Source organism: Pristiophorus japonicus, unplaced genomic scaffold, assembly GCF_044704955.1.
Source record: "Pristiophorus japonicus isolate sPriJap1 unplaced genomic scaffold, sPriJap1.hap1 HAP1_SCAFFOLD_411, whole genome shotgun sequence".
In the NCBI taxonomy this organism is placed as follows: Eukaryota; Metazoa; Chordata; class Chondrichthyes; family Pristiophoridae; genus Pristiophorus; species Pristiophorus japonicus.
Genome location: NW_027253992.1, coordinates 342,194 through 475,350, shown reverse-complemented (window position 1 = coordinate 475,350; position 133,157 = coordinate 342,194). Strand labels below are relative to the sequence as shown.

Sequence of the window (133,157 nt, the reverse complement as noted above, 5' to 3'; positions counted from 1 at the left end):
CAAAAATCTATCGATCTCAGCCTTGAATATACTCAACGGCTCAGCATCCACAGCCCTCTGGGGCAGAGAATTCCAGAGATTCACCACCCTCTGAGTGAAGAAATTTCTCCTCATCTCAGTCTTAAATGGCCGACCCCTTATCCTGAGACAATGCCCCCTGGTTCTAGACTCTCCAGCCACGGGAAACAACCTCTCAGCATCTACGCTGTCAATCCCCCTCAGAATCTTGTGTGTTTCAATGAGATCGCCTCTCATTCTTCTAAACTCCAGTGAGTATCAGCCCAATCTACACAATCTCTCATCATAGGACAGCCCTCTCATCCCAGGAATCAGTCTAGCGAACCAGGGCAAGTATATCCCCTCTGAGATAAGGAGACCGACACTGTGCACAGTGCTCCAGGTGTGGTCTCACCGAGGCCCTGTACAATTGTAGCAAGACTTCCTTACTCTTATACTCCAACCCCCCCCTTGCAATAAAGGACAACAGGCCATTTGCCTTCCTTATTGCTTGCTGTACCTGCCTGCTCACTTTCTGTGTTTCCTGTATGAGGAACACCCAAATCTCTCTCAACACCAACATTTAAAGTTTCTCACCATTTAAAAAATATTCTGTTTTTCTATTCTTCCGACTGAAGTGAATAACCTGACATTTCCCCACATTATACTCCAGCTACCACCTTATTGGCCACCTTATTCGTTATATCGGGTCCTACTGCTGCCTGCCAAAACTGCTCACTATTCCAGGACCATTCTGGAATGCAAAGATAACCCCCGGATACTATTCTCTACTGCTAACCGTCTTAAACCCCTCTCCCCTGTCTCCACCACAATCCCTTCCAACAACAAGTGTGAGAAGCTCATGGACTTCTTGGTCTCAATCTTTGAGACCATTGATCAGCTGCCTCTGCGAGTTCCCTTCCATCCCCGAGCCCACCCAAGCAAACTTCCTCTGAGGCTCCCACCTGCCCAAGCCCTAAACTCACATCTTTCTCCAGTTTCTCTCTGATCTCCCCTCTTGACCTCTCCGAGCTCATCCTGTCCATGAGACCCACTTCCTGCTCCCTTGACCCTATTCCCACCAAACTGCTGACCACACAATTTCCTTTTCTGGCTCCCATGTTAGCCGACATTGTTAATGGTTCTCTCTCCTCAGGTACTGTGCCCCTCTTCCCAAATCTGTCGTCATCACCCCCTCCTCAAAAAACCCACCCTTGACCCCACTGTGCTTGCTAGCTACCGCCCCATCTCCAACCTCCCTTTCCTCAACAAAGTCCTTGAACGTGATGTTGCCTCTCAAATCCGTGCTCATCTTTCCCAGAACTCCATGTTTGAATCCCTTCAATCTGGTCCCCGCCCCTGCCCCAGGACCGAAACGGCTCTCATCAAAGTCACAAATGACATCCTTTGTGACTGTGACAAAGGTAAACTATCCCTCCTCGACCCTCCTGGACCTGTCTGCAGCCTTTGACACGGTTGACCACTCCATCCTCCTCCAACGCCTCTCCACCATCGACCAGCTGGGTGGGATAGCACTCGCCTGGTTCCATTCTTATCTCTCTAATCGTAGTCAGAGAATCTCCTGTAATGGGTTCTCTTCCCACTCCCGCATCGTTACCTCTGGTGTCCCCCAAGGATCTATCCTTAGCCCCTCCTATTTCTCATCTACATGTTGCCCCTTGGTGACATCATCCGGAAGCACAGTCAGTTTCCACATGTACGCTGCTCTCACCCAGCTCTACCTCACTGTTATATATGCAATAGCTGTTAGACTGAATGCTGTTTAACTCCAAGAGGTATGACCTTGGCTCTGCTTTATTGAGGCCGAAAGTGACTAATATACAAAATGGCTGGCCTTTTATACTTGGGCTGCACACACGTGCGTGCAGCCCAATGGCCTCCAACAGTGATGCCATCTAGTGGCTAGTGATCCCAAAAGTACATACAATGCAATACCCGCTCTGGGATATTAACACAGTCTTTTACAAATTGAGATGGTCTGGTGTTTTACGCTCCTGGGTTGACCGTCTCAGTTCAACTCCAGCCTTGGGTGAGTGTTCAGAATCTGTTGTGACTGATGGCTGGGTGGCTGACCTGGTGGTAGTGGCAATGGCCATGTCAGGGATTGAAAGTCCATTTTCATTAAACATGTCAGGGATTGAAAGTCCCGATTCACTGATGACCACTGAGTCCTCTGATGATGGGGGTAGGTTGGTTGGTCGTCGATTGTCTCTTCCTCCAACTGGTCCAGTTCGTCTGTGTGCTGCAGCTTTGTCTGATCCATATGTTTCCTGCATATTTCCCCATTTTCGAGCTTGACAATAAATACTCTGTTGCCCTCCTTGGCCATGACAGTACCAGCGATCCACTTGGGACCCTGACCATAATTCAGAACATATACAGGATCATTTAGAGAAATATCGCGTGACACAGCTGCGCGATCGTGATACCCTTGCTGACTTTGTCTTCTATATTCAACATGATTATTCAAGTCAGGGTGTACAAGAGATAGCTTGGTCTGAAGACCTCACTTCATCATTAGTTCAGCAGACGTGACCCTGGGAAGCGTGTGTGGTCTTGTCCTGTAAGTAAGCAGTATGCATGACAGGTGGGTCTGCAGTGACCCTTGGGTTACTCGCTTCATACTCTGCTTTATGATTTGGACAGCATGTTCTGCTTGCCCATTGGATGCAGGTTTGAACAGTGCTGACCTTACATGTTTGATATCATTGAGTTTCATGAACTCTTGAAGCTCCTGACTGGTGAAGCACGATCCGTTGTCGCTAACAACGATGTCAGGCAGACCATGTGTCGCGAACATGATACTGAGATTCTCAATGGTAGCTGTGGATGTGCTGGATGACATGATTATACACTTCGAATATGCATCCATCACAACTAAAAACATCGTCTCCAGGAAGGGGTCTGGATCCTGGACCATGGTTTAGATGGCCACAACCATAGACTCAGCAGCGATTTCGCTGATGCTTTGCTGAGCTGCATGCAAGTGTTACACTGATGCACACATGATTCCAGCTCAGAGTCAATTCCTGGCCACCATGCATGAGACCTGGTGATGGCTTTCATTATTACAATGCCGGGATGTGTGCTATGTAGCTCACGTACAAATTTCTCTCTCCCTTTCTTGGACAAAACAACACGATTGCCCCACAGTATACAATCCGACTGAATAGACAGTTTGTCATTACGACAAATGTAAGGTTGGGTCTCCTCGCACATCTGCTTGGGTATGGCAGACCAATCACCTTTGAGGATGCAACTCTTCACCACCGATAAAATCGGGTCCTGGCTGGTCACGGTCTTAACTTGTTGAGCCGTGACAGGGGTTCCTTCACTCTCAAAAACATCCATAACTAACAATAGGTCCGTTGGTTGTGGCGTTTCCACCTCCGGTGTGGGCAACGGCAGACAGCTCAAAGTATCAGCACAATTCTCGGTGCCAGGTCTATGGCGAATGACATAATCATAAGCAGATAATGTCAGCGCTCACCTGTGGATGCAGGATGAAGCATTGGTATTGATACCTTTGTTTTCAGAGAACAATGAAATGAGCGGCTTGTGATCTGTCTCCAGTTCAAACCAAAGACCAAACAGGTACTGATGCACCTTTTTAACCCCATACACACAGGCTAGTGCTTCTTTCTCTATCATGCTGTAGGATCTTTCCACTTTAGACAAACTTTTTGAAGCATACTTTTTGAAGTATCCGACTCATTAGCTTGTTGGAGTACGCAACCAATTCCATATGACGAAACATCACAGGCCAATACTAAACGTTTACATGGGTCATAATGTACCAGCAGCTTGTTAGAGCAAAGCAGATTAGTGGTTTTCTCAAAAGCTCTGTCTTGAGACACACCCCACACCCAGTTGTCACCTTTTCTTAGCAGCATGTGCAGTGGTTCCAATAAGGTGCTCAATTTAGGTAGGAAGTTACCGAAGTAGTTGAATAGACCCAGGAACGAACACAGCTCCGTCACATTCTGCAGTTTGGGTGCATTTTTGATGGCCTTGGTTTTTGTGTCCGTGGGCCTGATACCGTCAGCAGTAATTTTCCTCCCCAGGAATTTGACCTCTGGTGCCATGAGGACGCACTTCGAGCATTTCAGTCTGAGTCCCACTTTGTCCAGATGATGTAGAACTTCTTCCAGGTTGTTCAGATGTTCCTCGGAGTCACGTCCTGTGATCAGGATGTCATCTTGGAACACGACGGTTCTGGGAACGGACTTCAGTAGACTCTCCATGTTTCTCTGAAATATTGCTGCAGCCGAGCGAATTCCAACAGGGCACCTGTGGTAAATAAACAGTCCTTTATGCGTGTTAATGCATGTCAGTCTCTTCGACGTCTCGACCAGCTCCTGTGTCATGTAGGCCGACGTCGTCCAGTTTGGTGAACGACTTTCCCCCCAGCTAGTGTTGCAAACAAGTCATCATCCTTCGGTAACAGGTACTGATCCTGTTTTGAAACCCTGTTGATCGTAGCCTTGTAGTCTCCACAGATTCTGACTGTGCCATCACTTTTCAGCACAGGAACAATGGGGCTGGCCCATTCATTAAATTCAACTGGCGATATGATCCCTTCACACTGGAGTCTGTCCAGTTCAATTTCAACCTTTTCCCTCATCATATATGGAACTGCCCGAGCTTTATCATGGGCGGGTCTTACATCTGTGTCCACGTGGATCTGCACCCTGGCTCCCGTGAAGTTGCCGATGCCGAGTTCGAACAGCGAGGGGAACTTGCTCAGTACTTGGGCACATGTATCTTCCTCCGACAACAACGCCTTGATGTCGTTCCAATCGCATCTGATTTTTTCAAGCCAGTTCCTGCCGAACAGCATTGGGCCATTGCCTGGACAATCCATAGCGGTAACCCGTAAATCAATACGACACTTTAATTGTGGCACTGCCAATCACTGTTATGAGTTCTTTGGTGTACGTGCGCAACTTGGCATTGACTGGACTCAGCCTGGGCCTCACAGCCCTAGTATCCCACAGCTGGTCGAATGCCCTCTGGCTGACTATCGATTGACTCGTCCCCGTATCCAGTTCCACCGATACCGGCACCCCATTAAATTTCACATTGATCATTGTCAGTTTGCTCTTAGTTAGGAACGAGTACAGTCCATACACTTCCTCCTCTGGTTTCTCGGATTGCTAGTCTGACCATCATCCTCCATGTGGTGTGTCGCAGCACGCTTGCCCATCTGCGGACACTTGCGTTGGAGATGCCCCACTCTCAGACAGCCTTTGCAACTATATTGCTTAGGTCAGCACTGGTGCCGGTGATTTCTCGCACAACACCAACACGGAGAAATCAGATGTATTCCCGCTGGCGGACTTTGGGCAGCCACAGGTTTCACGTATGCAGTCGGGTAGGCCCTGCCATATGCCACTCTGCCGAACGCCGAATCAATCATATTTACAGTACTTGCCGTGTTTCGATTTTTCACTGATATCTGCTTTAGACTTCTATCCCTCGTGATGCATGACTGAGCGATCGTGATGGCCCTGTTCAAGTCCAACGTCTCCACTGCCAGTAGTTTACGCTGGATCACCTCGTGGTGGATGCCGATTACAAAGAAGTCCCGCAGCATGTCTGTCAACACAGCCTCGAACTTACACGGTCCCGCTAGACTTTTCACGTCAGCAACGAATTCCGCCGCATTCTGGCCCTCTGAGCGAACGTGTGTATAAAATCTGTATCTCGAGATGATGATGCCTTCGTCTGGCTTAAGGTGATCCTGTACCAGTGTACACAATTCTTCATACGTCTTCTCTGTTGGACTCACATAAATTTTTGGACCGCTAACCGCGAGGAACACCACCCGGCGCCGATCTGTGTCGCCGACCTCCTCCATTTTGTTGGCCACAAAGAACTGGCTCAAACAGCTCACAAAGTCTGCCCAATCTTCTCCTTCCACAAATCGCTCCAACAATCCAATTGTGCTCATTTTTGCATGCAAAGGTTCTTGTTGTCTCGTCGCCAAATGTTGTGTATGCAATAATTGTTAGACTGAGTACTGTTTAACTCCAAGAGATATGACCTTGGCTCTGCTCTATTAAGGCCCAAAGTGACTAATATACAAAATGGCTGGCCTTTTATACTTGAGCTGCAGACCTGTGCGTGCAGTCCAATGGCCTCCAACAGTGATACCATCCAGTGGCTAGTGATCCCAAAAGTACATACATGACACTCATCACCACTTCATTTGACCCCTCCATGGTCTCTAAATTGTCAGACTGTTATCCGACATCCAGTTCTGGATGAGCAGAAATGAGCAGAAATGCCACAAAATGCGTTGCCTAGCCACTGACTCCATCTCTCTCCTTAGCATCTGTCTGAGGCTGAACCAGACTGTTTGCAACCTAGGTGTCATATTTGAGACTGAAATGAGCTTCCGGTCACATAACCTGTAGCATAACTAAAACCACCTATTTCCACCTCCATAACATTCCCTGTCTCCGCCCTGCCTTAGCTCATCTGTTGCTGAAATCCTCATCCACGCCTTTGTTACCTCTAGACTTGACTATTCCAACGCACTTCTGGCTGGCCTCCCACATTTTGCGCTATGTAAACTCGGCAGCCCATGTCCTAACTCGCACTGAGTCCCGTTCACCCATCACCCCCTGTGCTCACTGCCCCGTGTCCTAACTCGCACCGAGTCCCGTTCACCCATCACCCCCTGTGCTCACTGCCCCGTGTCCTAACTCGCACTGAGTCCCGTTCACCCATCACCCCCTGTGCTCACTGCCCCGTGTCCTAACTCGCACTGAGTCCCGTTCACCCATCACCCCCTGTGCTCACTGCCCCGTGTCCTAACTCGCACTGAGTCCCGTTCACCCATCACTGACCTACATTGGCTCCTAGTTAAGCAATGCCTCGATTTCAAAATTCTCATCCTTGTTTACAAATCCCTCCATGGCCCTCGCCCCTCCCTATCTCTGTAACCTCCTCCAGCCCCACAACCTCCCGAGATGTCTGCACTCCTTTGATTCTGCCCTCCTGAGCATCCCTGATTATAATCACTCAACCATTGGTGGCTGTGCCTTCAGCTGGCTGGGCCCTAAGCTCTAGAACTCCCTCCCTAAACCTCTCTGCCTCTCTATCTCTCTTTCCTCCTTTAAGACGCTCTTTAAAACCTACCTCTTTGACCAAGCTTTTGGTCATTTGCAGCAATTTCTTATGGTGCTCAGTGTCAAATTAACATAAGAACATAAAACACACTTGGGATGTTTAACGTAAAGGTGCTATATGAATACAAGTTGGTGTTGCCCACTCACTGAGTCCGTCTATATCACTGTGCAGGCTCTTTGCATCCTCCTCACAGCTTACTTTCCCACCTAGCTTTGTATCTTCAGCAAACTTGGATGCATCGCACTCGGTCCCTTCATCAAAGACATTAATATAAATTGTAAATAGCTGAGGACCCAGCACCAATCCTTGCAGCACCCCACAAGTTACAGCCTGCCAACCCGAAAATGACCCATTTATCCCCACTCTCTGTTCTCTGTCCATTAACCAATCCTCTGTCCATGCCAATATATTACCCCTCATCCCATGAGCCCTTATCGCACGTAACAACATTTTGTCTGACACCTTATTGAATGCCTTTCTGGAAATCCAAATATATCCCCCTTTATCTACCCTGCTAGTTACATCTTCAAAAAACTTTAATAAATTTGTTAAAAACCATTTCCATTCCATAAAGCCATGTTGATTCTGCTGAATGATATTATGATTTTCTAAGTCCCTTGTTACCACTTCCTTAATAATAGATTCCAGCATTTTCCTGACAACTGATGTCAGGCTAACTGGCCTGTAGTTCCCTGTTTTCTCTCTCCCTCCTTTCTTGAATAGCGGGGTTATATTTGCCACCTTCCAATTGGTTGGGACTGTTCCAGAATCTGGGGAATTTTGGAAGATGACAACCAATGCATCCACTATCTCTGCAGCCAGCTCGTTTAGAACTCTAGGATGTAGGCCTCAGGTCCCGGGGATTTATCGCCTTTTAGTCCCATTAGTTTCTCAAATATCTTCTGGCACAATGGGCCGAATGGCCTCCTGCTGTGCCATAGAGTTCTATGATTGTAAGTACTTTTTCTCTACTGATCTTAATTACTTTAAGTTCCTCACTCTCATTAGCCCCTTGGTTCCCCACCATTTTTGGTGTGCTTTTTGTGTCTTCTATTGTGAAGTCATACAAAATATTTATTTAAAGTCTCTGCTATTTTCTTATTCCCTATTATAATTTCTCCTGTCTCAGCCTCTTTAAGGGACCAACACTTCCTATTTACATACTTCAAGAAGCTTCTGTAATCTGTTTTTATATTTCCTGCTAGTTTACTCTTATTCTACTTTCTCCCTCCTTAATATTCTCATATTCTATTTTCTCCCTTAAAGCTCCCCTCTGAAACTGGGCAGTTTGCTTCCCAGAATACTTGTTGCACCAATTGGGTAAACTTTCCCCTGAATTATGAAAATAATGCTGTATCAGTGGGGTGACTGTGAAGGCAGTGTGCTGATGTGTGAGCAGCAGGAAGCTGTGCTGATAAAATATCATTGGCAGGCACTCGAAGCACCATGGGGAGAGATACGATAAATACACAGGAACTATGATACTGAAAGTTGCGTAGATCATTTTCCTGAATTGTCACTGTGGTTACAAAGCAGGGATTAATGTTGAGTAATTCTCGCCCTGTCAGTGGTGCTGTGCAGACCGCGATGCAATGTGTTTTCCCATGGAATAACTGCATCGTCGAAACCCTTTTCTGAGGGAGAATTTTTGAAGAATTGCTCGCTCAAACCTGCAGAGACAGCGGCTGAGAATCCAAGCCTTGGTCAGAAGCTGGTTTGCAATGGGCCTCTGGCTCACTTTAATAATCAAGGTGAGCCATAGCAGCTCACCCGAGGTCAGGGCTGAGGTTTCCTGGGACATGGGCCATGCAAGGTGAGCTGGGCCAGCAGTGCCTCGCTGTGCAGGGAGTGCAGCTTGTCCTGACTCGTTCTTCAGCACCAGCCAGCGGTCCCTTTAGGACCATTGCTTAGGCCACAAGAGAACAGTAAATCTAGTGGAAGCTTCCACAGTGCATGCTGCACCTAATTTTGCCCACAGTGTGTAGAAGGTTCCGGAACAGAGCCAGGACCCTCTTATGAGAACACTCCCATTGTATGGTGATTAAAAACATAAGAACATAAGAATTAGGAGCAGGAGTGGGCCATACGGCCCCTCGAGCCTGCTCCGCCATTTAATAAGCTTGCGTCTGATTCGTGACACAGGTGAGCACTCCGACCTTGCACCCTGCTCTGTTGTCACACTTTCACTCTGCAGTCTCTCCAATGGCAGACGGAGGCCCCTGCTTCACAAACCTTCGACCAGGACCCAGCGGAGGTGCCCCTGACACAAGGGTTTATGCAGCGACCCTGCGCGCGCAGTGGGGAAGGTCCCTTGACGGGCTCACAGATCCAGTGAATGGAGGCGGATAAGATGTGATTTTATCGGATAATCTTTCAGAGATTTTACTCCTGGAGAACCAGTGGTGCCGTGAGCTGGCCTCTGATTTCCCCGCTGACAGTCAGCGGTAGTCACACAGACAGTTACCCCATACACCCCCCTGGGTTTCTGCTAAAAAAGATGATTATACCCGAGGTCTGCCAAACCCCAAATGAACATGAGGTCTGTCCTCAAAATGGTGGCTGGCCTGGGAGGGGTTATCGGGCAATGAATCATGGGCCATCCTTCTCACCACCTCCTCAATTCAAATCACTTCTGAGCTTCACTTCAGCTGCTCAGTGACTGGGTTAAATCAGGCCCACCGGATCAGGAAGTCATAAGTAATCACTCTCCTTGAGACAGTCAGAGTTTATTAAATAATAAACATAACAAGCGATGGGCAAGAGTTTGTATCAAATCATTACACGGCAACTTTACACAAGGTATTGAACACATGTATCAATAGTGAGCGGGGTTTCCATAACAGTCCAGGCAAAGGCTGAGTGAGGGGTCAGAGGTCAGAGTGAGAGAGGCTAACCCAGTGTAGAGCCCGAGTGCCAGGCTCGAGTCTGAGACCCCCCCCCCAGTACAGGGCCCAACCCCTCCCTCTCCAGTACAGGGCCCAACCCCCCCTCCCCCAGTACAGGGCCAACCGCCCCCCCAGTACAGGGCCCAATCCCCCCCCCCAGTACAGGGCCTAACCCCCCCTCCCCAGTACAGGGCCAACCCCCCCCACCAGTACAGGGCCCAATCCCCCCCCCCAGTACAGGGCCCAACCCCCCCTCCCCCAGTACAGGGCCCAACCCCTCTCTCCCCAGTACAGGGCCCAACACCCCCTCCCCCAGTACAGGGCCAACCCCCTCCCCCAGTACAGGACCCAATCACCCCCCCCCGTACAGGACCCAACCCCCCCTCCCCCAGTACAGGGCCCAATCCCCCCCACCCAAGTACAGGGCCCAACCCTCCCTCCCCCAGTACAGGGCCCAACCCCTCCCTCCCCCAGTGCAGGGCCAACCCCCCCCCCCCCCCAGTACAGGGCCCAATCCCCCCCCCAGTACAGGGCCCAACCCCTCCCTCCCCAGTACAGGGCCCAACCCCCCCACCCCCAGTACAGGGCCAACCCCCCCCCCCCCCCAGTACAGGGCCCAATCCCCCCCTCCCCCAGTACAGGGCCCTCCCCCAGTACAGGGCACGACCCACCCCCCAGTACAGGGCCCAACCCCCCCTCCCCCAGTACAGGGCCCTCCCCCAGTATAGGGCCCGACCCACCCCCCCCAGTACAGGGCCCAACCCCCCCTCCCCCAGTACAGGGCCAAACCCCCCCCCCCCAGTACAGGGCCCGACCCCCCCCTCCCCCAGTACAGGGCCTGACCCCCCCTCCCCCAGTACAGGGCCCGACCCCCCCCCTCCCGCAGTACAGGTCCGACCCCTCCCCCCCCCCCAGTACCGGGCCCAACCCCTCCCCCCCAGTACAGGGCCCAACCCCTCCCCCCCAATACAGGGCCCAACCCCCCCTCCCCCAGTACAGGGCCCGACCCCAGTACAGGGCCCAACCCCCCCCTCCCCGAGTACAGGGCCCGACCCCCCCCCAGTACAGGGCTGACCCCCCCTCCCCCACTACAGGACCCGACCCCCCGCTCCAGTACAGGGCCCGACCCCCTCCCCAGTACAGGGCCCAACCACCCCCTCCCCCAGTACAGGGCCCGACCCCCCCCCCCCAGTACAGGGCCCGACCCCCCCCCTCCAGTACAGGGCCCGACCCCCTCCCCAGTACAGGGCCCGACCCCCCCCTCCCCCAGTACAGGGCCCGACCCCCCCCCAGTACAGGGCCGACCCCCCCTCCCCCACTACAGGGCCCGACGCCCCCCCCCAGTACAGGGACCAACCCCCCCCCCCCTACAGGGCTGACCCCCCCCAGTACAGGGCCCAACCCCCCCCTCCCTCAGTACAAGGCCCGACCCCCCCCCCTCCAGTACAGGGCCCAAGCCCCAGGCTCGAGGCTGAGAATCCCCCCTCCCCCAGTACAGGGCCCTCCCCCCCTCCCTCAGTACAGGGCCCGACCCCCTCCACCCCCCAGTACAGGGCCCGATCGCCCCCCCCACCTCCAGTACAGGGCCCAAGCCCCAGGCTCGAGGCTGAGAATCCCCCCTCCCCCAGTACAGGGCCCTCCCCCCCTCCCTCAGTACAGGGCCCGACCCCCTCCCCCCCCCAGTACAGGGCCCGATCGCCCCCCCCACCTCCAGTACAGGGCCCAAGCCCCAGGCTCGAGGCTGAGACCCCCCCCTCCCCAGTACAGGGTCTGACTCCCTCCCCCCACACCCCCCAGTACAGGGCAGGTTTTGGGGCTGGTTGGGGGAATTGGATCATTTACTGTAAGAACAAGACATCCTTGGAAAGGGACAACAATCATTGATTGAATGATACCCGGAGTGCGAGGTTAGAGTTACAAAGAAAGGTTTAATAAATTGGAGTGTTTTCCTGGAGAATTAATGGGAATTCAATGGAAGGTTTCAAAATTGTGAAAAAGTTTTGTGAGGGTAAATTGTGAAAAGTTGTTCCTTTATGTTGGTGAATCAGTAACATAAGAACTTCAGAAATCAGAGCAGCAGCAGTCCATATGGCTCCTCGAGCCTGCTCTGCCATTTAATATCATGGCTGGTCTGATCTTGGCCTCAACTCCACTTCCCCGCCTGTTCCCCACAACCCTTGACTCCCCTGTAGTTCAAGAATCAGTCTACCTCAGCCTTAAATATATTCATTGACTCATCCTCCACAACTCTCTGGGGCAGAGAATTCCAAAGATTCACGACCCTCTGAGAGAAGAAATTCTTCCTCATCTCTATTTTAAATGAGCGAACCCTTATTCTGAACTATGCCCCCTAGTTCTAGATTCCCCCGCGAGGGGAACCATCCTCTCTGCATCTACCCTGTCAAGCCCCCTCAAAATCTTGTATGTTTCGATAAGATCACCTCTCATTCTTCTCGTCATGTATGTACATGCTGTTTGTAGCCACCAGATGGTGTCATTGTTGGAGGCCACTGAGCAGCACGCACATGGTGCTGCTCTGGTATAAAAGGCCAGCCATTTTGAGAGTCAGGCACTTTGGGCCATAATAAAGCAGGACAAAGGTTGTACCTTGTTCAGTTAAACAGGACTCAGTTTGAACCTTTATTGCATACATAACATTTGGCGACGAGAATACAAGAACCTTTGTTTGCAAAATGAGCACGATTGGATTTTTAGAGCGATTCGTGGAGGGAGAAGATTGGGCAGACTTTGTGAGCTGTTTGAACCAGTACTTCGTGGCCAACAAAATGAAGGGGGTCGACGATGCAGATTGGCGCCGGGCCGTGTTCCTCACTGTGTGCGGTTCAAAGATCTATGGTCTGATAAAGAATCTACTCATGCCTAGTGATCCAACAGAGAAAACGTACGAGGAGTTGTGTACATTGGTACGGGAGCACCTCAAGCCAGACGATAGAGATAGAGGTTTTATACACACGTTTGATCGGAGGGCCAGAGTGCGGCGGAATTCGTTGCCGACCTGAGACGTCTAGCGGGACCATGCAAGTTCGGGACGGTGTTGGCAGACATGCTGCGGGACTTCTTTGTTATCGGTATCAACCACGAGGTGATCCTGCGCAAACTTCTGGCGGTGGAGGAGTTGTATTTAAAAAGGGCCATCCAGATCACTCAATCGTATATGGTGACGGACAGGAGTTTAAAGCAAATATCGGTGAAGCACCGAACCTCGGCAAGTACTGTAAATGCAATTGATTCGGTGTTCGGCAGAGCGGCACAGGGCAGGGCCTATCCGTTCGCAAAACCTGTGGCTGCCCAAAGTCCACCAGCGGGAATGTATCCGACTTCTCCGTGTTGGCGTGGGAGAAATCATCGGCACCAGCAGTGCCGATTTAAGCAATATAGTTGCACAGGCTGTCTGAGAGTGGGACATCTCCAGCACAAGTGTCCGCAGATGAGCAAGCGTGCTGCGACTCACCACGTGGAGGATGAGAGTCAGACTAGCACGGATCTGGATACACAATCCGAGATACCAGAGGAGGAAGTGTATGGACTGTACTCCTTCATAACCAAGAGTAAACCAATTTTGATTAACGTGAAGTTTAACGGGATACCGGTATTGATGGAACTGGACACAGGGGCGAGTCAATCGATCATGAACAAGAGGGCATTTAATAAGCTGTGGCACACTAAATCTGTGAGGCCCAGGCTGAGCCCTGTTAACACCAAGCTGTGCACGTACACCAAAGAACTGATAAAGGTGATTGGCAGTGCACAAATTAATGTGTCATATAACGGTGCAGTTCACGAGTTACCGCTGTGGATTGTTCCAGGCAATGGTCCAACGCTGCTCGGCAGGAGCTGGTTGGAGAAAATCAGATGCGACTGGAATGACATAAAGGTGTTGTCATCGGAGGAAGATACATGTGCCCAAGTATTGAACAAGTTCCCCTCGCTGTTCGAACCAGGTATCGGCAACTTCACGGGAGCCAAGGTGCAGATCCACGTGGACTCAGATGCAAAACCCGTCCATCATAAAGCTCGGGCAGTTCCGTATATGATGATGGAGAAGGTCAAAGTTGAACTAGACAGACTCCAGCGTGAAGGGATCATATCACCGGTTGAATTTAATGAATGGGCCAGCCCCATTGTTCCTGTGCTGAAAAGTGATGGCACAGTCAGAATCTATGGAGACTACAAGGCTACGATCAACAGGGTTTCGAAACAAGATCAGTACCCGTTACCGAAGGCTGATGACTTGTTTGCGACGCTAGCCGGAGGGAAGTCGTTCACAAAACTGGACTTGACGTCGGCCTATATGACACAGGAGTTTGTCGAGGCGTCGAAGAGACTTGCGTGCATTAACATGCACAAAGGACTGTTTATTTACCACAGGTGCCCGTTTGGAATTCGCGCGGCTGCATCAATATTCCAGAGGAATATGTAAAGTCTACTGAAGTCCGTTCCCAGAACCGTTGTGTTCCAAGATGACATCCTGATCACCGGTCCTGACTCCAAGGAACATCTGAACAACCTGGAAGAGGTTCTACTGCATTTGGATAGAGTGGGAATCAGACTGAAACGCTCGAAGTGCATCTTCATGGCACCGGAGGTTGAATTCCTCGGGAGGAAAATCGCCGCTGATGGCATCAGACCAACTGACATGAAAACCAAAGCCATCAAGAATGCACCCAAGCCGCAGAATGTGATGGAGCTGCGTTCATTCCTGGGTCTACTCAACTACTTTGGTAACTTCCGACCTAAATTGAGCACCTTACTAGAACCACTGCACATGCTATTGAGAAAAGGCGACAACTGGGTGTGGGGCGCATTGCAAGACAGAGCTTTTGAGAAAGCCACCAATCTGCTTTGCTCGAACAAGTTGCTGGTACATTATGACCCATGTAAACGTTTAGTTTTGGCCTGTGACACATCGTCATATGGAATTGGTTGCATACTCCAACAAGCCAATGAGTCGGGGAAACTTCAACCTGTTGCATATGCATACAAAAGTTTGTCTAAAGCAGAAAGAGCTGACAGCATGGTAGAAAGAGAAGCTTTAGAGTGAGTGTACGGTGTTAAAAAGATGCATCAACACCTGTTCGGTCTGAGGTTTGAATTAGAGACCGATCACAAGCCGCTCATTTCATTGTTTTCCGAGAGCAAAGGTATCAATACCAATGCTTCATCCCACATCCAAAGGTGGATGCTGACATTATCTGCCTATGATTATGTAATTTGCCACAGACCTGGCACAGAGAATTGTGCCGATGCTTTGAGCCGGTTGCCGTTGCCCACACCGGAGGTGGAAACGCCACAACCGGCGGATCTATTGTTAATCATGGATGCTTTTGAGAGTGAAGGTACCCCTGTCACGGCTCAATACGTTAAGACCTGGACCAGCCTGGACCCGATATTATCGGTGGTAAAGGGTTGCATCCTCAAAGGGGATTGATCTGTCATACCCAAGCAAATGTGCGAGGAGTCCAAACCGTACATTTGTCGCAAGGACGAATTGTCTATTCAAGCAGATTGCATATTGTGGGATTATCGAGTTGTAATGCCTAAGAAAGGGAGAGAAAAGTTTGTGCATGAACTACACAGCACACATCCAGGTCCCATGTATGGTGGCCAGGAATTGATTCTGAGCTGGAAGCATGCGTGCATCAGTACAACACCTGCATGCAGCTCAGCAGAGGAATCGCCGCTGAGTCTGTGGTCATCGCCATCCAAACTTTGGTCCAGGATCCATGTAGATTTTGCAGGTCCCTTCCTGGGCAAGATGTTTTTAGTGGTGGTGGATGCTTATTCGAAGTGGATAGAATGCATAATCATGTCATCCAGTACGTCCATGGCAACCATAGAGAATCTCAATGCCATGTTTGTGACACATGGTCTGCCTGACACAGTGGTGAGCAACAATGGGTCGTGCTTCACCAGTCAGGAGTTTCAGGAGTTTGTAAAACTTAATGGCATAAAACACGTAAGGTCAGCACCATTCAAGCCTGTGTTCAACGGGCAAGCAGAACGTGCAGTACAAATTATCAAGCAAAGCATGAGGAGAGTAACCCAAGAGTCACTACAGACCGGCTTGTCCTGCATACTGCTGAGTTACAGGACAAGACCCCACACACTCACAGGGGTCTCGCCTGCTGAACTCATGATGAAAAGAGGTCTTAAGACCAAGTTATCTCTGGTACACCCGACTTTAAGTAATCATGTTGAATACAGAAGACAGAGTCAACAATGGTACTACGATCACACAACTGTGTCACACGAGATTTCTGTTAATGATCCTGTATATGTGTTGAACTATGATCAGGGTCACAAATGGATCCCTGGTACGGTCATGGCCAAGGAGGGCAACAGAATATTTGTTATTAAGCTCAAGGTTGGGAAAACTTGCAGGAAAGACATGGATCAGACAAAGCTGAGGCACACAGACGAGCCAGAGCAGTCAGACAGAAACCATCGATGACCAACCAACCTACCAGCAGCCTTCAGTGGACTCAAGGGTCATCAGTGAACCCGGAATTTCCATCACGGACTTGTTCAATAAAAATGGACGTAATTCCTGACATGACCACTGCCACCCCCAACAAGTCAGTCATCCAGCCACCAGCCACAACAGACCCCGCACATTCACCCAAGGCCGGAATCGAACTGAGACGGTCAACCTGGGAGTGCAAAGCACCGGACCGTCTCAACCTGTGAAAGACTGTGATAAGATCTCAGAGGTGGGTATTGTCATGTATGTACATTCTGTTTGTAGCCACCAGATGGTGTCATTGTTGGAGGCCACTGAGCAGCATGCACATGGTGCTGCTCAGGTATAAAAGGCCAGCCATTTTGTGAGTCATGAACTTTGGGCCATAATAAAGCAGAGCCAAGGTTATACCTTGTTCAATTAAACAGTGCTCAGTTTGTACCTTTGTTGCATACACATTTCTAAACTCCAATAAGTATAAGCCCAACCTGCTCAACCTATCCTCATAAGCCAACCCCTTCATCCCAGGAATCAACTTAGTGAATCTTCTCTGAACAGCCTCCAATGCAAGTATATCCTTCCTTAAATATGGAGACCAAAACTGTACGCAGTACTCCAGGTGCGGCCTCACCAATACCCTGTACAGTTGTAGCAGGACTTCCCTGCTTTAAAACTCCATCCCCCTTGCAATAAAGGCCAACATTCCATTTGCCTTCCTGATTACTTGCTATACCTGCATACTAACTTTGTGTTTCATGCACAAGGAACCCCAGGTCGCTCTGTACCACAGCATTTTGTAATCTCTCCCTATTTAAATAATATTTTGCTTTGCTATTCTTCCAACCAAAGTGGATACCTTCACATTTTCCCACATTATACTCCATCTGCCAAATGTTTGCCCACTCACTTAGCCTGTCTATATCCCTTTGTGTCCTCCTCACAACTTGGCTACATTACACTCGGTCCCTTCATCCAAGTCATTAATATTGATTGTAAGTAGTTGAGGCCCCAGCACTAATCCCTGTGGCACCCCACTAGTTACCGTTTGCCAACTTGAAAAAAGACCCATTTATCCTGACTCTCTGTTTTCTGTTAGTTAGCCAATCTTCTATCCATGCTAATATATTACCACAGACACCATGAGCTCTTATCTTGTGCAGTAATCTTTTACGTGGCACCTTATCGAATGCCTCTGGAAATCTAAATATACTATATCCACTGGTTTCCCCTTATCCACTCTGCTCATTACATCCTCGAAGAACTCTAATAAATTTGTCAAACACGATTTTTCTTTCATTAAAGGGTTGACGGTGGATAAGCAATGGCAAACATTTAAAGATCACATGGATGAACTTCAGCAAATGGACATCCCTGTCTGGAGTAAAAATAAAACGGGGAAGGTGGCTCAACCGTGGCTAACAAGGGAAATTAAGGATAGTGTTAAAACCAAGGAAGAGGCATATAAATTGGCTAGAAAAAGTAACAAACTTGAGGACTGGGAGAAATTTAGAATTCAACAGAGGAGGACTAAGGGTTTAATTAGGAGGGGAAAATAGAGTACGAGAGGAAGCTTGCAGGGAACATAAAAACTGACTGCAAAAGCTTCTATAGATATGTGAAGAGAAAAAGATTAGTGAAGACAAACGTAGGTCCCTTGCAGTCAGATTCAGGTGAATTTATAATGGGGAACAAAGAAATGGCAGACCAATTGAACAAATACTTCGGTTCTGTCTTCACGAAGGAAGACACGAATAACCTTCCGAATGTACTAGGGGCCAGTGGGTCTAGTGAGAAGGAGGAACTGAAGGATATCCTTATTAGGCGGGAAATTGTGTTAGGGAAATTGATAGGATTGAAGGCCGATAAATCCCCGGGGCCTGATAGTCTGCATCCCAGAGTACTTAAGGAAGTGGTCCTAGAAATAGTGGATGCATTGGTGATCATTTTCCAACAGTCTATCGACTCTGGATCAGTTCCTATGGACTGGAGGGTAGCTAATGTAACACCACTTTTTAAAAAAGGAGGGCGAGAGAAAACGGGTAATTATAGACCGGTTAGCCTGACATCAGTAGTGGGGAAAATGTTGGAATCAATCATTAAGGATGAAATAGCAGTGCATTTGGAAAGCAGTGACATGATCGGTCTAAGTCAGCATGGATTTTGAAAGGGAAATCATGCTTGACAAATCTTCTGGAATTTTTTGAGGATGTAACTAGCAGAGTGGACAAGGGAGAACCAGTGGATGTGGTGTATTTGGACTTTCGAAAGGCTTTTGACAAGGTCCCGCACAAGAGATTGGTGTGCAAAGTCAAAGCGCATGGTATTGGGGGCAATGTACTGGCGTGGATAGAGAACTGGTTGGCAAACAGGAAGCAGAGAGTCAGGATAAACGGGTCCTTTTCAGAATGGCAGGCAGTGACTAGTGGAGTGCCGCAGGGCTCAGTGCTGGGACCACTCAGCTCTTTACAATATACATTAACGATTTGGATGAAGGAATTGAGTGTAATATCTCCAAGTTTGCAGATGACACTAAACTGGGTGGCGGTGTGAGCTGTGAGGGGGACACTAAGAAGCTGCAGGGTGATTTGGACAGGTTAGGTGAGTGGGCAAATGCATGGCAGATGCAGTATAATGTGGATAAATGTGAGGTTATCCATTCTGGGGGCAAAAACAGGAAGGCAGAATATTATCTGAATGGCGGCAGATTAGGAAAAGGTGAGGTGCAACGAGACCTGGGTGTCATGGTTCATCAGTCATTGAAAGTTGGCATGCAGGTACAGCAGGCGGTGAAGAAGGCAAATGGTATGTTGGCCTTCATAGCGAGGGGATTTGAGTATAGGAGCAGGGAGATCTTACTGCAGTTGTACAGGGCCTTAGTGAGGCCTCACCTGGAATATTGTGTTCAGTTTTGGTCTCCTAATCTGAGGAAGGACGTTCTTGCTATTGAGGGGTGCAGCGAAGGTTCACCAGACTGATTCCCGGGATGGCAGGACTGACATATGAGGAGAGACTGGATCAACTGGGCCTTTATTCACTGGAGTTTAGAAGGATGAGAGGGGATCTCATAGAAACATATAAGATTCTGAGGGGACTGGACAGGTTAGATGTGGGAAGAATGTTCCCGATGTTGGGGAGGTCCAGAACCAGGGGACATAGTCTTAGGATAAGGGGTAAGCCATTTAGGTCCGAGATGAGGAGAAACTTCTTCACTCAGAGAGTTGTTAACCTGTGGAATTCCCTGCCGCAGAGAGTTATTGATGCCAGTTCATTGGATATATTCAAGAGGGAGTTAGATATGGCCCTTACGGTTAAGGGGATCAAGGGGTATGGAGAGAAAGCAGGAAAGGAATGATCAGTCATGATCTTATTGAATGGTGGTGCAGGCTCGAAGGGCCAAATGGCCTACTCCTGTACCTATGTTCTATGTTTCTAAGTTAAAACCATATTAACTCTGCTTAATTGTATTGTGATTTTCTAAATGTCCTGCTACTATTTCCTTAATAACAGACTCCAGCATTTTCCCAAAGACAGATGTCAGGCTAACTGGTCTTTAGTTTCCTGCTCTCTGTCTCCCTCTTTCTTGAATAGAGTCATTACGTTTTCGGTTTTGCAATCTGCTGGGATCTTTCCAGAATCCAGAAAATGATGGAAAATTACAACCAATGCATCCACTATCTCTGCAGCCACTTCTTTTAAGACCCTAGGATGCAGGCCATCAGGTCCAGGGGACTTGTTCACCTTTAGTCCCATTAGTTTGCCTAGTACTTTTTCTCTAGTGATAGTGATTGTTTTAAGTACCCCCCTCCCTAAATCCACTTGATTATCTATTATTATTGGGATGCTTTTAGTGTCTTCTGTGAAGACAGATACAAAATATTTGTTCAAAGTTTGTGCCATTTCCTTGTTTTCCATTATTAATTCCCCAGTCTCATCCTCTAAGGGGCCAACTTTAGCCAAGCTTTTCCTTTCTATATACCTTGTTATTTACTTGTAGAAGCTCTTACTGTCGATTTTTATATTTCAAGGAGCACAGACCTTGGATTGTCACTGGAGGAGTGAGGGGGGTGTTCATCGTTAGAACAGAGAATGCTTAACCATGGGGGGTATCGAGGCAGAGACTGGGACACCATTTGAAACTGAATTGGGTAAGGATTTAGAAAGGAGGAATAGAAAAGCTCACGGTGAAATGGGATCAGTGAGCACAGCTCCAGTTGTAGAGGCTTGATGGGCTGATTGGTCTCCCTCTGCAAGGCTGGAGATGTTGGTTCTGTCACTCCCGGTTCCTGTGCATTTCCAGGGAAGACACGGAGTCCTGGAACAAGCTGAAGCGAGTTATTTATCAAAGGCCTTTGTGTGTCAGTGTTTCGGTGTCAGGTGTCAGGCTGGGCCAGTGCTGCTTGTGGTCGGACGGCCTCAGATTCGAATGTGGAATGTGCTGAAGGAAAAAAGTTCGAGTCACTACTGAGACCCCAGACACGGAACCATCAACATCCAGAGCAAGATAACTCAGTACCTCAGTGCTAAAAATATAAAATCAAAGTGTGACCGTCCACATGACCCTGCCTCGGAAACAACCTCCAGTGACAGAAAATACTTTCATACCACAGCCTCGAAAGAGAAATGCCCATCACACAGTGCCCGGCCAATCACAGTGAGGGCCCCGCCCCTCCTCACCACACAGTGTGGGCCCCTCCCCCAGCCAATCTCAGTGCAGGGTCCCACCCTGGCCAATCACAGTGAGGGCCCCAACCTGGCCAATCACAGTGAGGGTCCCACCCCTGGCCAATCATAGTGAGGACCCCACGCCCACCCCACAACACAGTGTGGGCCCCTCCACCCAGCCAATCACAGTGCAGGGTCCCACCCTCGGCCAATCACAGTGCAGGGTCACATCCTTGGCCAATCACACTGCAGGTCCCCACCCCGGCCAATCACACTGCAGGTCCCCACACCGGCCAATCACAGTGCAGGATCCCATCCCCGGTCAACCACAGTGCAGGTCCCCACCCTGGCCAATCACACGAGGGCCTCAACCAGGCCAATCACAGTGAGGGTTCCACTCCCGGCCAATCACAGTGCAGGGCCCCCCCCCCCTCGGTCAATCAGAGTGCAAGGTCCCACCCTTGGCCAATCACAATGCAGTCCCCGCCCCCGGCCAATCACAGTGCAGGTCCCATCGCCTTTCCCATTTAAAAAAATTTGTTCCTGGGATGTGGGCGTCGCTGGCAAGGCCGGCATTTATTGCCCATCCCTGATTGCCCCTTGAGAAGGTGGTGGTGAGCCGCCTTCTTGAACCGCTGCAGTCCGTGTGGTGAAAGTACTCCCACAGAGCTGTTAGGGAGGGAGTTCCAGGATTGTGACCCAGCGACGATGAAGGAATGGACGATATATTTCCAAGTCAGGATGGTGTGTGACTGGGAGGGGAACGTGGAGGTGATGGTGCTCCCATGCGCCTGCTGCCCTTGTCCTTCTAGGCGGTAGAGGTCGTGGGTTTGGGAGGTGCTGCCGAAGAAACCTTGGTGAGTTTCTGCAGTGCATCTTGTAGATGGTACACACTGCAGCCACGGTGCACCGGTGGTGGAGGGAGTGAATGTTTAAGGTGGTGGATGGGGGACCAATCAAGCGGCTGCTTTGTCCTGGATGGTGTCGAGCTTCTTGAGTGTTGTTGGAGCTGCACTCAACCAGGCAAGTGGAGAGTATTCCATCACACTCCTGACTTGTGCCTTGTAGATGGTGGGAAGGCTTTGGGGAGTCAGGAGGTGAGACACTCACCACAGAATACCCAGCCTCTGACCTGCTCTTGTTGCCGCAGTATTTATGTGGCTGGTCCGGTTTAGTTTCTGGTGAATGGTGACTCCCAGGATGTTGGTGGTTGGGGATTCGGCGATGGTAACGCTGTCGAATGCCCATCGCACAATGCCCATCGCACATTTGCAAACCACAGGTCAGGGCCCTCCCCCGCCAATCACTGTGCAGGGCCCAGTGCAGAGACAGAGAGAGAGAGACAGAGAGAGAGAGACAGAGAGAGAGACAGAGAGAGAGACAGAGAGAGACAGAGAGACTGTTAAGTCCTGACTCTAATGTACTGACTTACATGAGACACATGCTGAAGTCAAGGTCACTCCGGACCTGCACCTTTAATTCCAGCTCTCCCATCCCGCACTGGCCTGAGACCTGCCTTTATATACCTCAGTGGGACAGGTATGGAGTGTCTCCTGCAAGTGCACCCCTGGTGGTACGGTATGCTTATTGTTACAGGTCATATCCAGTTACAGTCATGTATAGCATGGTAAGATACAGTTATATACAGTAATGTGAGATACATGACATCACCCTCCCCCAAGGTCTTATTTTCTTTATAGATTCAGTCTCTCAGGTGGTCTGCACTCTCGCGTGGAGCATCTTAGTTGTGGTTCAGTTGTTTGCCTTGGTGCCTGTTTTTCGTTCGGTGTGATTGCTGATATCTCGCCTGGGCTGTGTGTTGAGACTGCCCTTTCCTCAGGTTGTTCCCTCTGTCTGTCCACCAGGTGTGGTGTGAGTTCCACATTGTAGTCTGCCTCTGGTTCTTCACAGTGTTATCAGTGAATCTACTTTTTACTTGGTCGACATGCCTCCGGCAGGTTTGGCCATTGTCCATTTATACAACCAGTTGCCTGTTTCCCTCTTTGCCTGTTACTGTCCCTGCAAGCCGTTTGGGACCCCGGCCATAGTTTAGCACAAACACTTTGTCCCCTATCTCATTCCACCTCCCCCTCAAATTTCGGTCATGGTACTCAGTTAGCTTTTGACGCTTAGCCTCAACAATTTCATGCATGCCTGGGAGGATTAACGAGAGCCTGGTCTTTAAGGTCCGTTTCATCAATAGTTGCACGGGGGGAACCCCAGTCAACGAATGCGGACGAGATCTGTATGCCAGCAGCAGTCACGACAGGCGGCTCTGCAGCGTGGGACCTTGGATTCTGAGCATGCCTTGTTTAATGATCTGCACTGCTCGCTCCACCTGGCCATTGGAGGCCGGCTTGAAAAGTGCCGTCTTAACGTGATTTATACCGTGGTCAACTATAAAATCATGAAATTCTGTGCTGGTGAAGCACGGACCATTATCACTGACCAATATGTCAGGAATGCCGTGCGTTGCAAACATGGTTCTAAGGCTCTCCACAGTGGTGGAGGTGGTGCTCGAGTTTAAAATGGTGCACTCGATCCACTTTGAAAATGCATCTACAACTACGAGGAACATTTTGCCCATGAATGGGCCCGCATAGTCTACATGCACCCGCGACCATGGTTTGGTGGGCCAGGGTCTTAGGGAGGCCTCCCTGGGGGCATTACTGAGTTGGGCACAAATCGTGCACCTCCGGACGCAGAGCTCCAAGTCCGCGTCAATGCCAGGCCACCAGACGTGGGATCTGGCAATGGAGCTCTCGGACAAACGCCTCTCTGCCTCGTAAGGGCATAACTACTCGGCTGCCCCACATCAGGCAGTCTGCCTGTAGTGAGAGTTCATGCATGGAAGGGTTTGACTCCTCGGGGCAGGCATCGTGAACCTCTGCCCAGTCACCAGTTAAAACGCATCTTTTTACTAAGGATAACGTGGGGTCGCTGGTTGTCCAGGCTCTGATTTGGCGAGCCGTCATGGGCGAACCTGTGGACTCAAAGGCATTGATTGCCATGACCATCTCACAGTCCTGTTCGTCGCCTTCTGTGGTCGCCAGGGGTAGCCTGCTAAGTACATTGGCACAGTTGTCTGTGCCTGGTCTGTGCCTTATTGTGTAGTCGTAAGCCGCCAGCATGAGTGCCCACCGCTGAATGCGCGCCGAGGCGTTAGCGTTTATTGCCTTGCACTCGGATAGTAGGGATGTGAGGGGTTTGTGGTCGGTTTCTAATGCAAACTTGGCCCCGAAAAGGTATTGGTGCATCTTTTTGACACCGTACACGCACGCGAGCGCCTCCTTCTCAACCATACCGTACCCGCGCTCCGCCCGCGAAAGTGACCTGGAGGCATAAGCGACGGGCTGCAATTTACCCGCATCATTGACGTGCTGTAAAATGCACCCGACCCCGTACGCTGACGCATCACACATAAGGACTAACTTTTTACCTGGGTCAAAAAAGGCTAAAACACTGTTGGAACATAGAAGGTTGCGTGCCTTATTGAAGGCGCGTTCTTGGGCGTCCCCCCAAAACCAATCGCACCCCTTTCTGAGTAGCACGTGGAGAGGCTCCAGCAGTGTGCTCAAGTTCTGCATAAAGTTCCCAAAGTAATTGAGTAGCCCGAGAAAGCCGCGCAGTTCTGAGACATTCCGGGGCCTGAGTGCCAGGCGAATTGCTTCGGTTTTGGACTCTGTTGGGTGGATTCCATCAGCAGCAATCCTTCTGCCCAAAAATTCAACCTCAGGCATGAGAAACAGACACTTGGATTTCTTAACTCTAAGGCCTACATGATCCAATCGACTTAGTACTTCCTCAAGATTGCGGAGATGGGAGTCGGTGTCCCTGCCCACCTGAAAACACAACCGTGCCCGGGATGGACTTGAGCAGACTTTCCATGTTGCGCTGGAATATAGCAGCTGCCGACCTGATGCCGAATGGACATCGATTGTACACAAAAAGGCCTCGATGTGTGTTGATGGTGGTGAGTAGCTTAGACTCTTCGGTCATTTCTTGCGTCATATACGCAGATGTGAGGTCAAGTTTCGAGAAAAGTTTTCCCCTAGCCAATGTGGCAAATAGGCCTCTGCTCTGGGCAGCGGGTATTGGTCCTGTAGGGAGACTCTGTTTATGGTAGACTTGTAATCCCCACAGATTCGCAAGGATCCATCAGGCTTCATGACGGGGATGATGGGACTTGCCCAGTCGCTGAATTCCATGGGAGAAATTATGCCTTCCCACAGAAGCCGGTCCAGTTCGTTTTCAATCTTTTCCCTCATCACATAAGGCACAGCTCTAGCCTTGTGATGGACCGGTCTGGTATTCTGAGTGATGTAGATTCTAACTTTAGCCCCTTTGAAGGTGCCCACACCTGGCTGAAAGAGATGTTCAAATCGACTTAGAACTGTTGAACGGGAGGTCCGTTCCTCTGACGACATGGCGTGAACATCATCCCATTTCCAATTAAGTTCTGCGAGCCAGCTTCTCCCCAACAGGGCTGGGAGATCCCTGGGGACAATCCACAGGGAAAGTCGGTGCACCATCCCTTTGTGTGTGACTGAGAGCATGGCGCTGCCAAGGACTGGGATGATTTCTTTAGTATCGGTCCTTAGTTTGGTGTCGATCCTTGTGAGTTTTGGTCTGTTGCTTTTGTGCGGCCACAGCTGTTCAAATTGTTGAACGCTCATGAGGGATTGACTGGCCCCCTTTTCCAATTCCATGTTGATGGGTATCCCGTTGAGTAGAACCTTCATCATAATTGGAGGCGTCTTGGTGTAAGAACAGTGGACATTGATCCTGTTAACCCGCTGTGCCTCGGCGTCCCGTGCCCTGTTTCAACCGTCTTCTGGTCCGCTTTCCGACCCTTCCGATTCGTATACCAGCCGAGCTGCTGTTTTTCTGCACATGTGGGCCAGATGCCCTGTATAGTTGCAGTTTCTGCAAACGGCATGCTGAAATCGACACACACTGGTTGAGTACCTTCCCCCACATCTCCAACACAGACCGTTTCCTTTGTTTCCGAAGGATGAGCTGCGTCTGGCTGATCTCCCTTGAGCTCTCTCAATCTGTTGTTGATTGCTCACATTGTGGGTTGATGAGGTGTGATCGGCCGTTCATATGGCCCTTGATTTTGATGGCTTCTGGCTCCACTGCCTGCTGTTGAAGGCCTGCTCTCCTGCCTTTGTCTGTGTGTGGGGGTAGCGGTTTGTTTCACAATGTGAACCCCTTGTTCCGATGCCTCGTTGGTTGTCATATACGAAGTATAGATCAGCCTCGTTTCTTCTTCGCCTGCCAAGAACGTCTGTGCGACCAGTGCTGCTGCTTCTAGAGTCAAGTTCTTAGTCTCTATAAGCTTTCAGAATATGACTGAGTGGCCTATTCCTTCAATAAAAAAGTCTCTCAGCACTTCTCTCCTTAGTTCATCGGGGAACTCACATGAACTAGCCAGCCTCCGAAGTTCCGCCACGAAGTCGGGTATGCTTTGGCCCACACAGCGTCTGTAGTTGTAGAACCTGTGTCTGGCCATGTGTAGGCTGCTCGCTGGCTTCAGGTGGTCTCTCACCAGTGTGCTCAACTCCTCAAATGACTTGCTTGCTGGTTTCTCGGGTGCCAGCAGGTCTTTCATTAAGGCGTATGTTTTCGAGCCACAGCTGGTCAAGAGATGGGCTCTTCTCTTGTCTGCCTTATCATCGCCCAACCAGTCTTTGGTCACAAAGCTTTGCTGCAGCCTTTCTATAAAGTCCTCCCAATTGTCTCCAGCATTGTATTTCTCATCTGAGCTGTTGGTAGCCATTCTGTGGATTCTGTGATCCTGTAACTCGTCGCCACTGTTAAGTCCTGACTCTAATGTACTGACTTACACGAGACTCATGCTGAAGTCAAGGTCACTCAGGACCTGCACCTTTAATTTCAGCTCTCCAGTGCTGCACTTGCCTGAGATCTGCCTTTATATACCACAGTGGGACAGGTATGGAGTGTCTCCTGCAAGTGCACCCCTGGTGGTAAGGTATGCTTATTGTTACAGGTCATATCCAGTTACAGTCATGTATAGCATGGTAAGATACAGTTATATACAGTAATGTGAGATACATGACAGAGAGAGAGAGAGAGAGACAGAGAGAGAGAGACAGAGAGAGAGAGAGAGAGAGAGAGCTATAAAGTCCTGTTCCTGCAGTACAAACTCACACGAGGCACATGCTGAAGTCAAGGTCACTCAGGACCTGCACCTTTATTACACAGCTCTCGAATGCCAAACTTGCCTGAGACCTGTCCTTATATACCTGTCTGGGACAGGTATCCAGTGTCTCCTGCAAGTGCACCCCTGGTGGTAAGGTAAGCTAGTGGTTACAGGTCATCTCTAGTTACAGTCCTGTATAGCATGGTAAGATACAGTCATGTACAGTAGTGTGAGATACATGACATCACCCTCCCCCAAGGTTTTATTGTCTTTATAGATTCAGTCTCTCAGGTGGTCTACGCTCTCGCGTGGAGCGTCTTAGTTGTGGTTCAGTTGTTTGCCTTGGTGTCTGTTTTTCTTTCGGTGTGATTGTTGGTATCTCGCCTGGGCTGTCTGTTTTGTTCAGTATGATTGCTGGTATCTCGCCTGGGCTGTGTGTTGAGACTGCCCTTTCCTCAGGTTGTTCTCTCTGTCTGCCCACCAGGTGTGGTGTGAGTTCCACATTGTAGTCTGCTTCTGGTTCAGCAGTGTTGTTGTTAAATCTACTTTTGACTTGGTCTACATGCCTCCGGCAGGTTTGGCCATTGTCCATTTGTACAACCAGTAGCTTGTTTCCTTCCTCGCCTGTTACTGTCCCTGCAAGCCATTTGGGACCCCTGCCATAGTTTAGCACAAACACTTTGTCCCCAATCTCATTCACCTCCCCCTCGAATTTCGATCATGGTACTCAGATAGCTGACGGTGCTTTGCCTCAACGATTTCATGCATGTCTAGGAGGATTAATGAAAGCCTTGTTTTTAAGGTCCGTTTCATTAATAGTTGCGCGGGGGGAGCTCCAGTCAATGAATGCGGATGAGATCTGTATGCCAGCAGCAGTCGCGACAGGCGACCCTGCAGCATGGGACCTTGGATTTTAAGCATGCCTTGTTTAATGATCTGCACTGCTCGCTCCGCCTGGCCGTCGGAGGCCGGCTTGAACGGTGCCGTTCCAACGTGATTTATGCCGTGGTCACTCATAAAATCTTGGAATTCTGTGCTGGTGCAGCACAGACCATTATCACTGACCAATATGTCAGGAATGCCGTGCGTTGCGAACATGGTTCCAAGGCTCTCTACAGTGGTGGAGGTGGTGCTCGAGTTTAAAATGGTGCATTCGATCCACTTTGAAAATGCATCTACAACTACGAGGAACATTTTGCCCATGAATGGGCCCGCATAGTCTACGTGCACCCGCGACCACTGTTTGGTGGGCCAGGGCCAGGGGCTCAGTGGAGCCTCCCTGGGGACATTACTGAGTTGTGCACAAAAGGTGCACCGTCGGACGCAGAGCTCCAAATCCGCGTCAATGCCAGGCCACCAGACTTGGGATCTGGCTATGGCCTTCATGAGAACGATCCCCGGGTGCTCGCGGTGGTGCTCCCGGACAAATGCCTCGGCTGCCCCACATCAGGCAGTCTGCTTGTAGTGACAGCTCATGCATGTGCCTATGGAAGGGTTTGATCTCCTCGGGGCAGGCATCGCGAGCCTCTGCCCAGTCACCAGTTAAGACACATCTTTTAACTAGAGATAACGTGGGGTCGCTGGCCGTCCAGGCTCTGATTTGGCGAGCCGTCATGGGCGAACCTGTGGACTCAAAGGCATTGATTGCCATGACTATCTCACAATCCTGTTCGTCAGACCCTTCTGTGGTCGCCAGGGGTAGCATGCTGAGCGCGTCGGCACAGTTGTCTGTGCCTGGTCTGTGCCTTATGGTATAGTCGTAGGACGCCAGCATGAGTGCCCACCGTTGAATGCGCGCTGAGGCGTTGGCGTTTATTGCCTTGCTCTCAGATAGTAGGGACGTGAGGGGCTTGTGGTTTGTTTCTAATGTGAACTTGGCCCCGAAAAGGTATAGGTGCATCTTTTTGACACCGTTCACGCACGCGAGCGCCTCCTTCTCTACCATTCCGTACCTACGCTCCGCCCACGAAAGTGACCTGGCGGCATAAGCTATGGGTTGTAATTTGTCCGCACTATTGATATGTTGTAAAACGCACCCGACCCCATACGGTGATGCATCACATGTGAGAACTAGCTTTTTACCTGGATCAAAAAAGCCAAAACACTGTTGGAACACAGAAGGTTGCGTGCCTTATTGAAGGCGCGTTCCTGGGCGTCCCCCCAAAACCAATCGCACCCCTTTTTGAGTAGCACGTGGAGAGGCTCCAGCAGCGTGCTTAAGTTCTGCATAAAGTTCCCAAAGTAATTGAGTAGCCCGAGAAAGGCGCGCAGTTCTGAGACATTCCCGGGCCTGGGTGCCAGGCGAATTGCTTCTGTTTTGGACTCTGTTGGGCGGATTCCATCAGCGGCAATCCTGCTGCCCAAAAATTCAACCTCGGGCGCGAGAAACAGGCACTTGGATTTCTTAACTCTTAGGCCTACCCGATCCAACCGCTTTAGTACCTCCTCCAAATTGTGGAGATGGGAGTCGGTGTCCCTGCCCGTGATAAGCATGTCGTCTTGAAATACAACCGTCTCCATGTTGCGCTGGAATATAGCAGCTGCCGACCTGATGCCGAATGGGCATCGATTATACATGAAAAGGCCTCGATGTGTGTTGATGGTGGTGAGTAGCTTAGACTCTTCGGTCAGTTCTTGCGTCATATACGCAGATGTGAGATCTAGTTTTGAGAAAAGTTTACCTCCAGCCAATGTGGCAAATAAGTTCTCCGCTCTGGGCAGCGGGTACTGGTCCTGTAGGGAGACTCTGTTTATGGTAGATTTGTAGTCCCCACAGATTCGAACGGATCCATCAGGCTTCATGACTGGGACGATGGGACTTGCCCAGTCGCTAAATTCCACAGGTGATATAATGCCTTCCCGCAGAAGCCTGTCTAGTTCATGTTCAATCTTTTCCCTCATCACATAGGGCACAGCTCTAGCCTTGTGATGGACCGGTCTAGCATCCTGTGTGATGTAGATTTTGACTTTAGCCCCGTTGAAGGTGCCCACACCTGGCTGAAAGAGATGTTCAAATCGACTTAGAACTGTTGAGCAGGAGGTCAGTTCCTCTGACGACATGGCATGGACATCATCCCATTTCCAATTTAGTTTTGCCAGCCAGCTTCTCACCAGCAGTGCTGGGAGATCTCCAGGGACAATCCACAGGGGAAGTCGGTTCACCGTCCCTTTGTGTATGACTGAGAGCATGGCGCTGCCAAGGACTGGGACGATTTCTTTGATATAGGTCCTTAGTTTGGTGTCGACCCTTGTGAGTTTTGATCTGTCTCTTTTGTGCGGTCACAGCTGTTCAAATTGTTGGACACTCATGAGAGATTGACTCGCTCCCGTATCCAGCTCCATGTTGACGGGTATCCCGTTGAGTAGGACCCTCATCATTATTGGAGGTATCTTGTTGTAAGAGCAGTGGCCATTGATCATGTTGACCCACTGTACCTCGGTGTCCCGGGTACTGTCCCCACCGTCTTCTGGTCCGCTTTCCGACCCTTCCGATTCGTATACCAGCCGAGCTGCCGTTTTTCTGCACATGCGGGCCAGATGCCCTGTATAGTTGCAGTTTCTGCAAACAGCATGCTGAAATCGACACCCCCTTGATGAGTGCCTTCCCCCACATCTCCAGCACAGGCCGCTTCTATTGTTTCCAAAGGATGAGCTGCGTCTGCCTGATCTCTCTTGAGCTTCTCTCAGTTTGTAGTTGATTGCTCGCATTGTGGGTTCATGTGGCCCTTGAGGGCTTCTGGTGCCACTGCCTGCTGTTGAGGGCCTGCTCTCCTGCCTTTGTCTGTGTGTGGGGGTAGCGGCTTGTTTCACACTGTGAACCCCTTGTTCCGATGTTTTGTTAGTTGTCGTACCCGCAGTGTAGATCAACCTCGTTTCTTCTTCTCCTGCCAAGAATGTCTGTGCAACCAGTGCTGCTGCCTCTAAGGTCAGGTTCTTGGTTTCTATGAGCTTTCAGAATATGCCTGTGTGGCCTATTCCTTCAATAAAAAAGTCTCTCAGTACTTCTCTCCTTAGTTCATCGGAGAACTCACATAAGCTAGCCAACCTCCGAAGTTCCGCCACGAAGTCGGGTATGCTCTGGCCCACACAGCATCTGTAGTTGTAGAACCTGTGTCTGGCCATTTGTAGGCTGCTCGCTGGCTTCAGGTGGTCTCTTACCAGTGTGCTCAACTCTTCAAACGACTTGCTTGCTGGTTTCTCGGGTGCCAGCAGGTCCTTCATTAAGGCATATGTTTTTGAGCCACAACTGGTCAAGAGATGGGCTCTTCTCTTGTCTGCCTTATCATCGCCCAAGCATTCTTTGGTTACAAAGCTTTGCTGGAGCCTTTTTATAAAGTCCTCTCAATTATCTCCAGCATTGTATTTTTCATCTGAGCCGTTGGTCGCCATTCTGTGGATTCTGTGATCCCGTAACTCGTCACCACTGTAAAGTCCTGTCCCTGCAGTACAGACTCACACGAGGCATATGCTAAAGTCAAGGTCACTCAGGACCTGCAACTTTATTACACAGCTCTCGAATGTCACACTTGCCTGAGACCTGTCCTTATATACCTCTCTGGGACAGGTATCCAGTGTCTCCTGCTAGTGCACCCCTGGTGGTAAGGTAAGCTAGTGGTTACAGGTCATCTCTAGTTACAGCCATGTATAGCATGGTAAGGTACAGTTATGTATAGTCGTGTGAGATACATGACAAAAGAGAGAGAGCGAGAAAGACAGAGAGAGAGAGAGAGGCAGAGAGAGAGTGAGAGAGAGAGAGAGAGAGAGGCAGAGAGAAAGTGAGAGACAGAGAGAGAGAGAGAGAGAGAGACAGAGAGAGAGACAGAGAAAGAGAGACAGAGAGATAGAGAGACAGAGAGATAGAGAGACAGAGAGACAGAGAGAAAGAGCGAGACAGAGAGAAAGAGCGAGACAGAAAGAGCGAGACAGAGAGACAGAGAGAGACAGAGAGACAGACAGACAGAGAGAGAGACAGAGGACAGACACACAGAGAGAGAGACACAGAGAGAGAGACACACAGAGCCAGAGAGAGAGAGAGACAGAGAGAGAGACACAGAGACACAGAGAGAGAGCGCGAGAGAGAGAGAGAGAGACAGAGAGAGAGAGCGAGAGACAGACAGAGACAGAGACAGAGAGAGACAGAGAGAGAGAGAGTGAGAGACAGAGACAGAGAGAGAGAGAGAAAGAGAGAGACAGAGACAGAGACAGACAGAGACAGAGACAGAGACAGACAGAGAGAGAGAGAAAGAGAGACAGAGAGAGACACAGAGAGAGAGAGACACAGAAAGAGAGAGTGAGAGAGAGAGGGCTGGTGCAGAGACAGGAGTAAGAACAAGTCCCAACAACTTGAATCAATGCAAAGAAATAAATGTGGAGAGCCTGAGCTTGAGCTGTGAGCAGTGGAGTAGTGAATGGTACCTGAGAAAATCGGGGGCCCGGATAATCATGTGCTGAAAATCTTCCTGTGATAGCTTGCCGTCATTATCCAGATCCGCCTCATCTAGGACCTTGTCACAGACCAGATTCACCTCCTCTGGTGTCAGCTCATTCCGGGTCAGTTTGATCAATGTCTTCTCCAAATCCGATTTGCAGATAAAATTATCGTTGTTGAAATCTAAGTGAAAGAAATTAGCTTCATTGCTCAGGTCATCGCAACCTAATGCCAGATCCCAGCTGCTGTATAACCAGAGGTACAGTGGTAAAAACCAGTCCCACCAACTGAGCAACGGGAGCGCCTTTCACTGCTTTGAATAAACATAGAATTGTAGGGGGCAAAATTTGGGTATTTCGCGCCCCCCCTGTTAGCACCCCCAGGGTGTTATGTCTGCAATTACCATCGAATAACTCCACAAGGCCTCGTACTGAGTAAGAGCTGTGTGACTTCAGTCCATTTAATATGACTGTAAAGTGAGGGGCAGCATATGCCCCTGCACACCTGGGCAGGTAACCCCTGGGGCTTCCAACAGCAGTGCCCTCAGATGGTACATCGTACATAGTTACACAGTGAATACAAAGAGTTTGCGGACATGACATCATTCCCCCCCAAAGCCTTTGATGTGAGTTGATTACACGTTAATGCGACCCGGAGCCCTGCACTCCCTGGTTGACCGACTGAGTGTCGCTTCTGGCCTGGGTGAGTTGGTTGGGCCACTGCTGTCTTGCAGCATGACTGGTTGGGCTAGACTGTTGGGGATGGTGGGACCATCCTTGTGGTTGGCCGCGAGGTCTGTTGTCGATTGGGCGTGTGTCCGTGGGTCCTCTTCCGGTGGTTCCTGGTTATCTGTGAATTGTAATTTGGTTTGGTCCAAATGTTTTCTGCACATTTGACCGTTAAGCAGTTTGACAACAAATACTCTATTCCCCTCCTTTGCTAATACAGTACCGTCGACCCATTTGGGGCCCTGACTGTAATTCAGCTCAAACACAGGGTCATTGACAGTGATGTCGCGTGATACAGCCGCGCGATCATGGTACGTGTTTTGCTGATAACACCAGGGGCTAGACTTTCCACTTCACACCGCCCATCTATCACCAAAATGGACCTCTATCGCCCATTTTGAGCAAAAAGTGGAAACTAGGCCCAAAATATCGCCGGTAAAATAGGCCCCCAAGTTTCCACTTTGATCGCTGAGATGATCGCCCAAATGATCGCCCACACAAGGCCCATCCCAAGTTTCAGCATTCAGCATGCACTTCGCTGGGCCGATGCAAGGATCAAAAGAGTGCTCAAAAATAGTTGCTTTTTTAGGGCCTTAGAGAGGGAAATGAGCACTACGGACGATATTTTTAGCCTCTGAGGAAGGGTGGAGAATTGTTCTGAGTTATTTAGAGAGTAAAATTGAAGACAATTGTACTCAGAAATTTGGGACAGGGAATATAAATAGGTATTATCACCTTATCTATGCTAAACAGATCTCATGATATATTGGAATTATTTAATAAACAGTTTTTACACACTGAAGTTATGTAATGATATTCCATGGTGAAACAGAATAAACAAACAAATCTGCATGAAGAACTGTATATTGTAAAACTTATTGATAGAGAATTCAAACAGGCTGCATTTAGACAGGTTGAGAAAACACAGACTCCCATATCTATGTGCGACTGAGCACATTGCATTAAGTCATCAATCAACTTGACATTTTAGGACCTTTGGGTAGCGAGCCAATTAAAGGTTAAAAGACTATCAAATGAGCCAATAAGGTCAAAGAAGGCGAGTTCTTTTCTGCAACTTGAACCAGGTATAAGTACAGCCATTTTGACCATGTGGTCTCAGAAGGACAAAGGCCTGGCTTAAAGCCAGAAGCTTATTGCTGCTGCCAAAATAAAGTTACATTAAAACTACAACCGGAGTTTGTATTTCATTGGAAATTAAGAGATCTAACAATTTTGACGTCACGAACAGGATCGCTGAGGAAAGAAACTGAATTTTGGACATCGGACCTACATACTGAGGTAAGGACTCCTCTTTATAAAAGTCCTCGGTCAAAAGTCTAAATTCGCCTCTCCTTCTACGCGATTCCGAAAGCCTCCGGTTTGCGAACCCTCCGGTTGGTAGTCGGCTCGAGGTCCCATAGACGTCTAACCTCGGCGGTGTGTTCGTTAATTAATCACCGACCTATTGATCGGCTGGAAAGCCTACGACTCGAGACCCCAGTAAAGAAATCAGTATTATGGCAGCAGGAGATAAGAGCAAAGAATTGCCGACAACTGTTAAAGGAAGGTGGGCACCACCTGAGGTTTCGATAGATGAAATCCTCGAACAGTTGAAAGAATACATAGAGCAACAATTCAACTTATCTAAAACCTGTATTAAGATCGAACAAAAGTACGGAACCTCCAAAGGACAATGGTCCTTGGACGAGATTACAAGGGTCTGGGGAAAAACGACCCATATGAAAAATAAAGAGCGGACTAGATGTTCCCTAGCCGTTATGGGCCAGATCCGAAAGCGGAATGAAATTATAACGTGTTCCCAACATGATCGAGAACTGACCAGTACAAAGGACCAATTGCAAGCAGTTTGTGCACAGCTGCGACAGAAAAGACTTGAACTTGAAAAGCTGGAAGCGGAAGTTAAAGATCTTAAAGATGAAATTAAAGAATGGAAAAAATCATTAAGTCAAGAGACAGTAATAGGAAAAGGAAAATGTATCGGTCAATTCCCAGGGTACCCATATTTGGATAAATTAAAAGCGCAAACCCGAAGACACGACCGAGGAATAGATACGGATTCTGAATCCTCTGACGATACAGGGTCAGAGGATGAAGAATTAGGGATGCGCTTTGCCCAGTTTAAAAAAAGATGAGTTGTAAACAAATCAGAAGAGACTGCGGATGAGGGCGGAACCAAAAAAACGAGGAAAAGGGTGTATGCAGAATACTTATTTCATGATCCGGCAGACCCAGAGAAAATTGATAAATGGTCCAAGGAATTGCCCAATCCAAAGAAAAGGGGAGTGAAAACGTGGGACCAATTGGACCGCTTAAGAAATATATATCAACTTCATCCCTGGGACGGAGTGCAAATTTTGACCATAATGGTGCCAAAAACACAAGGAAGAAAATAGCACGACAAGGTAGAAGAAGCTTTGGGGCAGGATGAGCAAGAATTAGACGCAGGATGGGAGGCGATTAAACACTGGCTGCAAGCCTTCAGTCCAGCTCAGACAGACTGGGGAAAAATTGCAGCCTGCCAACAGAAAGGAACAGAGGAGGTCCTGGAGTATGACGAACGGCTTAGATGCACGTGGCTAGAACATTCGGGTATGAATCATACAGATGAGGAAATGGATGAACAAGTGTTTGGACCCCTGAAAGCAGCTTTCGTGGCAGGTCTAAAGCCAGAACTGTCCAAAATGCTTAAGGTAGTGTTAAGCAAAGGAACTACCTTTGCAGCATTGGTGGATCGATGTAACCAATTAGATCGGGATATGGGAGCTAAAGTCCGAGCTGTACAGGCTATGGGATTGAAATCCCAGGATTCCGATAAACAGTCATTAGGAAAATTACCCGGAAAATGTCATTATTGTGGGAAAGAAGGTCACTGGGCCAAGACGTGCAGGGCAAAACAGCAAGGTCGTGGCCGGGGAAGAGGACGCAGCCAGGGATACAATTCAGCCAACAAGCCAGGCTTGTCACAAGATAACGACCTCATAGAAGCATTTAAGCGACTGACAATACAACAATAGAAGGAGTTACTTGGGATAGCAAAAAAACGATTAGAGCCCACCCTGGCCCCCCTCCTCGCACTAATACAACAAAGGGGAGATGGGCTATATATAACTGTGAGGATGGGCGATAAGGATGTGGACTGTCTTTTAGACGCAGGGGTGGAATTAACATGCTTACCCCTACAATATGGAGACTTTTTGCCATTGGATGGTAGGGCACGTACAGCCTATGGAGTTGGGGGCCATAAAATGGAAATTAAAAGGACAACACCGGTACTTATAGGGCTGGGTCCACATGAACTAACCACGCCGGTCTGGATAGGCCCAGTAGATCAACCCCTTTTGGGAATGGACGTTCTAATCCAAGTAGATTCATCGTTGCATTTCGAGGATGGTCGGGTGACATGGTCAATTAGAACTTTGAAGAAAGAAGAATTGAAGGAACACCCGATATGGGCTAAAGATAAGAACGATTGTGGCCTACTCCAGATGGAGCCTGCGTCATTTACCGGGACCAAGCCTCCATGCACTAAACAATATCCCATCAGTCCAACTGCCATCGTGGGAATCTTACCGGTTATTCAGCAATTGGAGAAACAAGGGGTGCTTATTAAAACGCATAGCTCCTTCAATAGCCCCGTGTGGCCGGTACAGAAATCTAATGAGACTTGGCGTTTGACTGTCGATTATAGGAAAGCTAACCAGTGTATTGATCAAAAATCTCCTTTGGTCGCAGATCCCTCCACCATTTTTAATGCCCTCAAACCGAAACATAAATATTTCTCGGTTATAGATATGGCCAACGGATTTTGGTCGGTGCCTCTGGCACCGGAGGTTCGACAGTGGTTTGCTTTCACGGTCCAAGGACAACAGTATACTTGGACCCGGTTACCGCAGGGTTTCCACAACAGCCCTACGGTATTCCACATGGCTTTACAAAGCCATTTGTGAGAATTATCTCCCCTGACATCCACAGTCATCCAATATGTAGACGATATCCTGCTAGCTTCAAACACGGAAGAACAGCATGAACAAGATTTATGAGCTTTGCTGGACCACCTTCGGCTGAAAGGACATAAAGCCAGCATCGACAAAGCACAAATATCCCAAGAAGAGGTTGTATACCTGGGGCAAAAGATTTCACAAGGAAAGAGAGAACTTACCCAGGATAGAACTGCAGCCATTCGGGCTGCTAAAAAACCCACCACTATTCAGGAACTAAGGTCTTTTTTGGGATTGTGTAACTTTAACAGAAATTGGATTGACTCCTTCACACAGCTTGCTCAGCCACTGAATGATATTTTAAAGGGGAAACGTGCCTCTCAAGAAGCCATCACCCTCACTAAGGAACAGCAAGAGGCCTTCCTAAGTTTGAAAAAGGCTTTGTGTTCGGCACGGGCTCTGGGAATCCCCGACAGTGGTAAGCCATTTACCCTGTTTGTCCATGAGAAAGGAGGATATATGACAGCTATACTGACACAAGAACATGGGGATCGGCAAAGACCTATTGGCTATTATTTGGCAAAACTGGATGCGGTAAGTTGCCTAAGGGCCATGGAAGCTACATGTCGAGCGGTAATGATCACTGCGGGTCTAGTCCTCGACCAAAAGCTGATTGTCAAGTGTCCCCACACCGTATACGCTTTGCTGTCTATGAATAGAATGTCTCAGGTGACGGCTGCTAGATGGACCCGCTGGACAGCAGTTTTGGAAGCTCCTAATCTCCATATCGTCCGGGCCAGCCCGGTTAATCCCGCAACTATGCTCCCGATGTCAGAATCGAGGGAGCAAGAGGGGGGAGAATGTGAAGAGCATGACTGCGTGGAGATTTAAAAAGAAACAGAAGAAGCAGCCTTAGCAGCAGAGGAGCCTCTGCACAACCCAGACCTCATCCTGTTTACAGATGTTTCCTCCTTTGTTGACGATGCTACCAGAAAAGCAGGATGGGCAGTTACAACCTTATATGAGGTAGTGGCAAAAGGATGTTTACCCTCAGGAACGTCAGCACAACAGGCCGAATTACGGGCCCTGTCAGAGGCATGTCGAATAGCAGAAGGACAGACAGCTAATGTCTACACAGATTTGCGTTATGCTTTTGGAGTCGCTCACGACTTTGGTCTGTTATGGCGGAAAAGAGGATTCCTCACTGCTGCTGGTACACCTATCCGAAATGGAAAAGAAGTCTGAGACTTACTAGAGGCCATACAATTACCTCAGGAAGTGTCCATCCTGAAGTGTAAGGCCCATACCAAGGAAAATACCACGGAAGCACAGGGAAATGCCCTAGCCGACCAGGCAGCTAAAGATGCCGCCTCACAGGGCACTCCCCCAGAAGAACCAACACAGATGTGCAGATTGAAAGCACTCAGGACTCTGACACGAGACCTTCAAACAATGCAAGGCGAGTGCTCCCGAGAGGAAAAATGGACATGGATTGAGGCAGGAATTAAGCTATGTGAAGATGGTGTCTGGAGACAAAGAGTTACCGACAAGCCAGTCGCGCCACAAGAGCTTATGCCTTTTTTAGCCCAACAGATCCACTCGTGGGGACACTTGGCCTCACAACAGATGACGGCACGGTTCCAAAAAAGCTGGTGGGGTCAGGGATTTAAAAAACATGCCCAGCTGGTAACAGACCGCTGTGTGGTCTGCCAGAAAAATAATTCTGGACCCATCACGGTAATGCCCCAACTGAGGCCCCCTGCCCCTGTCGGACCATTCCAGCATCTGCAGGTTGATTATATATCTCTTCCTTCATGCCAAGGATACACTAACATTCTTGTCATGGTCGACAGATTCTCTAGATTGGTAGAAGCTGTCCCAACTAAAAGAGCCACAGCCAATCACACTGCAAAGGTCTTGTGTAAGGATTACATTCCCCGGTGGGGAGTCCCGAGTAGCATTGACTCAGATCAGGGAACACACTTCACAGGTGCTGTCTGCCAAGAAGTCTGTAGGTTACTGAACATTACGTGGGATTTACACTGTCCTTATCACCCACAATCATCAGGACAAGTAGAGCGAATGAATCGAACTCTGAAACAACGGCTTGCCAAATATCACCAAGAAGGAACACCATGGCTCCAGGCACTACCAATAGTGCTATGTAGCATTAGGGCAACCCCGAACAGAACTACAGGTCTAAGCCCATTTGAAATTATAACAGGAAGACCCATGTCGCTGCCAGGAACTATCGATTTAAGGAAAGCTGATGTTCATTTAATGAGTGACACTTTGTTATCATACTGTCAGAACCTAACCAATGCTATTAGTTCTGTTTCCCGACAGGTATCGACAGCTTGGGGCAATCCACCCGAAGGAGGACACGACATCATCCCGGGAGTCTGGGTGTATGTGAAAAAGTTGCATAAAGAAACTTTGGATGCCAAGTGGGAGGGACCTTATCAAGTGTTATTGACCACCAAGGCAGCTGTTAAAGTCCAAGGAAAGAAAGCCTGGATCCACACTTCACACGTTAAACGAGCACCCGTAACTGAAGCTGAAATCTAATAAGGACAATTACTTTTTGCCAAAATGTATAAATTTACTGTATTACTGATTATAGGTATTCTAGGCATTTGCCTACTTCTTACTAGCCGACCCTCTGCACCAAAGGGAAATAGTAGGGTAGCAAGGGAATTACATGTAAATACCTTTTTATATATGTCATACATTTATGCCAAACAAGGTAACATTTCTAGTTGTTGGGTGTGTGCGCATATTCCTATTCACTCAAAGGGAGGGATTCCCTTGAGGCCAGTTCCCTTGAATATCTCGGAAATGGCTGAGTGGATAATTAATCAAAACAAAACAGGCAATGCATTTCAGGATACGGAAAACTGGGCATGTAAATGGAAGTCAGCAGGTTACAATCTGACTACCTTTGAAGGGGGTTACCAACCGTGCTACAATAATTCCAAACGGCCTCCATTTTTTGTTATCACTGATACAACGGGGATAGGAAGACTGATTAGAAACATCAAAGGAGGCCAAAATATGGGGTATAGTAACGGCTCCCAGAATTATAATATAATCAAGCCACGGAACCGTCCAAACTGGGCCGATGTGGGAATTTTTAACGTAACGGGGATTCTGAATAAAACAGATGGAAAAGCCTGGACAGGTCCCGGAGTGTTGCTGACAAAGAAACAGCTAACATTCATTGCCTATAATGGCACCTACTGGGTGTGTGGCCACAAGGCCTACCCTTGGTTGCCCCAGAATTGGATGGGGTCCTGCTATTTAACCTACATTGTGCCTTATATGTATCATATAAAGTCACTGTCGGAACATTTACACCATCCTAAGAGAGCTATCACAGAAACAGAGAGGCTCTTTGCCATTCTGATCCCCAGATATGGGACCGCCAGACTGGCAAGGGAATCCATTAACGTGGCATCCGTTGTGGAACGGGTAGCCAATGATACCTCAGAGGCCCTAATTAAAATCAATGCAGAAATGGTAGCAATCCGCACAGTAGCCCTACAGAATAGACTGGCCCTTGATTACATCCTGGCTGAAAAGGGAGGTACTTGCGCCCTACTTGGAACTGAGTGTTGCACATATATCCCAGATAGCTCCGAAGAAATTATCCAAAAGAAGGTAGAAAAATTTAAGCAACCCCCATCATTCACTGAATGGCTAGGTTCAATGGGAACTTCATTGGTGGAAGGTTTAATTCTATTTGTTGTAATTATTTTACTTTTATATTGTTTGTTTATGTTGATTAAATGTTGTTGCGATCAGGCGGCTGTAGCTGCTGTCCCGCAGGTGAGACACCTTGCAGGTCCCAGCAGACCGTCTGTACGTGGCACAGGGGTATGTTATGTGTAAGGGAAGGTTGTTTACTGGTTGAATTAAGATATTGATTTGGATTAAATTGGAATAAGGTTAATTAACCTACCAAAACAAGACTTCCATTGTGGCCAGGATGGAACTCGGGTTGGTGTAAATTTGTGTGGAAGCTACTAGTCCGGACATGTGGCGAAACACATCAACAAATTTTAGAAGGAAACTCTATTAACATGTATGAAATTATTTTGTAGAATGTTTAACCAGTGATACCTGATGTTTTATGATTCAGTTTGTGAAAGAATCAAAGGGGGGATTGATAGAGAATTCAAACAGGCTGCATTTAGACAGGTTGAGAAAACACAGACTCCCATATCTACGTGCGACTGAGCACATTGCATTAAGTCATCAATCAACTTGACATTTTAGGACCTTTGGGTAGTGAGCCAATTAAAGGTTAAAAGACTATCAAATGAGCCAATAAGGTCAAAGAAGGCGAGTTCTTTTCTGTAAATTGAACCAGGTATAAGTACAGCCATTTTGACCATGTGGTCTCAGAAGGACAAAGGCCTGACTTAAAGCCAGAAGCTTGTTGCTGCTGCCAAAATAAAGTTACATTAAAACTACAACCGGAGTTCGTATTTCATTGGAAATTAAGAGATCTAACACTTATGTAAATAAGAGAGAAGGTACAAAAGTTGTAGAAAGTTTTTTTCAACAACTTCACCCTCCAAGCCCCCATCCCCCGCACCAACCCACCCTACCCTCAAAATCCCCAAAACATTAGAAGAAGAATAAATTGAACATTTTAAAGACCAAGTGACCATTTTCAGCAACGCTAACAAGTGACCATTTCTGTCATGACAACAAGTGACCATTTCAGAAAAAATGGAAAGTGAACAGTTAAGTAATGATAACAAGTGAACAAGTGAACATTTAACTATTGAATACCATTGGCCAATTTAGTAACAATAACAATAACAATAACAAGAGTATAATAAATTGATAACAGCAAGTGGACATTTTAAAACAAGTGAACTATAGAAAAGCACTCCCCCCTCCCTACCTGTGGCTACGTTTCTCTCCAGGTCCAGTCCCACCCCGTGTTCGTACCCCACCCGCCTGTTTTGGTCTAAGCAGACCGACACCAAGGCGTTGTGCAGAGTGGGATGTCCAGACTTCCTGCCGTGGTGGAGGTGACGGAGAGGAAGCGGAAGCCTGAAGCTCCACTTCCCAGTCCGGAGGAACTGTGCCCTCCATACTCGCTTGTGTGCTCGGGGTGTCGCTGCGAGCAGACACGACACCTTGGGGTGCAGCGCCGTGTCCAGCCAGCAACGCATGCCGTAGGGCATTGGTTGCGGCTGTCTGCTGCCGAATAGCCTCCAAGGTCTCCCTTGCAGTCTGTGCTTGCCAGAAGACCAGTTGGAGAAGTTCTGGGAGAACTCGCTCCAGGATGCTGGAAATTGGCTCCAGTTCGCAGAGAATCCCTCAAACCCCTGGATAATGTTGCGACCAATCGCGACCGTCTCCCTGAACATGGAAATCAAGCTCTCTGCCTGGCCCTCCAAGGCAGGCGATTGCCCACCACGCTGACCGGACCTCCGTGGGGTCAGCGTTTGCAATATGACGTGCCTTGGCATTGCCACCTGTTCACCGCTTGGTCCCAGTGCTTCTTCCATCTCAACCGAGATGGCCGCAGGTTGTTCTCCCTCCCCAGCAAAAAAAAATCTCTTCTTCTTCTGTCTCCGTCTCCTCCTCCTCCTCCTCCTCCTGCTGAAGCGCAGCAGCAGGAGTCTGCAATGGCTCCTCTTCTTCAGCCTCCTGTGATGTTGGAGACGGTTCAGTGGTAGTGGACTCCACTGACTCGACGACCACTTGACCTTTAATTTGATAAACAACGATTAACTATTCAAATCATTGCATTACAATTTTTCTCGAAGTCAAAACATTGCAATGCTTTCATTTACCCCATATGCACAGGTGATCACAAGGTTTAACATGACCTAACATGACCTCATTCGAACACCTATAGTACATCACCATTATATATCAGATTATATTATAATTGCATAACATTACATTGTAATTGCATAACATTACATTGTAACTACGATATTTTCAGTATTTACTAATGATTCACACATTGAACAATGCACATTTCTCATTACTCACATGTCTCAAGGATGGGGTCGGCCACACCACGGGATGTGACCGAACGGCTTTCTGGCCCCACCAAGGCCACCGCGAGCTCCTCGTGAGCACTCAAACTGTGCATCATGACAGAGCCCTCGCCCGTCCTGCGTTGCTCCCGATTATTGACCGAGATCTTCTTCTGTAAATGATACGATAACATTGCACGGCATAAGCAAATGGATCAGGCGATTTAAGATATTCAAGACTGACAGATTTAAATGTTCTATTACAAATTAGCATTACATTGCATATTTCACATTACAACATTTAACTTTATGCTGGGTTGCATAAATTTATTCATAATTTAGTTATGTTTAAATGTAACCAAATAACATTGCAGATTCTTGTTACTATTTAGAGCATTATAAATTTCAACTTACTCTCGCAGCTGCCAGTAGGCTGTTCCAACATTTGCGGCATTGGTCCAGTGTCCGGGCTTCAAATCTCTGGCCCAAATCCTGCGATATGCACGGGGCGGAGGTTTCCCATGTCCACCCCGTGTCAGATCCTCCCACCTGGTGCTGACAACATTCACTGGGGCCTCATTGGTCTCCTCGCTGAAAGGCTTGGCCCCACGCCTCTCAAGTGATGCCTCCATGTCGATTATTATGAGTTGATTCAGACCACAAAATGCTTTCTCCTCTCTCTCTTTCTCTCTCCCCGACCCTCACAGAGCTTCTGAGCATGTGTGATGACCCCTGACCTCCCAAAATGCGGGAAGGAGCATCAACCTGAAAAAAAAAATCAACCTGCACATGCGCAGGGATGCGTTGCTAGGGAAGCTTTTTTTTCATTCCGTTTTCTTTGGGCGATCGTGAGATCACCGAGAAATCACATCGGCCATTTGGCATTGCTGGGGTAAGGCAGAGTGGAAAATCGCAAAAAAAAAAATGGGCCTTGAGCCGGCGATCAGCACGGGCGATACGTCCCGCATCGCTGGAACAAGGCCCATTTTTTTCAGCCTTAGCCTGAAAGTGGAAAGTCGAGCCCCTGGTTTCCACCTGATCAATGAGGTCAGGGTGTACTAAGGAGAGCCTGGTTTTGAGTGCTCGTTTCATTAATAATTCTGCAGGGGTAACTGAGTGGGGTCGTGTCCTGTAGCTAAGCAATACCCGGGACAGGTGGGTTTGTAAGGAGCCTTCCGTAACACGTTTCAAGCTCTGCTTTATGGTTTGCACTGCCCGCTCTGCTTGGCCGTTGGATGCGGGCTTGAACAGGGCAGATCTGACATGCTTGATGCCATTACGGGTCATGAATTCATTGAATTCCGAGCTGGTGAAGCACGGATCATTGTCGCTGACAAGAATGTTGGGTAAGCCATGGATGGCAAACATGGCCCTGAGGCTTTCAATAGTGGCCGTGGACGTGCTGGATGCCATTATTACACATTCAATCCATTTGGAGTAGGCATCCACAACAACCAGGAACATCTTTCCCAGAAAGGGGCCCACATAATCCACATTGATCCTGGACCATGGTTTTAAGGGCCAGGACCAGAGACTAAGTGGAGCCTCTCCAGGAGCATTGCTCAGTTGTGAGCATGTGTTACACTGGTGCACGCACAACTCCAGGTCCGAGTCAATGCCGGGTCATCAGACGTGGGACCTGGCGATGGCCTTCACCATGATTATGCCTGGGTGGGTGCTGTGTAGGCCATGTATGAAGGTTTCCCTGCCTTTCTTTGGCTAGATAACGCGGTTGCCCCGTAAGAGGCAATCTGAATGGATCAACATTTCATCTTTACGACAGTGAAACGGCTTGATCTCGTCTTGCATGTCTCTAGGGACCACTGACCAGCTCCCATTGAGGAGACAACTTTTTACAAGGGATAGCAGAGGATCCTGGCTGGTCCAGGTCTTAATTTGGCGGGCCGTTACGGGTGACCCTTCGCTATCAAAGGTATCCATGGCCAGAAGCAGGTCTGCGGGCTGTGCCGTTTCCACCCCGGTGGTGGGCAATGGTAGTCGGCTGAGAACATCGGCGCAGTTTTCAGTGCCTGGCCTGTGGCAGATCACATAGTCGTAAGCCGACAGTGTTAGTGCCCATCTTTGGATTCGAGATGAAGCGTTGGTGTTTATGCCTTTGCTTTCCGAAAACAGTGAGATTAGGGGCTTGTGGTCAGTCTATAACTTGAACCTGAGTCCAAACAAATATTGGTGCATTTTTTTTACCATTATCACAGGCTAAAGCCTTCTTTTCAACCATGCTGTAGCCTCTTTCGGCTTTTGATAGATTTCTGGACACATATGCAACCAGTTGGAGCTTGCCCACTGCATCGGCTTGCTGCAAAACACACCCGACACTGTAGGACGACACATCACATGCTAAAACTAGACGTTTACATGGGTCATATAATACCAGCAACTTATTGGAACACAGCAGGTTTCTGGCCTTCTCAAAGGCGGCCTCTTCATTTTTACCCCAAGCCCAGTCACCTCCCTTGTGTAACACTTGTGCAACGGTTCCAGCAAGGTGCTCAACCCTGGGAGAAAGTTACCGAAATAGTTGAGAAGTCCCAGGTGATATGTCCTTACTACACAGTATAAATGCACACGAGGCCCATACTAGAGAGAAGGTCACTCTGTGACCAGTTACCTTTATTACCAAGACCTCAAGTGATGAAGGTGGGTGGAGCTTCCCCTTTTATACCTGAAACTCCAGGTTAGGAGTGTCTCCTACAAGTGCACCCCCTTGTGGTCAATGTTCTCAATGTGTACAACTTAGGTCAGCTTATACATGGGTTACAATGATAGTTGAATACATGACATCACCTCCCCCCCAAAGTCTTATTGGGATCACAGGTTAAGTCTCTCTGGTGGTTTATGCTCCCTTGTAGAGCGCCTGAGTTGGGGCTCCGGTTGTTGGGCGCTGGCCTGAGTGTCTGCTGTTTGCAGTGCCTCAGGCCTGTCCGGACTGCGCTCTTCTCCCTTTGGTTCCGGTGTTCGGTCACTTGTGGTGGAGTAAACTCTACGTCATGTTCTTCCTCTGCTTCTTCTATGGGGTTGCTGAATGTCCTTTTGGTTTGATCCACGTGTTTGCGGCAGATTTGTCCATTGGTAAGTTTAACTACCAAAACCCTATTCCCCTCTTTGGCAATCACAGTGCCTGCGAGCCATTTGGGCCCTGCAGCATAATTAAGGACAAAAACAGGGTCATTGACATCAATACATCAGGCCCTCGCATTCCTGTCATGGTAGTCACATTGTGACTGATGCCTGCTCTCAACAATTTCTTTCATAGTATGGTGTATAAGGGATAACCTGGTTTTGAGCATCCTTTTCATTAGCAGCTCTGTGGGTGGAACCCCTGTGAGTGAGTGTGGTCGGGATCTATTGGTCAACAGGAGGTGTGATAAGCGGCTTTGTAGAGAACCCCCTTGGATTCTGAGCATCCCATGTTTGATTATCTGCACTGCTCGTTCCGCCTGGCCATTTGAGGCCGGCTTGAATGGTGCCGTTCTGACATGGTTGATTCCATTGCCTGCCATGAAGTCCTGGAATTCAGTGCTTGTGAAGCACAGGCCATTGTCGCTGACCAAAACATCCGGTTGACCATGGGCGGTGAACATTGCCTGTAGACTTTCTACCGTGGCAGAGGATGTGCTTGAATTTAAAATGGCACACTCAATCCATTTGGAGTAGGCGTCTACTACAACCAAAAACATTTTTCCCATGAAAGGACCTGCGTAGTCCACATGGATGCGTGACCATGGCTTGGCGGGCCAGGACCAGGGGCTAAGGGGGGCTTCCCTGGGTGCGTTGCCCAGCTGAGCACACATGTTGCACCTGCGAACACAAAGTTCCAGGTCTGCATCTATCCCTGGCCACCAAACGTGTGACCTGGCAATTGCCTTCATCATGACAATGCCCGGGTGCTCATTGTGAAGTTCTCTGATAAACATCTTTCTGCCCATCTGGGGCATGACTACTTGGTTTCCCCATAGTAGGCAATCAGCCTGAATCGAGAGTTCATCCTTGCGCCTATGAAACGGTTTAAATTACTCAGGACATGCCCCGTACGTGGCTGCCCAGTCCCCATTCAGGACACATTTCTTAACTAAGGTCTTTATTTGTCCAGACTTTAATCTGACTGTCACAGGTGAGCCTTCGCTTTCGAAAGCTTCAACAGCCATGACCATCTCAGCATCATGCTCAGTTTCCCCCTCAGTGGTGGCTAGTGGGAGCCTGATGAGTGCATCGGCGCAGTTTTCAGTTCCCGGTCTGTGCCGAATTGTGTAGTCATAGGCAGCTAACGTGAGTGCCCAACTCTGTATGTGGGCCAATGCATTCGCATTTATGGCCTTGTTGTCGGCCAAAAGGGACGTTAAGGGTTTGTGATCTGTCTCCAGCTCAAATCTCCTGCCAAACAGGTACTGGTGCATTTTTTTTACTGCATATACACATGCTAACGCTTCCTTTTCTACCATCCCGTAGCCCCTTTCTGCCTGGGACAGACTTCTGGAGGCGTAAGCTACCAGCTGTAACTGACCATTGGCATTCACATGCTGCAACACACACCCGACCCCATAGGATGACGCATCGCAAGTTAAAACAAGTTTCTTACACCGGTCATATAACGTTAATAGTTGGTTGTAGCATAACAAATTGCGTAATAAATGCACATGAGGCCCATACTTGAGAGAAGGTCACTCTGTGACCAGTCCTTTATTACCAAGACCTCAAGAGATGAAGGTGGGTGGAGCTTCCCCTTTTATACCTGAAAGTCCAGGTTCGAAGTGTCTCCCACAAGTTCGTCCCCTTGTGGTCAATGTTCTCAATGTGTACAATTTAGGTCAGTTTATACATGAGTTACACTGATAGTTGAATAAATGGCACCAGGAACGAGCGCAGCTCCGTTACATTTTGTGGTGTGGGTGCATTCTTGATGGCCTCTGTCTTCGACTCCGTGGGTCTGATGCTGTCTGCTGCAATCTTCCTCCCCAGGAATTCTACCTCTGGCACCAGGAAGACACACTTGGATCATTTCTTCCAGAGTCCAACTCTGTTTAGTCGACTTAAAACTTCTTCCAGGTTGTGCAGGTGTTCGGAGGTGTCGCGACCAGTGATGAGGATGTCGTCCTGAAATACGACGGTGCGTGGAACCGATTTCAACAGGCTCTCCATGTTTCTTTGGAATATGGCTGCAGATGAGCGAATCCCAAATGGGCACCTGTGGTACACGAACAGTCCTTTGTGTGTGTTAATGCATGTTAATTTTTTTGATGACTCAACCAGCTCCTGGGTCATGTAAGCAGAGGTTAAATCCAGCTTGGTCAATGTCTTTCCCCCTGCTAATGTCGTGAAAAGGGCATCGACTTTGGGTAGTGGGTACTGGTCCTGTAACGAGATTCGGTTGATCGTTACTTTGTAGTCGCCACAGATTCTGACCGTACCATCGCTCTTTAGTACCAGAACAATTGGGCTGGCCCACTCGTTGAACTCGACTGGTGATATGATTCCCTCGCGTTGAAGTCTGTCCAATTTGATCTCCACTTTCTCCCTCCTCATGTAGGGGACCGCTCAAGCCTTGTGATGAACAGGCCGTGCCTCGGGGACCGAGTGGATCTGTACTTTGGCGTCTGTGAAGTTGCCGATGCCTGGTTCAAATAAAGATGGGAACTTGCTCAGCACTTGAGCACAGGAAGCATCGTCCACTGATGATAATACTTTGACATCTTCCCAGTTCCACCGAATCTTCCCCATCCAACTTCTGCCAAGCAACGTTGGCCCATCGCCTGGTACAACCCACAGTGGCAGCTCGCGTGCCTCTCTATCATAGGATACTTTTACGTTCGCACTGTCAATAACTGGTATCAGTTCCTTGGTGTAAGTGCACAGCTTTATCTGAATCAATCTCAGCTTGGGTCTTTGTGCTTTGTTGTTGCCCCACAGCCTTTCAAATTCCTTCTGGCTCATAATTGACTGACTCGCCCCCGCGTCCTGCTCCATGGATACAGGAACGCCATTTAATTTGACTTTTATCGTCATGGGAGGACTTTTTGTGGAGAAGGTGTGCACCCCGCACACTGCTCCCTCAGGCTGAGTTGCATCTCTAGCTTGTCCTTTGTGATCCACGCTGGATCGGGACTCTTCTGCTGATTCCACTGCCACGTGGTGGGTTGCAGTACTTTTGCACACTCGCTGGAGGTGGCCCCTTGTTCTGCAGCTTTTGCAGCATAGTCTTTAAATCAACATTGATGGGCCCCACGATTACCCCCACAACACCAGCATTGTTAATGATTTTGCATTTCCACCTCTTGGTGACCTGGCAGCAGCAGGCATGTAGGCTCTGCTCTGTACAGTTCTTATTAGTTCAACAGTTCTGCCTGCACTTGCCGTTATTTTGTGTACAGTACTTGTCAGTGAGCTGTGATTCTGGTATGAAGTCATTTGTATGGTATCGTGACTCGAGGACATAAACGCCTGGCTTCAGGTCAAAGGTTTCGGCAGCCAGTATCTTGCGAAGGATATCCTCGTGGCCTATGCCCATCACAAAAGTGTCTCGCAACGCATCTTTCAAAAATCCCACGAATTCACACGGTCCCATGAACCGTCTTAAGTCGGCGACATACTTCGCCACTTCCTGGACTTCCGGGCGGTAGTGTGTGTAGAAGCGATACCTGGCCATTAAGATGCTCTCCGTTGGTTTGAGGTGTTCCCGAATCAGCGTGTGCAGCTCTGTGTATGACTTCTCCATTGGTTTCACTGGTGCAAGCAGATCCCTGATGAGACCGTAGACCGTGGACCCACAGCTGATCAAAAGAATCGCCCTGCGTTTTCCTTCCAGTGCCTCGCCATCCAGGTCGTTGGCCCCCGAAGGGCTGGTCAAGCCACTCGATAAAGGCTTCCCAATCTTCACCCTCTGCAAACTTTTCTAAAACACCAACGGCAACCATGACTGCGTAAAAGTTCATGATCTGAAACTTGTCGCCAGTTGTTATGTCTGCAATTGCCATCGAATAACTCCACGAGGCCTTGTACTGTGAGTAAGAGCTGTGTGACTTCAGTCCATTTAATACGACTGTAAAGTGAGGAGCAGCATGGCTGACCGCCTTTTATATGCCCCTGCACACCTGGGCAGGTAACCCCTGGGACCTCGAACAGCGGCGTCCTCAGGTGGTACATCATAAATAGTTACATCGTGAATACATGACAGGGTAAAAGAGTAAGATCAGCGCCTCCCGCTACATTGGGCGGGGCTTTTGTGGCAGCGCTAATGGGTAGCGATCCACTCAGCTGCTCCTGGCGAATATGACCTCATCGCCGTGCTCTGCGCCCCATTACCGTTCCGGTCCCACCCTCTGTCTTTCCACCCAGCACTGACCACAGCTTCAGCTCTCGAGTTTCAGGCGGGAATCAGCTGGAGGAGTGCTATTTAAAGGCACCAACTTCGGGAAAAAATGTTGTTGGCCATTATTGTTTGCAGCTTACTATCACAGGCAGACTGCTGAAGGAGGGTTCTGCCTGGTAAACATTACTGTCTTTCAACATTTATATCATTTCCTGGGGCGCTGTGTTGGCACTCGACTTCCTGCTCTGACATCACCATCGGAGGCAACGTAGGCAGAGAGAGGCAGGGAGAGAGGGAGGGAGAAAGGGAGGGAGAGAAGGAGGGAGAGAGGTAGGGAGAGAGGGAGGGAGAAAACAGGGAACGAGGTATGGAGAGAGGCGGGGAGAGAGGCAGTGAGAGAGGGAGGGAGAGAGGTAGGGAGAGAGGGAGGGAGAGAGGGAGGGAGAGAGGGAGGGAGAAAACAGGGAGGGAGGGAGGGAGAGAAGGAGGGAGAGAGGGAGGGAGAAAACAGGGAGAGAGGTAGGGAGAGAGGGAGGGAGAGAGGGAGGGAGAAAACAGGGAGAGAGGGAGGGAGAGAGGCAGGGAGAGAGGGAGGGAGAGAGGGAGGGAGAAAACAGGGAGGGAGGGAGGGAGAGAAGGAGGGAGAGAGGGAGGGAGAAAACAGGGAGAGAGGTAGGGAGAGAGGGAGGGAGAGAGGTAGGGAGAGAGGGAGGGAGAGAGGTAGGGAGAGAGGGAGGGAGAGAGGTAGGGAGAGAGGGAGGGAGAGAGGCAGGGAGAGGGAGGGAGAGAGGTAGGGAGAGAGGGGGAGAGAAGGTAGAGGAGAGAGGGAGAGAGGAGGAGAGAGGGAGGGAGGAGGGGGAGAGGGAGGAGGAGAGAGAGAGGTAGGAAGAGAGGAGGGAGCGAGGTAGGGAGAGAGGAGGGGGAGGGGTAGGGAGGAGGGAGGGAGAGGGGAGGGAGAGAGGTAGGGAGAGAGGGAGGGAGAGGGGTAGGGAGAGAGGGAGGGAGAGAGGTAGGAAGAGAGGGAGGGAGCGAGGTAGGGAGAGAGGGAGGGAGAGAGGTAGGGAGAGAGGAGGGAGAGAGGCAGGGAGCGAGGTAGGGAGAGAGGGAGGGAGAAAGTGTTATATATGCAATAACTGTTAGACTGAATGCTGTTTAACTCCAAGAGGTATGACCTTGGCTCTGCTTTATTAAGGCCCAAAGTGACTAATCACAAAATGGCTGGCCTTTTATACTTGGGCTGCACACACGTGCGTGCAGCCCAATGGCCTCCAACAGTGACGCCATCTAGTGGCTAGTGATCCCAAAAGTACATACATGACAATACCCCGCTCTGAGATATTAACACAGTCTTTTACAAATTGAGACGGTCCGGTGTTTTATGCTCCCGGGCTGACCGTCTCAGTTCAACTCCAGCCTTGGGTGAGTGTTCAGAATCTGTTGTGACTGGTGACTGGGTGGCTGACCTGGTGGGAGTGGCAATGGCCATGTCAGTGATTGAAAGTCCATTTTCATTAAACATGTCAGGGATTGAAAGTCCTGATTCTCTGATGACTGAGGGTAAGTTGGTTGGTCGTCGATTATCTCTTCCTCCGACTGTTCCAGTTCGTCTGTGTGCCGCAGCTGTTATGTATGTAACTATGTAATACTTGCCACCAGAGGGCGCGACTGTTGGAGTCCTAATGGTCACCTGCACACACGTGCAGGGCTAGTATAAAAGGTTGGCTGCCATGTTGTTTAGGCACTCTGGAGTTGTAATAAAGATGACTAAGGTCACACTAAGTTTAGCTCACAGTACTCAGCCTCATGGACTTCTTCTATACATAAAAATTGGCGACGAGTAACAGAATACGAACCTTCACGCAACCATGGCTGCTGTTGGAATAGTAGAGAGATTCATAGAGGGTGATGATTGGGAAGCCTTCATCGAGCATCTCGACCAGTACTTCGTGGCCAACGAGTTGGAAGGAGACACTAACGTGGCCAAGCGCAGGGCGGTTCTCCTCACCGTCTGTGGGCCTAAAATATACGGCCTCATCAAGAATCTGCTCACACCGACAAAACCAACGGAGAAGGAATATACAGAGTTGTGCACACTGGTTCTGGACCACCTCAAGCCGAAGGAGAGTATCCTCATGGCCAGGTATTGTTTTTACACGCACCATCGCTCCAGGGACCAGGACGTGGCGGATTATGTCACCGACCTGAGACACCTTGCGGGACCTTGCGATTTTGGAGCTGCGTTGGGGCAAATGCTGCGGGACTTTTTCGTGCTGCGCATCAGTCACGAGGTCATTCTTCGAAAGCTGCTGACTGCCGAAACCCTAGACCTGAGCAGGGCCATCGTGATCGCCCAGGCATGCATGACCACGGATGATAACACCAAACAGATATCTTCTCAACATCAAAGCTCACCGGAAAGTACTGTGCATAAAATGACGTTGCTAGCAGGCCGAACTGCATATGGCAGGGCCTATACGTCTGCGGCTGCAAGACCTGTGATGACTCAGAGTCCGCCATCGGGGGTGAATGTGGATCCATTAGCACCGTATTGGCGCTGCGGGGTTAATCATCGGGCCCATCAATGTCGATTCAAGCACTGCGTGTGTAAAGGCTGTGCAACAATGGGGCACCTCCAGCGAATGTACAAACGTGGTACGACATACCATGTGGCAGAGGATGATCGATCCGGCGCGGATCACACAGCACAGGCAACTCAACCCGAGGAAGCAGTGTATGGGGTACACACCTTCACCACCAAGAGCCCTCCTATAATGCTTAAAGTCAAATTAAATGAAGTTCCAGTATCCATGGAGTTGGACACGGGTGTGAGTCAGTCAATAATGAGCCAGAAGGCTTTCGAGAAACTGTGGGGCAATAAGGCACAAAGGCCCAAACTGAGCACGATTAATGCAAAGCTGCACCAAAGAGCTCATACCAGTCATTGGAAGTGCGGCAGTGAAGGTATCGTATGATGGAGCTGTGCATGACCTATCATTGTGGATTGTTCCAGGCAATGGCCCAACGCTGTTCGGTAGAAGCTGGCTAGAAAAGATTAGATGGAATTGGAACGACATCAAAGCACTATCTTCAGTGGATGATGCCTCGTGCGCTCAAGTGCTGAGCAAGTTTCCCTCACTATTTGAACCAGGCATCGGCAACTTCACAGGCGCCAAGGTACAGATCCATCCAGGTCCCGATGCACGGCCCGTCCATCACAAGGCTCAGGCGGTTCCGTACATGATGAGGGAGAAAGTCGAGATCGAATTGGACAGACTCCAACGCGAAGGAATCATATCGCCAGTCGAGTTCAACGAGCGGGTCAGAAAAGCGATGGCACGGTCAGAATCTGCGGAGACTACAAGGTAACGATCAACCGAGTCTCACTACAGGACCAGTACCCGCTACCCAAGGCGGATGACCTGTTTGCAACATTAGCGGGGACGGGGGGGGAAGTCGCTCACCAAGTTGGACCTAACCTCCACCTACATGACACAGGAGCTGGCTGAATCTTCGAAAAGACTGACGTGCATCAACACACACAAAGGACTGTTTATATACCACAGGTGCCCTTTCGGGATTCGCTCGGCTGCAGCCATTTTCCAGAGAAACATGGAGAGTTTGCTGAAATCTGTTCCGCGCACCGCTGTGTTTCAAGATGACATCCTGATCATCGGTCGTGACACCATCGAACACCTACACAACCTGGAAGAGGTTCTAAGTCGCCTAGACAGAGTGGGACTCAGACTGAATCGCTCCAAGTGTGTTTTCCTGGCACCAGAAGTCGAATTTTTGGGGAGAAAGATAGCAGCAGACGGCATCAGGCCCACGGACCCAAAGTCAGAGGCCATCAAGAATGCACCCAGACCACAGAATGTGGTGGAGCTGCGTTCGTTCCTGGGACTCCTCAACTATTTCGGTAACTGTCTACCCGGGTTGAGCACGTTGTTGAAGTGTTTGCACATGTTGCTATGTAAGTCTTTGAGAAGGCCAGGACCCTGCTATGTTCAAATAAGTTACTTGTACACTATGACCCATGTAAACATTTACTGCTAGCTTGTGACGCCTCATCGTATGGGTTCGGCTGTGTGTTACAGCAAGCTAATGTATTGGGCAACCTCCAACTAGTTGCATACGCGTCTAGAAGTCTGTCTAAGGCAGAGAGAGCCTATAGTATGGTTGAGAAAGAGGAATTAGCATGTGTATATGGGGTTAAGAAAATGCACCAATACCTATTTGGACTTCGGTTTGAGCTTGAAAATGACCACAAGCCGCTCATTTCGCTGTTTTCAGAGACCAAAGCTATAAATACCAATACTTCGTCCCGCATCCAAACATGGGCACTAACATTATCCGCTTCTGACTATGTTATCTGCCACAGACCAGGCACTGAAAACTGTGCCGATGCTCTCAGTCGGCTACCATTACCCACCACCGGGGTTGAAATGGCCTTTTGGATGTTTTTGAGAGCGAAGGGTCACCCGTCACGGCTCGCCAGATCAGGACCTGGACCAGCCAGGATCCTGTGCTATCATTAGTAAAGAGTTGCGTCCTAAATGGGAATTGGTCGGCCGTTCCTGGGGAAATGCAAGATGAAATTAAGCCGTTTCACCGATGCAAAGATGAAATCTCCATCCAGTTGGATTGTCTCTTAAAATTGCGTGGTTTTGCCCAAAAAAGGCAGGGAAATGTTTATTCATGACCTACACAATACCCACCCAGGCATTGTCATGATGAAGGCAATTGCCAGGTCGCATGTTTGGTAGCCCGGCATTGACTCGGACTGGGAGTCATGCTTGCAACAGTACAACAGTTGGTCGCAACTGAGCAATGCACCAAGGGAGGCTCCACTGAGTCTGTGGTCATGACCCTCCAAACCGTAGTCCAGGATCCACGTAGATTTTGCCGACCTCTTTCTAGGAAAGATGTTTTTAGTAGTAGTGGATGCTTACTCCAAATGGATTGAATGCGTAATCATGTCATCCTGCACGTCCACAGCCACCATTGAAAGTCTCCGGGCCATGTTTGTCACCCATGGCTTGCCCGATGTACTTGTCAGCGACAATGGACCGTGTTTCACCAGCTCAGAATTCAATGAGTTTATGACCCGCAATGGAATCAAGCATGTCAGGTCTGCTCCATTTAAGCCCGCATCTAACGGTCAAGTGGAGCGGGCAGTCCAAAGCAAAGCATGAAATGCGTGACGGACGGCTCCCTGCAGACTCGCTTGTCTCACATTCTGCTCAGTTACCGGACGCGACCCCACTCGCTCACCGGGGTTCCCCCGGCAGAATTGGTAATGAAGAGAGCCCTCAAAACCAGGCTCTCCCTAGTCCACCCGGATCTTAATGATCACGTGGAAACCCGGCGACACCATCAGAACATGTACCACGATCGTGCAGCTGTATCGCGTGACATTGATGTTAACGACCCTGTGTTTGTTCTGAATTACGGTCATGGTCCCAAGTGGGTTGCTGGCACTGTTTTGGCCAAGGAAGGGAATAGGGTGTTTATAATCAAACTGATAAATGGCCAAACGTGCAGAAAGCATTTAGATCAGACCAAATTGCGATTTACTGACAACCAGGAACGACTTGAAGAGAACATCACCATCGACGATCCACCAACACACTCCCAACCAGCAATCGACCTCGCTGTCAATCACGAGGATGAACCCACCGTTCCTGACAGTCCGGTCAGACCAGCCGCGGTGCAGTGCAGCAATAGTCCGACCAACTCACACATGCCAGGGTTTGAACTTAGACAATCAACCAGGGAGCGAAGGGCTCCGGATCGCCTCAACTTGTAAATAACTTGTACCAAAGACTTTGGAGGGGAGTGATGTTATGTATGCAACTATGTAATACTTGCCACCAGAGGGCGTGACTGTTGGATCCTAATAGTCACCTGCACACACGTGCAGGGCCAGTATAAAAGGTTTGCTGTCATGTTGTTTAGGCACTCTGGAGTTATAATAAAGAAAACTAAGGTCACACTAAGTTTAGCTCACAGTACTCAGTCTGCATAACAGTAGCTTTGTCTGATCCATATGTTTCCTGCATGTTTGCCCATTTTTGAGCTTGACAATAAATACTCTGTTGCCCTCCTTGGCCATGACAGTACCAGCGATCCACTTGGGACCCTGACCATAATTCAGAGCATATACAGGATCATTTACAGAAATATCGCGTGACACAGCTGCGCGATCGTGATACCCTTGTTGACTTTGCCTTCCATATACAACATGATTATTCAAGTCAGGGTGTACAAGATAGCTTGGTCTTAAGACCTCACTTCATCATTAGTTCAGCAGGCGAGTCCTCGGTAAGCATATGTGGTCTTGTCCTGTGTGGGCAATGGCAGACATTTAGAGACCGCATGGATGAACTACAACAATTGTACATTCCTGTCTGGCGTAAAAATAAAAAAGGGAAGATGGCTCAACCGTGGCTATCAAGGGAAATCAGGGATAGTATTAAAGCCAAGGAAGTGGCATACAAATTGGCCAGAAATAGCAGCGAACCCGGGGACTGGGAGAAATTTAGAACTCAGCAGAGGAGGACAAAGGGTTTGATTAGGGCAGGGAAAATGGAGTACGAGAAGAAGCTTGCAGGGAACATTAAGGCGGATTGCAAAAGTTTCTATAGATATGTAAAGAGAAAAAGGTTAATAAAGACAAATGTAGGTCCCCTGCAGTCAGAATCAGGGGAAGTCATAACGGGGAACAAAGAAATGGCAGACTAATTGAACAAGTACTTTGGTTCGGTATTCACAAAGGAGGACACAAACAACCTTCCGGATATAAAAGGGGTCAGAGGGTCTAGTAAGGAGGAGGAACTGAGGGAAATCCTTATTAGTCGGGAAATTGTGTTGGGGAAATTGATGGGATTGAAGGCCGATAAATCCCCAGGGCCTGATGGACTGCATCCCAGAGTACTTAAGGAGGTGGCCTTGGAAATAGCGGATGCATTGACAGTCATTTTCCAACATTCCATTGACTCTGGATCAGTTCCTATTGAGTGGAGGGTAGCCAATGTAACCCCACTTTTTAAAAAAGGAGGGAGAGAGAAAACAGGGAATTATAGACCGGTCAGCCTGACCTCAGTAGTGGGTAAAATGATGGAATCAATTATTAAGGATGTCATAGCAGCGCATTTAGAAAAAGGTGACATGATAGGTCCAAGTCAGCATGGATTTGTGAAAGGGAAATCATGCTTGACAAATCTTCTGGAATTTTTTGAGGATGTTTCCAGTAGAGTGGACAAGGGAGAACCAGTTGATGTGGTATATTTGGACTTTCAGAAGGCTTTCGACAAGGTCCCACACAAGAGATTAATGTGCAAAGTTAAAGCACATGGGATTGAGGGTAGTGTGCTGACATGGATTGAGAACTGGTTGTCAGACAGGAAGCAAAGAGTAGGAGTAAATGGTACTTTTCAGAATGGCAGGCAGTGACTAGTGGGGTACCGCAAGGTTCTGTGCTGGGGCCCCAGCTGTTTACACTGTACATTAATGATTTAGATGAGGGGATTAAATGTAGTATCTCCAAATTTGCGGATGACACTAAGTTGGGTGGCAGTGTGAGCTGCGAGGAGGATGCTATGAGGCTGCAGAGTGACTTGGATAGGTTAGGTGAGTGGGCAAATGCATGGCAGATAAGGTATAATGTGGATAAATGTGAGGTTATCCACTTTGGTGGTAAAACAGAGAGACAGACTATTATCTGAATGGTGACAGATTAGGAAAAGGGGAGGTGCAACGAGACCTGGGTGTCATGGTACATCAGTCATTGAAGGTTGGCATGCAGGTACAGCAGGCGGTTAAGAAAGCAAATGGCATGTTGGCCTTCATAGCGAGGGGATTTGAGTACAGGGGCAGAGAGGTGTTGCTACAGTTGTACAGGGCCTTGGTGAGGCCACACCTGGAGTATTGTGTACAGTTTTGGTCTCCTAACTTGAGGAAGGACATTCTTGCTATTGAGGGAGTGCAGCGAAGATTCACCAGACTGATTCCCGGGATGGTGGGACGGACCTATCAAGAAAGACTGGATCAACTGGGCTTGTATTCACTGGAGTTCAGAAGAATGAGAGGGGACCTCATCGAAACGTTTAAAATTCTGACGGGTTTAGACAGGTTAGATGCAGGAAGAATGTTCCCAACGTTGGGGAAGTCCAGAACCAGGGGTCACAGTCTAAGGATAAGGGGTAAGCCATTTAGGACCGAGATGAGGAGAAAATTCTTCACCCAGAGAGTGGTGAACCTGTGGAATTCTCTACCACAGAAAGTAGTTGAGGCCAATTCACTAAATATATTCAAAAGGGAGTTAGATGAAGTCCTTACTACTAGGGGGATCAAGGGGTGTGGCAAGAAAGCAGGAAGGGGGTACTGAAGTTGCATGTTCAGCCATGAACTCATTGAATGGCGGTGCAGGCTAGAAGGGCTGAATGGCCTACTCTTGTTTTCTATGTTTCTATGTAAGTAAGCAGTATGCATGACAGGCGGGTCTGCAGTGACCCTTGGGTTACTCGCTTCATACTCTGCTTTATGATTTGCCCATTGGATGCAGGTTTGAATGGTGCTGACCTTACATTTTTGATACCATTGAGTTTCATGAACTCTTGAAGCTCCTGACTGGTGAAGCACGATCTGTTGTCGCTAACAACGATGTCAGGCAGACCATGTGTCGCGAACATGATACTGAGATTCTCAATGGTAGCTGTGGATGTGCTGGATAACATGATTATACTCTACCCACTTCGAATATGCATCCACCACAACTAAAAACATCTTCCCCAGGAAGGGACGTGCAAAGTCTATGTGGATCCTGGACCATGGTTTGGACGGCCACAACCACAGACTCAGCGGCGATTCCGCTGGTGCTTTGCTGAGCTGCATGCAAGTGTTGCACTGATGCACACGGGATTCCAGCTCAGAGTCAATTCCGGCCACCATACATGAGACCTGGCGATGGCTTTCATCATTACAATGCCGGGGTGTGTGCTATGTAGCTCATGTACAAATTTCTCTCTCCCTTTCTTGGGCATAACAACACGATTGCCCCACAGTATACACTCCGACTGAATAGACAGTTAGTCTTTGCGACAAATGTAAGGTTTGGTCTCCTCGCAAATTTGCTTGAGTATGGCAGACCAATCAGCTTTGAGGATGCAACTCTTCACCACCGATAAAATCGGGTCCTTGTTGAGCCGTGACAGGGGTTCCTTCACTCTCAAAAACATCCATAACTAGCAATAGGTCCGCTGGTTGGGGCATTCCCACCTCCGGCAGACGGCTCAAAGTATCAGCACAATTCTCGGTGCCAGGTCTATGGCAAATGACATAATCTTAAGCGGATAATGTCAGCGCCCACCTCTGGATGCAGGATGAAGCAATGGTATTGATACCTTTGTTTTCAGAGAACAATGAAATGAGTGGCTTGTGATCTGTCTCCAGTTCAAACTGAAGACCAAACAGGTACTGATGCATCTTTTTAACCCCATACACACAGGCTAGTGCTTCTTTCTCTATCATGCTGTAGGCTCGTTCCACTTTAGACAAACCTTTTGAAGCATACGCGACTGGTTAAAGTTTACACGACTCATTAGCTTGTTGGAGTACGCAACCAATTCCATATGACGAATCATCACAGGCCAATACTAAACATTTACATGGGTCATAATGTACCAGCAGCTTGTTAGAGCAAAGCAGATTAGTGGCTTTCTCAATAGCTCTGTCTTGAGACACACCCCACACCCAGTTGTCGCCTTTTCTTAGCAGCATGTGCAGTGGTTCCAATAAGGTGCTCAATTTAGGTAGGAAGTTACCGAAGTAGTTGAGTAGACCCAGGAACGAACACAGCTCCACCACATTCTGCGGCTTGGGTGCATTCTTGATGGTCTTGGTTTTCGCGTCCGTGGGCCTGATGCCATCAGCAGCAATTTTCCTCCCCAGGAATTCGACCTCTGGTGCCATGAGGACGCACTTCGAGCATTTCAGTCTGAGTCCCACTTTGTCCAGATGATGTAGAACCTCTTCCAGGTTGTTCAGATGTTCCTCGAAGTCACGTCCTGTGATCAGGATGTCATCTTCGAACACGACGGTTCTGGGAACGGACTTCAGTAGACTCTCCATGTTCCTCTGAAATATTGTTACAGCCGAGCAAATTCCAAAAGGGCACCTGTGATAAATAAACAGTCCTTTATGCGTGTTAATGCATGTAAGTCTCTTTGACGCCTCGACCAGCTCCTGTGTCACGTAGGCCAACGTCGTCCAGTTTGGTGAACGATTTCCCCCCAGCTAGTGTTGCAAACAAGTCATCAGCCTTCGGTAACAGGTACTGATCTTGTTTCGAAACCCTGTTGATCGTAGCCTTGTAGTCTCCACAGATTCTGACTGTGCCATCACTTTTCAGCACAGGAACAATGGGCCAGGCCCATTCATTAAATTATGATCCCGTCACGGTGGAGTCTGTCCAGTTCGATTTCGACCTTCTCCCTTATCATATACGGAACTGCCCGAACTTTATGATGGATGGGTCTTATATCCGAGTCTCTGTGGATCTGCATCTTGGCTCCCGTGTAGTTGCCGATGCCTGGTCGAACAGCATGGGGAACCTGCTCAGTACTTGGGCACATGTATCTTTCTCCAATGACAATGCCTTGATGTCGTTCCAATCGCATCTGATTTTTTGAAGCCAGTTCCTGACGAACAGCGTTGGGCCATTGCCTGGGACAATCCATAGTGGTAACTCGTGAACCGCACCATCATACGACACTTTAATTATGGCACTGCCAATCACTGTTATGAGTTCTTTGGTGTTCATGCGCAACTTGGCATTGACTGGACTCAGCCTGGGCCTCACAGCCTTAGTATCCCACAGCTTGTCGAATGCCCTCTGGCTCATTATCGATTGACTCGCCCCTCTGTCCAGTTCCATCGATACCGGCACCCCAGTAAATTTCACATTGATCATTATCGGTTTGCTCTTAGTTAGGAACAAGTACAGTCTATACACTTCCTCCTCTGGTATCTTGGATTGCATATCCGGATCTGCGCTAGTCTGACCATCATCCTCCACGTGGTGTGTTGCAGCACGCTTGCCCATCTGCGGACACTTGCGCTGGAGATGCCCCACTCTCAGTCAGCCTTTGTAACTATATTGCTTAAATCGGCACTGCTGGTGCTGGTAATTTCCCCCACACGCCAACACGGAGAAATCGGATGCATTCCCGCTGGCGGACTTTGGGCAGCCACAGGTTTCACGTATGCAGTCGGGTAGGCCCTGCCATGTGCCGCTCTGCCGAATGACGAATCAATCATATTTACAATACTTGCCGAGTGTCAATTTTTCACTGATATCTGCTTTAGACTTCTATCCATCATGACTGAGCGATCGTGATGGCCCTGTTCAAGTCCAACGTCTCCACTGCCAGTAGTTTACGCAGGATCACCTCGTGGTTGATGCCGATTACAAAGAAGTCCCGCAGCATGTCTGTCAACACAGCCTCGAACTTACACGGTCCCGCTAGACATCTCAGGTCGGCAACGAATTCCACCGCATTCTGGCCCTCTGAGCGAACGTGCGTGTAAAATCTGTATCTTGAGATGATGATGCCTTCGTCTGGCTTAAGGTGGTTCTGTACCAGTGTACACAATTCTTCATACATCTTCTCTGTTGGACTCACAGGCAGGAGTAGATTCTTTATCAGACCATAAATTTTTGGACCGCTAACCGTGAGGAACACCACCCGGTGCCGATCTGTGTCGCCGACCTCCTCCATTTTGTTGGCCACGAAGAACTGGCTCAAACAGCTCACAAAGTCTGCCCAATCTTCTCCTTCCACAAATCGCTCCAACAATCCAATTGTGCTCATTTTTGCATGCAAAGGTTCTTGTTGTCTCGTCACCAAATGTTGTTTATGCAATAATTGTCTGACTGAGTACTGTTTACCTCCAAGAGATATAACCTTGGCTTTGTTTTATTAAGGCCCAAAGTGACTAATATACAAAACGGCTGTCCTTTTATACTTGGGCTGCACACACGTGCGTGCAGCCCAATGGCCTCCAACAGTGATACCATCCAGTGGCTAGTGATCCCAAAAGTACATACATGACAATACCCCGCTCTGAGATGTTAACACGGTCTTTTACAAATTCAGACGGTCCAATGTTTTATGCTTCCGGGTTGACAGTCTCAGTTCAACTCCAGCCTTCGGTGAGTGTTCAGAGTCTGTTGTGACTGGTGGCTGGGTGGCTGTCCTGGTGGAAGTGGCAATGGCCATGTCAGGGATTGAAAGTCCATTTTCATTGAACATGTCAGTGATTGAAAGTTCCACTGAGTCCTCTGATGACTGGGTGTAGGTTGGTTGGTCTTCGGAGAAAGGCAGAGAGAACGACAGCAAAGTGTGGCCGGGGGGGGGGGGTGGCCCAACAGGAGGCCTTACCCTCCCTGGGTATTCCGGCAGCAGTTCTCCTGCATCAATTTCAGTGAGGAGCAGTGTGTTCGAAGGCTGCGCTTCAGCAAGAACTTGGTCATAGAGCTGTGCCACCTCCTATATCTCGGGCCCAAGACCAGGGTAAGGATGGCTCTCTTGGTCAAGGTCACCATCGTGCTCAATTTCTACGCCAGCGGATCCTTCCAGAGAGCAACAGGAGACATCTCCAATGTCTCCCAGTTTGCCGTCCATTGCTCCATCCGCGAGGTCACAGATGGAGGAGGGACTGCATCTCCTTCCCCATGAGCAGAGAGAAGCAGCACCAGCGGCATGTGGCTTTGCCAGGATAGCGGTGTCCCCACGGTGCAGGGCGCCATTGACTACACCCATGTCGCTTTGTGGGCACCGCATCACAATCCTGAGATCTTCCGTAACCGCAAAGGCTCCCAATCACTGAATGTGCTGTTGGTGTGCAACCTCCGGGTGGGGTTGGAGTGCGCTGCTTCTCGGGGCTGAGCTGCTGCTCTACAGGTGGCTGAAAGCCAAGGTCCAACAAAAACCCGCGACCTAAAGAATAGATGGTGGGTGGAGAAAGCACAGGAGATCCAGCAGCTGGCCGACAGCCATGATGTATGAGGATTCTTCAGCGCAGTCAAGACCACCAACGGCCCAAGCACCCAAGGCCCCACCCCACTGCTGGCCAAGGACGGAGAGGCCGTAAGGACCCCGCTGGAAGGAGCATTTCAAGATCTCCTTAACCGAGACTCTGCCTTTGACATGAGTGTCGACTCCATCCCGCAGCATGCCACCCACCACCATCTCAGCACAACCCCAGCCCGGCACGAGGGAGAAAAGGCCATCCGCCAGCTGAGGAACAACAAGGCCTCAGGAGCAGATGGAATCCCCGCTAAAGTATGGCGGAGGACACTATTGGCGTGACCTCATCTCTCTTATCTGGAAGGAGGAATGCATGCTGGGAGATCTCAGAGATGCCGTAATCGTGACCATTTTTTAAAAAGGGGACAAGTCCAACTGCAGCAACTGCAGAGAAATCTCCCTGCTGTTATCGCAAGAATCCTCCTCAACTGTCTTCTCCCTGTGGCTGAAGAGCTCCTCCAAGAGTGACAATGCGGATTCCGTCCACTAAGGGTTACAGTGGACATGATCTTCACCTCGCGACAACTACAAGAGAAATTCAGGAAACAGCACCGACCCTTGTACATGGCCTTCTTTGACCTCACAAAGGCCTTTGACACCATCAACCATGAGAGACTATGGAGCATCCTCTGTTTCGGTGGATCCAAAAGTTTGTCACCATTCTCCGCCTGCTCCATGATGACATGCAAGCCATGATCCTTACCAATGGATCCACCACAGGCCCAATCCACATCCAGACTGGAGTCAAGCAGGGCTGCGTCATCGCACCGACCCTCTTCTCGATCCTCCTCGCTGCACTGCTCCATCTCACTCTCAACAACCTCCCCGCTGGAGTGAAACTAAACAATAGAACCAGTGGGAACGTGTTCAACCTGCGTCGCCTCCAGGCGAGATCCAAGACCGTCCCAACCTCTGTCATCGAGCTACAGTACACGAACAACGCCTGCGCCTGCGCATATTCCGAGGCTGAACTCCAAGCCACCGTCAACATCTTCACTGAGGTGTATGAGACATCTTACACTAAACATCTGTAAGACAAAGGTCCTCCACCAACCTGACCCTCGGTCATCAAAATTCACAGCATGGTCTTGGACAATGTGGACCATTTTTCATACCTTAGGAGCCTACTATCAGCAAGGGCAGACATCGATGATGAGGAAGAGAGTTTTTGAAGACCAGGACCTCAAATCTGACACCAAGCTTATGGTCTACAGGGCAGTGGTGATACCCGCCCTCCTATATAGCTCAGAGACGTGGACTATATACAGCAGACATCTCAAACACTGGAGAAGCACCACCAGCGAGGCCTCCTCAAGATCCTGCGAATCTACTGGGAGGATAGACACATCGTCAGTGTTCTCAACCAGGTCAACATCCCCAGCATTGAAGTACTGACCACACTCAACCAGCTCTGTTGGGCGGGCCACATCGTCCGCATGCCCAACACGAGACTCCCTAAGTAAGTGCTCTACTTGGAACTCGACACGGCAAGCGAGCCCCAGGTGGGCAGAGGAAATGGTTCGAGGACACTCTCAACGCCTCTTTGATAAAATGCAACATCGCCACCGGCACCTGGGAGTCCCTGGCCAAAGACCGCCCTAAGTGGAGGAAGAGCATCTGGGAGGGCGCTGAGCACCTCGAGCCTCATCGCCGAGAGCATGCAGAAAACAAACGCAGGCAGCGGAAGGAGCGTGTAGCAAACCAGTCCCACCCACCCCTTCCCTCAACCACTGCCTGTCCCACCTGCGACAGATACTGTAATTCCCGTATTGGACGGTTCAGTCACCTGACAACTCATGTCGAGTGGAAGCAAGTCTCCCTCGATTTTGAGGGACTGCCAATGATGATGGTGTGCGACCACACACAGATCCTCACCGTCAATGCCCGTTATCCTGGCAGCAGCCACAATACCTTCTTCCTGAGCCAGACCGGTGTGCCAGCTCTCTTCCAGCCCACATCAAGCTCGTGGCTGGCTGCTCGGAGACAATGTCTACCCACTCTCCACCTGGCTCTTGACGCCCCTCCGCTACACTCCTGCCCAGCACTTGTACAATGAGAGCCAGGCCGCCACCAGGAACATCATCAAGCAGACCATGGGAGTGCTCCAGCAACGGTTCCGCTGCCTTGACCACTCGGGAGGAGTCCTCCAGTACTCGGCTGAGCGGGTGTCCCATTTCCTCATCCTCTGCTGCAAGCTGCACAACTTGGCCGTTATGAGGGCACGTTATGTGCGGCATTGCCAACCGGTATAACCGCTCCACCTCAGGAGGAGGACGAGGAGCAGGATGTTGTGTATGGTGAAAGAGTCAGACTGAACACTGTGAGCTCAAAGTAAAGTATGACCTTAGTCTTTTATTGCAGGTCTCCAGAGTGCCTCTCCAACCTGTGGGGCCTCCTTAAATACCTGTGCTCCCAAGGGATTATGGGATCCCCTGGGACTCCAGGGGATGAGCCCTCTGGAGACTGTACAGAGTAAATGCAAGTTTACATATATAACACAGGAGGAGGAGAAGGCAGCCATTCAATTGTGATTCTGCAAGGGCGGTCCGCGACCATCTCATCAGACTTCGGTTCCCACTTCCCAGTCCCTCTGCACATCTCCGACCAGAAGAGAATCAGCAGTGGAACAAGAGCGGAGCCAGAGGCATAAAGGAGGAGAGCCCTAGGACCCAGCGTGGCGTCGGCAGGAGCGAGTCCCCGCAGGGGGCAGGGGACGACCCATCCCAGGGGGCAAGGGGCGACCCATCCCAGGGGCGGGGGGGGGGCGACCCACCACAGGGGGCAGGGGGGCGACCCATCCCAGGGGGCAGGGGGCGACCCATCCCAGGGGGCAGGGGGCGTCCCACCCCAGGGGCGGGCGACACACCCCAGGGGGCAGGGGGCGACCCATCCCAGGGGCGGGGGGAGGGGGGCGACCCACCACAGGGGGCAGGGGGCGACCCATCCCAGGGGGCAGGGGGCGACCCATCCCAGGGGGCAGGGGGGCGACCCATCCCAGGGGCAGGGGGGGCGACCCACCACAGGGGGCAGGGGGCGACCCATCCCGGGACGGGGGGGGGCGACCCACCAGAGGGGCGGGGGGGGGGGGCGACCCATCCCAGGGGCGGGGGGGGTGACCCATCCCAGGGGTCAGGGGGCGACCCATCCCAGGGGCGGGGGGGGGGTGACCCACCACAGGGGGCAGGGGGTGACCCATCCCAGGGGCGGGGGGGTCGACCCACCACAGGGGACAGGGGGCAGGATGAGCTCGAGAGTGCGATGAAGGCAAAGCGGGTGACAAACCTGACGTCACAGCAACCCAGGTAGCAGATTGGTTGCCGACTCGGTGCAAGGTTGAGCCCAGCGGCGGGGTCGAGGCCCAGAACAGGTCGGAGGACAGCGGGAGGTCGGAGGACAGCGGGAGGTTGGAGGACAATGAGAGGTCAAAGGACAGCGAGAGGTCGGAGGTCGGAGGACAGTGGGAGGTCGGAGGACAGCGAGAGGTCGGAGGATTCAATGAGTTCATGGCTGAACATGCAACTTCAGTACCCCATTCCTGCTTTCTTGCCATACCCCTTGATCCCCCGAGTAGTAAGGACTACATCTAACTCCCTTTTGAATATATTTAGTGAATTGGCCTCAACAACTTTCTGTGGTAGAGAATTCCACAGGTTCACCACTCTCTGGGTGAAGAAGTTTCTCCGCATCTCGGTCCTAAATGGCTTACCCCTTATCCTTAGACTGTGTCCCCTGGTTCTGGACTTCCCCAACATTGGGAACATTCTTCCTGCATCTAAACTGTTTAAACCCGTCAGAATTTTAAACGTTTCTGTGAGATCCCCTCTCATTCTTCTGAACTCCAGTGAATACAAGCCTAGTTGATCGAATCTTTCTTGATATGTCAGTCCCGCCATCCCGGGAATCAGTCTGGTGAACCTTCGCTGCACTCCCTCAATAGCAAGAATGTCCTTCCTCAAGTTAGGAGACCAAAAATGTACACAATACTCCAGGTGTGGTCTTACCAAGGCCCTGTACAACTGTAGCAACACCTCCCTGCCTCTGTACTCAAATCCCCTCGCTATGAATGCCAACATGCCAACATGCAGATGGCACAAAGATTAGTGGGAAAGCGGGTTGTGTACAGGACACAGAGAGGCTGCAAAGAGATTTAGATAGGTTAAGCGAATGGGCTAAGGTTTGGCAGATGGAATACAATGTCGGAAAATGTGAGGTCATCCACCTTGGGAAAAAAACAGTAAAAGGGAATATTATTTGAATGGGGAGAAATTACAACATGCTGCGGTGCAGAGGGACCTGGGGGGTCCTTGTGCATGAATCCCAAAAAGTTAGTTTGCAGGTGCAGCAGGTAATCAGGAAGGCGAATGGAATGTTGGCCTTCATTGCGAGAGGGATGGAGTACAAAAGCAGGGAGGTCCTGCTGCAAATGCATAGGGTATTGGTGAGGCCGCACCTGGAGTACTGCATGCAGTTTTGGTCACCTTACTTAAGGAAGGATATACTAGACTTGGAGAGGGTACAGAGACGATTCACCAGGCTGATTCCGGAGATGAGGGGGTTACCTTCTGATGATAGATTGAGTAGACTGGGTCTTTACTCCTTGGAGTTCAGAAGGATGAGGGGTGATCTTATAGAAACATTTAAAATAATGAAAGGGATAGACAAGATAGAGGCGGAGACGTTGTTTCCACTGGTCGGGGAGACTAGAACTAGGGAGCACAGCCTCAAAATACGGGGGAACCAATTTAAAACCGAGTTGAGAAGGAATTTCTTCTCCCAGAGGGTTGTGAATCTGTGGAATTCTCTGCCAAGGAAGCAGTTGAGGCTGGCTCATTGAATGTATTCAAATCACAGACAGATAGATTTTTAACCAATAAGGGAATTAAGGGTTATGGGGAGCGGGCGGGTAAGTGGAGCTGAGTCCACGGCCAGATCAGCCATGATCTTATTGAATGGCGGAGCAGGCTCGAGGGGCTAGATGGCCTACTCCTGTTCCTAATTCTTATGTTCTTATGTTCTGATTTGCTTTCTTAACCGCCTGCTGTACCTGCATGCTAACCTTCAATGACTGATGTACCATGACACCCAGGTCTCGTTGCATCTCCCCTTTTCCTAATCTGTCACCATTTAGATAATAGTCTGTCTCTCTGTTTTTACCACCAAAGTGGATAACCTCATTATCTACATTTATCTACATTATACTTCATCTGCCATGTATTTGCCCACTCACCTAACCTATCCAAGTCACTCTGCAGCCTCATAGCATCCTCCTCGCAGCTCACACTGCCACCCAACTTAGTGTCATCCGCAAATTTGGAGATAAATTTGGCGGTCAGAGGACAGCGGGAGTCCAGAGGTCAGAGGGCAGCAGGAGGTCAGGGGTCGCAGGATCATGGGAGGTCGGAGGACAGCGAGAGTCCAAAGGTCAGAGGACAGCAGGAGGTCAGAGGACAGTCGGAAGTGGCAAGCAGTGGGGTCGTGACCCAGGAGCGGCGCAGCACAGGCCAACACTGCGTCCTATGAAACACAGGGACAGAAGCCCTTCAGGAAGGGGGACAGTAGCAGTATGCGTGTGTGTATGAACTAGACCCATGCAGCGGAGCCTGGTCTCCAGTCGTCTTGGACCCCCTTGCCACTGGACTAAGACTTGCTCTGTCAAGCCCGTGTGATAGCCGGTATGCAACACCTACCCCATGTTAAAATAATTCATGCACAAGCATCTTCCACCCTTCAAAATAAAGTTCTGGACCTGGACAACCCCAACAGCAACAGACCGGAATGTAGAACTGCTATCGTTGCCCAGGAACTGGTGCGCTTCAACATTGACAGCCTTAAGTGAGACCCAGCGGAGAGGGGAAGGCCAGCTCAAAGAACAAAGTGGTGCTTACATCTTCTTCTGGAAAGGCAAACCAGAAGAAGAACGCGGCCTCCATAGGTTAGGCATCATCATAAAAAACAAACTAATGGGCCGTCTCAGAGACTCCCCCTGCGGGATAAACGAACATAGAAACATAGAAACTTACAGCGCAGAAGGAGGCCATTTCGGCCCATCGTGTCCACGCTGGCCGACAAAGAACCACATGGCCCTTGGTCAGCAGCCCTGAAGATTACATTTAAACCTGTGAACAATGGCGGACAGGTAAAGAGCACCCAGCCCAACCAGTCCGCCTCACACAACTGTGATTTGTCATTTTCACTCCACCCCAGCCAGAGCCATGTGATCTCCGGGGAGAAACAAAAAAAACAGATAACAACTGTTGGAGTGGATTTTTGGACATATATTTGACTAGTATACGGGACCAAACATTTGTTTTTATTTTCCCCTTTAATGAAATTTTTAAGGGACAATACTGATGCATTATGCTTTATATAAAAAAACAGTTAGACTTCAAGGTATGCTGGCCTTGAGTTATGGAGATAGGAAAGTGAGATAATGAACGACTGGAGAGATAAGTGGGGGTATGTTTGTCTATACCGGTGCCAAAAAGCCTGCACTTGTTTATAATGCCCTGTCACAATGTGAGGCTGGTTTATATCAGGAGCTCAGCCTTGGATAGTAATTGCATGAAAAGCTTTGTAAACCTTGTAATGCGATGATTAGACTTAAGGACTAGTGCTAAAGCATGTGATGTAAAGTGACGTCATTTGTAAGATAAAAGAACCTCACTGGAGATACCAAATTGAGAAGCTGGTTCAGAGATAGGGGTCTCTAACACTTCTCCCAAAGCTTTGTCTCCGATTTAATAAACCTCTCTTTATCTATTATACAGTCTCGGAAATATTTTTCCACAACAAAATGGCGTCACGAACAGGATACTCTCCGATCAGACGTGATCACTTAAGACAGTATCTGGAATCTGGTGTTAGAGACTGAAAAGAGAGGTGTACGGGCACGACGGGATAGTGTATAAGATACGAGTAAGTCGATAGCGGGAAGAGGCTGACTAACCAGTTTGAGTTGTCCCTTTAGTAAATAAGGTCGGTGCGGAAGGGAACTGATCGATCCAACCTAGAGCCGAAAACTCCGGTGGTAAGGAAACACGCTAGCTTTGTTGCGAAGACAAAGGGTCTCCACAGAGTAGTCGTGGCCGTGAGTATTACAGAAACAAAGGGAAACGTCCGAGACTGGCGAACATGGAAGGTAAGGAAGGGAATGTAAAACGCGGGCTGCCCGGGTCATTAATTAATTCCTATCATTAATTGTAACTTGCGTAATTACGTAATGTCATAAAAAAGCTGATAGTGACTATCTTAAGTGACATATAGATCCAGACATAAGCTTTGTTGAATGAAGAGAGACTTTTGTGAGTGTCTATTTTGAATGAAGAGAGTACTTGAGTGATTTTGACTGCGGAATGAATGAAAGCCTGTTTGGGAAGGTGTGGAGTTGCCTGCCTGTTTTAGCTCCACCCACTTTTTCCAAACAGAGTGAATTTTTTTTTAACCCTTCGTAGTGTTGTCCTGTATGTGGGAAGTTTAAGAAACTGTGAACCTTATGGTATTACATTTTAAGTTAGAAACGAAGGTGTGGATATATTTGGATGATAAGTTACGGAGCTAGGAAATGCACAAAGGGTAGGTTTGTTGAGTAAAAGATAAAAAAATACATGGTCCCGGGAGTAAAAAAAAAGAATTTATTTGACACGCTCACTTACTTGTCGAAAGAAAACATGCAATTGGGTTGAAAGACATAAATTTAGTCTAGGAATAAGATAAAGAATGCCTTTTAAAACGCTCCCATTTTCCTTTGTGTAAAACCTTGACACGAAAGCTTCTAGCTTAGTAAAAAAAAAAAGAGTTTTAAATTTAGAAATACCTTCAGGGATCAGGTCAAACTCCTGGGCGAGTGGTGAGCTATCTGTGAAGGTGTAAAAGGGACTTTTGAAAAAGGTTAAAACAGTAAGCTTTAGCAGTTTAGAAAAGAAAAAGATAAAGCAGGAAAAGGGAACAGGAGGAGGGCAGAAAAGGGGGACTTGCCATAATTGTGGAAAACTGGGCCATTTTGCCAGGGAATGCAAAGGGAAAGGCAGTGAAAAGCAATGTACGTATTGTGGTAAGAAAGGGCACCTGGAAGCGACATGCTATGGTAAAAATGGCTATCCTAATAAGGCAAGGACCGTGTCAGAACAGGAATACCAGCAGTGGCAGGCGTACAAAGCCACCCTGTGATGTCCGGCGGCCCCTGTACAAAGTAAAAAGGAGGGAAGGATATATGTGTCTGCACTAGTAGGGGGCCGACAGTGTGAGATGCTAGTGGACACGGGAGCCTCAATATCCATTACCAATATGCCCCTTCCCGTCACCGACAAGAAGGCTCTGATAAACGGAATAGATGGACGGCCCACACTGGCCTACCTGAGCACCACCCAATTGGTGGAAATTGATAACTTATATATATCCATGAGATTTTACGTATGCAAGAATCGTGAGGGAACAATATTGGGGAATGATGTAATGAGGGAATTTAAGGCCCTGATTGATTGCGGCAAGGGGAAACTGACATGGCCAAAGGCGGATGGCAGTAAGGGAGATTTAGGACAGATAGCCCACCATGTGGAAAGTATAGGTGTAGCTACAGCCACAAAAACTGACTAGCTTATCGGGACTGGAGGGTATGGAGGCATATGTGCCTCTGTGCCCGGGGTCTGGGCACAGACAAAATACTGGAAAGGCGAAGATGGATCCTATTAAAGTCCCTGGACCACCTCATAAATCACACCAACAATACCCTATAAGACCTGAAGCTAGAACAGCGGCTGTAGAAATAGTAAAAGGGCTAGTGGAAAAGGGTATCTTAAAAGAAACAGTTAGCACCACTAACTCCCCAACATGGCCGGTAGGGAAACCAGATGGGAGTTATAGACTCACTATCGACTGCACTGCCCTTAACAAGGTCACCCCCAAATTACACCCGATAGTGGCCAGCCCCTCCACAATCCTTAATGGATTATCCCCTGAACATAAGATCTTTACAGTCCTAGACATAGCCAATGGTTTTTGGGCCCTTCCCCTCGACCCAGAATCACAAGAAAAATTTGCCTTCACAGTGGAGGATAAACAATATACTTGGACCCGATTACCACAAGGATTCCATAATAGTCCTGCCATATTCCATCGAGTCATGAGTGATATACTAAAACAAATAGAGGTACCGGCAGGAAATAGTATTTTACAATATGTCGACGACATATTAATAGCCTCAGAAACCAAGGAAGGACATCAGACAACCCTATACTTAGTATTATGGGCTCTGGAAACGGCGGGCCTTAAGGTTAACCCCAAAAAGGCCCAGGTAGGGAAATCCTAGGTCCTGTACCTAGGGTACTGCCTCTCAAAGGGGCTGAAAGAAATGCCCTCGGATAGGAAAAAGGCTGTCAAGGACATGCCTAGACCAGTAACGGTAAGGGGGGTGAGGAAGGTACTGGGCCTCTTTAATTACAGCCGGAACTTTATCCCTGATTTTGCAAAAATTGCTGAGCCAATACAAAGATTAGTGAAAGGGGGGAAACCGGCCCTTGACCTCATAGAGTGGGGCCCTGAACAAGAACAGGCGTATAGTAAACTCAAGTCAGAACTAGTCTCCGCACCTGGATTGGGACTGCCTGATATGGGTAAGGATTTCCACATCCACTGTAACAATGAAGGTGGGTTCTATATGGCCGTGGTCACCCAAGATCACGGGGATAAAAGGAGACCTATAGCCTATTACTCTACCACCGAAAGCTCGGTGGTGACTGGGTTATCCAGATGTATAGCTGCGCTAGATTGCGCAGCTTGGGCGGTAAAAATTAAGCGAGCCTGTGATGATGACTGGAAACATCATTCTCCACACTAAACACACATTGCTAGAAATGTTAAACACAGGAAAACTGAGAACCGTATCTAATATGAGACGGGCAAAGTGGGAAGCAGTCCTCTTAACACCCAACAAAGCGGTAACCATAATTAGCGATGTAGGAAACAACCCCGCAGAAGGTATGATGGGTGAAGGGGGACCTCACTTTTACGAAGAGGTATGTGAGTATATGGAAGAGGATAGAATAAAAGACTCCCCCCTTCAAACCGCAGAACAAACCTTGTTTGTGGATGGCTCACGAAAATACGTAGAGGGACTACCTCGTACCAGATGGGCCGTAGTTAACCAGGATCTAGAGACAGTCGAATCAGGGCGAATTAATGGGGGGTCGTCAGCTCAAGTGGCAGAACTGGTAGCCCTCACCCGGGCACTGGAATTATCAGAAAATAAGATTGTTAATATCTATACGGACAGTAGATATGCATTCGGGGTAGTACACGATTATATGACAGCATGGCGGAGAAGAGGTTTTATCACAACTAGCGGACATCCCATAAAGCATCAGCTGAGAATAGAAGCTCTTTTAGAAGCCAGTAATAAACCAAAACAGGTAGCGGTTATTAAAATTAAAGCCCACAGGAGGGAGCCGGACCGAACCAGTCCAGATTGGCTGAGTCACCAGGGAAATAAAGCTGCAGCTGTAGCTGCACAGAAGGCATTAGAACAGGAAGAGTGTGAGGAAGCCTCAGTCAGTGCCGCTGGGGCCTGAGACAAACAGATAAGTATTGAGAAACTACACCAGGACACTTCTGAGGAGGAAATAGGTATGTGGACAAAGCAGGGCACAATGCAAGGGAAGGATAACGTTTGGAGACGAAACGACAAGGTAATGGTGCCTGAATGCATACAGAATACCTTATTGGAGTTGCACCATGGCCTGTCTCATTCAGGACGAGAGGCCATGACCGGGAGTCTTGGGAGAGATTGGTGGTGGAAAGGGATGGGGAGAGATATTGCTAAACATTGCCATCGATGCGTTACGTGCGCACAATATAATCCAGGCAGGCCCATTAAAATTAAAATGGGACACCAGCCCTGTCCATGGGGTCCATGGGAACACGTACAAATTGATTTCACAGGTCCTTTGCCCCCATCCCATGGAAACAGATATTGCCTAGTGATTATAGATCAATTTACCCGGTGGGTGGAAACTTTCCCCACACATGATTGCACTGCCTCAACAGTGGCAAGGATATTGACCGAGCAGGTGATTCCCCGATGGGGAGTGCCTCTTCAAATAGATTCCGACCAAGGCACCCACTTCACCGGAAAAAATTGTAAAAACAATATGCCAGCTGATGGGCATAAAACAAAAATTCCACATCCCCTACCACCCGCAGAGTTCTGGGATGGTAGAGCGCATGAACCGTACCCTTAAGAACGCCCTGGCAAAGGCCATGCAAACATCAGGAAAAACGTGGACAGAAGTATTACCCATTATATTGATGAAGTTAAGAGCCACGACAAACCGACAACCGGATTAACTCCTTATGAACTAATGACAGGAAGGGCGATGCAATTACCAGAGAACATCATAACAGGGGGGGCCGATGTAGGCCCATTAAAAGACAAAATAAAACGGTATGTTTTGGAACTAAGTACTCAATTAAAAGGGATGCGTAAATTAGTTAGGGACAATCAGGAAGAAAGAGACGCGGAAGCAGAGCTTACAAAGCTCCCTGAAGTCCCGTTGGCGGGAAGTCGCGTTATGGTAAGGGTCCTCCCGGGAAAACTGGGGTTTGCTCCAAAATGGATAGGACCATATGAGGTTATAATCAGCAGGGACACTTGTGCCTGCATCGATGTGAAAGGGAATGGACAATGGAAGCATCAGACCCAGCTTAAGGTTTTTGAACCAGCCGTTTAGCACACGTATTAGTTGTTGTTGTTTGTCTATTTACAGATTGACAGCGAGAGATTCTTCAAGCAAGCCATACGGCCATTTTGCCTTTGACTATTTGTTAATTATAGAGTAATAAGATGAAACTATATATTGCGATGGCTGCGATTATCATAGTTCGTGTTAGGTCCGGCCTGCAAGCTAGACCGAAACGAGAGTTACATGTGAATACCTTTTTGTACATGTCTTATGTTTATGCACAAAATGAGAACTTTTCTAGTTGCTGGGTATGTTCGCACATCCCCATACATAGCAAAGGAGGCATCCCTTTGAGGTCAATCTCCCTTAACATTTCGGAAGTAGCAGAGTGGGTAATGCGACAAAACGGTACAGAGGAAGTAAATGATACTTGGAACCAGAGTGGGGATAAAGAAACGTGGAGATCGGGGGGTTACCTTTTGGATGCATTGACGGATGGTACCAGCCGGAATACAATAGGTCGGTACGACCCCTGTTCCTGGTTTTGACCAACACCACTGACATTTGTTTCACTAGAGACCTGACTGGTGAGGAAACAGGTTTTGTAGCAGGATACTTTAACCTCGCCAGGTGGAACATAATAGCCAGCGAAACAACAAACCAGGGGTTCTTTGAAATAGAGGGTTTGAAGAATCAGACAAGTAGCCAGGACTGGGACCCTAAGATTAGGTGGCGACGGGGGCAGAGAGAGAGATTGGGATCGAATCTAACAGCATACAATGGCACTTATTTTGTGTGTGGGCACAAGGCCTACCCCTGGTTGCCACAGGACTGGAGGGGGTCCTGTTATTTGGGATATGTGGTCCCCTTTTGTCAGACGGGTACGTACTTTAGCAGAAGTACAGACACCAGGTCGACTAAGACGAGATCTTACCCCGGTAGAGAGGCTATTTGGGGTCATGATGCTCCCATTCGGGGTAGGACGCACCATGGATGAATTACGTAACCTAGAGAGGGTACTGGAACAGATAGTTAACAACACTGCTGAAGCAATGGAGGGCATAACGGCTGAAATGGTAGCCATACGCACAATGGTACTCCAGAACCGAATGGCCCTAGATACTAGCACATTGGAGCTGAATGTTGCACTTACATTCCCGATAATTCAGAAAACATAACCAACCTCGCTGATCACATAAGAAGGGAGGTAAAGAAGTTATCCACGACAGCAGGAGGATCTGGCTGGTTTGACTGGCTGTTAGGGGGATCCTGGGGGTCCTATCTTATGCATGGAGTAATTATTCTGGTTGTAATAATAATTACTTGCTGTCTGATTATCGGGTGTTTAATATCTGCTGTAAAGTTATGATGGCTCGACTGATGCCAGTAGCCAGTGTAATCGCCGAAGAAGAAGCACACCTGATGGAAATACCTGAAGACACCAAGGATGAAGAAACAGACGAAGTTGACACCGACCACTATCTTTGAAGGGTAGCCTAGAGCTACAGGCAAGGTGGACATACAGAACATCAGGGAAGTAACATTCCCCAAAGGACGAATATATGACACCATGCTACTATCATTGTGGTCATCTGGATTTCGTGAACATCCTCCAGGACCAAAAGGGGGAATATTGTTGGAGTGGATTTTTGGACATAAACGGGACCAAACATTTGTTTTTATTTTCCCCATTAATGAATTTTGTAAGGGACAATACTGATGCATTATGCTTTATATTAAAAAAACACAGTTAGACTTCAAGGTATGCTGGCCTTGAGTTATGGAGATAGGAAAGTGAGACAATGAACGACTGGAGAGATAAGTGGGGGTATGTTTATCTATACCGGTGCCAAAAAGCCTGCACTTGTTTATAATGCCCTGTCACAATGCGAGGCTGGTTTATATCAAGAGCTCAGCCTTGGATAGTAATTATATGAAAAGCTTTGTAAACCTTGTAATGCGATGATTAGACTTAAGGACTAGTGCTAAAGCATGTGATGTAAAGTGACGTAATTTGTAAGATAAAAGAACCTCACTGGAGATACCAAATTGAGAAGCTGGTTCAGAGACAGGGGTCTCTAACACTTCTCCCAAAGCTTTGTCTCCGATTTAATAAACCTCTCTTTATATATTATACAGTCTCGGAAATATTTTTCCACAACAACAACCCAGGCCAATTGGGGGAAAAAATCTGGGAAAATTCCTCTCCGACCCATCCAGGTGATCAAAACTAGTCCAGGAGATCACCCTGGCCATATTCGATTCCCTAAAGTACTTACCATTATATCTGCGCTGTCCAACAAAAGGTCATCCAGTCTAATCCCACTTACCAGTTCTAGGTCCGTAACCCTGCAGGTTACTGCACTTTAAGTGCCCATCCAAGCACCTTTTAAAAGTGGTGAGGGTTTCTGCATCCACCACTCTTCCAGGCAGCGAGTTCCAGATCCCCACAACCCTTTGCGTGAAGAAGCTTCCCCTCAAATTCTGTTATGTATGTGCAATAAAGGTACAAATTGAGTACAGTTTAACTGAACAAGGTACGACCTTGGCTCTGTTTTATTTGGCCCAAAGTGCCTGACTCTCAAAATGGCTGGCCTTTTATACCTGAGCAGCACCATGTCCGTGCTGTTCAGTGGCCTCTTACAATGACACCATCTGGTGGCTACAAACACACAACTGACAATACCCTCCTCTGAGATCTTATCACAGTCTTTCACACGTTGAGATGGTCCGGTGCTTTGCACTCCCAGGTTGACCGTCTCAGTTCGATTCCGGCCTTAGGTGAATGTGCGGGGTCTGTTGTGGCTGGTGGCTGGATGGCTGACTTGTTGGGGATGGCAGTGGCCATGTCAGGAATTGCAAGTCCATTTTTATTGAACAAGTCCGTGATGGAAATTCCAGGTTCACTGATGACCCTCGAGTCCACTGAAGGCTGCTGGTAGGTTGGCTGGTCGTCAACAGTTTCTTCGTCCGACTGCTCTGGCTCGTCTGTGTGCCTCAGCTTTGTCTGATCCATGTCTTTCCTGCGAGTTTGCCCATTCTTGAGCTTAATAACAAATACTCTGTTGCCCTCCTTGGCCATGACCGTACCAGGGACCCTGACTATAATTCAACACATACAGGATCATTCACAGAAATCTCGTGTGACACAGTTACGCGATCATGGTACCATTGTTGATGGTCTTCTGTATTCAACATGATTATTTAAATCTGGATGTACCAGAGATAACTTGGTCTTAAGAACTCTTTTCATCATGAGTTCAGCAGGAGAGACCCCTGTGAGTGTGTGGGGTCTTGTCCTCTAACTCAGCAGTATGCAGGACAAGCAGGTCTGCAGTAACTCTCCTCATGCTTTGTTTGATAATTTGTACTGCACGTTCTGCTTGCCCGTTGGACGCAGGCTTGAATGGTGCTGACCTTACATGTTTTATGCCATTAAGTTTTACAAACTCCTGAAACTCCTGACTGGTGAAGCACGACCCATTGTCGCTCACCACTGTGTCAGGCAGACCATGTGTTGCGAACATGGCATTGAGATTCTCTATGGTTGCCATGGACGTGCTAGATGACATGATTATGCATTCTATCCACTTTGAATAAGCATCCACCACCATTTTAAACATCTTGCCCAGGAAGACCTGTAAAAACTACATGGATCCTGGACCAAGGATGGCCATGACGACAGACTCAGCGGCGATTCCGCTGGTGCTTTGTTGAGCTGCATGCAGGTGTTGTACTGATGCACGCATGCTTCCAGCTCAGAATCAATTCCTGGCCACTATTTGTGGGACCTGGCGATGGCCTTCATCATCACTATACCAGGATGAGTGCTGTGTAACTCACGCACAAACTTCTCTCTCCCTTTCTTGGGCATTACATGACTGCCCCACAATAGGCAATCTGCTTGAATGGACAGTTTGTCCTTGCGACGAATGTACGGTTTGGCCTCCTCGCACATTTGCTTAGGTATGGCAGACCAATCCCCTTTGAGGATACAACCCTTTACCACTGATAATATCGGGTCCTGGCTGGTCCAGGTCTTAACTTGTTGAGCCATGACAGGGATTCCTTCACTCTGAAAAGCATCCATAACTAACAATAGATCCACCGGTTGTGATGTTTCCACCTCCGGTGTGGGCAACGGCAGATGGCTCAAAGCATCAGCACAATTCTCTGTGCCTGGTCTGTAGTGAATGACATAGTCATAGGCAGATAATGTCAGCGCCCACCTTTGGATGTGGGATGAAGCGTTGATATTGATACCTTTGCTCTCGGAAAACAACAAAATGAGCGGCTCGTTTTCTAATTCGAACCTCAGACCGAACAGGTATTGATGCATCTTTTTAACACCATACACTCACTCTAAAGCTTCTTTTTCTACAATACTGTAGGCTCTTTCTGCTTTAGATAAACTTTTGGATGCATACGCGACAGGTTGAAGTTTCCCCAACTCATTGGCTTGTTGGAGTACGCAACCAATTCCATATGACGAAACATCACAGGCCAAAACTAAACGTTTACATGGGTCATAATGTACCAGCAACTTGTTCGAGCAAAGCAGATTGGTGGCTTTCTCAAAAGCTCTGTCTTACGATGCGCCCCACACCCAGTTGTCCCTTTTCTCAATAGCATGTGCAGTGGTTCTAGTAAGGTGCTCAATTTAGGTAGGAAGTTACCAAAGTAGTTGAGTAGACCCAGGAATGAACACAGCTCCATCACATTCTGCGGCTTGGGTACATTTTTGATGGCTTTGGTTTTCACGTCAGTTGGTCTGATGCCATCAGCGGCGATTTTCCTCCCGAGGAATTCAACCTCCGGTGCCATGAAGACGCACTTCGAGCATTTAAGTCTGAGTCCCACTCTGTCCAAATGCAGTAGAACCTCTTCCAGGTTGTTCAGATGTTCATTGGAGTCACGGCCAGTGATCAGGATGTCATCTTGGAACACGGCGGTTCTGGGAATGGACTTCAGGAGACTTTCCATATTCCTCTGGAATATTGCTGCAGCCAAGCGAATTCCAAACAGGCACCTGTGGTAAATAAACAGTCTTCGACATCTTGACCAACTCCTGACTCCTATAGGCCGACGTCAAGTCCAGTTTTGTGAACGATTTCCCTCCGGGTAGTGTTGCAAACAAGTCATCAGCCTTCGGTAATGGGTACTGATCTTGTTTCGAAACCCTTTGATCGTAGCCTTGTAGTCTCCACAGATTCTGACTGGTATGCTCATAATAAAGAGTGAAACTGAGTACTGTGTACAATGAGCAAGTGTGACCTTAGCTCCTTTAATAAGATTCCAGAGTGCAGGTACCTTGTGAGTGGCCTGTTTATATACTGTGCTCCAACAGGTGGGCCCTCTGGTGGTCAGGTGTCATGCAGGTTACAAAGGGTTAAATACATAACATCACTCCCCCGTTACAGGGTGAGACGATCTGGGGCTTTTCGCTCCCTTGTCGATTGTCTCGGTACAAATGCAAGTGTGGGTGGGTTGGTCAGTTCTTCACTGGGCTGTTGGGCAGCCGGCCTTGCCGTGCTGCTGGGGATGGTGAGTTCGGTTTCATGGTCAACCATGATGTCAGTTGCCACTTGTGTGTGTGTTGCAGGGTCAAAGTTGTTCGTAGCTGTTGGTGAACCGCAATTTGATTTGGTCCAAATGTTTTCTGTGCGTTTGTCCATTGGCCAATTTGACCTGAAACACCCTACTCCCCTCTTTGGCTGTGACCGTGCCAGTGAGCCATTTGGGACCATGTCCATAATTGAGCACAAACACAGGATCATTGATCTCAATATCACGTGACAAATTTGCGCGGTCACAGTACACACTTTGTTGATGCCGCTTGCCCTCCAAGTGATCATGTAGATCAGGGTGGACCAGAGAGAGCCTTGTTTTATGCGCTCTTTTCATGAGCAGCTCCACTGGGGGAATCCCGGTGAGTGAGTGGGGTCTGGTGCGGTAGCTGAGCAGCACTCGGGACAGCCGGGTCTGCAGGGAGCCTTCCGACACACGTTTCAAGCTTTGCTTGATGTTCTGAACTGCCCATTCTGCCTGGCCGTTGGATGCGGGCTTGAACATGACGTGTTTGATCCCGTTGCGGGTCATGAATTCCTTGAATTCAGCACTGGTGAAACACGGCCCATTGTCGCTGACTAGGACATCAGGCAAGCGGTGTGTGGCAAACATGGCTCGTAGGTTTTCAATGGTGGCTGTGGACATGCTTACAGACATAATTGCACATTCAATCCACTTTGAGTAAGCGTCCACGACAACCAAAAATATTTTGCCTAGAAATTAGCCCGCATAGTCTACATGGATTCTCGACCACGGTTTGGAGGGCCACGACCACAACTTAGCGGTGCCTCTCTGGGTGTATTGCTCAGCTGAGAGCAGGTGTTGCATTGGCGCACGCATGACTCTAAATCTGAGTCGATGCCGGGCCACCACACGTGGGATCTGGCTATGACTTTCATCATTACAATGCCTGGGTGAGTGCTGTGCAGTTCACACATATGAATGTGTCTCTGCCTTTCTTGGTCAAGACCACGCGATTGCCCCAAAATAGACAGTCCGCCTGCATGGACAACTCGTCTTTGCATCTGTAGAACAGCTTAATCGCCTCCTGCATCTCCACTGGGACACCAGACCAGCTCCCATGGAGGACACAGTTTTTTTTTAACCAAAGACAGTAAAGGATCCCGGCTGGTCCAGGTCCTGATCTGGCGGGCCGTAACGGGGGACTTCTCATTCTCGAATGCCTCCATGACCATGAGCAAATCCGCTGGTGGTGGGCAATGGCAGCCGACTGAGAGCATCTGCGCAGTTCTCTGTGCCCTGTCTGTGGCGGATTACATAGTTGTATGCTAACAGCGTGAGCGCCCATCTTTAGATGCGGGCAGAGGCATTGGTATTAATCCCTTTGCTCTCAGAGAACAGCGATATGAACGGCTTGTGGTCAGTTTAAAGCACAAACTTGAGGCCAAACAAGTACTGGTGCATTTTTTTTTATCCCGTAGATGCACGCCAGAGCCTCTTTTCAACCATGCTGTAGGCCCTTTCGGCCTTGGACAAACTCCCGGATGCATACGCAACCGATTGCAAAATCCCCGATTCATTAGCCTGTTGTAACACACACCCGACCCCGTGTGACGACGCATCGCAAGCTAACACTAATCGTTTACAAGGGTTGTACAGGACAAGCAGTTTGTTTGAACACAACAGATTCCTGGCTTTCTTAAAGGCAGCCTCTTGTGTATTCCCCCATACCCAGTCACCTCCCTTGCGCAGTAACGCATGTAGGGGTTCTAGCAGGGTGCTTAACCCAGGTAGGAAATTACCGAAATAGTTAAGGAGTCCCAGGAACGACCGCAGCTCCGTCATGTTCTGTGGTCACGGCACATTCTTGATGGCCTCTGTCTTGGCGTCAGTGGGGCTGATGCCGTCTGCTGCAATTCTTCTTCCCAAGAACTCTACCTCCGGCGCCAGGAAGACACACCGAGCATTTCAACCTGAGTCCCACGTGATCCAACCGACTAAGAACCACTTCCAGATTCTTCAAGTGCTCCGTGGTGTCCCGACCTGTAACCAATATTTCGTCCTGGAAGACAACTGTGCAAGGAACTGGCTTTAGCAGGCTTTCCATGTTCCGCTGGAAGATAGCCATGGCTGACCGAATCCCGAACAGGCACTAGTTATAGACGAACAGATCTTTGTGCGTGTTGATGCAGGTGAGGCCTATCGAAGACTCCTCCAGCTCCTGCGTCATGTCGGCCGAGGTCAGGTCCAGCTTGGTGAATGTCTTCCCTCCTGCCAGCATCACAAATAGGTCGTCTGCCTTGGGTAGCGGGTACTGGTCCTGCAGCAAAAAATGGTTTATCGTTACTTTATAATCCTCGCAAATTCTAACCATACGGTCCTCCTTGAGTACCGGGACAATTGAATTCCACCGGCGCGATGATGCCTTCACGTTGCAGCCTGTCCAGCTCGATTTCCACTTTTTCACGCATCATGTACGGTACCGCCCGAGCCTTGTGGTGGATTGATTGTGTACCAGGTACCAAATGGATCTGTACTTTTGCCCGAGAAGCTTCCGATGCCTGGCCCAAACAGCGATGGGAACTTGCTCAGAACCTGGGTACATGAGGCGTCGTCGACGGACGAAAGTGCTCGAATGTCGTCCCAGTTCCAGCGGATTTTTCCCAGCCAGCTTCTGCCAAACAACGTGGGGCCATCCCCTGGCACAATCCACAGCGGGAGTTCGTGTACTGCTCCGTCATAGGAGACTTTGACTTCTGCACTGCCAATTACAGGGATTAGTTCCTTGGTGTAAGTCCTTAGTTTGGTGTGGATGGGGCTGAACTTGGGCCTGTGTGCCTTTTTGCCCCACAGCCTGTCGAAGGCCTTTATACTCATTATGAACTGACTTGCCCCCATGTCCAGTTCCATGGATACTGGAATACTGTTCAGTTCAACTTTCAACATTATTAGTGGACATTTCGTAGTGAATGTGTGTACCCCGTACACTTCAGCCTCCTCAGTGCGAGTCTCTAGTTCAGCCTGATCCACAGTAGATCGATCTTCCTCTGCAACGTGGTGGTTTGCAGGGTTTGCAGCTCGCCTGCACATTCATTGGCGGTGTCCCATTGTTCTGCAACCATTGCACACATAGTGCTTAAAGTGGCATTGATGGGGCCGATGATCAACACCGCAGCGCCAACAGGGTGTTAACTGCCTCGCATTAACAATTGATGCCGGACTCTGGGTCAACTGAGGCCGGGCCGCTTCAGCTGGCGTGTACGTTCTGCCCTGTACATTTCTGCTCGAGACCGATGTTACTTTATGCACAGTACTGGCTGAAACTTCTTTGTTCTGCGAAATCTGCTGGGTGTTGTCGCTGGTGGACATAAATGCCTGGGCTATCGTTATGGCTTTACTCATCGGAGTTTCTACAGTCAACAGTTTGCGAAGGATTGTCTCATGTCCAATGCCCAGTACAAAAAAGTCCCTGAGCATTTGTTCCAGGAATGCCCCAAACTCACAATGGCCTGCGAGATGCCTTAGGTCGACGGCATAGCTCGCCACTTCCTGGCCCTTCGATCGTTGACACGTGTAGAACTGATATCTCACCATCAAAACGCTTTCCTTAAGATTTAGGTGCTCCCGGACCAGCGTACACAATTCTTCGTAGGATTTCTCTGTTGGTTTTGCCGGGGCGAGGAGATTCTTCATGAGGCCATCGGTTGTTGCCCCACAGACAGTTAGGAGGATCACCCTTCGTTTGGTAGCGTTCTCGTCCCCTTCCAGCTCATTGGCCATGAAGTATTGGTCGAGTCTCTTCATGAAGGCCTCTCAATCATCCCCTTCTGAGAACTTCTCCAGGATGCCGACTGTTCTTTGCATTTCGCGCGGCTGTTCGTTACCTCGTCGCCAATTGGTACACTCATAATAAAGGATGAAACTGAGTACTGTGTACAATGAGCAAGTGTCACCTTAGCTCCTTTAATAAGACTCCAGAGTGCAGGTACACCATGGATAGCCTACTCATAAACTGTGCTCCCAAGGGATGCTGTGATCCCTTGGGACTCCAACAGGTGGGCCTTCTGGTGGTCAGGTGTCATGCAGGTTACAAAGGGTTAAATACATAACACTGACTGTGCCATCACTTTTCAGCACAGGAACAATGGGGATGGCCCATTCATTAAATTCAACCGGTGATATGATCCCTTCACACTGGAGTCTGTCTAGTTCAACTTCGACCTTCTCCATCATCATGTACGGCACTGCTCGAGCTTTATGATGGACGGGTATTGCATCTGATGGCTTTTGTTTTCACATCAGTAGGTCTGATTCCATCGTGGATCTGCACCTTGGCTCCCGTGAAGTTGCCGATACCTGTTTGAACAGCGAGGGGAACTTGCTCAATACTTGAGCACATGTATCTTCCTCCGATGACAACGCCTTTATGTCATTCCAGTCGCATCTGATTTTCTCCAACCAGCTCCTGCGTTGGGCCATTGCCTGGAACAATCCACAGCGGTAACTCATGAACCGCACCGTTATACGACACATTAATTTGTGCACTGCCAATCACCTTTATCAGTTCTTTGGTATACGTGCGCAGCTTGGCATTAACAGGGCTGAGCCTGGGCCTCACAGTTTTAGTATCCCACAGCTTATTAAATGCCCTCTTGTTCATGATCGATTGACTCGCCCCTGTGTCCAGTTCCATCAATACCGGTATCCCGTTAAACTTCACATTAATCAAAATTGGTTTACTCTTGGTTATGAAGGAGTACAGTCCATATACTTCCTCCTCTGGCATCTCGGATTGTGTATCCAGATCCGTGCTAGTCTGACTCTCATCCTCCACGTGGTGTGTCGTAGCTCACTTGCTCATCTGCGGACACTTGCGCTGGAGATGCCCCACTCTCAGACAGCCTTTGTAACTATATTGCTTAAATCGGCACTGCTGGTGCCGATGATTTCTCCCACAACGCCAACACGGAGAAGTCGGATACATTCCCGCTGGTGGACTTTGGGCAGCCACAGGTTTCGCGAATGCAGCCGGATAGGCCCTGCCCTGTGCTGCTCTGCCGAACGGTGAATCAATCACATTTACAGTACTTGCCGAGGTTCGGTTCTTCACCGGTATTTGCTTTAAACTCCTGTCCGTCACCATATACGATTGAGTGATCTGGATGGCCCTTTTTAAATCCAACTCCTCCACCGCCAGAAGTTTGCGCAGATCACCTCGTGGTTGATACCGATAACAAAGAAGTCCCACAGCATGTCTGCCAACACCGTCCCGAACTTGCATGGTCCCGCTAGACGTCTCAGGTCAGCAACGAATTCCGCCGCACTCTGGCCCTCCGATCAAACGTGTGTATAAAACCTCTATCTCTATCGTCTGGCTTGAGGTGCTCCCGTACCAATGTACACAACTCCTCATACGTTTTCTCTGTTGGATCACTAGGCATGAGTAGATTCTTTATCAGACCATAGATCTTTGAACCGCACACAGTGAGGAACACGGCCCGGCGCCAATCTGCATCGTCGACCCCCTTCATTTTGTTGGCCACGAAGTACTGGTTCAAACAGCTCACAAAGTCTGCCCAATCTTCTCCCTCCACGAATCGCTCTAAAAATCCAATCGTGCTCATTTTGCAAACAAAGGTTCTTGTATTCTCGTCGCCAAATGTTATGTATGCAATAAAGGTTCAAACTGAGTACTGTTTAACTGAACAAGGTACATTCTTAGCTCTGCTTTATTATGGACCAAAGTGCCTGACTCACAAAATGGCTGGCCTTTTATACCAGAGCAGCACCATGTGCGTGCTGCTCAGTGGCCTCCAACAATGACACCATCTGGTGGCTACAAACAGCATGTACATACATGACAAATTCCCTCTGAACCTTCCACCAACCTCCTTAAAACTATGCCCCCTCATAATTGACCCCTCCACCAAGGGTGTTATATATTTAACCCCTTGTAACCTGCATCACACCTGTCCACCAGAGGGCCTACCTTTTGGAGTCCCAAGGGATCCCAGCATCCCTTGGGAGCACAGTATATAAGCAGGCCACCCACGAGGTACCTGCATTCTGGAACTACATTAAAGGAGCTAAGGTCACACTTGCTCATTACACACAGTACTTGGTCTGACCATTTATTATGAGCATAACAATTGGCGACGAGGTAATGAACAACCGCGCAAAAATGCAAATGGTATCCTGGAGAAGTTCTCAGAAGGGGATGATTGGGAGGCCCTCGTGGAGAGACTCGACCAATATTTCATGGCCAATGAGCTGGAAGGGGATGAGAACGCCACCAAACGAAGGGCGATCCTCCTAACTGTCTGTGGGGCAACAACCTATGGCCTCATGAAGAATCTCCTGGCCCCGGCTAAACTAACAGAGAAATCCCAGGAAGAATTGTGTACGCTGGTCCAGGAGCACCTAAATCCTAAGGAAAGCGTTTTGATGGTGAGATATCGGTTCTACACATGTCAACGATTGGAGGGCCAGGAAGTGGCAAGCTACATCGCTGAACTAAGGCGTCTCGCAGGACATTGTGAGTTTGAGGAATTCCTAGAACAAATGCTCAGAGACTTTTTTGTACTGGGCACTGGACATGAGACAATCCTTCGCAAACTGTTGATTGTAGAAACTCCGTAAATCTGAGTAAAGCCATAACGATAGCCCAGGCATTTATGTCCACCAGCGATAACACTAAGCAGATTTCACAGAACAAGGATGTTTCGGCCAGTACTGTGCATAAAGTAACGTCGGTTTTGAGCAGAAATGTACATGGCAGAATGTACACGCCGGCTGCTGTGGCCCGACCTCAATTGATCCAGAGTCCGCCATCATCTGTAATGCGAGGCAGTTAACACCCTGTTGGCGCTGCGGGGGTGATCATCGGCCCCATCAATACCGCTTTAAGCTCTATGCATGCAATGACTGCAGAGCAATGGGACACCTCCAACGAATGTGCAGGCGAGCTGCAAACCCTGCAAACCACCATGTTGCAGAGAAAGATCGGTCCACAGTGGACCAGAAGGAATTGGAGTTGGAGACTCGTACGGAGGCAGAGGTGTACGGGGTACACACGTTCACGATGAAGTGCCCACCAATAATGTTGAAAGTTGAACTGAACGGTATTCCAGTGTCTATGGAGCTGGACACGGGGGCAAGTCAGTCCATAATGAGTAAAACGGCTTTCGACAGGCTGTGGGGGAAGAAGGTACACAGGCCCAAGCTCAGCCCCATTCACACCAAACTAAGGACTTACATCAAGGAACTAATCCCTGTAATTGGTAGTGCAGAAGTCAAAGTCTCCTATGATGGAGCAGTACACGAACTCCCGCTGTGGATTGTGCCAGGAGATGGCCCCACGTTGTTTGGCAGAAGCTGGCTGGGAAAAATCCGCTGGAACTGGGACGACATTCGAGTGCTCTCGTCAGTTGATGACACCGCATGTACCCAGGTTCTAAACAAATTCCCTTCGTTATTTGAACCAGGCGTTGGAAGTTTCTCGGGGGCGAAAGTAAGATCCATTTGGTTCCCGGTACACGATCAATCCACCACAAGGCTCGGGCGGTACCGTACATGATGTGTGAAAAAGTGGAAATCGAGCTGGACAGGCTGCAACATGAAGACATCATCGCACTGGTGGAATTCAACGACTGGGCCAGTCCGATTGTTCTGGTACTCAAGGAGGACGGTACAGTTAGAATTTGTGGGGACTATAAAGTAACGATTAACCGTTTTTCGCTGCAGGACCAGTGCCCGCTACCCAAAGCAGACGACCTATTCGTGACCCTGGCTGGAGGGAAGACCTGACGTCGGCCTACATGACGCAGGAGCTGGAGGAGTCTTTGAAAGGCCTCACCTGCATCAACACACACAAAGGTCTGTTTATTTACAACCGGTGCCTGTTCGGGATTCGGTCGGCTGCAGCGATCTTCAGCGGAACATGGAAAGCCGGCTACAGTCGGTTTCTTGCATGGTGGTCTTCCAGGATGACGTATTTGTTACAGGTCGGGACATCATGGAGCACTTGAAGAACTTAGAGGAGGTTCTTAGTCGGTTGGATCGCGTGGGGCTCAGGTTGAAATGCTCAAAATGTTTTCCTGGTGCAGGACGTCGAATTCTTAGGAAGGAGAATCGCAGCAGATTGCATCAGACCAACCGACGCCAAGACAGTGGCCATCAAGAACATGCCACAACCACGGAATGTGACGGAGCTGCGGTCATTCCTGGGACTCCTTAACTACTTCAGTAATTTCCTACCTGGGTTAAGCACCCTGCTAGAACCCCTACATGCACTACTGCGCAAGAGAGACAACTGGGTATGGGGGAAATTCACAAGAGGCTGCCTTTAAGAAAGCCAGAAACTTATTGTGTTCTAACATGCTTGTTCTGTATAACCCATGTAAACGATTAGTGCTAGCTTGCGATGTATCGTCACATGGGGTCAGGTGTGTGTTACAACAGGTTAATGAATCGGAAATTTTGCAACCAGTTGCGTATGCATCCAGGAGTTTGTCCAAGGCCCAAAGGGCCCACAGCATGGTTGAAAAGAGGCTCTGGCGTGCATTTGGGGGTAAAAAAAATGCACCAGTATTTATTTGGCCTCAAGTTCGAGCTTAAAACTGACCACAAGCCGCTCATATCGCTATTCTTGGAGAGCAAAGGGATTAATACCAATGCCTTTGCCCACATCCAAAGATGGGCGCTCACGCTGTCGGCATACAACTATGTAATTCGCCACAGACTGGGCACAGAGAACTGCGCAGATGCTCTCAGTCGGCTACCATTGCCCACCACCGGGGTGGAAATAGCACAGGCAGCGGACTTGCTCATGGTCATGGAGGCATTTGAGAACGTGAAGTCCCCTGTTACCAGCCAGGATCCTTTGCTGTCCCTGGTAAAAAAAACTGTATCCTCCATGGGAGCTGGTCCAGTGTCCCAGTGGAGATGCAGGAAGTAATTAAGCCATTCCACAGATGCAAAGATGAGCTGTTCCTGCAGGTGGACTGTCTATTGTGGGGCAATCGCATGGTCTTGCCCAAGAAACGCTTAGACACATTCATTTGCAAACTGCACAGCACCCACCCAGGCATCGTGATGATGAAAGTCATAGCCAGTGTGGTGGTCGGGCATTGACTCAGATTTAGAGTCATGTGCGCGCCAGTGCAACACTTGCTCTCAGTTGAGCAATGCACCCAGAGAGACACCACTAAATTTGTGGTCGTGGCCCTCCAAACCGTGGTCGAGGATCCATGGTCGACTATGCGGCCCATTCCTAGGAAAAATGTTCTTGGTTGTCGTGAATGCTTACTCAAAGTGGATTGAATGTGCAATAATGTCTGTAAGCACATCCACGGCCACCATCGAAAGTCTACGAGCCATGTTTGCCACACACGGCTTGCCTGATGTCCTAGTCAGCGACAATGGGCCGTGCTTCACCAGCGCTGAATTCAAGGAATTCATTCGCAACGGGATCAAACACTTCACATCTGCCCCGTTCAAGCCCGCATCCAATGGCCAGGCAGAACGGGCAGTTCAGACCATCAAGCAAAGCTTGAAACGCGTGTCGGAAGGTTCCCTGCAGACTCGGTTGTCCCAAGTGCTGCTCAGCTACCGCACCAGACCCCACTCACTCACCGGGGTTCCCCCAGCGGAGCTGCTCATGAAAAGGGCGCTTAAAACAAGGCTCTCTTGTGTCCACCCTGATCTACATGATCACTTGGAGGACAAGCGGCAGCAACAAATTGTGTACCATGACCGCGCAAACTTGTCACGCGATATTGAGATCAATGATCCTGTGTTTGTGCTCAATTATGGACATGGTCCCAAATGGCTCACTGGCACGGTCACAACCGAAGAGGTGTCTCTTTGTAGGGTGTCTCAGGTCAAACTGACCAATGGACAAATGCACACAAAACACTTGGACCAAATTAAACTGCGGTTCACCAACAGCTGCGTACAACCTGAAGAGGACACCATCAACTTTGACCCTGCAACACACACACAAGTGGCAACTGACATCATGGTTTACCATGAAACTGAACTCACCATCCCCAGCAGCCCAGCAAGACCGGCTGCCCAACAGTCCAGTGAAGAACTGACCAACTCACCCACACCCACATTTGTACCGAGACAATCGACCAGGGAGCGCAGAGCCCAGATCGTCTCACCTTGTAAATAAGTGTACTGTTGACTTCACGGGGAAGTGGTATTTTGTATTTAACCCCTTGTAACCTGTATCACACCACCACCAGAGGGCCCACCTGTTGGAATCCCAAGGGATCCCAGCATCCCTTGGGAGCACAGTATATAAGCAGGCCACCCACGAGGTACCTGCACTCTGGAACTACAATAAAGGAGCTAAGGTCACACTTGCTCATTACACACAGTGCTTGGTCTGACCATTTATTATGAGCATAACAAAGGGAAATAGGCCCTTGCTATCCACTTTATTCAGGCCCCTCAAAATGTTATACACCTCAATGTTGTCTCCCCTCAGTCTCCTCTGTTCCAAGGAGAACCCAGCCTATCCAATCTGTCCTTATAGCTAAGATTCTCCATTCCAGGCAGCATCCTAGTAAATCTCCTCTGCACCCTCTCTAGTGCAATCATGTCCTTCCTATAATACAGCGACCAGAACTGCACGCAGTATAACCTCCCTGTTCTTGTATTCTATGCCTTGGCCAATAAAGGCAAGCATTCCATATGCCTTCTTAACCACCTTATCCACCTGGCCTGCTACTTTCCGGGATCTGTAGACAAGAAATCCAAGGTCCCTTTGTTCATCTGCACTTCTAAGTGGCCTACCGCTTAATGTGTATACCCTTTCCTTATTAGCCCTCCCAAAGTGCATTACCTCACACTTCTCTGAATTAAATTCCATTTGCCACTGCTCTGCCCACCTGACCAGTAGATTGATATCCTCCTGCAGCCCATGAATTTCCTCTTCATTATCAACCACACAGCCAATTTTAGTGTCGTCTGCAAACTTCTTAATCATGCCCCCTATATTCAAATCTAAATCATTGATATATACCACAAAAAGCAAGGATCCCAGTACTGAGCCCTGCGGAACCCCACTGGAAACATCCTTCCAGTCACAAAAACATCCATCAACCATTACCCTTTGCTTCCTACTTCGAAGCCAATTTTGGATCCAACTTGACACTTTGCCCTGGATCCCATGGACTTTAACCTTCATGACCAGTCTACCATGTGGGACCTTATCAAAAGCCTTGCTAAAGTCTATATATACTACATCGTACGCACTACCCTCATCGACCCTCCTGGTTACCTCCTTAAAAAATTCAATCAGCTTAGTCAAACGATCTTCCCATAACAAATCCATGCTGACTGTCCCTAATTAATCCTTGCCTTTCTAAATGTAGATTTAGCCTGTCTTTCAGGATATTTTCCAATAATTTTCCCACCACTGAGGTTAGGCTGACAGGCCTGTAATTACTCGGCCTATCCCTTTCTCCCTTCTTAAACAAGGGTACTACATTAGCAGTCCTCCAATCCTCCGGCACCATGCCCAGATCCAAAGAGGACTGGAAAATGATGGTCAAGGCCTCTACTATTTCCTCTTTTACTTCGCTCCGTGCCTGGAGACTTATCTACTTGAAAAGCTACTCAACCCCTTAATATTTCCTCTCTCACTATGTTTATTTCATCCAGATAGCAGTATCTGCATTGCCCCTTTCCTTTGTGAAAACAGATGCAAAGTATTCATTAAGAACCCTCCCAACATCTTCTGCCTCCACACACAGATTACCCTCATGGTCTCTAATAGGCCCTACTCTTTCTTTAGTTACCCTCTTACACTTAATATATTTATAGAACCTCTTTGGGTTTTCCTTAATTTTACTTGCCAAGAATTTTTTATGTTCTCTCTTAGCATTCCTAATATCCTTTTTAGTGTTACCTCTGAACTTTCTGTATTCCTCCAAAGATTCTATAGTATTTAGCCGTTGGTATATGACATAAGCGTCCCTTTTTTCTTTATCCTCCCCTGTAAGTCCCTAGACATCCAGGGGGCTCCAGAATTATTTTTCCCAACCTTTTTCTTTAAGGGCACATGTTTGACCTGATCTTTCCGGATCTCCTCCTTAAATGCCTCCCACTGTTCTGACACTGATTTACCCACAAGTAGCTGTTTCCAGTCCACCATGGCCAAATCACTCCTTAACTTAGCAAAATTAGCTTTTCCCCAATTTGGAACTGTTATTCCTGGTCTATCCTTGCCCTTATCCATAACCAACTTGAATCGCACTGAATTATGGTCACATAAGAATATAAGAACTAGGAGCAGGAGTAGGCCATTTGGCCCCTCGAACCTATGGCTGATCCGATCATGGACCCAGCTCCACTTCCCTGTCCACTCCCCATAACCCTTTACTCCCTTATCACTCAAATATCTGTCTATCTCCGCCTTAAATATATTCAATGGCCCAGCCTCCACAGCTCTCTGGGGTAGAGAATTCCACAGATTTACAACTCTCTGAGAGAAGAATTTTCTCCTCATCTCAGTTTTAAATGGGCGGCCCCTTATTCTAAGAATGTCCCCTAATTTTAGGTTCCCCTAGGAGTGGGACTATCCTCTCTGCATCCACCTTGTCGAGCCCCCTCAATATCTTATAAGTTTCAATAATTCTTCTGAACTCCAATGTGTAGAAGCCCAACCTACGCAACTTATCCTCATAAGTCAATCCCCTCACCTCCGGAAGCAACCTAGAGAACGTTCTCTGAAAAACTTCCAATGCAAGTATATCCTTCCTTAAATACGGAGACCAAGACTGTACACAGTACTCCAGGTGTGGCCTCACCAATACCCTGTACAGATGTAGCAGGACTTCTCTGCTTTTATACTCTATCCCCGTTGCAATAAAAGCCAACATTCCATTTGCCTTCCTGATCACTTGCTGTACCTGCATACTAACTTTTTGTGTTTCATGCACAAGGATCCCAGGTCTCTATGTACTGCAGCACTTTGCAATTTTTCTCCGTTGAAATTATAATTTGCTTTTCTATTATTTCTGCCAAAGTGGATAACCTCATATTTTCCCACATTATACTCCATTAGCCAAATGTTTGCCCACTCACTTAGCCTGTCTATATCCCTTTGCAGATTCTTTGTGTCCTCCTCACAATTTGCTTTCCCACCCATCTTTGTATCATCAGCAAACTTGGCTACATTACACTCGGTCCCTTCATCCAAGTCATTAATATAGATTGTAAATAGTTGCGGTCCCAGCACCGATCCCTGCAGCACCCCACTAGTTACCATTTGCCAACCAGAAAATGCCGCATTTATCCCGACTCTTTGTTTTCTGTTAGTTAGCCAATCCTCTATCCATGCTAATATATTATCCCCAACCCTGTGAGCTTTTATCTTGTGCAGTAACCTTTTATGTGGCACCTTATCGAATGTCTTCTGGAAATCCAAATACACCACATCCACCGGTTCTCCCTTATCCGCCCTGCTCATTACATCCTCAAAGAACTCCAGCAAATTTGTCAAACATGATTTCCCCTTCATAAAACCATGCTGACTCTGCCTGATTGAATTTTGCTTTTCCAAATGTCCTGCTACTGCTTCCTTAATAATGGATTCCAACATTTTCTCAACCACAGATGTTAGGCTAACTGGTCTATAGTTTCCTGCTTTTTGCCTGCCTCCTTTTTTAAATAGGGGTGTTACATTTGCAGTTTTCCAATCTGCTGGGACCGCCCCAGAATCCAGGGAATTTTGGTAGATTACAACCAATGCATCCACTATCTCTGCAGCCACTTCTCTTAAGACCCTAGGATGTAAGGCATCAGGTCCAGGGGACTTGTCCGCCTTTAGTCCCATTATTTTACCTAGTACTACTTCATTAGTGATAGTGATTGTATTAAGTTCCTCCCTACCTATAGCCCCTTGATTTGGTGGCAATGGATTTGGCTTTCCCAACCCCCTCTTTGTCGATCACACCTCACCAGAGGTGAGTGTCTTTTCCAACTCTGGCGTTGAAGTTGCCAAGGAGGATCAGCTTGTCAATTGCTGGGACTCGGGACAGGGATTGTTCGAGGCTGGAGTAGAATTCCTCTTTGGTCTCATCTGTAGCTTCCAGTGTTGGGGTGTACGCACTGAAGACTGTAGTGCACTGGTTCTGGGCTAGGGTGACCCGAAGGGTCATGAGGTGAACAATTCACTCTCTCTCTCCTCGGAGAGTCGGGAGGTCGGATAGTCGGCTAAGTTGACAAACTATGTGAGTGGGCAAAAATTTGGCAGTTTGTGAGGTTATCCACTTTGTGAGGTTATCCACTTTGGCTAAAAGAATGGAAAAGCAAATTATAATTTAAATGGAGAAAAATTGCAAAGTGCAGCAGTACAGAGAGACCTGGGAATCCTTGTGCATGAAACACAAAAAGTTAGTATGCAGGTTCAGCAAGTAATCAGGAAGGCAAATGGAATATTGGCCTTTATTGCAAGGGGGATAGAGTATAAAAGCAGAGAAGTCCTGCTACAACTGTACAGGGTATTGGTGAGGCCACACCTGGAGTACTGCGTACAGTCTTGGTCTCTGTATTTAAGAAAGGATATACTTGCATTGGAGGCAGTTCAGAGAAGGCTCACTAGGTTGATTCTGGAGATGAGGAGGTTGATTTATGAAAATAGGTTGAGCAGGTTGGGTCTATACACATTGGAGTTCAGAAGAATGAGAGGTGATCTTATTGAAACATATAAGATAATGAGGGGGCTCAACAAGGTGGATGCAGAGAGGATATTTCCACTCATAGGGGAAACTCAAACTAGGAGCATAGTCTTAGAATAAGGGGCCACCCATTTAAAACTGAGGTGACGACAAATTTCTTTTCTCAGAGGGTTGTAGAGGCTGGATCCTTGAATATATTTAAGGCAGAGAAAGACAGATTTTTGAGCGATAAGGAAATAAAAGGTTATGGGGAGCACAGTCCATGATCAGATTAGCAATGATCTTATTGAATGGCGGAGCAGGCTCGAGGGGCCAAATGGCCTATTCCTGCTCCTATTTCTTATGTTCTTATGTTCCTGCTGACGAAATGCTTAGAACACGGCCTCATCCTAATCAATACCCTGTTCCATCAGAAGGACAAATAGAAAGCTTCGAGGCAACACCCTCGCTCCAAGCACTGGCATCTGCTCGACGACGTTATTGTCTGAGCGAAGGAACCGCAAGGACGTGCGCATCACCCGCGCCATGACAGGAGCCGACGGTTGCTGGATGGACCACCGCCTAATCCGATCTGTCATCACCATCATCGTTGCCCCAAAACAGCGAAGGCAACAGAAACAATGTTGCAGGAAAATCAACACTGGAGCATTCACAGACCCTGCTAAGAAAGCCCCATTCAGCCAGCACCTCACTGCCAACCTGTCGACTCCCAGTGACCCAGAGACACAGAGTGCCCACAGTGCCTGGTCTGCCCTCAAGGCCTCCATAATCAGCACCCGTGAAGAGACACTCAGTCACTCGACCAGGAAACACCAACGACGAGAGTGACCAGGAGATCCAGGAGTTAATCTACTGCAAGCACAAGGTATTCTTGGACTGGAAGCAGCAACACAACTCGAGAACAAGAAAGCAGCTCTACAGACGGCTGAAGGCCGAGGTTCAACAGAAAATCTGCGACCTAAAGAACAGATGGTGGGTGGAGAAAGCACAGGAGATCCAGCAACTAACCGACAACCACGACATGCGAGGATTCTTTAGCGCAGTCAAGACCACCTACGGCCCAATCATCCAAGGCCCTACCCACTGAGAACCAAAAATGGAGAGGTACTCATCAAGGACAGTGAGGCAGTCAGTGCCCGCTGGAAGGAGCACTTCGAAGATCTCCCTAACCGAGGCTCTGTCTTCGACGCGAGGGTCCTCGACTCCATCCCGCAGCATGCCACCCGCCACCATCTCAGCACAACCCCAGCCCGGCACGAGGGAGAAAAGGCCATCCGACAACTGAAGAACAACAAGGCCTCAGGAGCAGATGGAATCCCCACCGAAGCACTAAAACATGGCGGAGAAGCACTACTGGTACGAATACATGACCTCATCTCTCTTATCTGGAAGGAAGAGATCGTGTCAGGTGATCTGAGACGCTGTAATCGTGAACATCATCAAGAAAGGTGACATGAACGATTGCGGTAATTACAGAGGAGTTTCCCTGCTGACGACCACCGGAAAAATCATCGCAAGAATCCTCCTCAATCGCCTTCTCCCGCGGCTGAAGAGCTTCTCCCAGAGTCGCAATGCTGTTTCCGCCCACTAAGGGGCACAATGGACATGATCTTCACTGCGCGGCAGATACAAGAGAAATGCAGGGAACAGCACCAACCCCTGTACGTGGCCCTCTTTGACCTCACAAAAGCCTTTGAGACTCAACTGCGAGGGATTATGGAGCATCCTCCTTAAATTCGGCCGCCGTCAAAAGTTTGTTACCATTCATCGCCTGCTCCACGATGACATGCAGGCCGTGATCCTGACCAATGGATCCACCACAGACCCAATCCATGTCCAGACCGGGGTCAAGCAGGGCTGTGTCATCTCTTCTCGATCTTCCTCACTGCAATGCTCCATCTCACCCTCAGCGAGCTCCCTACTGGAGTGGAGCTAAATTACAGGACAAACGGGAATCTGTTCAACTTCCCCCGCCTCCAGCCAGATCCAAGGTTGTCCCATCCTCCATCATCAGACTACAGTACACGGACGACGCTTGCGTCTGCGAACATTCGGAGGCCGAACTCCAAGCGATCGTCAACACCTTCACTGAGGCATACGAGAGCATGGGCCTTAAACTAAACATCCATAAGACAAAGATCCTTCACCAATCTGCTCCCGTCATACAGCACTGCCCCCCAGTTATCAAAATCCACGACGTGGCCTTGGACAACGTGGACCATTTTCCATACCTCGGGAGCCTACTGTCAACAAGGCCAGACATCGACGACGAGGTCCAATACCACCTCCAGTGTGCCAGTGCAGTCTTCGGTCGAATGAGGAAGAGAGTGTTTGAAGATCAGGACCTCAAATCCAGCACCAAGCTCATGGTCTACAGAGCAGCAATGATACCCGTCCTCCTATATGTCTCAGAGACATGGACTATGTACAGTAGGCACCTCAAAACTCTGGAGAAGTACCACCAACGCTGCCTCCGCAAGATCCTGCAAATCCACTGGCAGGATAGGTGCACCAACATCAGTGTCCTCGCTCAGGCCCAACATCCCCAGCATCGAAGCACTGATCACACTCGACCAGCTCCGTTATATGGGCCACATCGCCGCATGCCTGACACGAGACTCTCAAAACAAGCGCTCTGCTCAGAGCTCTGACACGGCAAGCGAGTCCCAGGTGGGCAGAGGGAACGCTTCAAGGACACCCTCAAAGCCTCCCTGATAAAGTGCAACATCCCCACCGACACCTGGAAATCCCTGGCCCAAGACCACTTAAAATGGAGGAGAAACATCCGGGAAGGCGCTGAACACCTCGAGACACTTCGCCGGGAGCACACGGAAGCCAAGTGTCGACAGCGGAAGGAACGCACGACAACCCAAGCCCCCCACCCACCCTTCCCTCCGACCATCGACTGTCCCACCTGTGACAGAGACTGTAGGTCCCGCATTGGTCTCATCAGTCACCTGAGAACTCATATTAGTGTGGAAGCAAGTCTTCCTCGACTCCGAGGGACTGCCTATGATGATGATGACATCCCCATCAGCACATCCATTTCCACTTCCATACCACAGCCCAAAACTGAAATGAGAGACACTACCAAAGATGCAACATTCCAATTAAAATTTATCTGATCACATGTAACAGTATAATAAACTACAAATATATTTAAGAACCACCCTTGTGCAACACCTTGTATTCCCTCTTAACACTCGGTTTAACTATTCTAATGCTCTCCGCAGTGTGTCCCCAGTGGCTGCAGCACGGCTGGTGGACGGTTGCTGTGTCAGGGTCAGAGATATAGATGGCCTTGCAGGATGCCCTCGACCAGCTCTGGACCTGGAAGGCCCGGCTGCAGGCTGCACTACCTCAGGCAGGGCGGGGGCAGACTGGGCTGGCTGGGTGACAGGCAGCGACAAGGGCAATGGCGGAGTGGCAGTGGTGGGATCAGGAATGTTACCATCCTGAGAGAGGACAGTGGGTTCCTGCTCCCCCGACCCCCAGCACCACAGCATCCCTACCAACCTGCTGGAGCACAGATCCCCGGTCAACGATGGCAGCGGTCAGAGCTTGTGTCATCCAGCTGAGACTGTGTGAGCGCAGTCTGAGATTCAATGCTACCAATCATTGACTGCATCACAGCGCTAAGATGTTGCGTTGCTTCCACCTGTGCTGCAATGGAAGCTGCCACATCGCCATGACACGCGTCATGAGATCTGGATCCACATGGTCTCTCTGGGACTCTGCCATCGTCTGCACACTGGCAATGGTGGGCTCCATCGTGTGTGCAGAGCTCTGTGCAATGCTGGAGGCAGACTCCTCCACACACCGTACCATTGCAGAGAGGCTCTCGGGCAGCCTTACCATTGCACCCAGCATGTCGGAGTGCATGGCCATCACCCTCCTTGTGAACGCCTCTCCATTGAGGTCCTCGTCTGAGTCCTGTGCAGCAGAACTCGCCCTCCGGGGAGATGGCTCCCGAGCTACGCTTTCCCCTTGGCCTTGCTGCAGCCCACTAGGCTCCGGTGCATCACCCAGTGCAGACCCCTCTGCTAACCGAACCTCTAAGGACCGCGTAGTGCCAGTCTCCTCCTCCTCCTCCTTCCTCCTCAGTATCATGGTGGTGGGGGGGGTGCTCAGATGCAGGCTGCACATCTGCTGGCTAATTCTCTGAAAGCATAAATGGCACAAGACTCGCGTTAAGGTGAGAGTAGGGGAGGAGGAATGGAGCAAGGAAGGCAGACAGTATCAGGAGCTGGAAAGTGATAAAGCCTCTGGTATTGGGTGAGGGTTGGGGGGGGGAATGGTATGAGAGAAGGAGAGGAGATAAAGATCCCGTTGATGCTCCCAGCGAGGGAGAGGAGATAAAGATCCCGTTGATGCCCCCAGCGAGGGAGAGGAGATAAAGATCCCGTTGATGCCCCCAGCGAGGGAGAGGGGATAAAGATCCCGTTGATGCCCCCAGCGAGGGAGAGGAGATAAAGATCCCGTTGATGCCCCCAGCGAGGGAGAGGAGATAAAGATCCCGTTGATGCCCCCAGCGAAGGAGAGGGGATAAAGATCCCGTTGATGCCCCCAGCGAGGGAGAGGAGATAAAGATCCCATTGATGCCCCCAGCGAGGGAGAGGGGATAAAGATCCCGTTGATGCCCCCAGCGAGGGAGAGGAGATAAAGATCCCGTTGATGCCCCCAGCGAGGGAGAGGGGATAAAGATCCCGTTTATGCTCCCAGTGAGGGAGAGGAGATAAAGATCCCGTTGATGCCCCCAGCGAGGGAGAGGGGATAAAGATCCCGTTGATGCCCCCAGCGAGGGAGACGGGATAAAGATCCCGTTGATGCCCCCAGCGAGGGAGAGGGGATAAAGATCCTGTTGATGCCCCCAGCGGGGTTCACGTAGCCACTGGCCATGCCGCCCACCACCTGCGGGCCAATGAGCCGCAGCACTCGCTCCTCCAGGTCAGCGAGCTCCTGCAGCTGAGGTTCACCCCGCCCGTCCTCTCTTGCTCCCTCCGATTGTGGGCCAGCTTGGTCTGCAAAGGGAAGGAACTTGTGTGAGTAAGTGTCCAGCTATGTATGTGGGAGATATGCCTGCCATGGTTGAATAGCTGTGAATGTAGACAAGGTGTGAGATGAGGATGTGAGTGAGTAGCTGCACATGTTTGGTGGGCGAGGGATGGGCGAGGGGTGCTTTGCTCATTGTGCACAGACAGAGGTTCAGAGGCTGGGTGGGCGAGGGGTGCTTTGCTCAGTGTGCACAGACAGAGGTTCAGAGGCTGGAATGTAGGAGGTGAGGAAGCATGTACTGACCTTCACCACCCGACTGAGATCATTGAACTACTTCCGGCACTGTGTGAGGGTTCGATTGACTGCAGTGCTGGCTGACACCTCCTCAGCTACCTCTCCACATGGCCCTGAAGACCTGTGGCAATGGCCTTATTCCTGATGCAGGATCAGCACATCACTCCTTCCCTCCACTGCCTCCACCAATGCCCCCAATGCCACATCATTGAATGGCCTTGCCCTCTCCCTTCCAGCTGGATATGCAGCAGCCATCCCAGAAAGTTGTTGCACTCACTCACAGCTCTCCCGCAAATGCAGCACTCTGAAATAAGGAGGTGCAGCTTGATATAACCTCCCCTTTAAGAGCTGGAATCAGCCAGTGTGAAGGATTGAAGGATGATTGCTGAATACAAGTCACCTGAGATAGGGTCGTGCTCGGCTGTTAATGCCCCTGCAGCACCCCACTGAGGTCATTAGCGCCTCATTTACCGCCCCTTCCCTCCTGGGGCGCTAAAGCCCAATTTAGCAGATTAGCAAACGTTTGCACCTGGCGCTGTTTCAAAATTTAAAAGGTTAATGCCCCAAACGGTGCGAGTGAATTGTGCCCCCCGAGAATTGGCCATTTGGCCCATCGAGCCTGTGCCGGCTCTTTGAAAGATCGATGCAACATACCACTCCCTGCTCTGGCCTCATCATCCTGTGACTTTCTCCTTTTCAAGTATTGATCCTTGTCAAAGTTATATTAAATCTGCTTCCACAACCCTTCCAGGTCGTGCATTTCAGATCATAGCTCCTCGCTGTGTAACATTTCCTGAGCTCACCACTACCAATGATCTTAAATCTGTGTCAAAGGAATTGGATAAATATTTGAAAAGGAGAAATGCACCCTGCTGCCAATAAATAGTATTTCTCCCGATCTACTCCGTCAAACCATTCATATCTGTTGTGGTTGTTGCTTTGTTTTATTAATAATTGAAGAGATCGATACTGTTCCTTAAACCCGAGGTCAGACCAGGTGTTGATTTAACCGAAGGTTGCTTCTAACATGCAGGAGCTGCTGGGCAGTCCTTTGGCGATGTCTGCACTCCTCAGCAACGTGTGTTGTGTGGCGACTCTCAGCTGAGGAACTCCCAACAGGCACCGAGATAGGTTCCTCAGTTACAACATGGAGCCCTGAATAGTGCCACACTTGTTGTAAAATAACGTTTATTTGTGAATTAGATCCATCACCATCAATTCAAACATCTAAATCATCTGCAAACCTGACTTCAAAATAACAAATAAACTTTCAATAGGAGGTCGTTTTGTTTCAGCAGGATCTGTAATAACAACCGACCATGTCCTGACTGAGGGGGGTCGTGGGTCCTTGGCCGCAGTCAGCTGGTGCTGCGGTGAGTGAGTGAGTGTGAGCGAATGTAGGTGTGTGAGAGAGTGTGAGAGTGAGCATGTGAGTGAGTGAATGTGAGTGTGAGTAAATGAGTGTGAGACAGCCTGTGAGTGAGTGAATGTGAGTGAGTGAGTGTGAGAGTGAGCGAGTGAGTGAGTGAGTGAGAGTGTGTGTGTGTGTGTGTGAGAGTGTGTGTGAGTGAGAGTGTGTGGGTGAGTGAGAAAGTGAGAGTGAGAGGGTGTGAGGGTATGAGAGTGTGTGTGTGTGTGTGTGTGTGTGAGAGAGAGTGTGAGGGTGTGAGAGTGTGAGTGTGTGAGTGAGTGTGTGGGAGTGTGGGAGTGTGTAAGTGTGTGTGTGTGTGTGTGTGTGTGTGTGTGTGTGTGTGTGTGTGTGAGTGAGTGAGTGAGTGAGTGTGTGTGAGTGAGAGAGTGAGCGTGAGAGTGTGAGAGTGTGAGAGTGAGCGTGAGTGTGAGCGTGAGTGTGAGTGTGAGTGTGAGTGTATGAGAGTGTGAGAGTGTGAGAGTGTGTGAGTGAGCGTGAGTGTGAGCGTGAGTGTGAGTGTGAGTGTGAGTGTGAGTGTATGAGAGTGTGAGAGTGTGAGAGTGTGTGAGTGAGCGTGAGTGACAGTGTGAGTGTGTGAGTGTATGAGAGTGTGAGTGTGTGTGAGTGTATGAGAGTGAGAGTGTGTGTCCCGCTGTAGGCAATTAGGCCCATACAGCGGAGCCTGGTCTCCAGTTGTCTTGGACCCCCTTACCACTGGACCAAGAACTTGCTCAGCTAAGCCCGTGTGCAACAGCCACCCCACGTTAAAAAAATTCACGCACAGGCATCTTCCACCCTACAATATAAAGTTCAGGACCTGGAACATCAGGACCCTCATGGACTACTCCAACAGCGACAGATTATAACGTCGCACCGCTATCATAGAAACATAGAAAATAGGTACAGGAGTAGGCTATTTGGCCCTTCGAGCCTGCACCACCATTCAATAGGATCATGGCTGATCATTCCCTCAGTACCCCTTTCTTGCTTTCTCTCCATACCCCTTGATCCCCTTAGCCGTAAGGGCCATATCTAACTCCCTCTTGAATATATCCAATGAACTGGCATCAACAATTCTCTGCGGCAGGGAATTCCACAGGTTAACAACTCTCTGAGTGAAGAAGTTTCTCCTCATCTCAGTCCTAAATGGCCTACCCCTTATCTTAAGACTATGTCCCCTGGTTCTGGACTTCCCCAACATCGGGAACATTCTTCCCGCATCTAACCTGTCCAGTCCCGTCAGAATCTTATACGTTTCTATGAGATCCCCTCTCATCCTTCTAAACTCCAGTGAATAAAGGCCCAGTTGATCCAATCTCTCCTCATATGACAGCCCAGCCATCCCTGGAATCAGTCTGGTGAACCTTCGCTGCACTCCCTCAATAGCAAGAACGTCCTTCCTCAGATCAGGAGACAAAAACTGAACACAATATTCCAGGTGAGGCCTCACTAAGGCCCTGTTCAACAGCAGTAAGACCTCCCTGCTCCTATACTCAAATCCCCTAGCTATGAAGGCCAACATACCATTTGCCTTCTTCACCACCTGCTGTACCTGCATGGCAACTTTCAATGACTGATGAACCATAACACCCAGGTCTCGTTGCACCTCCCCTTTTCCTAATCTGCCGCCATTCAGATAATATTCTGCCTTCGTGTTTTTGCCCCAAAATGGATAACCTCACATTTACTGCATCTGCCATACATTTGCCCACTCACCTAACCTGTCCAAGTCACCCTGCAGCCTCTTAGTGTCCCCCTCACAGCTCACACCGCCACCCTGTTTAGTGTCGTCTGCAAACTTGGAGATATTACACTCAATTCCTTATCTAAATCGTTAATGTACATTGTAAAGAGCTGGGGTCCCAGCACTGAACCCTGTGGCACTCCACTAGTCACTGCCTGCCATTCCGAAAAGGACCCGTTTATCCCGACTCTCTGCTTCCTGTCTGCCAACCAGTTCTCTATCCACGTCAGTACATTACCCCCAATACTAGGCACTTTGATTTTGCACACCATTCTCTTGTGCGGGACCTTGTCAAAAGCCTTTTGAAAGTCCAAATACCCCACATCCATTGGTTCTCCCTTGTCCACTCTGCTAGTTACATCCTCAAAAAATTCCAGAAGACTCGCCAAGCATGATTTCCCTTTCATAAATCCATGCTGACTTGGATCGATCCTGTCACTGCTTTCCAAATGCGCTGCTATTTCATCCTTAATGATTGATTCCAACATTTTCCCCACGACTGATGTCAGGCTAACCAGTCTATAATTACCCATTTTCTCTCTCCCTCCTTTTTAAAAAAGTGGTGTTACATTAGCTACCCTCCATAGGAACTGATCAAGAGTCGATAGACTGTTGGAAAATGATCACCAATGCATCCACTATTTCTATGGCCACTTCCTTAAGTACTCTGGGATGTATACTATCAGGCCCCGGGGATTTATCGGCCTTCAATCCCATCAATTTCCCTAACACAATTTCCCGCCTAATAAGGATATCCTTCAGTTCCTCCTTCTCACTAGACCCACTGTCCCCTAGTACATTCGGAAGGTTATTTGTATCTTCCTTCGTGAAGACAGAACCGAAGTATTTGTTCAATTGGTCCGCCATTTTTTTGTTCCCCATTATAAATTCACCTGAATCGACTGCAAGGGACCTACATTTATCTTCACTAATCTTTTTCTCTTCACATATTTATAGAAGCTTTTGCAGTCAGTTTTTATGTTCCCTGCAAGCTTCCTCTCGTACTCTATTTTCCCCCTCTTAATTCCCCCTTCTTATCCTCCTCTGTTGAATTCTAAATTTCTCCCAGTGCTCAGGTTTGTTGCTGTTTCTGGCCAATTTATATGCCTCTTCCTTGGTTTTAACACTATCCTTAATTTCCCTTGTTAGCCACAGTTGAGCCACCTTCCCCGTTTTATTTTTACTCCAGACAGCGATGTACAATTGCTGAAGTTCATCCATGTGATCTTTAAATGTTTGCCATTGCTTATCCACCGTCAATCCTTTAAGTATCTTTTGCCAGTCTATTCTAGCCAATTCACCCCTCATACTATCGAAGTAACCTTTCCTTAAGTTCAGGACCCTAGTTTCCGAATTAACTGTGTCACTTTCCATCTTAATAAAGAATTCTACCATATTGTTGCCCGGGAACTTAGACACTTTGATGTTAACATCGCCACCCTAAGCGAGATCCAGCGGGCAGGGGAAGGCCAGCTCAAGGAACATGGTGGAGGTTACACCTTCTTGTGGAAAGGTAAACCAGAGGCAGAACGCCGCCTCATATAAACATAGAAACATAGAAATTAGGTGCAGGAGCAGGCCATTCGGCCCTTCGAGCCTGCACCGCCATTCAATAAAATCATGGCTGATCATGCACCTCAGTACCCCTTTCCTGCTTTCTCTCCATACCCCTTGATCCCTTTGGCCGTAGGGGCCATATCTAACTCCCTTTTGAATATATCTAATGAACTAGACTCAACAGCTTTCTGCAGTAGAGAATTCCACAGGTTAACCACTCTCTGAGTGAAGAAGTTTCTCCTCATCTCGGTCCTCAATTGCTTACCCTTTATCCTTAGACTGTGACCCCTGGTTCTGGAACTCCGCAGCAACGGGAACATTCTTCCTGCCTCTAACCTGACCAATCCCGTCAGAATTTTATATGTTTCTATGAGATCCCCTCTCATTCTTCTAAACTCCAGTGGATACAAGCCCAGTTGATCCAGTCTCTCCTCATATGTCAGTCCTGCCATCCCGGGAATCAGTCTGGTGAACCTTCGCTGCACTCCCTCAATAGCAAGAACGTTGGTTTCGCCATCAAGAACAAGCTGGTCGATCGCCTCAGAAACCCCCCCCGCGGGATTAACGGACGTCTCATGACTCTCCGACTCACCCTATCCCGGAACGAATGCGCCACAGTCATCAGTGCATACGCCCCAACACTCGATGCAACACATGAGGCCAAAGAGGGCTTTTACTCCAGCCTCGAAAAATCCCTGTCCCTACGGACGACAAACGGATCCTCCTCGGTGACTGCAACGCCAGGGTCGGCAAGGACACAGCCACAGTGATCGGCAGAGAGGGGGTAGGGAAAGCCAACGCCAGCGGTACCCTGCTCCTGACAAAATGTCTAGAGCATGACCTTGTTGCCACCAACACCCTGTTCCACCAGAGGGACAAATACAAGGCATCGTGGCAACACCCTCGCTCCAAGCACTGGCACCTGCTCGACTATGTCATCGTCCGAGCGAGGGATCACAAGGAGCTGGCAACTGCTGGACAGACCACCGCCTAATCCATTCCGTCATCAACATCAACATAGCCCCAAAGCAGCGATGGCAGCAGAAGCAGTGCTGCAAAAAATTCAATGCCGAGGCACTCAAAGAGAGTCCTATACAGTCAGCGCCTCAGAGCTAACCTGACGTGCCTTGATGACCCCGAGACGCAGAATGCCCACAGCGTTTGTTCTGCCCTCCAGGCCTCCATAACCAGCGCCTACAAAAAGAGACACTTGGTCACTCAACCAGGAAACACCAGGACTGGTTTGATGAGAATGATCAGGAGATCCAGGAGCAAATAAATTGCAAGTGCAGGGCATTTCTGAGCCTAAAGCAACAACCCAACTCAGGAGCAGCAAGGCAGCATTACAGGCGGCTTAAGGCCGAGGTCCAACAAAAAATCCATGACCTAAAGAATAGATGGTGTGTGGAGAAAGCACAGGAGATTCAGCAGCTGGCCGACAGCCATGAAGTGCGAGGATTCTTCATCGCAGTCAAGGCCACCTACGGTCCAAGGCCCCACCCCACTGCTGGCCAAGAACGGGGAGGCACTCATCAAGGACACCGAGGCAGTCAGGACCCACTGATCTCCCTAACCGAGTCTCTGCCTTTGACTCGAGTGTACTCGACTCCATCCCGCAGCATGCTACCCGCCACCATCTTAGCAAAACCCCAGCCCTGCACAAGGTAGAAAAGGCCATCCGCCAGCTCAAGAACAACAAGGCAACCGGAGCGGATGGAATCCCCGCTGAGGCATTGAAGTGTGGCGGAGAGGCACTGTTGGCGTGAATACACGACCTCATCTCTCTCATCTGGAGGGAGGAGAGCATGCCGGGAGATCTCAGAAATGCAGTGATTGTGACCATCTTTAAAAAAGGGGACAAGTCCGACTGAGGCAACTACAGAGGAATCTCCCAGCTATCAGCCACTGGGAAAGTCATCGTTAGAATCCTCCTCAACCGTCTTCTCCCTGTGGCTGAGGAGCTCCTCCCGGAGTCGCAGTGTGGATTTCGTTCTCTACGGGGCACAACGGACATGATTTTTACAGCGCGACAGCTGCAGGAAAATTGCTGGGAACAGCACCAACCCTTGTTCATGGCCTTCTTCATCCTTACAAAGGCCTTTGACACTTTCAACCGCGAGGGTCTATGGAGCCGTTTCGACTGCCCCCAAAATTTCATCACTAGTCTCCGCCTGCTCCACGACAACATGCAGGCCATGATCCTGACCAACGGATCCATTATAAACCCAATCCACATCTGGACTGGGGTCAAACAGGGCTGCGTCATCGCCCCAACCCTCTTCTGAATCTTTCTCGCCATCATGCTCCACCTAACAGTCAACAAGCTCCCCGTTGGAGTGGAACTAAACTACAGAACCAGTGGGAACCTGTTTAATCTTCATCATCTCCAGGCCAGGTCCAAGACCACCCCAACCTCTGTCGTCAAGCTACAGTACACGGACGATGCCTGCGTCTGCGCACATTCAGAGACTGAACTCCAAGTAATAGTCAACATATTCACTGAGGCGTACGAAAGCATGGGCCTTATGCTAAACATCAATAAGACAAAGGTCCTCCACCAGCCTGTCCCCACCACACAGCACTGCCCCCCGGTCATCAAGATCCACGGCGCGGCCCTGGACAACGTGGACCATTTTCCATACCTCGGGAGCCTGTTATCAACAAGGAAAGACATCGACGGCGAGATTCAACACTGCCTCCAGTGCGCCAGCGCAGCCTTCAGCCGCTTGAGGAAAAGAGTGTTCAAAGATCACGCCCTCAAATCTACCACCGAGCTCATGGTCTACAGGGCTATAGTGATACCCGCCCTCATGTATGGCTCAGAGACGTGGACCATACACAGTAGACATCTCAAATCGCTGGAGAAATACCACCAACGAAGTCTCCGCAAGATCCTGCAAATCCCCTGGGAGGACAGACGCACCAACATTAGCATCTTCGATCAGGCCAACATCCCCAGCACTGACCACACTAGATCAGCTCTGCTGGGCAGGCCACGTTGTCCACATGCCTGACACAAGACTCCCAAAGCAAGCGCTCTACTCGGAACTCCGACACGGCAAGCGAGCCCAAGGTGGGCAGTGGAAACGTTACAGGACATCCTCAAAGCCCCCCTGATAAAATGCAACATCCCCACCGACACCTGGGAGTCCCTGGCCAAAGATCCCCCTAAGTGGAGGAAGTGTATCCGGGAGGGCGCTGAATACCTCGAGTCTCATCGCCGAGAGAGGCAGAAATCAAGCGCAGGCAGCAGAAGGAGTGTGCGACAAACCAATCCCACCCTCCCTTTCCCTCAACCACTGTGACAGAGACTGTAATTCCCGTATTGAACTGTTCAGTCATCTAAGAACCCATTTTTAGAGTGGAAGCAAGTCTTCCTCGATTTCGAGGGACTGCCTATGATGATGATGTGAGAGTGTGTGAGTGAGTGTGTGAGTGAGTGTGAGTGTGTGTGAGTATGTGTGTGAGTGTGTGTGTGAGAGTGAGAGTGAGAGTGAGGGTGAGGGTGAGAGTGAGGGTGAGAATGAGTGTGTGTATGTGAGAGAGTGAATGAATGAGAGTGAGTGTAAGTGAATGCGTACGTGAACATAAGAACATAAGAACATAAGAATTAGGAACAGGAGTAGGCCATCTAGCCCCTCGAGCCTGCTCCGCCACTCAACAAAATCATGGCTGATCTGGCCGTGGACTCAGCTCCACTTACCCGCCCGCTCCCCATAACCCTTAATTCCCTTATTGGTTAAAAATCTATCTATCTGTGATTTGAATACATTCAATGAGCTAGCCTCAACTGCTTCCCTGGGCAGAGAATTCCACAGATTCACAACCCTCTGGGAGAAGAAATTCCTTCTCAACTCAGTTTTAAATTGGCTCCCCCGTATTTTGAGGCTGTGCCCCCTAGTTCTAGTCTCCCCGGCCAGTGGAAACAACCTCTCTGCCTCTATCTTGTCTATCCCTTTCATTATTTTAAATGTTTCTATAAGATCACCCCTCATCCTTCTGAACTCCAAGGAGTAAAGACCAGTCTACTCAATCTATCATCATAAGGTAACCCCCTCATCTCCAGAATCAGCCTGGTGAATCGTCTCTGTACCCCCTCCAAAGCTAATATATCCTTCCTTAAGGAAGGTGACCAAAACTGCACGCAGTACTCCAAGTGCGGCCTCACCAATACCCTGTACAGATGCAGCAGGACCTTCCTGCTTTTGTACTCCATCCCTCTCACAATTAAGGCCAACATTCCATTCGCCTTCCTGATTACCTGCTGCACCTGCAAACTAACCTTTTGGGATTCATGCACAAGGACCCCCAGGTCCCTCTGCACCGCAGCATGTTGTAATTTCTCCCCATTCAAATAATATCCTCTTTTACTTTTTTTTTTCCAAGGTGGATGACCTCACATTTTCCGACATTGTATTCCATCTGCCAAACCTTAGCCCATTCGCTTAACCTATCTAAATCTCTTTGCAGCCTCGCTGTGTTCTCTACACAACCCGCTTTCCCACTAATCTTTGTGTCATCTGCGAATTTTGTTACACTACACTCTGTCCCCTCTTCCAGGTCATCTATGTATATTGTAAACAGTTGTGGTCCCAGCACTGATCCCTGTGGCACACCACTAACTACCGATTTCCAACCCGAAAAGGACCCATTTATCCCGACTCTCTGCTTTCTGTTAGCCAGCCAATTCTCTATCCATGTTAATACATTTCCTCTGACTCCGCGTACCTTTATCTTCTGCAGTAACCTTTTGTGTGGCACCTTATCGAATGTCTTTTGGAAATCTAAATACACCACATCCATCGGTACACCTCTATCCACCATGCTCGTTATATCCTCAAAGAATTCCAGTAAATTAGTTACACATGATTTCCCCTTCATGAATCCATGTTGCATCTGCTTGATTGCACTATTCCTATCTCGATGTCCCGCTATTTCTTCTTTAATGATAGCTTCAAGCATTTTTCCCACTACAGATGTTAAACTAACTGGCCTATAGTTACCTGTGAGTGAGACTGAGTGTGTGAGAGAGCATTTGTGAGAGTGAGTGTGTGTGTATGTAAGTGAGAATGATTGATTGGGGGAGTGAAAGTGTGAGAGAGTGAGAGTGTGTGAGAGTGTGTGAGTGATTGAGCGAGTGAGAGGGTGAGTGATTGAGTGATTGAGTGATTGAGTGATTGAGTGATTGAGTGATTGAGTGATTGAGCGAGTGAGAGAGTGAGAGAGTGAGTGATTGAGTGATTGAGTGATTGAGTGATTGAGTGATTGAGTGAGTGAGAGAGTGAGTGATTGAGTGATTGAGTGATTGAGTGATTGAGAGAGTGAGAGAGTGAGAGAGTGAGAGAGTGAGAGAGTGAGTGTTTCAAAAGATGGAAAGATTTCGGAAAGGAATTGCACAGCTTAGGGCCCGGCAGCTGAAGGCACTGCGAGGCACAATTACAATTGGGGTTGAGCAAGAGACCAGAATTGGAGGAGCGCAGAGATCACCGAGGCTTGTAGGGCTGGAGGAGATTACAGAGATAAGGAGGAGCGAGGAGACCATGGAGGGATTCGAAACCAAGGATGAGAATCGTAAAATCGATGCATTGCTTAACTGGGAGCCATTGTAGGTCAGTGAGCACAGGAGGTGATGGGTGAGTGGGACTCGGTGCGAGTTAGGACACGGGGCAGTGAGCACAGGGGGTGATGGGTGAGCGGGACTCGATGCGAGTTAGGACACGGGTCAGTGAGCACAGGGGGTGATGGGTGAGCGGGACTCGGTGCAAGTTAGGACATGGGCAGCGAGCACAGGGGGTGATGGGTGAGCAGGACTCGGTACGAGTTAGGACATGGGGCAGTGAGCACAGGGGGTGATGGGTGAGCGGGACTCGGTGTGAGTTAGGACACGGGGCAGTGAGCACAGGGGGTGATGGGTGAGCGGGACTCGGTGCGAGTTAGGACACGGGCAGTGAGCACAGGGGGTGATGGGTGAGCGGGACTCGGTGCGAGTTAGGACACGGGCAGTGAGCACAGGGGGTGATGGGTGAGCGGGACTCGGTGCGAGTTAGGACACGGGTCAGTGAGCACAGGGGGTGATGGGTGAGCGGAACTCGGTGCGAGTTAGGACATGGGCAGCGAGCACAGGGGGTGATGGGTGAGCGGGACTCGGTACGAGTTAGGACATGGGGCAGTGAGCACAGGGGGTGATGGGTGAGCGGGACTTGGTGTGAGTTAGGACATGGGGCAGTGAGCACAGGGGGTGATGGGTGAGCGGGACTCGGTGCGAGTTAGGACACGAGCAGCCGAGTTTTGGATAAGCTCATGTTTTTGGAGGGTGGAAGCTGGGAGGCCGGCCAGGAGTACGTTGGAATAGTCAAGTCTGGAGATAACAAAGGCGTGGATGAGGGTTTCAGCAGCAGATGAGCTGAGGCAGGGCCGGAGACAGGCGATGTTACGGAGGTGGACAGAGGCGGTCTTAGTTATGGAGTGGATTTGTGGTCAGAAGTTCAGCTCAGGGTCAAATACCCAGGATCAACTTACCAGGGGGAACCTGGTGAAACAAGGCTGATTGTGTGATTTACCACCAGTAGCTCAGCACAGGTTCTGATGAAAGGTCGAGGAGAGCCATTAAATCAGGCAGCAATAATCCACATCACAGATCCCTGCCCGACCCACCAGATCCCTGCCCGACCCACCGGATAATTGCCTGACCTATCGGATCATTATCCGAACCACCAGATCCCTGCCCGAACCACTAGATCCCTGCCTGAACCACAAGATCCCTGCCCGACTCACCGGATCCCTGTCCAAACCACCAGATTCCTGTCCAACCCACTTGGTCCCTGCCTGGACCACCAGATCCTTGCCCGACCAACCAGATCCCTGCCCGAACCACCGGATCCCTGCCCGAACCACCGGATTCCTGCCCGAACCACCGGATCCCTGCCCGAACCACCAGATCATTGCCTGACCCACTGGGTCCCTGCCTGAACCACCGGATCCTTGCCCGAATGTGCAGATCCCGGTGTGAATCCAGCAGCAGTCTAATGGGCAGCCTGTGTGTGAGACTGATCTTGAGTGCTGTCTCATATTCTGTGTTAGCCGATAATATGGAAATACCTGGATATGAAAATCAGTGATTGTGGATTGGCCGAACGCTCCGATTTCCTTATAAGGAATGCACTGTGCACCCAATGGGCACAAAGTGCGGCCACTTTCGGGGTTTTCAGCAAGTTGGTTGTCGAGAATGTAACGAACAGGGTTGATAAAAGGGAACCAGTGGATGTGGTGGAATTGGACTTCCAGAAGGCATTTGACAAGGTGTCACATAAAAGGTTACTGCACAAGATAAAAGTTCACGGGGTTGGGGGTAATATATTAGCATGGATAGAGGATTGGTTAACTAACAGAAAACAGAGAGTCAAGATAAATGGTTCATTCTCTGGTTGGCAACCAGTAACTAGTGGGGTGCCGCAGGGATCAGTGCTGGGACCCCAACTATTTACAATCTATATTAACGACTTGGAAGAAGGGACCGAGTGTAATGTAGCCAAGTTTGCTGATGATACAAAGATGGGAGGAAAAGCAATGTGTGAGGAGGACACAAAAAATCTGCAAAAGGACATAGACAGGCTAAGTGAGTGGGCAAAAATTTGGCAGATGGAGTATAATGTTGGAAAGTGTGAGGTCATGCACTTTGGCAGAAAAAAATCAAAGAGCAAGTTATTATTTAAATGGAGAAAGATTGCAAAGTGTTGCAGTACAGTGGGACCTGGGGGTACTTGTGCATGAAACACAAAAGGATAGTATGCAGGTACAGCAAGTGATCAGGAAGGCCAATGGATTCTTGGCCTTTATTGCAACGGGGATGGAATATAAAAGCAGGGAAGTCTTGCTACAGCTACACAGGGTATTGGTGAGGCCACACCTGGAATACTGCGTGCAGTTTTGGTTTCCATATATACTTGTTTTGGAGGCATTTCAGAGAAGGTTCACTAGGTTGATTCCGGGGATGAGGGGGTTGAGTAGATTGGGCCTCTATTCATTAGAGTTCAGAAGAATGAGAGGTGATCTTATCGAAACGTATAAGATTATGAGGGGGCTTAACAGGGTGGATGCAGAGAGGATGTTTCCACTGATGGGGGAGACTAGAACTAGGGGGCATGATTAGAATAAGGGGCCGCCCATTTAAAACTGAGATGAGGAGGAATTTCTTCTCTCAGAGAGTTGTGAATCTATGGAATTCGCTACCTCAGAGAGCTGGGACATTGAATAAATTTAAGACAGAAATAGACAGTTTCTTGAGCGATAAGGGGATAAGGGGTTAGGGGGAGCGGGCGGGGAAGTGGAGCTGAGTCAGTGATCGGATCAGCCATGATCTTATTGAATGGCGGAGCAGGCTCGAGGGGCCGTATGGACTACTCCTGCTCCTATTTCTTATGTTCTTATGAACGGTTATAATACTGACCTGTGCATCCTTCACAGCATGATCGGTGCTTGGATGACGGTTGTTGACGGTTGAATTCCTGATTGTTGGTTTTTGTTTGAAAAATTGTTGATTGCTGCAATGAAAGATCAGTCTGGGAACTTCTGTTGTGTTTTACCCTGCCCACACCTGGAGGTGGGGGGTGGGGGGCAGCATGTACAGACCCTGGAGCAACTACCTGAGATGTCCCACGACAGATGCTGGCTCTGTTTCATCAGGGAGGCGGTGATGGAGGTGTACTTGTGCTAGGGTCTGACAAAGTCCACGCAGGCCAATGTGAACATCACCACAGCTCAAAATCATGATGCTCCCCAGCAACATCATCATCATAGGCAGTCCCTCGAGGCGAGGATGACTTGCTTCCACGCCAAAAAGTTCACAGGTATTTCAATGAAGGACCCGATGTTCCAGTCCTGAATTACATCCCGAAGGGTGGAAGATGCCTGTGCGTGGATTTTTTTAACGTGTGGTGACTGTTGCACACCAGCCACCACACGGGCTTGACAGAGCTAGGTCTTGGTCCAGTGGCAAGGGTTAACCAAGACGACTGGAGACCAGCTCTGCTGCACGGACCCACTGCACGCACACATCGCAGTGTGGGCTGGCCGTGCTGCCCCTGGGCCCTCGCCTCTTCTGGGCCCCGATCACATCACTCTACAATCTCTCACCGCTCCTGCGCCACAACCTTGCCGCTCCTGCTGTACCTGCCCAAGCTCCAATCAGTGACATTCAATCCAAGTCACTCTCTTCGCTGCCGTCGCTCACCTGCTCCCTAGAGTAGTATGCCTTCACGCTGCTCCTTCCGCTCAACGACCTGCTGCGATGTTTCATGTAGGTTCCCCAGAACCACAGGGAACAGCACCAACAAGTCAATCCCCAATGCATAGATGGAAGGAGCAGGTCACTGGTGCACTGTTCACCATTCTGTGTTGGACCATTAGCAGAGTAAGAATGCATTTTTCTGCATGCCAGGATTCACGAACACCCAGGGCGCTACTGAAGGCAACCACGTGCTTACCTGTGCCTACACAGCCGGTTTCATTCCTTCAATGTCCAGGTGGCTCGTGAGCCATAACAAGACCGTCACTCGAGGGAATACACCAGGCACCAGTCACGATCCCATTCCATGGTTTAGGCGCCTGGACAGATCAAGGGGATGTATTGCACAGGAAGATAGGAGGAGGCCGTTCAGCCCCCTGGGCCTGTTACGCCATTCAATGAGATCATTGCTGATCTGTATCTCAATTCCATTTACCGGTCTTGGCTGTAACCCCCTTGACAAAAATCCATCAATCTTAAAGTTCAAAGTTTCACTGACCACTGCACCCGGCCTCAACAGTTCTTTGGGGGAGAGAGTTCTAGATATCCTCTGCGCTTTGTGTGAAGAAGTGCTTCCTGACATCACCCCTGAACGGGCGGGCTCTAATTTTAAGGTTATACCCCCGTTTTCTGAACTGCCCCACCAGAGGAATCATTTCTACCTTTTCAATTATTTTAATGATGTTAAACACCTTCATCAGAGCCCCCCTTAATCTACTATATTCAAGGAAATACAAACCGAATCTATGCAGCCTGTCCTGATAATGTAACCCTGTTCAGCCTGCAATGTTCCTACATTCTGGAAAGCCCAGGGTGCGATTGTAGCCCTGAGAGAGGGATTTCCCGCCCAGCCCCTTGGGCAGGTCCGGGCGGGAGGGTCAGTCCATGTGCAATATAGAATTAGGCCGACCCAGGACGTGGAAATGCAAAGCTAACAAAAGCAACAGTCCTTGGGCCCAAGTGTAGAGACCGGATAATTTACAGCAGCAAAGCAAGAAGAAAAGTCCTCCCAGCATTGCTGTCGAAACAAACTCACCATAAATCTTAAATGCATAGCATGCCTTCAGATCGCGTGGGGCCATTTCACTCAGTACAGAGAACATATCCAGAAAGTCATCCAAGGTCATGTTCCCCTCGCTGTCCTCGGAGAATACTTCCGCGATCCTCTGGCAGAAGGGATTGTCCTGCAGTTAGAGAACATTGTCCGGAAATGACATACTTTTTTTTTAATCGTAGCCAATCTTTCCAATTCTTTGTCAGATCACAAACGCCAGAGGTCACCTTGCACACATCAAGGATCACCCTGCGCTAATGCTCTTAGCCAAAAGGCCTAGAGCCCAAGCACCGTTTCTGGAAGTACTGCAATACCAGGTTCGTGCCGTGGAGGTGGATGGGTCAAGCCCCCCACCCACCTCCACCCGGAAATGACATACTACACCAAACAGTCGGGAGAACCTTTCACCATCAGGCTTGTAGTGATAGGCAGCGAGCAAACTGTGCATCACACCGAGCATTGTACAACACACGCCGACTAATCGGTCCCACCATCGGGGGCCACCTCTGAGCTCTGGGCCCTGGCTTAGGACGCTGATCGGGTGCGTGTGTTGGGTGCAGAGATCAGAGGTGTGGCTGTACTGGACCCAAGGAGTTCAACTTATTGTTTGTTCAGTTGGATTTTGGGGGAATTGGCTCTTGGGTGTTTGGGGTTTTTGGTTTGGGGGGATCTAGAGGTTTGGGGTTTGGGGGGGTTCAGGGGGGCTTGGGGGTCCAGGTTAGGGGATCTGGAGGTTTGGGTTTTGGGGGGTTCAGGGGGGATTGGGGGTTCGGAGGGGTTTGGATTCAGGGGGTAGGGATTTGGGGGGGAGGGTTCGGGGAGTTAGGGGGGTTTGGAGGGTTGGGGAGGATTTGGGGGGTTGGGGGGGTTCAGGGGGGGTTGGGGATTCAGAGAGTTGGGGGAGGGTTTGGGCGTTTGGGGTTGGTGGTGTTAGGGATTCGTGGGGAGGGTTCAGGGATTGGGGGTTTGTGGGGGGTTGGGGGCTGGTGGGGATCGGGGGGGTTTGGGATTCGGGGGGAGGGTTCAGGGGTTTGGGGGTTCGGGGAGGGTTTGGGGTGAGTTAAGGGTTTGGGGGGTTGGTGGGGTTTGGGGTTGGGGGTTAGGGTGGGTTCTGGGGTGGGTTCAAGGGGTTGGGGGTTCAGGGGGTTGGGGGGAAGGGTTTGGGGGGGGGTTAGGGATTTGGGGCGGCTGGGGGAGATTGAAGGGGGTTTGGGAGTTCGGGTGGATCAGATTAGGGATTAAGGGTGTGGGGGTTTGGGGAGTTGGGGGTTCGGGTGGGGGGTTCGGGGGTTTGGCTTTTTTGTGGTTCTCCATTTGATGAAACTTCATGAAATAAACAACTGAGTTGATAAATGGGAATCCCTTCAGATTGACACAACACACACTGTGACCAGTCAATGAACCGGGAATGATATTCTGCTCAGTTTCCAATTGTGGATAAGCAGAGAGTGAATTTCATGTGAAGCCTGTCCCTGGTCTCTGGGGGGTCGGGTTTCTGAGAAATCCTCAAAGACTGCTGTCAATTAGCACTGGCTGAATTATTGAGGGAGGAGACCTTGGACCCGCTGTGCTGCCCCACACCTTCAGTTCCGGCATGCTGCCGATCAACTCGTACGGGATCTTCACGTCAGGATTGTTCCTGTAATCGAGCGGCACCAGCTGTGGAGCCAGGTCTCGGTATCGGTCGAACAATCTGCAACAAAGGGAGATAGCTCAGTGTTTTACATAGATCCAACCACAGTTTGTTTAACATTTCATTAACTTGCCTTGTCACACCAGGACTCCGCACAGTGAACGCTCTTTTGCAATTTTACCGCAGAACTTTACAGGGTGCATCAAAGAACCACAGCTGACCAGAACACCACAAGCCACTGCCAATATCACTGGACCATGAACATAGTGAACCCGACAAGCCGCCTCCCCCGAGGGGGTTGCTCGCACACGGCCTGGCAGGGTGTGGGGTTATAGGCCTTGGAGCCCACATCCCCACTGGCTCGCACTGTTCCTGGATTTCGCACCCCCCCACAACCTCCCCCCACCCACCCAAACCTCCCCCCGTCAACCCCCCCACCCAAACCCCCCACCCAAACCTCCCCCTGCCCAACCCCCCCACCCAAACCTCTCCCCGCCAACCCCCCCACCCAAACCCCCCACCCAAACCTCCCCCCACCCAAACCCCCCCACCCAAACCTCCCCCTGCCCAACCCCCCCACCCAAACCTCCCCCCGCCAAACCCCCCACCCAAACCTCTCCCCGCCAACCTCCCCATCCAAACCCCCCCCCGCCAAACCCCCCACCCAAACCTCCCCCTGCCCAACCCCCCCACCCAAACCTCTCCCCGCCAACCCCCCCACCCAAACCCCCCACCCAAACCTCCCCCCGCCAACCCCCCCACCCAAACCTCCCCCAACCAAACCCCCACCCAAACCTCCCCCCGCCAAACCCCCCACCCAAACCTCTCCCCGCCAAACCCCCCCACCCAAACCTCCCCCCGCCAAACCCCCCACCCAAACCTCTCCCCCGCCAAACCTCCCCACCCAAACCTCCCCCACCCAAACCTCCCCACCCAAACCTCCCCCACCCAAACCTCCCCCACCCAAACCTCCCCCACCCAAACCTCCCCCACCCAAACCTCCCCCACCCAAACCTCCCCCAACCAAACCCCCACCCAAACCTCCCCCAACCAAACCCCCACCCAAACCTCTCCCCGCCAACCCCCCCACCCAAACCTCCCCACCCAAACCTCCCCACCCAAACCTCCCCCGCCCAAACCTCCCCCCACCAAACCCCATCCAAACCCCCCCCCGCCAAACCCCCCCCCGCCAAACCCACCCACCCAAACCTCCCCACCCAAACCTCCCCCAACCAAACCCCCACCCATACCTCCCCCCGCCAACCCCCCGACCCAAACCCCCCACCAAAACCTCCCCCTGCCCAACCCCCCCACCTAAACCTCCCTCCACCAAACCCCCACCCAAACCTCCCTCCACCAAACCCCCACCCAAACCTCCCTCCACCAAACCCCCACCCAAACCTCCCTCCACCAAACCCCCACCTAAACCTCCCCCCACCAAACCCCCACCCAAACCTCCCCCCGCCAACCCCCCCACCTAAACCTCCCCCGCCCAAACCTCCCCCCACCAAACCCCCACCCAAACGTCCCCCCACCCAAACCTCCCCCAACCAAACCCCCCACCCAAACCACCCCCCGCCAAACCCCCCACCCAAACCTCCCCCTGCCCAACCCCCCCGCCCAAACGTCCCTCCACCAAACCCCCACCCAAACCTCCCCCCGCCAACCCCCCCACGCAAACCTCCCCCCACCAAACCTCCCCCAACCAAACCCCCCACCCAAACCTCCCCCAACCAAACCCCCCCCCAAACCTCCACCCGCCAAACCTCCCCCCGCCAACCCCCCCACCCAAACCTCTCCCCGCCCAAACCCCCCACCCAAACCCCCCACCCAAACCTCCCCCCGCCAAACACCACACCCAAACCTCCCCCTGCCCAACCCCCCCGCCCAAACCTCCCTCCACCAAACCCCCCACCCAAACCTCCCCCACCCAAACCTCCCCCAACCAAACCCCCCACCCAAACCCCCCACCCAAACTTCCCCCTGCCCAACCCCCCCGCCCAAACGTCCCTCCACCAAACCCCCACCCAAACCTCCCCCCGCCAACCCCCCCATGCAAACCTCCCCCCGCCAAACCCCCCGTCCAAACCTCCCCCCACCAAACCCCCACCCAAACCTCCCCCCACCCAAACCTCTCCCCGCCAACCCCCCCACCCAAACCTCCCCACCCAAACCTCCCCACCCAAACCTCCCCCCACCCAAACCTCCCCCACCCAAACCTCCCCCAACCAAACCTCCCCACCCAAACCTCCCCCGCCCAAACCTCCCCCCACCCAAACCTCCCCCACCCAAACCTCCCCCACCCAAACCTCCCCCACCCAAACCTCCCCACCCAAACCTCCCCCACCCAAACCTCCCCCACCCAAACCTCCCCCAACCAAACCCCCACCCAAACCTCCCCCAACCAAACCCCCACCCAAACCTCTCCCCGCCAACCCCCCCACCCAAACCTCCCCACCCAAACCTCCCCACCCAAACCTCCCCACCCAAACCTCCCCCAACCAAACCCCCACCCAAACCTCCCCCCGCCAACCCCCCCACCCAAACCTCCCCACCCAAACCTCCCCCCACCAAACCCCCATCCAAACCCCCCCCCACCAAACCCCCCCCCGCCAAACCCACCCACCCAAACCTCCCCACCCAAACCTCCCCCAACCAAACCCCCACCCAAACCTCCCCCCGCCAACCCCCCGACCCAAACCCCCCACCAAAACCTCCCCCTGCCCAACCCCCCCACCCAAACCTCCCTCCACCAAACCCCCACCCAAACCTCCCCCCGCCAACCCCCCCACCTAAACCTCCCCCGCCCAAACCTCCCCCCACCAAACCCCCACCCAAACGTCCCCCCACCCAAACCTCCCCCAACCAAACCCCCCACCCAAACCACCCCCCGCCAAACCCCCCACCCAAACCTCCCCCTGCCCAACCCCCCCGCCCAAACGTCCCTCCACCAAACCCCCACCCAAACCTCCCCCCGCCAACCCCCCCACCTAAACCTCCCCCCGCCAACCCCCCCACGCAAACCTCCCCCCACCAAACCTCCCCCAACCAAACCCCCCACCCAAACCTCCCCCAACCAAACCCCCCCCCAAACCTCCACCCGCCAAACCTCCCCCCGCCAACCCCCCCACCCAAACCTCTCCCCGCCCAAACCCCCCACCCAAACCCCCCACCCAAACCTCCCCCCGCCAAACACCACACCCAAACCTCCCCCTGCCCAACCCCCCCGCCCAAACCTCCCTCCACCAAACCCCCACCCAAACCTCCCCCCACCCAAACCTCCCCCAACCAAACCCCCCACCCAAACCCCCCACCCAAACTTCCCCCTGCCCAACCCCCCCGCCCAAACGTCCCTCCACCAAACCCCCACCCAAACCTCCCCCCGCCAACCCCCCCACGCAAACCTCCCCCCGCCAAACCCCCACCCAAACCTCCCCCCACCCAAACCTCCCCCAACCAAACCTCCCACCCAAATCTCCCCCCGCCAAACCCCCCACCCAAACCTCCCCCCGCCAACCCCCCCACCCAAACCTCTCCCCGCTCAAACCCCCCACCCAAACCCCCCACCCAAACTTCCCCCGCCAAACACCCCACCCAAACCTCCCCCTGCCCAACCCCCCCGCCCAAACCTCCCCCCGCCAAACCCCCCACCCAAACCTCCCCCCGCCAACCCCCCCACCCAAACCTCTCCCCGCCCAAAACCCCCCACCCAAACCCCCCACCCAAACCTCCCCCCGCCAAACACCCCACCCAAACCTCCCCCTGCCCAACCCCCCCGCCCAAACCTCCCCCCGCCAACCCCCCCACCCAAACCTCCCCCCGCCAAACACCCCCACCCAAACCTCCCCCTGCCCAACCCCCCCACCCAAACCTCCCCCCGCCCAACCCCCCCACCCAAACCTCCCCCCGCCAAACACCCCACCCAAACCTCCCCCTGCTCAACCCCCCCGCTCAAACCTCCCCCCGCCAACCCCCCCGCCCAAACCGCCCCCCACCCAAACCTCCCCCGCCAACCCCCCCACCCAAACCTCCCCCCGCCAACCCCCCCACCCAAACCTCCCCCCACCCAAACCCCTCCACCCAAACCCCCCACCCAAAACTCCCCCCGCCCAAACTCCCCACCCAACCCCCCCACCCAAACCCCCTGCCCAAACCTCCGCCTGCCAACCCCCCCACCCAAACCTCCCCCCGCCAACCCCCCCACCCAAACCTCCCCCCGCCCAAACCCCCCACCCAAACCTCCCCCTGCCCAACCCCCCCACCCAAACCTCCCCCCGCCCAACCCCCCCCACCCAAACCTCCCCCCGCCCAAACCCCCCACCCAAACCCCCCCACCCAAACCTCCCCCTGCCCAACCCCCCCCGCCCAAACCGCCCCCCACCCAAACCCCCCCACCCAAACCCCCCACCCAAACCTCCCCCCGCCCAAACTCCCCACCCAACCCCCCCACCCAAACCCCCTGCCCAAACCTCCGCCTGCCAACCCCCCCACCCAAACCTCCCCCCGCCAACCCCCCCACCCAAACCTCCCCCCGCCAACCCCCCCACCCAAATCTCCCCCCGCCCAAACCTCCCCCCGCCCAAACCCCACACCCAAACCTCCCCCTGCCCAACCCCCCCACCCAAACCTCCCCCCGCCCAACGCCCCCACCCAAACCTCTCCCCACCCAAACCCCCCACCCAAACCTCCCCCTGCCCAACCCCCCTACCCAAACCCCCCACCCAAACCCCCCACCCAAACCTCCCCCAGCCCAACCCCCCCACCCAAACCTGCCCCCGCCCAACCCCCCCCGCCCAAACCTCCCCCCGCCAACCCCCCCCACCCAAACCTCCCCTTGCCCAAACCCCCCACCCAAACCTCCCCCTGCCAAACCCCCCACCCAAACCTCTCCCCGCCCAAACCCCCCACCCAAACCTCCCCCTGCCCAACCCCCCCACCCAAAACCCCCACCCAAACCCCCCACCCAAACCCCCCACCCAAAACCCCCGCCCAAACCTCCCCCCGCCCAAACCCCCCACCCAAACCTCCCCCCGCCCAACTACCCCCACCAACCCCCCCACCCAAACCTCCCCCCACCCAAACCCCCCACCCAAACCTCCCCCCGCCCAAACCCCCCGCCCAAACCCCCCCCGCCCAACCCCCCCACCCAAACCTCCCCCCGCCCAACCCCCCCCCACCCAAACCCCCCCAACCCCACCCAAACATAAGAACATAAGAAAGAGGAGCAGGAGTCGGCCATACGGCCCCTCGAGCCTGCTCCGTCATTCAATAAGATCATGGCTGATCTGATCCTGGCCTCAACTCCACTTCCCCGCCCGCTCCCCATAACCCTTTATTGCTCAAAAATCTGTCTATCTCTACTTTAAATATATTCAATGACCCAGCCTCCACAGCTCTCTGGGGCAGAGAATTCCACAGATTTACAACCCTCTGAGAGAAGAAATTTCTCCTCATCTCAGTTTTAAATGGGCAGCCCCTTATTCTAAGACTAGTTTCAGTTTCCCCTATGAGTGGAAATATCCTTTCTCCATCCATCTTGTTGAGCCCCCTCATTATAAGTTTCAATAAGATCACCTCTCATTCTTCTGAACTCCAATGTGTATAGGACCAGCCTACTCAACCTATCCTCATAAGTCAACCCCCTCATTTCACGAATCAACCTGGTGAGCCTTCTCTGAACTGCCTCCAATGCAAGTAAATCCTTCCTTAAATACGGAGACCAAAACTGCACGCAGTACTCCAGGTGTGGCCTCACCAATACCCTGTACAGTTGTAGCAGGACTTCTCAGCTTTTATACTCTATCCCCTTGCAATAAAGGCCAATATTCCATTTGCCTTCCTGATTATTTGCTGTACCTGCATACTAACTTTTTGTGTTTCATGCACAAGGATCCCAAGTCTCTCTGTACAGCAGCACTTTGCAATCTTTCTCCATTTAAATTATAATTTGCTTTTCTATTATTTCTACCAAAGTGGATAACCTCACATTTTCCTACATTATACTCCATCAGCCAAATGTTTTCCCACTCACTTAGCCTGTCTATATCCCTTTGCAGATTTATTGTGTCCTCCTCACAATTTGCTTTCCCATCCATCTTTGTATCATCAGCAAACTTGGCTACATTACATTCGGTCCCTTCATCCAAGTCATTAATATAGATTGTAAATAGTTGAGGCCCCAGCACCGATCCCTGCGACACCCCACTAGCTACCATTTGCCAACCGGAAAATGACCCATTTATCCCGACTCTCTGTTCTCTGTTAGTTAGCCAATCCTCTATCCATGCTAATATATTACCCCCAACCCCGTGAGCTTTTATCTTGTGCAGTAACCTCTTATGTGGCACCTTATCGAATGCCTCTGGAAATCCAAATACACCACATTCACTGGTTCCCCCTTATCCACCCTGCTCATTACATCCTCAAAGAACTCCAGCAAATCTGTCAAACATGATTTCCCCTTCATAAAACCATGCTGACTCTGCTTGATTGAATTATGCTTTTCCAAATGTCCTGCTACTGCTTCCTTAATAATGGACTCCAACATTTTCCCAACGACAGATGTTAGGCTAACTGGTCTATAGTTTCCTGCTTTCTATCTGCCTCCTTTTTTAAATAGGGGCGTTACATTTGCAGTTTTCCAATCTGCTGGGACCTCCCCAGAATATAGGGAATTATGGTAAATTACAACCAATGCATCCACTATCTCTGCAGCCACTTCTCTTAAGACCCTAGGATGTAAGGCATCAGGTCCAGGGGACTTGTCCGCCTTTAGTCTCATTATTTTACTGAGTACTACTTCATTAATGATAGTGAGTGTATTAAGTTCCTCCCTCCCAGCTATAGCCCCCTGATTATCCACTATTGGGATGTTTTTAGTGTCTTCCACCGTGAAGACCGATACAAAATATTTGTTCAACGTCTCTGCCATTTCCCTGTTCCCCATTATTAATTCCTCAGTCTCATCCTCCAGGGGACCAACATTTACTTTAGCCACTCTTTTCCTTTTTATGTACCTGTAGAAACTTTTACTATCTGGTTTTATAGTTCTTGCTAGTTTACTTTCATAAATCAAACCCACACCTCAACCCACACCCCTATCCCCACCCAAACCCACACCCCCACCCAAACTCACACACACACGCCTACCCAAACCCACACACATCCCAACCCACACACATCCCAACCCACACACATCCCAACCCACACCCCCACCCAAACCCACACACTCACTTAGGTTAACATTCCTCTTGCCAACTCTGCTTCTCTCCCCACAGACGCTGTCTGACCCGCTGAGTATTTCCAGCATTCTGTTTATATTTGAGATTTGCAGCATCGCAGTGCTTTGCTGTTGTATCTGTGTTCATTCAGCAGTTTGCACCTCATTAAGAAGCATTGAATGCCAAGACCATTGTCAGTAAATGACACCTGGTTGATGTCCAATTACCTTTTGTGTATTTAAACCCGTCTAATTTCCTCTAAATGGTGTGGAGTTACAGCTTGTACCAAGCACTGGCTGCAGTTTAAATGAAGCTAGTTGCATTGCACACAGCCTTATTTAGTTTATTCAATGGTGAACTGCAACATTATTATCTGTTTCAATAAGGTACCGCACAGTAGACCCATGGTTAAAGTGAGAACTTATAGAGTCGGGGGACTGTGACAGAATGGGTCGCAAGCTGGCTACACAACAGAGAGCAGGGTTAACGCTAGTTACTGAGATTGGCAAATGGTGAGAAGTGGTGTTCCACAGGGATCGGTGCTGGGACCACATACAGAAATGAGTTAAACTCGAGAATTGGAAGTACAATTTCAAAATGTGCAGATGACTTCAAATTGGAGGGTGCAGTTAATCCAAGAGGACTGCAACAAAATACAGGGAGACATTAATAAAATTGCAGAATGGGCGTGTAATTGGGAAAGGAACTTGATCATGGATAAGTGTCAGGTAACACATGCTGGTAGGAAGAATAAGGAGGCCACAGACTGTTGCGAAAATAAGGGGAGATTCTCCTGTTGTGCGCCTCTCATTAGCACCTCCAGGGGGCGTGAGACTGTTTTCACGTGGGGCGGGGGGGAGGGGCTACTGGCTCCCGTGAAATTGCGTGGGAGTTAGCGAATTCGTGAATGCATTGGTGCCGTGTCCCGCTGATAGCATCCCAGGCCACTGCGCCAGCAATGATGATCCTGTTTCGCCCTGCGTGAGGCCACGGCAGCCGATGACCGTCCCAACCTCACGGGTCACAAACCGGGCCGCTCACTCATCGCGGGGCAAAGCTTAAAGGGCAGGTGCGCTGCGGCGCGCGCCACCATCTTTTGTTTTACCCCTCTGACCCCATTGACCGCTCCTTTCGCGGGCTCCGGCCTCCATCGTGCTCCATCTCGAGGCCGGGCTGCGGCCACGACACCCCTTCGCCCCGGTGGCCCAGACCCCTTCGCCCCGGTGGCCCAGACCCCTTCGCCCCGGTGGCCCAGACCCCTTCCCCCCGGTGGCCCAGACCCCTTTGCCCCGGTGGCCCAGACCCCTTCCCCCCGGTGGCCCAGACCCCTTCCCCCCGGTGGCCCAGACCCCTTCCCCCCGGTGGCCCAGACCCCTTCGCCCCGGTGGCCCAGACCCCTTCCCCCCGGTGGCCCAGACTCCTTCGCCCCGGTGGCCCAGACCCCTTCGCCCCGGTGGCCCAGACCCCTTCCCCCCGGTGGCCCAGACCCCTTCGCCCGGGTGTCCCAGTGGAAACCCATCACAGAGCTTACAAAGCCCCTTCCTTTAACGGAAGGGGAGGGGCATTGAATCGCGTCAGTGCTACGCGGAGAGGCCGCTGAGCACTTCGTGATGTGCACGGGTAGTGCCCCCGATCCTGGCCCAACAGGATGTGGAGCGCGTGACATTGCGATCCACTTCCTGTGAGGGGCGGTAACCCCAATTTCACTTCTGGGGCGGGACTTCTGTGTCGGACGCAGCATGTTTGGCCCTGGAGAGGTTCCCGCCCCATTGGGGCCAGAGGGAATTTCAGCCCCACAGTGTCTAAATGGAGCAAAGCGATCGGGGGAACAGATACACAAATCACTAACAGTAGTAACAGGTTAATAAGGCCATTAAATAAAGCAAACAAAGCACTGGGGGATCATTTCTAGAGGGATAGAATTGAAAAGCAGAGAAGTTAGGTTAAACTTGTGTCGAACTTGGTGGCACCACACTTGGAGCACTGCAGTACTGCTCCCCAGATTATAAACAGCATATAGCAGCACTGGAGAAGGTTCAGTGAGGACTTACAGCGATGATACCAGAATTGAGAGGTTATACCTATCGGGTAAGGTTGAACAGGCCGGGGGGCTTTTCTCTGGAGATGAGAAGGTTGAAGGATGACCTGACAGGGGTCTTTAAAATTGCAAAGTGGTGGGGTTGGCATAGAGAGGATGTTTCCACTTGTGGGGAGCTCAAAACCAGGGGTCATAAATATAATACAGTCACTCATAAATCCAACGGGGAATTCAGGAGAAACCTCTTTACCCAGAGGGTGGTGAGAATGTGGAACTCGCTGCCACATGAGGTGGATAGCAGAGTTGCATTTAAGGGGAAGCTGGATAAACACCTGGGGGTTATGCTGATGGGATGAGATGAAGAGGGCTGGGAGGGGGCTGGTGAGGGGCATAAACCCCGGCATAGAGCGGTGGGGCATAAACCCCGGCACAGAGCGGTGGGGCATAAACCCCGGCACGGAGCGGTGGGGCATAAACCCCGGCACGGAGCGGTGGGGCATAAACCCCGGCATGGAGTGGTGGGGCATAAACCCCGGCACAGAGCGGTGGGGCATAAACCCCGGCACGGAGCGGTGGGGCATAAACCCCTGCACGGACCTGTGGGGCATAAACCCCGGCATGGAGCGGTGGGGCATAAATCCCGGCATGGAGCGGTGGGGCATAAATCCCGGCACGGAGCGGTGGGGCATAAATCCCGGCACGGAGCGGTGGGGCATAAATCCCGGCACGGAGCGGTGGGGCATAAACCCCGGCATGGAGTGGTGGGGCATAAATCCCGGCACGGAGCGGTGGGGCATAAACCCCGGCACGGAGCGGTGGGGCATAAACCCCGGCACGGAGCGGTGGGGCATAAACCCCGGCACGGAGCGGTGGGGCATAATCCCCGGCACGGAGCGGTGGGGCATAAACCCCGGCACGGAGCAGTGGGGCATAAACCCCGGCACGGAGCAGTGGGGCATAAACACCGGCACGGATCTGTCGGGCCCAATGGCCTGTTTCTGGGCTGGACATTCGATATAGTTCTATATAGTCACTGCCGCCCCCCCTCTAAACACCATCCCAGTTCACAAAGACACTCAGCTTGCTCACAGTGGCCTGGATTTTACCCCAAATGAGTTGGGATGGGGGCAGGAACAGCAGGGAAAGTCTTGTGGCAGGGCCTCCCACTGCCTCTCCACCCCAACACTGAGCATCCTCTCCTGTCCATGCTGTGATGCAGACTGTCCCTTCCCTGCCCACCACATACAGATGCTAGTTGGTTAGTGGGGCCAGAATCTTGGCCCAGCCCTCTCCCATTGCTATCTCTATAAGCTGCCCATGGGACCACCAGGAGAGCTCTGGCTGTAATTCCTGGGCTAGTGAATGAAAGGCTTCAAACAGCAAGAATGGAGAGACTGGGACTAATAGTAGTTTCCTACCCTCCAATTCAGCCCAGTGCACCTACCTTTAGAGGCCCTGGTCGCAGGATTGACCAAAGAATCCTTGAGCTGACTGCTCCATGGGGAGTCCTGGATAATCCTGGGGTCTTATTTGCCTCTCAAGGATCCTGTCCTGAATATACAATGAGCCATGCCCCGGGAAAATGGCGGACGATGGTGGGGATGGGCACAAGTTCTGCTCTTTACCCTGTACGGCCAGAAAGAGGAAATTCTCTCTGCCTCCATCCCTCGCAGTTCATGCTCGCACATTTCACCTCTCCCCCTTCATTCAAACCAACTTCCTGCCCCTCGCTCAATTCACTCAGTTCAAACTGGCACCCCTGCCAACCCACTTAATGCTGGAACTCCCCCCACTCCCCTCCCCCCCAACACTGGAACACCCCTCCCCCAACACTGGAACCCTCCTCCTCCCCAACACTGGAACACCCCCCCCCCCCAAACACTGGAACCCTCCCCTTCCCCCAACACTGGAACTCCCCCCCCCCCAAACACTGGAACCCTCCCCCAACACTGGAACTCCCCCTCCCCAACACTGGAATTCCCCTCCCCCCAACACTGGAACTCCCCCCCCCCACACTGGAACTCCCCCTCCCCAACACTGGAACACCCCCCCCCCTCCAACACTGGAACTCTCCTCCCCCCCCAACACTGGAATACCCCCCCCCCCCAACACTGGAACTCTCCTCCCCCACAACACTGCAACTCTCCCCTCCTCCCCCACAACACTGCAACTCTCCCCCCCAACACTGGAACTCCCCCCCCCCAACACAGGAACTCTCCTCCCCCCCAACACTGGAACTCCCCCCCCCCCCCCCGCAACACTGGAACTCTCACCTCCCCCCCAACACTGGAACTCCCCCACCCCCACTCCCGCTTCCCCAACCTCTAAACCTCAGCTCTGAGATTCTCCCCTCTCCTCCACACCTCAGAGGACTGTTGACTGACCCCACTAGGAACTGTGGCTGGGAGTTCCTGATCTCGCAAGGAATGTGACCAATACCGTGCAGTGACTTTAAGCCGTGCGATCGGGAGCAGCACTGGGAGGGGAACGGTGGTCTGCGGATTCCCATGTGTGAGAGCGGAGATGCAGTCTGGGCTCTCGAACGCTGATAGTGAATGTTAATCGCAAACAACCTGCGTACATCACTCACCTCAGGATCTCCTTCCGTGTGAAAAAAGTGCAATCCTTTAAAAGAGAAGATATTAAACAAGCCGTTAGAATAAAGTAACCAACACTCATTGCAGAATTACAATGAAATTGGCAAGAAAGGTTTGGATAAAGGAGAATCTTCAGCAAATTCTATCTCATCCTCCCAGAATAACACCAGCACTGACTCAGGGATGGGAATCTGTACCTGGGGACACCCGAGATACTGGCACTGCTTCCACCACAGCACACCAGGCCAAGAGGAGGTTTTGTTGAGTTTTTTTAAATGATGAAGGGTTTGGGTAGAGTGAACAGCAAAATACTATTTCCTGTGGTTGGGGAAGCAGTTTAAACTGGTCACTGAGTGAGGGGAGAGGTTTGGTGAAATGTCGTTACACAGAAGATTGTTGGAGCCAGGAATGTTTTACAACAGGGAGACCATTGCATCTTCATCCCTTCATCTTTCTTATATTCCTCTGAGGCACTCAAGGATAAAAATGTTGTGTATGCAATAACTGTTAGACTGAGTACTGTTTAACTCCAAGAGGTATAACCTTGGCTCTGCTTTATTAAGGCCCAAAGTGACTAATTACAAAATGGCTGGCCTTTTATACTTGAGCTACACACACGTGCGTGCAGCCCAATGGCCTCCAACAGCCACCTAGTGGCTAGTGATCCCAAAAGTACATACATGACAATACCCCCCTCTGAGAAATTAACACAGTCTTTTACAAATTGAGATGGTCCGGTGTTTTACGCTCCCGGGTTAACCATCTCAGTTCAACTCCAGCATTGGGTGAGTGTTCAGAGTCTGTTGTGACTGGTGGCTGGGTGGCTGACCTGGTGGGAGTGGCAATGGCCATGTCAGGGATTGAAAGTCCATTTTCATTGAACATAGAAACATAGAAAATAGGTGCAGGAGTAGGCCATTCAGCCCTTCGAGCCTGCATCACCAACAACTCTCTGAGTGAAGAAGTTTCTCCTCATCTCAGTCCTAAATGGCTTACCCTTTATCCTTAGACTGTGTCCCCTGGTTCTGGACTTCCCTAACATCGGGAACATTCTTCCTGCATCTAACCTGTCCAGTCCCATCAGAATTTTATATGAGATTCCCTCTCATCCTTCTAAACTCCAGTAAATACAGACCCAGTCGATCCAGTCTCTCCTCATATGTCAGTCCAGCCATCCCGGGAATCAGTCTGGTGAACCTTCGCTGCACTCCCTCAATAGCAAGAATGTCCTTCCTCAGATTAGGAGACCAAAACTGAACACAATATTCCAGGTGAGGCCTCACCAAGGCCCTGTACAACTGCAGTAAGACCTCCCTGCTCCTATATTCAAAACCCCTAGCTATCTTTTTCTCTTCAAATATTTATAGAAGCTTTTGCAGTCAGTTTTTATGTTCCCAGCAAGCTTCCTCCCATACTCTATTTTCCCCCTCCTAATTAAACCCTTTGTCCTCCTCTGCTGAATTCTAAATTTCTCCCAGTCCTCAGGTTTGCTGCTTTTTCTGGCCAATTTATATGTCTCTTCCTTGGATTTAACACTATCTTTAACTTCCCTTGTAAGCCACGGTTGAGCCACCTTCCCCGTTTTATTTTTACTCCAGACAGAAGCTGTTTAACCTACACCACCTCCAGGCCAGATCCAAGATCACCTCAACCTCTGTCGTTGAGTTACAGAATGCGGACGACGCCTGCGTCTGTGCACATTCAGAGGCTGAACGCCCGGATATAGTCAATGTATTCACTGAGGCATATAAAGCAAGGGCCTTATGCTTAGCATCCGTAAGACAAAGGTCCTCCACCAGCCTGTCACTGCCGCACAGCACTGCCCTCCAATCATCAAGATCCACGGCGCGGCCCTGGACAATGTGGACCATTTCCCATATCTCGGGAGCCTCTTATCAACAATGGCAGACATTGATGCGGAGATTCAGCATCGCCTCCAGTGCACAGTGCAGCCTTCGGCCGTCTGAGGAAAAGTGTATTTGAAGACCAGGCCCTCAAATCTACCACCAAGCTCATGGCCTACAGGGCTGTAGTAATACTCGCCCTCCTGTATGGATCTGAGGCATGGACGATGTATAGAAGGCACCTCAAGTCGCTGGAGATGTATCACCAACGATGTCTTTGCAAGATCCTGCAAATCCCCTGGGAGGACAGACGCACTGACATCAGTGTCCTCGCCCAGGCTAACATCCCCAGTATTGAAGCACTGACCACACTCGATCAGCTTCGCTGGGCACGCCACATAGTACGCATGCGAGATACGAGACACCCTAAGCAAATGCTTTATGCAGAGTTCCTTCATTGTAAACGAACCAAAGGAGGACAGCGGAAACATTATAAGGACACCCTCAAAGCCTCGCTGGTAAAGTTCTTTAAATGTTTGCCATATCCTATCGACCGTCAACTCTCCAAGTATCATTCACCAGTCTATCCTAGCCAATTCACATCTCATATCATCGAAGTTACCTTTCCTTAAGTTCAGGACCCTAGTCTCTGAATTAACTGTGTCACTCTCCATCTTAATAAGGAATTCTACCATGTTATGGTCACTCTTCCCTAAGGGGCCTCGCACAATAAGATTTCTAATTAGTCCTTTCTCATTACACATCACCCAGTCTAGGATGGCCAGCCCTCTAGTTGGTTCCTCGACATATTGGTCCAGAAAACCATCCCCAATACACTGCTGGAAATCCTCCTCCATCGTATTGCTACCAGTTTGGTTAGCCCAATCTATATGTAGATTAAAGTCGCCCATGATAACTGTTGTACCTTTATTACACACATCCCTAATTTCTTGTTTGATGCTGTCCCCAACCTCACTACTACTGTTTGGTGGTCTGTCCACAACTCCCACTAGTGTTTTCTGCCCTTTGGTATTCCGCAGCTCCACCCATACAGATTCCACATCATCCAAGCTAATGTCCTTCCTTACTATTGCGTTAATTTCCTCTTTAACCAGCAATGCTACCCCACCTCCTTTTCCTTTCTGTCTATTCTTCCTGAATGTTGAATACCCCTGGATGTTGAGTTCCCAGCCTTGGTCACCCTGGAGCCATGTCTCCGTGATGCCAATTATGTCATATTTATTAATTGCTGCCTGTGCAGTTAATTCGTCCGCCTTATTATGAATACTCCTCGCATTGAGCCACAGAGCCTTCAGATTTGTCTTCTTAACACATTTTGCCGCTTTAGAATTTTGCTGCAATGTGGCCCGTTTTGCTTTTTGCCTTGGGTTTCTCTGCCCTCCACTTTTACATTTCTTCTTTCTATCTTTTGCTTCTGCCCCCAGTCTACTTCCCTCTGTCTCCCTGCATAGGTTCCCATCTCCCTGCCATATTAGTTTAACCCCTCCCCAACAGCACTAGCAAACACTCCCCCTAGGACATTGGTTCCGGTCCTGCCCAGGTGCAGACCGTCCGGTTTGTACTGGTCCCACTGTGGTGTCCCTGCACCGTACTACAAATTCACACGAGGCATGTACTGCAGACACAGTCACTATGTGACCGTAACCTTTATTCCCAGGACCAAGGAGTGCTGACCCTGGGTGAGACCT

General features: G+C 50.0%; 1 protein-coding gene across 1 annotated transcript; it reads right to left on the bottom strand.

Moving 5' to 3' along the window:
* Positions 1 to 20,871: 20,871 nt before the first annotated feature.
* Positions 20,872 to 125,058, bottom strand: LOC139250692 (calcium and integrin-binding family member 3-like). The gene is made up of 5 exons (XM_070873070.1): positions 124,983 to 125,058; positions 117,698 to 117,828; positions 116,099 to 116,246; positions 32,765 to 32,960; positions 20,872 to 20,956 (listed from the first exon to the last, which is right to left on the bottom strand). Exons 1-5 carry the CDS (start codon positions 125,056 to 125,058, stop codon positions 20,935 to 20,937), a joined length of 573 nt encoding a protein of 190 aa, XP_070729171.1. The 3' UTR covers positions 20,872 to 20,934.
* Positions 125,059 to 133,157: the final 8,099 nt, after the last annotated feature.

Bases quoted from the DNA above. Each gene is read 5' to 3' on its own strand.
- LOC139250692 (XM_070873070.1), bottom strand. From the start codon at position 125,058: ATGCTGGAAATACTCAGCGGGTCAGACAGCGTCTGTGGGGAGAGAAGC. The intron at 117,829-124,982 runs GTGAGTGTGTGG...TAAAACACTGAG, and splicing joins CAAGAGGAATGTTAACCTAA to CTATCTCCCTTTGTTGCAGA. The intron at 20,957-32,764 runs GTACCATTCACT...TTTTTCCTTCAG, and splicing joins CGGGCCCCCGATTTTCTCAG to CACATTCCACATTCGAATCT.